The sequence below is a fragment of the Melopsittacus undulatus genome, chromosome 5 (genome assembly GCF_012275295.1).
Source record: "Melopsittacus undulatus isolate bMelUnd1 chromosome 5, bMelUnd1.mat.Z, whole genome shotgun sequence".
In the NCBI taxonomy this organism is placed as follows: Eukaryota; Metazoa; Chordata; class Aves; order Psittaciformes; family Psittaculidae; genus Melopsittacus; species Melopsittacus undulatus.
This window is the reverse complement of record NC_047531.1, coordinates 71,003,539-71,147,717: the sequence shown is the minus strand read 5'-3', so window position 1 is coordinate 71,147,717 and position 144,179 is coordinate 71,003,539. Positions and strand designations below refer to the sequence as shown.

The window sequence follows — 144,179 nt, the reverse complement described above, 5'->3', positions numbered from 1 at the left end:
TATCCCAATGTTTGAAAGTCCAACCACTCATTGCTCTTGGTGTTTTTAACAGCCCATTGTACCGTTTGACTTTTCCAGAGCTGGTGTATGGTAGGGGATGTGAGGTTGAGTGAGAGCCTAGTAGCACTACCTTATAGGTTCTGCAACTTGAAATAGTTAACACTAGATTCAAGAATTCAGAAGGCCCCAAATGAAGTCACCTATGGAACCTGAATTTGTATCTAATGTACCTGTATTATAAAAGAGTTATCAATTATGTGCACAAATGCCTTCTCTCCACAGCAGGTTAAAATCCAAATTCTGTAAAAAGGTACTGTTCTTTACCCAAATATTATTTTAAGGTGAACATAAGTAGCTCCTATTGTCTTCAGGGACAGCTTGACATGCCCAAGTGAGGCAAGAATGTCCCTAAGTATACTAGACAATACCTACCAAAGCCTGCGTCAGCATTCCAATAAAATATACATATTGGCTGCTAAAATCTGCAGCAAGCGCACAGGTAGCTACATATTAGATGCATGTGTGTGTGCTAGAAGATTATATATAAAATTGACAACATTGCTACACATGCTGTTGCTGATTAACAAGAATAAATACAGAAATATCACTGCTAATACAACATTTAGGAAAAGATAATAGTATAGAACAGAGGAGAAAATTGGTATTATGGATTTTTTTTTTTTTTAAGTTTTGAGACAAAACAGAAATATATTTGTTTGCCAATTTGTGCAATTCTGAAAGATAGACACTAGAGGACACAGGGAACTTAATAATACAGGATATAGAAAAATAAACAATATTTACTGAATGCCATAACATACACGCCTTATACATGGTCCACACTTTAAAACATACTGAATAAATCTGAAAGTGATAGCCATGTGGAACTGCACTGTCAGTGAAAATGATGTTCTGAGACAATGCGCTTCAAAGGAATTGCATGGACACAACTCATGATAGCTGTGCTAAAGCTCAGTAAGATAATGAGTGGATCCAGTTCAGATACATTAGAATTTATATCACCAAAATTAGGAGATGTCCCTAAAGAGATTATTGGTGAGAGAGTGCAGGGGGAAACATTAACTGCAAAAATTCCGTATACAAATCTGTATAGAGAGGAAACACATTGTGGTTATACACAGTCATTTTCATGTGGCCTAAAAGCACTCTGCTGCTAAGGAGATGGTCCCATTGTTTTCATGTTCTTAATCTTGCTGTGATCCCCAGCTGGGCACCAGCATTGGTACCCATGCAGCTTTGTAAGGAACTGGTCCAAGGCTGTGACTGGTCTAAAAAATTATCCCACAATAAAAAAATTATGTGTTTAAGGGTTTTTGTGTGTGTCTTCTTTTTTATTTGTTTGTGTTTATTTTGAGGGTGCTTTGTTTGATTTTTTGCTTGCTTTGGTTGCATTTTTTATTTGTTTGTTTGCTGGATTGTTTGTTTTTCTCTTTATTTTTTTTTTGTCAGGGCTGGTCCAGTATAAAATATATATCAGGGGGTTGAATTTCCATTCTCTCTGTACACAGAGTATCCTAACCCCTATGTTAAAATAAGGCTCCCTTTTGCTTTCTTAATATCTGCCCCATCATGTTATGAGCCTGATGGGACAATTTCAGGTATGACCTCCAAGAATTTGAGGATTGGAACACGAAAAGAACAGAAAGATCAAAGAGATAATTTGTCTAGGATTGTCTTGTATTCATCAGTAGCAGTCATTTTCCTCCTTAGTAGCGCAGTGCTGTGGTTTTGACTTTCAGCCTGGGAACAGCACTGATAACACTGATGTTTTTAGTTCTTGCTAAGTCATATTTAGTCTGACCAAGGATTTTGTGAGTCTCATGCTGTGGCAGGGAGGAAGGGAAGCTGGAAGGAAGCAGAGACACCTGACCCAAACTAGCCAAAGAGGTATTCCATACCACAGCACATCATGCCCAGGATGTAGAACTGGGGGAAGTTACCTGGAAGGGCTAGATCACTGTTTGGTCTGGCTGGGTATCGGTCAGTAGGTGGTGAGTGGTTGTATTCTCCTCCTTTGTTATTTGCCTTATCATCATTATTATTAGTGGTAGCAGCAGTGATTTGTGTTATACCTTAGTTACTGGACTGTTCTCATCTCAACCCGTAGGATTTATATTTCAATTCTTCTCCTCATCACTCCATGAGTGGGGGAAGCGGGGCAGGAGTGAGTGAATAACTGTGTGGTTTCTGAGTGACAGGCTGGGCTTAAACCATGACAAGGATGAAAAGCTTTTTGTAATGAAAAAATTGATACCATTTTTAATAGAAGGATGCTAGCAGTTAGGACACTGTTTTCCATCAACAAACAAAAAAAGGAACACCTAGCATAAAATTGTAACAGAAAAAAGTAAGGTGTAAACCTCCTTTTTTTATTTTTTTTTTGGAATGAGTCAGAGCTGCCAGCTCTTTGAACAATCACTAGCCAAGATCCTGTTTTCCATTCTTATAAAAACATTCAGAATTCCAAAAAGAGTACAGTAAATAATACCCTTTTTGCTTTAACAGATGTAGTGACATTAGTATATGATCCTAGTGACCTAATGATATTTCAAAATGAAAGGTGACCTTTCTTTCTTTAAACAACTTTCTTAAGCCTCAATTATGTTAAATACACATGCAGGCAGTCCTGCACAATGCTTTGATCACAAAACTTATGGAATTTATCCCTTATGACAATAAGGTGATTAGAATGATCTGTATATTTCATATATTGCAAAGCAAGCTTTCTTCCCAGCTACATTCCCATCATGTATTTTCCTTTTGAAACAATGCATATTTATACTTCAATTTTCCCCAGTCTGAACTATTTTTAAGTAAATTAAATTTGTTTTATATTGACTGAAATAAAGAGTTTCCAAAGACAAAGAACTAATGTTTAACTATAGTTTTGGGGAAAAAAAATTGTTGCAGAGTATAAATGACGCATTTTCCAATGGCACTTGAGTCTGAACCAGGATTCATTGCTGAATTATTTGATGAACATGATTACTACAACTTTCACTACATTCATCTCCAGTATTTCTGGCCTGGTGCCTGTTCTCATATCGCATCCATCATGCTCTTATTAATGAGTAACTCCATTCATCAGTCATTATCAGAGTGAGGTTTCATATGCTTAAATGGATTAGACACACTTTCAATATACCTGTAAAACTGTCTTGTTTGCTTTGCTAATTCAGACACAAGTATGCATCACTAATTGAGCAGCTCAAAGGAATGGAATATTAAACTTTTGGTAGCATCTGTACATTCATCACAGAAAGTAAAGACAACAAGAAGTACAATTTAAATGTCACTAGTATGAATCTTTCATGCATTTTTTTACTCCTAAGCAAGTCTTAGTTCTTATGCTTAGGCATTCTGACCATTTCTTTTCTGTATAATATCCTATGTTACTAATCAAGGTTATGTTTATATAGCAGCCCTTCCTTGAAGACTTTCTCCTGTCCTCAGTCATCTTGTTTCTTTACTATAGTAGGAACCTTAGGATTTTCAAACCTTTCAAACCATCCTCTAGAAATTCTAGTTGAAAGTGGCAACAGATGCAGAAAATATGGGAATGGAATGACAGTTCAACGCTCAGGCAAGTATGTGTCTGCATATCCCTACACACACACTTGCACCCCTGTGCACTCTCACAGGCATACCGTTAGTGGCTAAGCAATCAGGTCTCATTTTCCTAAGAAATGCTGCTGAAGAGTTAGTCTATTAACATACTTCCTAAAGCTGCTGCCCTATAGCTCTGCATGTAATGATCTCCACAGTCATTACATTGGATTATGACTGCATGTAAATAGCTTTAAATGCTATTTTTCTTTAAATGCTATTTTTCTTTACTAGAAAGGAAAGTATTCTTTTTTATTATTTCTGACAGACAGCTGTGTACACTATTTGTTTTCAAATACTCAACAGTAAGTTAATCATCTATGGGAACTCACATTACTTAAAGGTATGATTCACATGTTAGAAATTAGTTTTATTTTACAGAAACTAAGCTAAAAGTAACAGAGGTAATCCAATATTTAAAAAGCAAATAGCAGAGTCACTGATATGCTCTTTCCAAAGTGCTGTGTCATGTCCTTGCTGAAGATTACAGATTTCTTAGAGACTCTTGCTTCTACACACTAGCTCAAAACTTCCAGGCAGTGATTTTTTTTTTCCTACAGAGACTTATTGTGTTTTGCAGAAATAATAAATACAAATGAAAAATCTAAGAAGGAACATATTTAAAATGTTGGCACAACTCTGCAGACATGAAGGGGAAAAGGCCGCTGGAATATTTCTCCATATTTATTGACAGACTTTTCATTTTCCTCTCCATCAAAGACATATTGATTTTAAATGACTCATGGGTATATATCTTTCTTTCAAGTAATGCTGTGATTGGCTTCTTTGCATTGCACACATTTCATTGTGTCCTCTATAGCTGTAACAGCCAAAGAGGAATTCCCCAGGAAGAGAAAGGCCAGGTTCTTCTTCAGTTTACACCAGTTCACATGGGTCTAACTCCACTGTCTTTAGTGCTTTTCCTCAAGTTGAATAATAGTGCTAATAAGAGCAGAGCCTCAATCACAATGCTTTCTCCAGCTTTTTTGGAGAAGACAGGAAAGTTTAAAAAACTGAAGATATGGATTTTTCCTCTGTTGCTGAACAGAGTCGTGTGCAGCCTTTATGAGTTTCTTGTAACAATACATGAATATTTGTTCATGTGTTGAAGTGGGATAAGAACTCCTTTAAACTGTATTTTTGATAAAATATGTCATGGAGTATACAGAATGGGTTATGCACAGATGTGCACAGCTATTGTGATGATTATGAGAAATGTAAATAGAAAGGAAAAGTTTAAGATAAAAAGGTTATTCAAGACCACCCTTAGGTGGATCTTGATTTAGAAACACAGTGTTAAAATCAGCTTTAAAGCGCTGTACTTAGTACAATAGACAGAGAGTTAGAAATACTTGATTCATTTTTCTTCTCTGCCATCAACATGTTGGGCCGTTATAGGCAAACCTTTTAATTTCTTATTGTTCAAAATCCCCCTCTGTAAAACTTAATAACAGTACTTCCTTTTTGTCTTCATTTGTCTGACTTACTTTTTTAAAATTTTATGCCTTTCAGATATAGGGCTTGTTTTTTAACTTTGTGTATTTGTTTGGTGGTCTTTGTTGGGAATCATTAGGCACTACTGTAATAAATAATAGTTCTGCTGTTATTAGCAAGGTTACTTGGATTGGGTTCTCCAATGGTAAAAATCAAAATTCAGATGCTAGGATCACAATAAATTAATTTGTAAAATTCAAGTGAAGCTGCTTAAAATCCAACCATCAGCAGGCTATGTCTGCTCCTATTAACAACAATCACTGCTTCTGCTCCCTATCAGTGAGAAAGGTGTTCAGCTCATTTATTGAAGCTGATTAAATCCAGACAAGGGCCAGACAGCTTCATCCACAGGTTTGCACAAAGTTTATACCATCAATACTTAATCCATAAATACTAAATACTAAAAAGACTTAAGTTTGGATAACAATTTTCCTTATATTACCAAGGTATTTTTACCAAATGCATTTTAGTACTGTGTTGCTAGGGGAAATGTCTGTAGACATTTCATTAGGATCTAGCAGAGAAAATCAAGGAGTTTGTGAAAGCACAGAAAATATGATTCTTCTAATGCACTGCCAGATGATAGTATAATGGAGTAAGTTTTGAGATTTTATGGTTCCATGTTGGAATCTTTTGTATTTTTAGCTGTTTGCTTTTGCCTTGCTATGCAAAACTGCCTTTAAAAAGCTTCTGAAATAGATTGTTGTTTGCAATATCTCCATACTGACAGAGGATTCTCATGGTGAGGTCATTTGAGTGTTAAACTAACTTACTTGTGGTGCGTAAAATCCAGATTGGTTTCTGATTGAATTTAGCCCTCAAACAATTACTGGGAGAAAAGCCCAACACAAGACACATTTTTACTGTCTTCGATCCAAAGAAAAGAGTTACAAGATAGCGAATGATACTTTATTTTCTTAGGAATTCTGACATCCAGTAATGGCAAGAGAGAGGGAGTTTCAAGGTTAAATATGAATTTGTGTCTTTGCATTGCTTAAGCCTGAATCTTAACTCCTGAGTCACAAGAACTCCTTTGGAAGTGTGAACACTGGCCACCTGGGAAATACTTTCTTTTACATATCAGCTACTCTGTTTGGATGGTTATATTAATAGTGGTCAGATTTGATTCAAATCAGGAAAGCTTTGACACCATCTTTCAAGGTACCTAGATTTTTCTTCTTCACAGCCAAAGAGATACGTAATCTCAGAAGGACCCTGTCATCAACACTTAGTTTTCATTTTTCTTCCTGCAGTCCTCCTGTTTCATGAAGGAAATGGAAGCTTGCAGCTCAGCTCTGTCACATTAGAGGCAGAAATCACCAGCACTCCTGTTTTGCTTCTTTCTGATAGAAGGTAAAACAAGCATTCAAGATGTTACTAAGGGACATAGGAACTGTAATCCTGTTGAAATTTTACTGTCAGAACCTGCTTATTGCTATAATCTCATGCTGAAGCCTTGTATAGCTAATGGAATGCTATAAACTTACATAGTTTTTGCCTCCCTTACTTGAGTGGGCCAACTGGCATGTCAGGACAAATGCTTCCCAAATCAAGGCTGTATTAGTATTCTTTTCCTTGGTCTGTAGTTTCAAGTTCTTTACTGTAATTCATGACATAAGCATTTTTTAATTTTTTTTTAAATTATGCTACTTTAGAAATGGAGACATCAGTTACTAATTTTTTGCATCCAAAAACTTTGTCTTTTGACATTTAAAGGCACTTAAACATGCTGTTTCATAGAATAAATAAATAAATTTAATCCCCAAGCTTTTACTTCATGCAAAATGGAAGAAAACAACTGTGAAATCTGTATGAAACAGAGCTTCTAAGTGTGAGAACAGCCATCAGCAACTAACTCAACAGGATAATTTATTGAGTTGTGGTGGAAGGTCAGCCAGCTAAGCACTCAATAGTCATCTATGAAGACCAACCTTGCAGACAAACTGTAAACACACATAATAACAAAAGTTTCCTCACACTCCTGATGACTATGAACTGCTGTTCAGAAAGTGTAAATGATTTCTGTAAGATCACATGCAGAGGTTCAGGCCATAGGTACACATTATGCAAGAGTCTGTGCAGCTGGCAGAGCACAGCAAGCAATGTAGCAGCAAGAGCAGGCAGGTTTGAACAGGGAGTGAAGAATCAAAATGCATCTAGGCCATCCCTACTAAGAGGTTGTTCCCTAACCTACACCTTAATGACAGTGAATGGAATTGCAACCTAAATCTAATGAAATTGCATTTACACTTAATCTGCTTGGCTATGACTATAGGCCAGTACTGTGCATGTGAGGGTATGTTTGTAAAAGCAGAGAAATTTGCCTGTGACACAAAAAATGAGGTACAGGATTGTTTCACAGAATCAGTGAAAGAAGTTTTCATGTGGTTTGTAATGAGTTCTAACCTGTTCAAATAACATCACATAATAGGTTAACATATCTCGTAATTGTCTTCAAGAATTATAAACTAGCCTTAAGGGCAGTTGACTAAGAGCAGCTCCCAACAATTTTCTTGCATCAGCGGCTACAGAAACAAAATCAAACCCTAGGATGAGAAGGTCAAATCCACTGAAATAGATAAGGCCATATTCAGCCCAAGCTTTATGCTTGACAGAGAAACATCTATATGTTCCTGCTCTAGCTCCAAGTCAGCTTCCTGGACAGGACACAGTCTTTCTTCCACTTTCAGTAACCCAGAGGTGTAGTATTTCCTCATAATTTCTATTCACATGGCAGACTTACAAGAGTTCTGTTGGATTCTTTGCCCTGGCAGTGTTCAAGACCAGGTTGGATGAAGCCTTGGGTGGCATGGTTTAGTGTGAGGTGTCCCTGCCCATGGCAGGGGGATTGGAACTAGATGATCTTGTGGTCCTTTCCAATCCTAGCTATTCTATGATTCTATGATTAAAGTCATCATTAATGATTTTAAGGTTGTAGCAATGACTTTGAGGTTAATTTTCACTATAGCTGTCCTGTGCATTAAGACAAGATTGTGTCTCTGCTACATCTCTGCTACTGAAAGATCAGTTTACAGTAAACAATATTTTTCTCCCAGAAACTCCTATTAAACCAGCAAGTTTTAGTTACTTCTAAATATCTACTGAAAATTTCAAAATCCTCCAAATCCCTGAAATATGGAATATTAGGCTGTGTTTTTCCCATGAGTCCAAGAAGTGTTAATAAATACCCAGGTATTTGTAAAACACATTTGAAATCAGTCATGCATTGACACTACCTTCTGGATCTTTCTGTGATGGTTCTGGACTCCAGCATCAGGGGTCAACAAGAAGCTTCCTCATCTTTTAGGAGTTAAAGTTAAAAAACTATACTTACCAAAAAAAGTAAGAGGTAAGGCCATAAAATAGATGAGGGGGAATCACAGCCCTTATTTAGTTGGGGGAGATTTTTGCCTTTGATTTCAGTAACGCTATACATTTTAAATGGAGTTGAAACAAGTAAAAATCCCCAAATTATGTCGTCTCATGGAGAAAAATCCTGAGAAGAAAAATTAAAAATAATAACATGAAAACATCTATGATCAACTTATCCTTCCTAAACTACTTTTCTAAATTCCTCTACAAATTTATTTCCCAATTGTTTAGGAGTTCAAAGGAAATAGTAGATTGATATCTAAGTGTCAAAGAGGAAGCTCATAGCTTTAATAGCCAATTTTACTCTTATTCTTCAACGAATGAATACATTCTTGTATTCTCAGTGCTTTTTCTATCCTTTTATGTATAGTGTTGTATGAGCCTCTTTATATCTGTGCTTACAGTAGCTTGATGAGACTTTATTACAGTTCAAATAGTTTCAGTTACCAGGACTAGGAAATGAAATTTATTCTTAAAAAATACAAACCCCAAACCAGTTTAATATGCCCACTGACAGATGTGTCATGAGACACACTGTTTCACAATGGTTCAGCATTCCATTTTATATTTGACAATGGTAACACCTGTAAATACAGGAAAAGTCTTGAGTTTTGAACAGAGCAAGCAATAACCAGATTTACAGGATTAGCTGAGTGCCCTCAGGTTAACAAATAACATGATAATCCAAATGTTAAACAAATAAAGGAATCTATATTTAACTAAAAATAATATCACAAAGAAGCAATCATAGACACTTAAAAAAACCTAAGCCATGGGTCTAAAAAAGCACTAGATTCTTCTTACTTTCTTTTAACTATATAATGAGGCTCATCCATCTTCAAAACCAAAGCTCAGATTATTACTTGCGTCTAAGCCTGATCAGAATTCACTAGGTAGGTCTTGTCCATCGAGGGATTCAACCCAGCCGGCGTCCTCAGAGCTCACTGCCCATATGGGAGTCCAGCCAAACAAACCTGTGGGTGCAACTGCATACTCACCCAGCATGTGGAGGACTTGTGGGTGCTTGCGAACTGGTCATGAAGAAAGGACCAGGATGTGGATCTCTGCAGAATGAGACAAAAAAAAAGTAATAGGATCATGGTTTGTTTTGTACCAAATTAGCAACTTTCTCCTTTTTCCACTTTGTCTCTGCTCTCATAATGACTGAATAGCATCCAAAAAAGAAGGAATAATCCTAGACTGAACTCAGAAGTAGGGACATACAAGCTAAGAATAACAGAGTTCAAACAGAGGAAGGGAAGGATAAGAAGGATGATCAATCTCATTTTCAGCTGAAGAAGTTTGAACACCTTCAGTGGCTAATTTTGTCTGTGTGAGAGAGAGGAGAAAAGCAGCAGAAGTTTCCTATGTGACTGAGTACACAGAGGTGGTAGATACTTCTGAAATAAGACAGCAGTAAGTAGAAGTAAACAAGTAGATTTAATAGCCCATTTAAAAACTGGGTCACTCCTGGATGACTATCCTAGTCACTGGATGGGACAGAGAAGCTTCCACTTGTCACCTGTTTGTGCTCCACTGAATCTGGATTATTTTGTTTCAGAGCACTGCTATGTCAAAGGCAGAGGTGAAATTTGCCCTCTCCCACACTATCTTAGAAACTTAATGAGAGGTAGGCAGAGCCCCAGCTGGTGTATTGGTAGATTATAAAACAGCCCCAGGGCAAGTAAGTTTAAGTGTTTCTACCACTGAATTATCACCATCTACAGCTGAGTTTTAGGAGAAAGGAACAATCTCTGTTCCATCTTTGAAAGACTGTCCATTCCCTGTCAGGGCAACATGTATAATCCTGGGTCCCAGAGGTAACGGTAGCAATGCAACATGGAGAGGATGAGTCAACAGGCTGACAACCAAGCTGAAATGTCAGGAAAAGAGGGCAAATTGTCACCACTACAGCACACTACTATCTGAGACAAAGAGAAAAGTGAAGCTTGTCACCCTTGGAGGAAATTCTGAGAGATCAGAAAACAAATCTTTGTTTTTATAACAGTTTGCTCTTGCAAGCCAGCTCTCAGATGCTCACCCCGTCCTCTTCCATGAACTCTTTCCCACATGGTTTCAGCAGCAGAAAACAGGTCAGACATCATCACCTCCATGTTGGAGTTACTGAAGCATCAGCAGCTGTCTCATGGTCTGCTGCACCTGCCTGTCCTTGTAGCAGACTTGGCAGAGAGCAAGATGTGGAATCTATGACCAGCACACTTCCTACTCCCCTTCAGAAGCTGTGCCACACACTTCAGCTGTAGCAGTGAGCAGAGAATCATCTCTAACACAGAGCACAGAAGATAAAGGTGTATGCCTTATTCTCTTCTATGCTAATTATTTAATTACTTTAATTAGCACAACAGAACAGATTCCATTTTAAATGAGATAATTCAATTTGGGGAAGGAATTGTATGCTCTTTTTGTGATGTATTCTTCCCCATATTAACAGGAAAAATATATGAGAAATTCATTATCCTAATTTGAAAACTCTTCTGTAATCAATTACTAGAAAAAAAAAAAAACTAGTGGCAAAATTTTCTTTTCCTAATAACAGCATTCTTAGATCAGCACTACAAGAATGGTTGAGGGTTTATTTTAAAGTAGTCCCTTATATCTTAATTTATCTCATAAAAACCTTTCTACTGAATGAGGTAAAGGACTGTAGTGGCTCATACATTAGCTTAGATTTTTGCTACATCCTGCTTTACCTGCAAATGGAAGTTGATGTCTTCTATGTGATATGTCTTCATGTGGTCATAACAAGAGAAGAACTCATCAGGGCTGAAATATAAAATAAAAGATTTCATTTAATTAAAAAAAAGAAAAAAGATAGTTATACCCAGGGGATGACATCAGTGGCCCAAAAAGTCAATTCCAGGACTATATCTTATGCATTTTCAAATTAATCCTACAAAGATGGAATGCACAGCATATGTGAGAAAAAAAAAAAAAAAGAATTGTGCAGCAACATTCAAAGCTAGAAGTACTAGCTTTGTTCACAAAAAAGGTTCATGCTAGGTTTTGGCAATAAGCCACAAATACCTTATGAGTAACTTTGCATGAGGTGTTTCTGAAACCCTTCTATAAAAAGAAAAATTGAAATATTCCTAGACTGAAGATTGTCTCAAATTAATCCTTAACTTGAAAGAAATTCTGGTTTAGGAGTGGTTTAGACTTTTTTTGCATCTGAATTAGAGATTGATCACATCTGTGTTTTGAACCTTCTTGTCCTGGGTTCAGCAGTAGCAGTCATTTTTCTCCTTCTTAGTAGCTGATGCAGTGCTGTGGTTTTGACTTTCAGTCTGGGAACAGCACTGATAACACTGATGTTTTTAGTTGTTGCGCAGTAATGTTTAGCCTGACCAAGGACTTTGTGAGTCTCATGTTCTGCCAGGGAGGAGGGGAAGCTGGGAGGAAGCAGGGACAGGACACCTGACCCAAACTAGCCAAAGAGGTATTCCATACCACAGCACCTCATGCCCACTATATAAACTGGGAGCAGTTACCTGGAAGGGCTAGATCACTACTCAGGTCAGGCTGGGTATGTGTCAGCAGGTGGTGAGTGGTTGTATTCTCTTCCCTTGTTATTTCCCTTATCATCATTATTATTGGTGGTAGCAGCAGTGGTTTGTGTTATACCTTAGTTACCGGACTGTTCTTATCTGAACCCATGGGAGTTACCCATTAGGGTTACCCATGGTTTCAACTCTCCCCCCATCCCTCCAGGAGATGGGGGAGGAAAAAGGGAGGGAGGGAGTCAGTGGCTGCATGGTTCTGAGTGACAGGCTAGGTTTAAACCCCAACACTTCTACAAACACTTCAAGTTTTGGAGAAGCCCAATAGACTGCTCTAGGTCAATATTACACCTATATTACAATTATCTTCTTAATTTCATGTAATAATGGCTGTAATAATGACTGGAAAAATACAGTCTATTTTCTTGCAGAGAATCTTAAAATTAAAAGAGAAAAGATCAGACGTAATGCATACCTTCTCTATTTGTGCCTTAACAACACTATCTCCCTGAGGAAGAAAGAATAAATCTTTTTAAAGAGCTTTTTAACGCTTTCCTACAGGTAAGTGTGGCAGTTCGGGGAGTGGGGGTTGGCATGATGTTTTTTGTTGTATCTGTAAAGCAGGCAGATAGGTAGTGCTTTGGACTGAGTGCCTTCACATACTGTTTCACAGGCTGCTTCATTCTTCCCAATGCTCCAAAGAGTTTTAATCATTTTTACACCTTCCCAGCCACTAGTAATTCACGCTAATATTGTGGATGGAAACCTCCTCAAACCTGACTTTTTTTCACGCTGTCCCAGGGATATTCCCAGCAGAAATCAGGATCTTCTTCCTTCGTGTGTTTTCTTTTGATCTCTTCATGGGCCATCATATTCTGTCCCATGATATGCTCTTCCACTGGAATATCTTAGTATTACTAAGACAACACTTTTAATACAAGAAGTGCCTCTCAAGAATTAGAGTAATGCAGTGAAGCACTGGGGCAGAGAAATAAAATATAACAGTACTGTCTCAGATATTACTCTCCATTTGTCTTCATCAAATACACAGATCACTAAATGGACTGAGCAAGGAGTCACCATGTTTGTGTCAATACACTGCGATCTTGTGTTCTGTGTATCTACAGTGGTTTTTCTTTTCAGTGCGATTAGTGGAAATTCAGTCTATTTTAGCTATTGACTCTCATTAGGAAATGATTTTTTGTTAATCCTGGTAATTATGTGAGAACTTCAGCTCTTAACACTTTCACTGAGAAGATCCTTTAAAATTATACATAGCTTGTGTTTACATTGCAAGCCACAGTAGTTCAGATTGTAAACCAGTTAAGACTTCTGAAGTCTTAAACCTGCATGAAATATAATTTTCCACAAAGCCAGTCTTCTGGTTTTTTTTCCCCAAGATTTGTTCATATTTCTCTAATAGAATCATAATTTACAACACATTATCTGAATTTTTAACTACTAAACCCTTGAAAATATCTGTGTTTATCAACACTGTCAGATCTACTTTATACCAACTGTCAAGTAGGATAAGGGGACTAGACTAGCTAGTTGTGTCATCATTAAAATAAACATTCAAGCATGGTGCAAGAGTGGTGCCTGTGGATTAGAAGATTAATATGGGGTTTGAACTTAAGGTTCTTAAGGATATGCAGTATCATTGCTGCACGTAGTGAGATTTGAGAGTACAGAGGAGTCTTGTAGAAATAGCTTGCTATATGTTATGGTCAGACATTTTAGCTTTGAAATTACCAGTTTCTTTACAAGGATCTTCACAAAATTTACTGAAACTTCAGCTCTTTATTCATGTGGATAGATCATTCTTAAATATAAGACTCTTCACATGGACACCAAATTATGCTGCAACTGTATACATCTTACAAAAACTGTATACATCTTACAAAAGCATTGTAAAGGACACATTAACTATGTAGACACAAGTCAGTTACTCCAACTGCACCGTTGGATTTTATATTTTCTTACATTGTATTGGCACAATAATCTTTCTTCAATATTTAGGTTTACTGGAAATTTATAAATTTAAAATATTTTAAATTAGGACAAATTTAAATACTTATTCTCTTCACTGGTAACAGAAAACAGGACTTAAAAAGAATTTTAAAGAAGAATTTTAAGTTTGCAAAATATTTTTAGGAGGCCTTTTTCAAAATAGTTTAACGATTTTTGCAGTATGTTAAAATCCTTCCTGCTCAAAAGACTAAATCCTCTTTTAACTTTCAGGTTAAAAAAAGTAATTATTTGGATACATTTTCTATAGGTTTTTGACCTGTATATATATTTAAGGCAATAAAGACACATACACATATGTTTATATATATATTTATAGCTTAAAAATTCACTGTATGTAGAAGAAAAAATATGCAAGGTTCAACCAGTAATTGAATTGTCTATTCATTATTAAATAACTATTCTTCAGGAACTCATCTTGCCAATCATCTACAAATACCAGTATTGTGATCCCCTGACCATGCCAGAGATAGTCTCATATCAGATGCATCACATGCCATGTGATCCCCAGCCATGCCAGAGATGCAATCACAGGGTAACACAGCTGTGAAGGTCAGTTGACCAGCAGGGTCCAGCATTATGTATTTCATTCTTGCAGCATTTTATGTCTACATTTCCCTTTTGCCCTAGAGATCAAATGGAGGATGACAGTAATCAGCTATGACTCTTTGGAAGACATCACCTTGGTGAGGGAATTCACACCTACAGTCTCTCCTTGGGTGACTTCCTGGGAAAAAAAAAACCCATAACTCTTGGTCCTTCTGACAGACATGTATGTATACTTTAAATCTTCTAGTCTCCTAGGTCTTCAGGAGTGTATGGACAACATGGAACTACTTTATCTCTGAAGAATTATGTTTAGACATTTCTATCTTCTGGTAATAAGGTTAACCTCTGAACTTTTAAATGATGTAGAGTGATATTATGACTTATGGAAAATCCAAGTACCATGTAAAACACATATTTCTTCCATATTGAATTAACCTCTGACACTTAAGTGCCGAATAGGCACTGACCTGGAAGAACTGATATTAGAATAAAGAGCTAAAACCCATCTATGACTGTTTGTTGAAGAACTTTGTCAAAGGTGGTGCTTGAATTAGGAACAGCCAGACAGTTGCTCAAATGTTTCTCAATTTTCTGAAATTCAGTTATCTGACTACAACATAAATTAGTTGGTAATAAAATTGCAGTGGGTTTTTTTTTCTTAAATGTGACAAAATTTCAAGCAATAAGGATAATTTTACACTTAATTTATACTTCTTAGCCTTGCAATATTCCTATAAACATAAACTCTATCTTTGTCAATGCAGACTACATTTTTCCTTTTTGTCTCCTTAATGTTCTTTCAAAGATACAGGTGAGAATGAAAGGCATTTTATGTAGTATTTTTTATTTATTAAAGAACTTTTGAAACTCTTACTTTTCAAGAACAATGGAAGTTTCATGCACAACTTAAATTTATTTTTCAGCAACAATCAAAACTACTTTCTATTTATCCTATTTGCACAGCACTATTCATGCTCTTGGAAAACAGTAATGTTGAATGTGGTAGTCCAGTTCAACATGGGTAATATGCTCTGCCTCCCTCTGTAATGAAACATGATTTTCAAATTGTCCTTCTGAACAAAATAACTGAACAATGAATGCCTACCTTTGATCTTATATCTTTCCTATGAGCTTTTGTTCATTCGTGTCTGTTCATCAGATTCTCCTGTGCCCACAGAATACTTTAGTGTGGACTTGGTCAAGGGAGCCAGCCAGGAGCAGACGGTGACTATGCTTTGTCAAAGATATAATTCATGCTAGCTCTTTCCTACACAACAAACAATAATATCCTACTGGAGAGGTGAGGATACCTATCTCCCAGCTAATAATCTCCATAATACATATTTAAGCACACAGCTGGTTGTATTTCACTTTCTTCTTTGGGAAAGCCTGAACAATTAGTTGCAGTTTGTGGAAAAATTATTCAGCTGGTCAGTTACGTTTATTAATTTGGAAAATGGCTGCCAGGGAAGATTACCACCTTTGCATGATATCAGAGCAATTAGAGCATTGGCCCAGTGAAATATGACTTTTGTTGTAAAGGAGTAGATGGCTTGCACTGTTGTATGGCTGTAACACATAGGCTAGAAGCCATAACTTTATTACTATTTATTGTTTGTGATGGTAGGTAATCCAAATGTTCTGAGGTCACTCTTGAAAGGAAGCTACCTGAATAAATCTCCAGTTCATACCACCAGAACTTGGCATAGTCTGTTGTTTATGCCAACTAATTATCATCTACAATTAGCTGTAGTTTATGATGATTGAGTTTCTTTGGAAAATGGTCATGGAAATTAGTTTCATGAAGCCACTTAGCTGCATCTCTGTACTAAATTAGTGTAAGCAGCTGATGCATAGTAGTATCTTTTTTGTCCTATCAAAGAACCATTCTGTAGCCAAGTTTTATTCTCTTGGAGAATAATATTATCTATCATTAAATCACTTAGTAAGATTTTAGAAGTATTATTTCTCTCCTTCTCCAGATGATCCCAAGTATATTGATTAAAGGACAGTGTTGCTTTAGAATCACAATGAAAATTGTGTCAAGTCAAAAAATGCTGTTATAAGCAATTCTGAGAGAATACTGTGAAGATGCAATGGCATAAGTTCAGCTACAGTTCTCAAAGCTAAGCAAAACATATTAAAGATTAAAAAAAATAAAAATTGAAACAGGGAAACTTTAAAAATATATTTTTTGACAAATTTCTTCTACATTCTTTGCTTTGGAGAAGTGGCTGCATCTAGTTAGGAAATGAAGAAGTGTTGCCTTTTTTATTTTCTAGAGGTATAAAAGCACTTTGCAAAGGAATATCTCAGCTTTTTTGAAAGTAAAAATGTAATTTTTTTCAAGTTAAAAAGATAAAAAGATCACAATTTAGAAGCTGAATGCAAATGTAAACTTAAAAAAAACCCAAACAACAAACCAAATTGGATTACAAATAATGATTAAAAACCGATTAAAACCTGGTGACTATTTTGGCCTTTATTTTGAGTATTCATCTGTGTTTGGCATAGAAATCTGTTTATATTAACAGAATGTGCAGTATGGCACTGAGCTCCCTGTCTGGCTGTTGCTGTATCTTAAAACACATCTAGGAAAATGTAGATATGTATCAGAATGATGTCACAGGATAAAATAGTAGGGCTGGCACTTGGAATTCCAGATGGCCAGTGATCACAAGGCAGTAGTAGAACAGCAGGCAACAAGAAGAATCATAAGAGACACCAACTGAGACGAAAGCAGAAATTTTCAGCTACTACACTGCCTACTATTTCAGCACAGCAGTTGCAAAATTGTCAGGGAAAATACTCAAAGGCACCTCCATAGCTTGGTGTCTATGCCCTGGGCCAAGTGTTTGAGAGTCATCCTGCAAAAATAGAGCAGAATGGACCTGAAAGTGCATGTGCTGAAGACATTTCAGCTGAAATGAGATTATTGCTTAAGCAAACTGGGGTTTGTCAATAAGATCAGAAGTGTCAATTTTAGTCAGAAATATTAATTTCAAATACAATTTGCAGCTCTTGCATAGTGAGAAGTCATTCTCACTAAGTGAACTCTCCAGGTAATCCATAAAGCTAAATAAATCAGGTTCTCATGTAGTGCACATTTCTCATCAGACATAAAACCTTTCTGAAGACTTGAGTTTGATTTCTAGCAACATTTAGGGATAAAATACACTTTAAAAATATCTGGTTTATAATAGAATATATATAATATCATCAAAATAATAAAACAGCTTCTTTTTCTTCTATTTGCACTCCAAAAAATGAGAGAATGGGATTTCAACTTCCTCAAGGAAAAATGTTCTATACAGTCATACTTAATGTGTGCTTGTGGAGGCACATTCCATTCTTTTGAATCCATTTGTGGATATTAAACATGAGAGAGAAACAGAAGCCTCAAAATTGTTATGTGCATAAAAATCCAAGTTTTCTGAAAATAAACAGCTCGTGCAAAGTTATCCCAAACTCTGTTCTCAGTGTTAAGTACACCCCAATGAATCCAGTCCTCAGACACAAATATATAAGAAAACTGGCCTCATAATTTCTAATTCTGATAAAATATTAAGCCCTAGTACAAGGTAATCAGAAAACCCTTGTGAAAAAATCCAACAGGAATGCTCTTTCTGTTCCTCCCTTTCTCCAGTGCTGCTGAGCAGAGTGCACACAATATCAAAATCAGAAAGTTAATGCAGACTAAATGTGCATACCATCTTTACTGCTCAGAACTGATGGACTAATGGTACTAAGAAGAGGCTGGACATAAACACAGACAGCACTAAAAGTACTCAATAGAACACTTAAAAAAGAAACTGAACTTCTTTAAGCAATAAAGATACCATTGATGTTGGTGTCATCAGCAAACTTTCAATCTCATCATCCAGATAATATGAAGATGTTGAACAGCATGGGGGCCAGTATTGATTACTGGGAGACCCTGCATGTGACTGGCTGCCAGCCTGAATAAGAACCACTGATCATCACTGGCTGAGTGCAGCTTGTGAGCCAATTTCATCTCCATCTTGCCAACCACCCATTCAGTCTGTATCTTGCCAGTTTGTCTAGGAAGAGGCTGTGGGAAACTGTCAAGTGCTTTGCGGAAGTCCAGGCATTTGAAACTGCCTTAAATGCCTCTTCTCATCCTGTGAAGTTCACTGCATGTCCAAGAAGCCTTACAACATTTTAGAGGTCACTGAAATTTTAACAGAACATTTTCAGGAAAATAATTTGTTTTCCATTTTGGCAATTACTAACATTTCTCCCATTTGTGAATAATTTGCAGAATTGGGAACAAAATCAAGATTTTTGATACCTAATCTTGTATGTCTAGAGAAGGTGTAGAAACAGTGAATGAAATCTGGATTCTGGGTGTCATGTTCTTTTCTAATTTTTTTATTTCTTTTTATTAACAGATACCTTAATGTAAATCTAGTTCTCAAGTCCCTCCAAACATTTGGCATGGTTTGCTCCTAAATAGCAACTATTATGATTATAGTCTTCAAATCTACTAGCTTGCACTTCACCTATATAAAAACAAATCACTATTATGTTATATTGTTTGGCCAGGATCCCTACAGTTTAAAATTCCTAACTTATGAGAAATAAATTTAGAATGCATGTCAGGGAATGTTCAGGTTCTTTCCTTGCAAATTATTTCATCTGCAGGTTTCCAATAAAATAGGCTAAATAATAGATAATTTAATGATATCATTCTGCCTCACAGTAGACTCTTCAAATACATTTGGTTATTATTCATTCATTTTAAATATTATTTTTCAGTGAAACAACTATCCAAAGATATACGATGGCACTTAAGACAAGGTAAGCCAGAAGTCAAGAGTCAATATAAATTTAGGGGCTGACCAAAGTGTTGTCTATATGAAACCAACTGTTTAGACTTTATTTAAGGATATGAAGACATAGAAACAAGAAGTGCCTGAAGAAAAAAAAGGAAATTGTCATGTAAATGAAAGTGTACTTGTGATGATCTTTCTGTTATATTTCTCTGTATAGAATAGGTACATATATTCATATACCTGTATGTTCGTTTATATACCTAATATACATGTATGCACATGTTGCTCTCATTATTGCACCACTGAAATTAATTCAGCCTCTCAGGGCTAAACTGTGTAGAACTTTCATAACTATTGGACTTACTACAGTCATAAGCTTTTTTCCTCCTTAAATGACTTTCCCAATTTTGTGATACCACAAAGCAGTGAAAATGTTAACAAAAGTGGTGATGGTATATTTAAATCAAGGCACTCCTTCAGATGCCCTCTTTGCTGCTCTGAAATCTCTGATCTTCAACCAAGAGTGTAATCTTGATATAAGATATACAAAAATTCACAGAATTAAACTGCATAATATTACTGTGATTGAGTGGATGTGCAAGAAAAAAGCCATAATCATTCAATTTCAAAGTGGCATCTCACTTTCACTCTAACCAGCCATTTGAGTGTAACTGGTTGGATATAACATCCAAACGTTTCTTACAAGTGATTTCCAGTAATGATGGCACCAAGAAAGCAATCCTAATAAGGAAGTTACCTAATTTAGAAAGTCATGCAGGGCTTTTCACATCACGAATACTTAGCTTAGATGCAAAATAAAATTTTTGGGGTTTTTTTTGTCTAATTACATAATTTACATGCTTCAAGCATTAAGCCAAGTTCGTTCCATTTCTTGAATCTGTGTATTTAATGAAGAATTACATGGAATACATAAGAAAATCATAGAGACATAGAATAGTTTGGGTTGGAAGGGACCTTCAAAGGTCATCTAGTCCAACCTCCTGTAATAAACAGGGACATCATCAACTAGATCAAGTTGCCTGAACCACATCCAGCCTGGTGTTGAATGTTTCCAGGGATGGAGCATATACCACCTCTCTGGGCAACCTATTCCAGTATTTTTCCCACCATCACTGTAAAAAATTTTTTCCTCACATCCAGCCTGAATCTACCCTCTTTCAGTTTAAAACCATCGCCCCTTGTCCTATCATAACAGGCCCCGCTAAAAAGTCTCTCCACATCTTTCTTATAGGCCCATTTTTAGTACTAAAAGACCACAAGCCTTCTCTTCTCCAGGCTGAAAAACCCCAGCTCTCACCCATTTCTCTCAGTAGAGGTGCTCCATCACTCTGATAATTTTGTGGCTCTTCTCTGGACCCTCTCCAACAGGTCCATGTCTTTCCTGTACTGAGGAGTCCAGAGCTGAGTGTACTACTCCATGCGGGGTCTCACCAGAGCAGAGGGGCAGAAACACCTCTCTTGACCTGCTGGCCACACTTCTATGTTTGTTTATGTTTTACTCCATTTTTCCTGGTGGAACATAAGTTTTCAGTGAGGCACATAGGCTTCCAATGAAGAAGAAAAGGAAAATTAGCTGCTTTAGAATGGGATCTAGAAAGGAGAAAACACTGGAAAACAGGCAGTCTACACAGCCCGTTAAGAAACAATACATTTGAAATAGTGGTTTTAAGTGAAGAGCAAGAGCTGCAGAAGGACACTTGATTTTGAAAAGGTCCATGTGTGTACATACAAACTATGGCAGACACTTCTCTTCAGACTTTTAAATCAATTACTCTTTTAAAACTGTTAGTTGTAGTTACTTGTATTTCACACCTTTTGTTAGAAAGTGTCCTCCACTTGGGCTCAAATTTCTCCTTAGTAAGTGAGGTTCAAAGCCATAAAGCTTTCTTGTGTGGCCACACATTCACTGAAAAATGATTATTACACATGATTAGATCCCATTTTGCTGTCCCTCTCCTGTATCAGCACTGAAACATGTGAAACATGTGAAAGAGGGGCTTGGAGTCACAAGCTGATAGCCAGGACTTGAACAGTGATGGAGAATTTTCTGTGTCCCTTCTCCAATGACTATTTTCTATACTTTAAATCAAACATGACACAGATGGATGCCCATCCAAGAACCTGTAAACCAATCTGACTTCTGTTTTTAACCCAGGGGGGTAAAATGCAGGCAGAATATGCAAAAAACACCCCTCCACATGCTTGCTTTGCTTCTGTTCCCTCAAACAACCTACAGCTTCGTTCTTACATGACTCTCCTGGGAGATAGGTACTGAGGTTTTGAGTCCCTCAGGCAAAGGAGAGAACTTAATCCAGATTGCCTGTTTCTTGGTTGGATGCTTGAATCTCTGTGGCTACTACCTCCCTGCCAGCCACAACATTTTTGTGAGGTCCTGTCAGCCTGTGTCAGACCCTGGAGGATCCTGGCAGAGAAATGCCTCATTTCTGGATCTTCATCAGGCTTAGGCAGGAGATAAGCATCTCCTGGGGTTGGGGAAGCCCTAGGCATGCATTGAAACTAAATTTTAAGGGTTTAAATAACTTTAAAATCAAACTGGGAGGAACCAACTGATCTTAACAGACTTCAGGTTCAGACACCCATGATTGGGACTATCAGGAGTTTTTGTTTATTTTTAGGCATGTCAGGTCTGCCTAAGTCCCACTTTGGCCCTCTACTACATCTAATGGAAAGATCCTGTTGCGGACTGAATAATGTTGTTGAATACTTGGAAGTGTGAGGGTCAAATGGCATAGTTTGTATAATTTGCAGAAATAGATTTCTGGATGAAGAAAAAAAAAGCGTTTTCCTCAGAAAATATTTCCATTAAGAAAACCCCAAAAAATTAACATATATCACATAAGTCGTTACTATTAGAAATATGACTCAGATGAACACAAAAACTATCTGGAAATTTGTACTTAAGAAACCTTATCCATCAGACATTTATCTGAGTGATTTTTCCTGCTGTTGCTGTTTGAACACAACCTATAACTAATGACTAGCATATTCTCACAACTGCAAAGGTGTAAAGCTTAGGTATTTCTGTTAAATATATACATTTTCAGAAAGCATAAGTCAAAAAGACAACATATTCTCTTTAATGAATCAGTGAATAAATTTTTGTTGCAAATAGAAGTTTATGAGCAGAAAAGGATTTGAACTGCAAACTTTTGTAAATTTTAATATTTTTCTGTTGAGAAAACATAAAAATCAATTTATATGAAATAAAATTTCAAAATTATTTTTTAGTTACTCAGACATCTAAAAAGTGTTTCGAAACAGCACTGAAGGTAATATATTATACAAGATAAATAAGTCTGGGATCAAACTTAAACAGGGGGGATTTAGTTTGGATATAAACAAGAAGTTCTTTACATTGAGGGTGGTGACGAACTGAAACAGGCTACTCAAGGAAGTTGTGAATTCTCCATCTCTGGCATTGTTCAAGACCAGGTTAGGCAGGGCCTTGAGCAACATGATCTAGTGGAAGGTGTCTCTGCCAGTGGCAGAGGGGTTGGAACTCAATCATCTTCAGGTCCTTTCCAATCCAAACCATTATATGATTCTAAAATACAACTTTAAAAACTGGATTTAAAAATTCAAATATGCAAAAAAAATTGAAACACTGAAACATGCAACACAGAAAAAACTTCTAGCTTGTGGGACAACCTGAGTTGTTACATTGTAAATGATATCTCATTAAAAGTATTGTGCAGCATTTTCTGACATAATATTCAACTTGGGGATTTTTAATTTGCTGTATACCTAATGCTTCTAGATATCTGCTGGAATTAAGATGAATGAAAACTGAAATTGATGGTTTTTAAATTTCTGGTATATGCCAGGAGCATGCCATTCTGTCAAGCTGTGGAAGCATGGTATATACATAGTGGGCTACTGCAAATTTAATATCTGGATATATTGACTTGAAGCCTAGGAGCACTATTTCTCATCTTTGTTCTTTGTTTTATCATTATTTCAGTTCCTGGAGATAGAAAAAAAAGTCACATTTTCCTCTTAAACTTTACATATTCTACTTTTTTATTTTCCTTACTGAATATATGATAATTCCTTTGTTAATGTCATTCTTTTTTCTTATATTCTGATATAGTAGGCAAAGATTAAAAGAAACCAACCCAAACTAGTGTTCCTAATGCTAAGTTCATCTGCTTTTTTTTTTTTTTTTTTAGTATAAATAATTCTTGGAAATATATTTAGAAAATAAATTGGCACTTCTGCCCACAGGGTTTTTTGATACCTGTTCAGTTTTCCACAAGAATTATCAACCTGCATTATCTCTGCAGTACACTGGGAAACTCCAGCTGTCCAAATCAATATTTCTACCTCCCTCATTTAAATCCAAGCTGTGGCTGGTTCTGGGTGGCTGTGACACACCAGAGTCATCACATGCCTCCCTGTTGCTACAGGCAACACTGCAGAGGGCAGGAGCTGGTCGCTGTACATCACATGGCAAGCTCTGACATGCCACGGTTTTAGACAGCCTCTCGTTGAATTGCTTAAGCCAATGTTAAGATCACATGATCTTCCAAGAACTGTACTAGTGCCAGTCAAATGTAACATTGTAACTTCTTTGTTACTGTAATAGACTTGTGTAACAACCGTATCAAAGCACATGCCTGACTTTTTCCATTAAAAGAAAGGGATGACCAACTAATCAAAATTTATTCTCCTATTTTGACTCTATTTATTCACCCTGTGAAGGTATCGCAGATTTGGTTTTATCAGCAAATTATAATTTTGGAGTATTCACTTCAAAACTACAGTGAGCTGAACACAAGTTATTAGGCAATTATGTTATTGGTTGGGGACATAGGGTTACATCAATAAGCTATTTTATCTGGAGAATTTTTTCAGGTCACAAGTGGAAATTAACTTTCTGATGTCATTTTCCCTTTAACTGGCTTCAGATCCACATTACCATAGTTTTCTTGACTGTCAGAGCTTGCTCAGGGGAGGCTTGGGACTGGAATAGCAAGGGCATTACAGGTCAAGCATGCTGTGCATTGGCAGAGATATAAGACCCAGTTCTAAAACGAACTTCTGTCACTACCATGAAAATTATAGTGAGTATCACTGAAAAAAACCTCTTTTCCAGATTCGTATTCTTATTTTCCTTACCAAGGCATAAGTTTGTAAGTAAAAACCAGCAACCTTATTTATTTAAATATGTTTTTACTGTTTTAATTGGTTAAAGTTTTCCTTAAAAAAAAAGAAAAAAAAAACCACATTTCATTTGTTAATATTGGCTTGCTTGAAATATTTTATTCCAATTATCTTCAAAATAAGGTTCACAACCTTACAGTAAATCTAGTGTCACTCAAGGATTTCCTAGTCCATCCCTGGAAGTGTTCAAGATCAGGTTGGATGGGAACCTGAACAACCTGATCTAGTTGAAGATGTCCCTTCTCCTTGCAGAGGGTTGGACTAGATCTTTAAACAAGCCTTCTAACACAAGCCATTCTGTGATTCTATGATTTTATGAATTCTGATGGGGTGGTCCCAGGAGATCTGGCAAAAAGATCTAGGTATACCCACACTGGGCATGGTAGGGGCTGCTGGTACTGGGTTTGTGGGTTTCAATTAGGAGACTAAACATAGATTCCACAATTTTGTAAACCTGCAGAGCAGAATCCTATGATTTTATTTTCTGGGTGTGAATACTGAATACATTTTGAAGACCTACTCTTATTTCAAGAAATGTAAGCATCTTCTGAATGTGAAACCCTTCAAGAAAAGGTGTGTATCAAATCAGCCAAATCACTCAGCACAAAATATTACACCTGTAATCATCATAAAATACCCCCTTGTACTCTAGATATAATGCCTGTGCCTTTTCAAAATGTTTGGGTTGAAATGTCAATATGGGGTTAAGTCTGTACATGGCTGGAGGTAAGAATGGGTATGCCCATGGCAGGAAGAACAGAAGGCTCATTATCCACACTGAAATGTTACAGTCGTCTCATTTCACATGTTTCAAAAATGCCTATTTTTCTCCAGCTGAACTTCACAGGATATGTATACTTATCCAGAGGGAAGAAATGTAGAAAGAGGAGATTTCTTTCTTCCACTTCAAGACAAATGTGGTAAAATGTTAAGTAGTTGCAGAACCTCTGAATTAAGCCACAAATGCTTTTGGAAAACAAACAAACAAACAAAAATCACCTATTAAAATCATTGCTCTTTCCAAAACACAAGAACTCTGTGTTAAATTTATATCTCCTTCCTCATTCCTGCTGCATGCCAGGGCACATGAAAGCAATTTCTATTCTATTTACAATTCACTCAGCAAACTTCCAATAGAAAAGAATGCAATGTAGAAAGAAAATCCACTGCCTATAATTAGCCACCCACAATGAACTTTACATTATCAATAGCCCAGCTTTTTTTTTCAGAGATCTTTCATGTTTATTTTATAGAAGTTATTCCATTTCCTTACCAGGATACTTTGTTGCTAAAGAAGTGAGTTTAGTATTTTCCAAAGCCCTTGGATTGCCACTTTTATAATCCAGTTAAAGAAATTACACAGGCTCCAGCTGAGGCAGGAGAGATGGCAGGTTCTAAATTGTATTTATTTCACTAGGATAGTCACTTCTTGTTCTACATAATTTTGCTTACATTGCCGATATTAATTGCTGGGAAACGAGCAGTAAAATTCATGGGAGAGTAAGAGGCATACATATTACTTATCCAAAGTAATATCAGAATGGAGATTTATCCTCTGACACTGTTAATTGTCCTTCACAGAATCAAATCTCTGTTGTTTTTTTGTTTTTTGTTTTTTTTTTTTTTTTTTTTTTGTGTGTGTGTAGAGAATTTATATCTCTTCCTTGTATGGATTCCTGTAGATCCTGTCACTGGTATGTATGTAGTCACAGATACATCCAGTTCAGTTAGTACAGCAAATATTAGGTGCTGAACTTCATGAAGGAGCCTGGATTTTGGCTCCCTAAGATTGTAAAAAGCTGTAATATGCAATTAGCATTTTAAGGCAGAACTCTTTCAAGCACAGTAGAAAGTTATAGTAGAAAAGACTTATTAAAGAATATAGGACTTTCCTAATAAGTAAGTAGGTACTGTAAGTACTGTAAGTCCTTATAAGGAGTATAATGACTTATTTGAATATGCTGTGGAAGTTTCACGTAGTATGAACAGTTATAGAAAACAATTTGTCCAAGTTACAAGTGTTTTATGTTTACTGTAGTTAACTGTACTTCCCTCTTGCCTTCAGGGACCATAAGGGAATGTATGGCCATTGATATACCTAGGTTCTGCCAAGATCTGACTGAGAAACACTGATTAAATCCTCATACAGCTCATAGCTTTATAGTAAATGCATTTACATATTAAATAGGAATACCAAATTTAAGATTTGGTTTAATGATTTCAAAAATGGACATGAACCTTATTTCTTACATCCCAAAAGCCCTTGAACAATATCCCCCTCAAAAGAAATTATGCATAGCCTGAAAAACTGGGAAACTAACTTTATAAACTGAATCAGAAAGAACAGAATATTAAGCCTTGTCCCCCTTAGGCAAGACAAGTACAATAACTGTAACATTATTGCTTGTTAAATGGAGAGGAAAGAAAGTACTCTCTTAGTCATTATAACTCAACTCCCCTCTTCACCCACACCCCCAACTTCCCACAAAGTACATCTCATTCTATTTTGGGATCCTGAAATGTGTTGCATATCTGGAAATACTATTGCTGGAGGCAAACTGTTCATACACTCTAGAATTTCTAAGGAAGCTGAACAATGCAGCTTCTTGAACAGGGAAATAGGAAGTGATTAGGAACTGCTGGACAAATTAGAGGTACAAGGAAAAGTAGTGACTCACCTAACTGAGGAGCTAACTGTCCCATTCCACCCAGCTGGAGCTCTGCCCTGCTTCCAGCTAGAACCAGGGATATAATGTCTTATAGTAATGCAGCCTGGAAATAACAAGTGTGTGGAAGTGATGCATATTTTCAAATGAGTATGTTATCCCCTTAATGAAAATCCATGGGAAAGGCCAATTAAGAATTTTCTACCAGATCATGTGAAAACTCAATTTTGAAGTCTGTGTTGGACAGTTGCTCTATTCCAGAATAATGGGTTCACTGCAGCTATAAGAGTTTTTATGTTCAAATTTGACACAATAAGAATATATACCATCTTACAGTATAGGGATAAATTAAAAATATAAAAACATTTTATTTTTTTTGCAAAACCATGCTCAAGAAGATAAACTACTAACAGTGGCAGACTGATAGCAGTTATGAAGACTGAACACAAAGTCATATTTAAATTAGAATTAGGGAGGAAAAAGGCTGAGAAAACGATGGTCTTTGATAAAGATGAAAATGGGTATGTTTGACATACCCTATTATTTGAGATGGCCAATTCATGGAGCAAAAGTTACAGCAGAAAATAAAAATGGATTGATCACATTATAGTCACCTATTAGAGTTGATTGATTTCTTTTTTTTTAGCTGTTCATTCATAGAATCATAGAATCATAGAATGGCTTGGGTTGGAAAGGACCTTAAGATCATTTAGTCCCAACTTCCCTGCCATGGACAGGGATGCCTTACCCCAGACCATGTCTCCTGAGGCTCTGTTCAACCAGATCTTGAACACTGCAAGGGATGGAGTGTTCACCACTTTGGGCAACGTGTTGCAGTACCTCACCACCCTCACAGTAAAGAACTTCTTCCTTGTATCTATCCTGAACTTCCCCAGTTTAAGTTTAACCCCATTATCCTTTGTCCTATTGCTTCAGTTATTGTTGAAGAGTCCCTATTCAGCATCCTTGTAGGTCCCCTTCAGATACTGGAAGGCTGTTCTGAGGTCTCCACACAGCCTTCTCTTCCCTAAGAAAAATTATCTCAAACATCTGCAATAAAATAAAAAGATAATTTTAAAAGATACAGACTTACACAACGTATTTTCAGTCATACTATTTTAATCAAAATTAGCTCAGTTGTGAATGTCTAGATGCTTTGCTTTTAACTCTAGCAGAACTAAGACTTTTCTGTATATTCCTTTTCGTTTGTTGCTGTTGTATTAATTTTTATTCATATCTACTGTGTTCCATTTCATTTTATGGTGAATCTAAGATTCTGTATAAGTAAGAGAAAGATAAACCCTTGAGACATCTAATTTCAGCCTGTGGCCATTATATAAATATATCAGGCACCAGAAATGTTTCACTCTGTCCAACGGCCTAAGAAAATCTCCAACAATTGTTGAGAGAGGCAGATTTAATTACTGCACTGTTTCACAGAAGCCTGAGCACACAAGCAGAAAGTGGACATAAGTGTTGTCAAGGCCCATTTGGCAGTGTTTCAACTGCCAAGGGCAAGACTAGAGATCAAAGGAAAGAGTTAAAACTCCTGATCTCTGTATGAAAGGCTCATGCAGGCCAGGCTTGCTGGCAGACCCTGATCAGATTATTATTCATTATTACTTTTGCTATTTCTACTTATAGAAGAAAAATGAGGCTTGCCTATAAATGTTTTAACAGGAAAGACAAAGGCATTGTCAAGAAAATCCTATAACCAGGGGATAAAAGAACATTTCCCCCCCTAAATTCTAACTCATTTGAACACTGAGAGTTCAAATTTTTGAGTAAAACTTAATTGCCTTGTGAACATAAGATTCCATCTAATTTTGCTTGTTTGCTCCAAGTTCTGATGGCCTCAATGAAAAAAATTCTTTGTTGACTCAAGTGGATTCACTTGATAGTCGAGTTTTGGGATAGGAAACAGGTGTTTCTTCTCAGTATGCCTTTAGTATAAACTAGCAGCAATCTATAGGTATCAATCTACTGAACTATTTTTTTGTAAGCCTGTGTCTTCTAATTAAGACACACATTTCTTTGGGGATAGGGGAGACAAAAGAACTTGCTTCAAGAGAAGGGGAAGAAGAAGAGCTCCCCTCTCCCTCTTCCCTCTCCCCTCTCCCTCTTCCCTCTCCCCTCTCCCCTCTCCCTCTTCCCTCTTCCTCTCCTCCCCCAAAATGGAAGGAGGAATACACATGTACTTATTCCCTGTGTTCCTCACTCTTGAGCTTCAAAAAAAACCTTCAGACTAACATGGATACATGTATATAACCTACTTTTTCTTTCATCTGAACCAAAGAATCTTCATCTTTGCTTGGCTGACATTAACACAGGTTTGGGGGCACCTCGGTCTGCTTTTAAAAAGAATGAATTTTCCCCAAATTCAAAATAAGTTTTGAAAACTAAGCCACACTCATATTTTGGAATGTAATTATTCGGACACAGTTTTTGCTAGGGAAGTCCAAGACAAAATAAACTTCAACACTGGTGTTTTAACTTGTTGTATAAAATCTTTTGCATTCAAAGGCCAAGGTCAGTAGCTTGGCTGAGGCTAAGTAAAGGCAGTAATTTTGTCAGAAAATTGTTTCATAGAGAGCCTATGTATATGAAGGTGATATTTTCATGATGTTCTGGGAAAAGAGTAAAAATGAGTGAGATTCTTTTCTCTCCATATTGTATGAAGTTCAAATGACCTTTTAGTATTGCTAGAAAGCTCTCTTGAAGGCACTCTTTGTTTGATGCTAATTAACCCTGTTACTGAGAGAAGAAAGAGTAAGATTTGATTGTACACTGGCTATACTAACAAGATGTATCTGGAATTTCCTGTGTCTTTTGATAATTACAACACTGATGCATTTGTTTTCTCCTGAGCATATGAATGAAATTACATAATCATTGAATTATTTTATTCTCCATATCCAAGTCTTTTCAATAATCACTTCTTATGAACTTCCTGAGTGCTTATATAAGTTTAAAATCTGAAATAGCAGAACTAATTTTTAAAGTTACATTTGAAAATGAATCATGAAACTTCAATACAACACACTTACTTGTCTCATAAAATAGGCTCTGGTTCTGTTTCCCATGAAGCCAGTGGGAATTTTGTCATCTGAGTTCAGTAAGAGTAGGACAGGACCAAGAGGGATTTTATTTCCCTAGGAATAATTCAGAATATAGATTTCCTAACTTAATTTCTTAAATTTTCTTATATATAACCCTTTGGGATTTGACTTTTTTTTTTTCCACATGACCAACATTTACTGTAATTGGCACAAAACCATCTTTACTTTTACTTTACTGCAGGAAGTAGGATGGGAAACTGCTGAGGAAACCTGCTTGAGCTGAGTACTCATCCAGTCAAACTTTCCCATGCTTCTAAGGGCAGTATATACATTCCTGCTCCTATCCTTCTGTGTTTGGTTTACCTCTCCTTACCATAACATAAGCATCATCATCCCAGTCTCTCATTTCCAAAGCATGAAATTCTATTTTACATACACTGCTGAGAAGCATCAAGACAACTCAGTTTCAGAAATCTCTATGTGATTGTTTAATTTGAGCATCTGTTACTGCTGCCAAAGCAGTAATCACTTGATTTTTGATCACCTTCCCTTTAAATGTTAAAACAACATTTATGCCTTCCTTGGTTTTGAGGTTTGTTATTTTTTTTGTTGTTGTTTTTTTTTTTTTACTTGGTAGTTTAAAAAGTTTCTAAAAAATAATTTTGACATATAAAAATGTCAGGAGTTTTCAAGCTAGACCTGAAAGCCTTACCCGTAGTCTGTAGTTGAAACCTGGTAATCAGGTGACAAATATCCTTTGACAAATGCATATGCACACACCAGAGAAGATTACAAATTAGTCTCCAAAAGGGATTTTTTTTGTGCTTATGTCTGAGCCGCTCAGGCTGTACAAGGAGACCTGACAGAAATAGTTTATATTAGCTAAGTATTAAGATTAAATCTTGTGATACAGTTGTATTTCATTTTCCCTCACTAAAACTTTCTTCTTAAAAGAGGCAGTTTAAAATATCTTAGAATGTGTAAATTTTTATTAGAAATATCCAGACTGTCTGCATAAGTTAATTATCGAATTATAGAATCACAGAATAGTTAGGGTTGAAAAGGACCTTAAGACCATCTAGTTCCAACCCCCCTGCCATGGGCAGGGGCACCTCACACTAAACCATATCACCCATGGCTCTGTCCAACCTGGCCTTGAACACCGCCAAGGATAGAGCATTCACAGTTTCCCTGGGCAACCCATTCCAGTGCCTTACCACCCTTACTGTAAAGAATTTCTTCCTTATATCCAATCTAAACTTCCCCTGTTTAAGTTTTAACCTGTTACACCTTGTCTTGTGACTACAGTTCCTAATGAAGAGTCCATCCCCAGCACCCTTTTATAGACCCCCTTCAGACTATGAGGTCTCCATGCAGCCTTGTCTTCTCCAGGCTGAACAGCCCCAACTTTCTCAGCCTGTCTTCATATGGGAGGTGCTCCAATCCCCTGATCATCCTCATGGCCCTCCTCTGGACTTGTTCCACCAGTTCCATGTCCTTTTTATACTGAGGACACCAGAACTGCACACAACACTCCAAGTGAGATCTGACGAGAGCAGAGGTGCAGGATCACCTCCTTCGACCTGCTGGTCACGCTCCTTTTGATGCAGCCCAGGATACGGTTGGCTTTCTGGACTGCGAGCATGCACTACTGGCTCATGTTCATTTTCTCATTGACCAACACCCCCAAGTCCTTCTCCGCAGGACTGCTCTGAATCTCTTGTCTGCCCAACTTGTAGCTGTGCCTAGGATTGCTTCGACCCAGGTGTAGGAACTTACACTTGGCATGGTTAAACTTCATGAGGCTGGCATCAGCCCACCTCACAAGAGTGTCAAAGTCCCTCTGGTTGGCATTCCTTCCCCCCAGCCTATCAACTGACCCACACAGCTTGGTGTCATCAGCAAACTTGCTGAGGGCGCACTCAATCCCACTGTCCATGTCAGGTCTATCTTACTGTTTACGGTATGTCTTCATTATTTTTTCCATATGGCAACTGATCACTGTTTGCAGAAGTGAAGTGGGGTATCTTCCTTGTATAGTATGAAGCCTCTCTTTTGCTCAGGATACAACCCTAGTGACTTTCCCTAGGCTAAGCAATTCTGTCCTGCTTTTGGGTCCTCCTCCCAGGGGCATGTAGCTGGATGATGAGTATAAGACCAGAATTTAAACAGAAGAATGGTGTTCAGCTATGAAGATTAGTAAGAATATAAAAATATTTCCACATTTATTTTAAATAGAAATAGTTGTATTCCCATAGATTAAACAGTAAGATACTGATTGAAAAGTTTTAGTTCTTTATCTTCCAAATGCAGTTCTGCAGAGTAGGAATTTTGTTATTAATTCTCCTGAGATTACCAAAATACCACATATGTTCAACTTCCCTGTATGACTGTGCAAGATAAATACTTCTAAAGGGCACAAAGAAACAAATGAGAGAGCTTAAACTGTGGTCTCTCCAAGGAATGTTGAACATCATGTGAATATCCACAATGCAGATTAAGAATTAGTAAAATTACTTTAGGCAAACACTTAAAAAAAATATCTGCCAGAGAATTTTTCTAAGGACATACTGTCTGAGAATGATTAACTTGTTGTGTTGTGGGGGAAATGAAGGGAAAAATATGAGGAGAGACCAGTATGACAAAAATATTCCACTCAAAATAGAAGGGAACAAATATTTGGAGTTCATTTTATGACCCCATATGGTGGGAAGAGGTAATAAGCACCTCTGAATTGCAAGTATCCCATTAAAAGAGAGAGATAGTATAAACAAATTTGGCTGCATGTTTCACAGCATATGCTGTAAATACATGCTCAGTTCATCATATTATTTAAAGGTGTACACCTTTTTGGCACTAAATGACACTATTAAGACTTAAAAATAGGGTATTCTAAATAACATTAAGCATACTTACTAAATCAAAACCATAGACACAATCACCAAATTTGGAGAAGCCACCTCTAAAACAAAAGCTTTATAATTTCTTCTGCAAAGTGCTCAGTGGCCTGTTTTTACATGACTGCAATATCAGCAGATGTGTTTCAAGCTAATTTTGAATAAAACATCATAGAGGACTGCTTGAAGTGTGGCTTGTATTGGGTTGAAACTAGCTGGCTGAGGCACTACTGGCAGTACACCCACGCTGCAGCTGAGTATGGTGTGAGTGTAATATTCATTCTGCTTCTTGGGAGACTTTCAGTAGTTGATGGGGTTTTATTTCCCTCGTTAGTTAGCTAGCCATTCAGTAGTGACTGAAGAAAACAGAATAATTACCGGTACCTTGCCATTACTTTTATTGTACAGATGATGACTGAAAGATCTAGGAATTAGGATGGCAATTCAGTATAAGAAACTTGCTCTTGTGGTTGCTGTGTTGGGGACCATCACCCTCAACTCACCAGCTGTGACACGTATCAAGTTCAGGATGAATGTCCTGACATATCCATGTTCAACATACCTCATGGGCTACTGATTAGAAAAATTATCTGCCAGGTAGAAGATATAGCTTGATTCATTTTTAAGTTCTGTGAGATCTACAAACCGGGTCTCAGTTTCTGAGATAGTGGTCTAAATTCTTAACTTCTGAGCTACAAGACAGGTATTGTTACCAGATGCCATTCATCGTGCTTCTCTCCTGTCAAGTGAGATCCTAAGTTGCTAACGGTTCCTACCACCAACAGTATTTTCTTCAGGGTAAAAAGGGAGCATCCAACTTATCAAGATTTCTGCCTCACAGGGTCTATATTTCCTCATCTAATGTATATGAGTTGTTCAGGCTCCTAGTTCAATAGTAGGCTAGTAATCAGAATTGTGAGGGAAAATAGTGCTTTGCTGAAGAAACCTAACTGGCAAAGCACTCTTGGTATACTTTCAAGTTTATCATTCTATACCTGCATAATGCATCAGAATACAGTGATGTATGGAACAGACATGAGAGCTGTACTCTAACAGGAAAGATCGGCACACATGAGAGATCTTTATGATTAAGAACCTGTTTAAAACATGACCAGTCACGGATCTGTTATCCTAAGACAGTTATAAAAAGTTATAATAACTAACTTTCCTGCCACAGCTTGTGCCATAAACACAGCTTGAGACAATACAAATGATTTGTATCATGTTTCTGAGCAGAGGAAGAAAAAAATGTGGGATAGAAAGGGTATTGCTGATGTGTTGTCAGTGTAATACAGAATTTTTCTATACTAGAAACTTGGATATTAGCAAGCTCAACAAAGTGAAGATTATTTTTTAAGTCTGCTATGAGAGGATTAGGTTGTCTCTGCATTTAATTGTTTTAGTGTTTGGGTAGATTTAATTTATTTTTAAGCAGAAGTGTGATGAGAGAGATTTATCTGTAAGATTTATTCTAAGGTACTTGGAGTATTTAGGAATGAAGAAAGCTCAACTTCTTGCCATCTTGACCTCAAAGAATCAAACAATGGAATAAAATTTCTGCCATAACGCTCAGCTAGTTTTAAAGTAGCATATTTTCCTATCAGTACAAGTATAGGTGCAACTTGTCAAGAGCTGTAGACATGTTAAGATCCTGAAAATTATATACAATTAGAAATGCATAACAGTAGAAGTATTTAATTATTTTGGCAGGCAATTTTTCCTGGACATGTAGCTTCATGCATCAATAATGTATTGTAATTAATCCCAATTATCTTTTGTACTTTTAATCCACACATCAAGGCACAGGTCTGTGTGTTTTGGAGAAGTCACTTAGTACACATTTGCTATGGAAAGTGAGTGACGCATGAATATTACATTGTATTTAGGGCATTTCCTGAAATGAAAGAGTAACAAAGTTAGGGAAAATGCAGCTATAGTGACAGATCCTGGCACTGGTTCTTACTGCAGAGTCAGTAATTAAACAATCCAACAAGTCCAGGATTATGAGGAAGAATTCAGACAAGTTAAGTTAAACCAAAACTGTGAAACCACTGAACTGCCTGTTGCAACCTGCCTCTGGCATGCCATACTGCATGATGCTGTTCCCCGCTATTCTGGAAAGTGGTCTTTGTGGAGTACCGCTCCACTTTAGAACAGTATTGCCCTGGACTGGACTTTTAGTTTCCATACCTGAGTGGACTAGAAGAACTTAATTCCTGTTATCTTGGTTCATACTCTTGCACTAAAAGACAAAAGAGTAAGAACTGAAAACCATTAAGAAACTGGTGCTGAGGAAAAAACATGGCAAGATGAAGTACAATAGATATTTATCTTGAAGCAAAACAGATACCTCTGTTGTACAGCTTAGCCAACTGTGCCTTCATATGCATTTTTTTTGCAGATATGAAAATAGTTTGCCCTCAGAACTGCTTCATTATAAAAGTACTTTCCTCCACAATATTGAAAAGGACTACAAAACAGCAATGGAAAATCAAAAGAAACCCCAAACCACTAAAACAACAGCCATCAGCATACCCTTTCCAAACTCTAACTAAAACAGAGTAAAATACCGGTAGTGATTCAGGGGTGTACTCTATAACAGGTTTACCGAGTAAGCTTGTGTGTGAAGCATTCACTACAAATCTTGGTCCACCTACAAGAAAAGTTTCTTAGTGATTTTAAGAACTTCTGCAAGAAATATCTGGATGAGGTCTCATGCATCTTTGTTCAAAGAATCTCTTGAAAGACTAATTTGATTTTCTGGGTTCTTCAATGCAAACCAAACTGAAGTGCATGTGAATTAATTCCAACTTGCTAAGTAGAGAAAAAGCTAGGTGATCCTTAAACGTGTAGTGGAGAAACAGACCAGCCTAGCAAGTTTTAAAATTATATGGACCTACTTTCACACATACATGTATGAATGAAGCCCTGGAAACACTAGAAGACCTATTAATAGAGCTAATGAAGAGCTAATTCTGGCCTATTCCTTCATTGTAGCTCGTAAGCGACATACTTTTTGGTACAAATTTCAAGAAAATCAGAGCTGCAGATATTTCAAAACATTTTATGTATCTTTAAATTGCTTCTTTCTACAAGTTGCCAAAGGGGTGCTATAGAACTCATTGAGGGGTGATATACAATTCAGCACGAGTCGTGGAGACATATCAAAGGAATAAACATTTCAAAGATGAATGATGACAATGTTTATTCTGTTCTCATTCAAAATACTCATATGCAGTTTTATTTTATGTAAGATTAAATTAAAATGGCATCTACACGTGAATATTGACAATAGTTAGCATATATATATGAGTATAAAGTAATTAAAATCTTATGGGTAAAACTGTCTGGGATTATGATTTCATGTGGCCTAGTCAAGCTAGGGCATTGTTAAATTGGAAACAAATGTCTTGGTACATAATCTCTTCTGTCTCAAAAAATCTGCAGCAAATGAGTGATACATAGACCACAAGCAAACCATTTGTATGAATTTATATACCAGTAAAATCTACAAGAACTGGAGTAGGACAAGAAAGAGAGGGGTTGACTTTGTAACAGACAAAGAAGAAATTAAAAGCCTAGAGGATCACGCTGAGATAGCTAAAACAATCAGGAAAAGATCCTAATCATGTCCCTGTTCAGCCTTTGTAAAGTGATCATTCAGTTTGTTTAATTCCTTGAAAATGAACATTCTCGTACAAGTTTTTAAAGATTAAATTACAGGGTTTTTTTCCCCCGAAGATACCAAATTAATATCTGCAACTGTTTGTTTTTTTTTTTTTTTTTTTTTTTTTTTTTTTAAATTCCTCACTATTTTCAGTGTAATTGTTTTAAGTATTTTGTATTTTATGCTTATACAAGGTTCAGTGAATATCATTCTTGGCCTCTTTTTGACATGACAGCCATACAAAAATGCTTATTCAAATCCCAGTATTTCTTAATTCTTTTTTAGGTGTCCTGAAACCATCTTGTACTGGTAGCTGAAGTTTGGATGTTAGAAGCAAAATTAAGGAAACCGGAGTTGAAATATAACTGATTTATGTAATTTTTCCTCAATTGTATGTCACTGTAGCAAGCATGGGGTGATGGTGCCCAGGGTAAATGTCTGAAGAAGTCTTTAATCAACAGACTGGTCCTTGTGAGCTATTACCAGTGCTGTAGCAGAGCTGTAGCAGAGCAATCCTAAGGAAACTCTCTGGTCCTCAAGGAGTCAGGATGATCTGATGTTCATCACTTGTGTTGGTGCTTATTTAAGTGACCCATGCAGTGATCATTGCTTATTGAGCTGTGACTGAAAAACAGTGTATTACAATAGCTCTTATCAATGAACAGCTAAATGAATAGACATCAAGGGCAGGAATCTGACATGCACAATACATCTATCTCCTCTAGTCATCCTTACCTCTTGTAATCAATAGAGAGAAGCTGGGCATCTCAGAAACAGTTCACCTTGTTCCGAGATCAAGGGATTTGCACTTCAATATTGACTGTTTCTCTCATTTGGTTACAAAGAAAAAATCCCCTGTCTGTGTCTATGCTGCAGCTCACTGAATTCAGACGTGAAGCATCCCATCAGTGCTGTGTGCCTTTCAGGTCCATACCTGTCACAGCTGTCCATCACTACCTGTTTTCAGCTCATATGTTTCTGTTTTGAGCTCATATATTATTTTAGCAGAAGGATGCACAAAAGGAGCTACTTAGTTTTGCAATGGAATAATATGCTCCTGAAATCTCTGTTAGATTTTATGATACGAAGGTGGTAGAAACAAGCCATGTTTTGACATGTGCTTGTGTGAAAATTAAAAATAAATTTGAAATTAAATACAACAGAGTATTTATGTTGTTAAATATGTTAAAAAACATATGCAAGCATAATATAAATTGTATGTATATATGTGTTCTGCATATTGATTCAACACTTATGAACCGTGTTTATACTCTCATATACAGAAATATTTTCATAACAAAAATGAAAACAACAAATGCTTGAAAATCATGAACAAAAATAAAAAAAGAAAAAAAGAAAAGACAAAAGGTACAAGGAATTTTAAGTTATATCTTCCATTTTGTACTTTAATCTGTGTTTCAGAAATTTTGGTCCTTCCACACACACAGGTCATCTTTTCAAACTTTTCTGTAGCAGAAGAGCTGGAAGTTAGATGGGATTTTGGGCAAGATGTAAATTTTATAAAAACACAAGTATTTTATATTCAAAACTGGTATAAAAATTGTTATTTGTTTATCATTTATCTAGTTCTAATATATGCTGTTTATGCTTGGGTCTGTACTCTTCATATGGAATAATATTTATTGGCAGATCCTAATTAAAGAGAGCTTGGATTTCAGCTGCAATTTTTAAGAATGTTTAGAATACAAACACAAAATTAGATAATTTAAAAAACGTATAATCTAAATTGTTGAAAAATATACAAAGAACTTTTTGATGTATCAATTAATTGCATATATGTGCACATATCACAGCTCTTGAACAAAAATAATATCTAAATTTTTCTGACATTTTATTTCTTAAAAAAAAGATACAAATCTGTGTTATATCAAAGTACTTAATACCTGAAATACTTTATAAGATTTACTTTTATCTAAAAACTACAAGAATAGAATGAAGGGGAGATCAAAGACCATATTAACTACTACATGGTGTCCCCTTCCCATTGTTTCCTGTAGTAATAAGCAGTTGGAGCACTGTGATGAGCCTGGGCCTCAAATCCTCTTCTGTATATAATTTTAAATGATGTCTCCTATGTAACACAGAAAATGTCCTCTGCAATATTTTAATACCATGAATGACCAGAATTAGAAAATATTGTAAAACCATGTTTAATATACATGTGATTATTTTGAATTTTACAAAGAGGAGACTTTTTTTTAAAGGACTGATGGATCATGAACTGATCAAAAAGAGAAAGAAAATGTTTAGAACATTTCTTCAGGAAGTGAGAGCATGTCAATATAGATACAGTAAATCAAGATCTGAATTTTTGCCTTGCTGAATTTTCTATATGTGGGAATTTATTTGTTTCAATAAAAGTGTTTTGCTTTTTTTAAATTTATTTTATACATAAATATTAAAAAAAAAAAAAGAAAAGGTGGGGATGGTTTTAAAATACTTCACTTTTCACTATGAAGTTAAGTGATCCAAAATGAAATCATATGCATACTAGCTATTCAGTATGGCTGAAATGCCAACTTTCTGTGAAGGAGAGATGTATCAGTACCAACTGATAATAATCTGTAGGCATGGGCAATTTTCTCTTTAGTTAGTTCAAGTTAAAAGCAAAGTCACCTGCACTTGGCATCAACTGTAGTTTGTCAAGGGACATATATTCTTCTGAATACTCAGTGATTAATCAGAGAAATGAACTAGAAAAGAAAGGTAGCTGTGCCAGAATTAATGCTTTTACAATAATGAAATATCAGATACACTTCTACAAAAAAACCCTACAGGGTCAGACTGTGTGTTATTAAAAAAAAACACAAACCAAACCAAAACTAAACCAGAACAAGTATTGTCTTTAAAAGGATCTATCCAGCTATCTGCAACACAGTGATCTCTGTAGTTATTATGGGACTAAGTGTGGAAAACTGGCACAAGTAACAGATAAGAAGTAAATAAATTATGCATGCCTAAGCTTCTCTTTGCCAAAAGGATGGTTACTTCACACAGTGCTTGCCAGGGAATGCTTATTTTCCCAATGACTTCTCAAGATGTGAAGCTATTAAAAGGAATAATACAAATGGATTTAAATGTTCAAAGGGACCTGATTTCCACAGGCTAAGTGCTTATCACTTTTTAATAATCAGAATCTTCTAAAATAAACTACTAAAAATACTAGAATTGCAGAAGCCTGGTCACTTTTATAAAATGATGCTGTCACAGGAATCATTAAAAAAACCCAGAAGCATACTGCCTTAATCGTAAAGATATTTCATGATCAAGAAGGTAGCTAAAAGTTCTACAAATAATCAGTTGTACTCAATACATTTTCAGAGAGTACCATGTGCACCATCTGCATGGTTCATTGAACACAGCAGCCTTTCTTTTTCTTGGGCAGGTTGCAGGCTTTAGTAAAGTGAAAGGTAACAGGATAAAATGATATCTCTATTCAATAACTAATTCAGTTAATCAGCTTATGAAAGTCATTGGCACCACATAAGTTAGCATGCAGAAATGACAGCATGCAGAGAAGCAGAATGGAGTTAGAGGAAGCTGAATATCAAATCTTAAAGAAGCAGTGACTGATGAGAGAGGCATGTGACCCATGTTATGGTCAGAGTAAGAGCAATAATTAGGAGGATTGTAAAACATCAAGGTCTTCAGAGTACAGAAACACTCAGTTCTTACATTTTTCAGTGCATAAGAATAAAGCTGAATGTTAACCCCAGGTCTGCAGTACTTAATGGGAATAGATAGATGTGTTGTTGCAGTGCCTAAGCCTTGCAGCTGCATTTGAATTACGTCCCAGGGAAAGGCAATCGCCAATTCTCAAATGCAAAGGTACTTCTAAAATGATGATAATGAAACCAAACAAATAAGCAAAAAGAAGCAGAATAAACACATGTGAATTTAATTAAGTAGAAAAATGTTCTGCAAAAAAAGGGTATTTCTATGTTACAGAGTAAGTCAGGGTGCAAAGCAGTCAGGATTGCTGACAGACCTTCTGAAAATCTGTTGGTTGTTTCATTGTATCAGCCTGATGTTGCTAACAAACCAGGACTTCCAGTATAGGCAAGTACATTGTGCTCCTCACCTTTACAAAGTGCTTTGGACATTGCTAAACTGTAATTGTTAGTAATATTTGAAAGAGTAGGTAACAGAACCTTAAGAAAAGCCACATGGGCAAAAAGGCAGTTTCAGTACCTCCAATAGTAGCCAAAAGTGGGTACCTAATGAAGGGTGAAAGGACACAGGAAACATACCTTTCCAAAAAAGTGTAACAGTCCCAGGCATCCTCTTGGCTTCTGGTCATCTTCCATGTCAAAGGCTTTGAGCTTTACCTGTCTCTCCTTCCTTCTGTCGGTTCCCAGCCAGCTGCTGGGGCTGCTCAGCTGCTTTTGAAATAATGAACCACAGCAGTTTGCAGCCTGTCATATTAAGGTAAACCACCAACAATTCCAGTTTTCTGCAATGTGTTAGGTTGTCTTTTGTGGCAATTCAAAAGCAGCTGCCTGAGCAGCTTAATGGTGTCTCTCCACTGACCCCTGCAATGCACACATACCCATGGTTTATGGTTCACTGGCAACTGTGTTGTGCTATGGATTGCACATGTCCAGGTGTGGAACTTCTTGGTTTCTTTAGGAGAAGCAAGTATGCTTCCAGCTAAGGGCAATATTGACAAGTAATGTGACGACTAAGAAAACTCCCATGACAACACCGATTTGCTACATCATTTTTGATTAAATATTTAGTAATTTATGATGCTTGGTAAGTGTGACGGCTCAGGAGTTACAATTCTTTGTGACAGACATAAGAATTAATATTTTATCACCTATAAGCTGGCAAGAGGCTGAAATATTGCTACCAGTTACAGCTATTAACTTTGCTTCACAATAAGGTGTTGTAACTGGCTTTAATATACATTGCAATGAAAGGGACATTACTTACTGCATGCATTGGAGCCATATAATTTAAAAAGGATTATGATTACTAGCAGGAATATAGAGTCCATTAAGGTTTTATAGAACAATGTAGTATCAAATGAAATTCCATATTCTTTTGCCTTGGAAGAAAATGTAAAATATTTTAAAACCCCATCAGACTTCTCTTTACTTACAGTTTGGATAAACTGAATAACTTCTTTTTCTCTTTTCTTTATCTTTAAAATACGATGCATTTTATAGACATAAATGATTTCTGAACTATACAGTAAAAAAGTTCATATAATCATGTAGCAAAAAAAGACACAGCAGAAGTATAAATGCACATGTTGACTATTTCTTGATTGTCTGTGCCCCACTATGGGTATTTACTTATTTTACCAACAAAATAAAAGACATTTAGTAGCACAATGAAATCAACAACAAAATAAGACACCAGAGTAGTAGCATATGTAAAACAAAACAGGCACCAAAATTTAACTGTATGCTTAAATGTGAACCTCTATTTCAGATACGTTAAGATTAGTGAACTTTAAGGTTTATGTTGAATTGGAAATGAGTATTTGATGCATGAAAAGGCATGCAATGTTATTTTCTGTTGAGACTATTAACTGTGATTTATAAATAATTATATTTTGAAAAGTATGTAAAAAGCAGTCTGTCTGCCTCAAAAATGTAAGCCAAGACTGAGAAGAAATAACAGGCGTATTTATTCTTATTATTTTCATCTCTTAGTGTTTTAGTTCACTTCTATAGTCCCTATTTTCCTTTCCTTCTATTCTTTTTACATCTATAATTTATTTTCTCATAAAATACTAACAAGTATTTCTTGTTCTAGCTGTACTTTAATAAGAGACCAGAAAGTTTTTATCTTTGAATTTCTATAGATTTAGAGTCTAAAAATGGTCTTGTGACACTTGAGTACAACTGAAAAAGGAAGGAAGCATTTTAGTATAAATATTGAAAGAATACGTTTATGAGGTATAATGTTAAACTTTGATGTTATCAAAGCATCAGGTTTTTTGATATTTATAATTTGTGTCCAATTTTTCTGGTAGTAGGAGCAAAATCCTGAAAAAAATTAATCCCAAATATTGTGATTATTTATGAACTACAGACACGTAGTATCACATATCTTTGTGTCTTGTCTATGCTTATATGCAAAAGTAAAAATAAGCTAGATGAAGCAGAGAGCATTGTTTCTTCTTATCTCTCTTGTCACTGTAGCTTATGCTATTCAGTATGTTATTGCATAGGCTAAGTCTCTATGTTAAAGAATACTAAGGAAATATAACACTTCAAAGCAATCTTTCAAAATGACATTGTCTCAACAGCTTAAGACTTAATTAGTTTTCATGTTTCTTAAAAAAAAAAGGGGGGGGAAAAAACCTCAAACCAAGCAACAAAACACTTCCATCCTTTTAAAATGATTTTGAAAACAGCTAGAAATTTTCTTTTTTTTTCTTGTGGTGAGAAAGAAAATGTCTTTTATGTTACCTGAGAAGTCATATTTGGAATGTATTAAACAGAAAATTGAAGGTGAAAAATTCTATTTCAGGAAGTTTCTAAATTAACAGTCAAGTTGGAGATGACATGACTGCAAATAGAAGATTATTGATCATATCAGAGAAAAGAAAGAAAAGAAAAAGTGAAGACTCTTCAAAATGCAGCCAGAAAGCTTATGTTAACTCTTAAATGAATTAATAAAGGGGATTACATTTTACATGTTCTCTATGAAAGACAACCAAAGCAATGTAGTCCTCTGAGATGTAGATATATCAGTGTACACAAATATATTGCAATACACTATAACTATGATGTTATAGATCACAGAGTAAGATGGAGAAGCTCAAACTACCTTTACATGACCTGGTTAACGGAAGGGAAGAACTTCAGCTGCAGCACCTGACCCTGGACAAAGGATCACCTGTCAAACAGCAGTTGCCCTACATGTGTGTGACTGCCTCTGTGGGAAGTTCTCTTATCCATAGCCCAGGATGGAGTGACTGCTCTATAATTATGTTTTTTGAAAAGTCAGCTGGTCAAACCAAGCAGTTGACAGACAATTTTGAGTAGAAAAAATAAATCAATAAGCTACAAGGCAGAATTAAAAATCAGTGAAGAATCAGTTTGATAAATACAGCTGACCCTTTAAACATTGCATATGAAGCTAAACAAGACACAAATAAAGTCCCCACATCCCACCCTCTATACTGGGATATAAACCTAAAATTTGAGATTTATTTTAGAAAGAAAACTGTCTAGATGTTGTGGTTTAACCCCATCTGGCAATTAAGCCCTACACAGTTGCTCACTCTCCCTGCCCCGGGATGGGAAAATACACAGGTTGAGATAAAGACAGTTTAAAAGGTAAAGCAAAGCACACAATCAAAGTAAAACAAGGAAATCTCTCACCACATCCCATTGGCAGGCAGGTGTTCAGCCAGCTCCAGAAAATCCAGGCTCCATCATGTGAAACAGTTACTTGGAAAGACAAGCTCCACCATTTCATTCCCCTCTTTCTTCTTCCCCCAGCTTTATCTGCTGAGTGTGATGTCATGTGGTATGGAATATCCCTTTGATTAGTTGGGGTCTGCTGTTCTGGCTGTGTCCCCTCCCAGCTCCTTGTGCACCTCAGGCCTACTCACTGGTGGCACTGTTCAGCAATGACTAAAAAATCTCTTTATAATCAGCACTGTTTCTAGCACAAATCCAAGACATAGCTCCATATCGGCTATTATGAAGAAAATTAACTCTATTGCAGTCAAACCTAGTACATTCTCCACCCCTTACTCCATACCATTTCTGTTATGCTTAGATACCACACTATCCAAATCAACCTCATTAACTACCACTCCTGTCCCCATTTTTTATATCACTCAAAGATATCATTCCCTTAGTCTATGGGCTACCCTTGTTAAATGTCTGTGAAATATCTTTGAAATGCTCATTAAGCTCACTTAATCCATGACTCTGTGCTCCATACGTTACACTGGTCACTTAGGACAGGAGAAATGCTGTGTTGCATGGTTATTGTGCACTGCAGTGTCTGTAAAGAAAGAGGCTAAATGAACACACACTGCTTTTGCAACTAGTTCCACTTTATTCACTCAAGCATGGTAATACATAGCATACAGATATGGGTCCGAGCCATGAAGCTGAACAGCAACTACATCATTCCCAGTGACTGTTTTCAGTGACTATAAACAACATTCCATAAAAAAAATCACTCCCCAGGCTCCTTCACAGCACAACATTGCACCCAAACATTCCCAGGCTTACTCAAGGCCCAAGTGCACTCTCAGCAATTCTTCTTCCTCTTTAGTGTCATGGTTTAAACTCAGTCAGCCACGCAGTCTCTCTCTCACTCCTCTCCCCCTTCCTTCCCCTCTGGTCCCTGGAGGAATGGGGAGGAGAATCGAAACAATGTAACCCCCATGGGTTGAGATAAGAGCAGTCCAGTAACTAAGGTATAACACAAACCACTGCTGCTACCACCAATAATAATAATAAGAGAAATAACAAGGGAAGAGAATACAACTGCTCACCACCTGCAGGTTGAGATAAGAACAGTTTAATAACTAAGGTATAACACAAATCACTACTGCTACTACTAATAATAATAATGATAAAGCAAATAACAAGTGAAGAGAATACAACACCTCACCAGCCACCGACCCATAACTCACCCCACCCTGCCTGACTGAGCACCCACTGATACCTCCTCCCACCCCCCCAGAGCACCTAGCCCTTCCGGGTAACTCTTGGTTACATCCTTGGTATGATGTGCTGTGGTATGGAATACCTCTTTGGCTAGCCTGGGCCAGGTGTCCTGTCTCTGCTTCCTCCCGGCTTCCCCTTCTCCCTGGCAGAGCATGAGGCTCAGGAAGTCCTTGGACAAACCAAATATTTGAGCAGTAACTCAAAACATACTTGCTATCAGCACCGTTCCCAGCCCGAAAGCCAAAACACAGCACTGCACCAGCTACCAAGAAGGAGAAAAAATGACTGCTACTGCTGAACACAGGACATCATTTTTTTAAATTCTTGACAAAATTCTTTAAGACAGCACAGATAATCATGAATCGTAATTATGATGGACATAAGTCATTAACTTCCAACAGTGAAAATACTATCGGAACACATTAAAAGACTGATAAAAGGGTTTTGAATATAATGCATATTTAGTTATTTTAAGCAAATTTGTTTACCTTTAATTTTGCTGTATTGTACTTTTAATAGGGGATCTCTTTGCTCCTGTAGAAAAGTTAAATGAAAAGAAACTTCACTCTTCTCCATGCTTTGGTTTAGTTTATTTATGTTCATTTGCTGAAATGAAACTTTAATTTGCAACAACTTATGGCTGAATCCAATCTTGTACAACTCTTGACTTTGGTGGAATTACACACAGAAAGGTTGGAGAAGTGAGATACAGTTGGTTTATTTGACTTGCCTGTTACTACCTTTCTTATTGACAATATAGGACAGGAAACAATTACTTTGAGCCTTACTGCATTTCTCTTTCTATGGAAGGAATTGGAAGGCCCAAACCTCTAAAAAGTTGTGCTCACTCATACTCATTCCACTAATGACCCACAGAGAGGTAACTTTTTTATTCATGTAACACTTTACTAAACAAAGCAGTCACAGAAAAAGCGGTACCTCCCAGGCTGGTATCAGTCCAAAACAGATGGAAAAATTGAAACTGTGATGCAAAACATAATAAACTGTAGGTTTTTGGTGCATGTTTTCCCCCAGGTTCATTCAGTTGATTTGATTGTTTCATCTAGTATTTATGGCTTATCCTTCAGACTAAAAGCTTTTAAGGACACAGACTGTCTCATCAATTATTTTCATACAGTGTCTAGCACAATGAAACCCAGACTTGTTTCTAGGTGGTAACAAAATATAAACAAATGGTAAAATACAGATAATAATAATTTAGAAGTGGTGACTACAAGCTGTCCTAACATGCATGCATATATAGGAGTGAAACTTGAGCAAGCACTGAATTAGCCCTATATTCATTTTTTGATGTGTCTGCTGACATGCCTGGTGTTTATTTTTTAGTATATCTCTATGATCTTTTGCAGACCAGCATGAATAAGCATTGCCTGACTCCAAGCAAGTCAGGTGCAAGCCTGCACTGACATGGAAGCCACGTAGCTGGGGATCTGGCTCACAACCTGCCTGTTTGGACAGAGATTACTGTCATCTGCCTCCAAAAGAAGTGAGGGAAACTCTTGACCTGCTTTGAAGCAAAGCAGTGGCTGCTGTTTCTTGGGTCTGCAAGAGCTTACTTGTACTTGACATGATGAGATCAGGTGGCCTGTCTGGAGGGAGCTTGTGTCTTTCCTATGGGAACTACAGAGGGGGAAAGGCAACAATAGGAGCTGATTACATACATAGAGACTAAAGAGACTGCAGTGGGCAGCAAGGAACAGACCTCAGTCTTGTCAGAAAGTTCTTCCTGGGGACCAGAGTAGAATTTGCATTCCTCAGAAGCTTGCTGAGGCACCGAGAGCAAGGGCTGACCTTCAAGAACACAGCTGGCAGAAAGAGAGGGGTGTACAACGCTTGCAGCTTTCGTTTCCCCCATAATTTCAATTTTCTCTGTTTCAAAGATGGATGTCTAGCTTCAGAATGGAATTTCCATTCTCACCTTACCCAATAAACTTTTGATTTTGAAAGTTTTTATGTCCATGTGGGGAAATCTGAACATATCTAAAATAAGCTTTGTTAGCCTATTAGAAAATATAAATTAAAATATAAAAAATATGAAACTTTTACTAGGACTATATGGAAAGTATAAATAACAAGAGGTCAAATTTCTTCAAGAGAAAGCCAGAACCTTCAAAACCACATAGAACTGATCAAATATGCAGTGTGTCTTGCACCTTAAATATTGTCAAGACTGTGTCTTGCACTTGGTTGGATGAAGAAATACAAGCTTGCTCATGTGCACTTTTGCAGTGTGAAATGGTCTAAGAATGAACAGAAAAAACATTGTTTTTCTTAGAACCTAAGTAATCAGTAATAAAAATATTTCAAATGACAAGAACCTGCATGAGTATTAATAAAATAACCCATCTTATCTTTCTTTGCCTAAACACACATCTTAAAAGGCTTTTCTTCACAGAAAGTCCTATGCCACCTTTGCAGCACATTTGAGAGGAAGCTATGAATTGAAAAGCACTTTAGTAAAAAGATAGATTTATTAAGCTAATGCATGGATTGGGTCATTTGCCCTTTGGAGCAATGGGTGTGAACAAAGAAGGGAAAATAGAACTTCACCTTCCTTGGATGCTGATATAGGTATTGGCCTGTAATTTGGAAGATTCAGTGCTTTTGAGCCAGGCAATCATCAGGTGAAAACAGAGCCCAAGAGGGTGGGGGGAGGATATGGAAGAACAGCCAGAGATAAGTAGGGTAAATATGGTTAAATATGCACATGAAATAAATATAGCGAGTCTCTTTTTTTACAATGCAACTTTAAAAATACAAGTTTCACTCTCTGCCTTTTCTTTCTCAGATGCAAAAGGTGATAAATAAAGGTGTTATCTGAATTACATAATGAACTTGGTATAGTTATCTGATACAGGCACCAGCCACAGTTTTCCTGTAGACAGGAAGGCAAAAAACTTAAGTGGACTGAAAAAAATTTCCCCAGGCTGTCTGTGTGATATTGTAAACAGTATTTGCAAATTACTGTTAAAAACAGAGGGGCATTCAATATATCAGGAAACCCTGAACTGAGAACTGAAAATTATGTAGCTAGTGAGCTCCTATTGGATTTCTGTGAACTAAAAGACCTAATTTGGGAGGGCCAGGCAGCAATATTCTTGCATAAGAAGTGCAGCACAAATCTATTTCATTTTGCTCTTGATGCGAAGCCAAGACCACCAGATTGTCTGTGCAACCTGGAAAACCTTTGTGCCAGTGAAGCACCAAAGCATACTTAGCCCCTGCAGTTCTTACATGTCTGCTGAACAGAAAACGAAATGAAAGATCAACACAGAAGTTTCCAGAGTCAGCATACCTCTCACATGTCTCTTTTTGCTCTAGCTTCTTCTTCATGAAGGTCTGTTTCTCAGTCATAGCTCAGCTCCTCTGTATGCATGCATTATAATCCACGCTTCAGTCACATGACCAACAGAAATGTAAACGTAGCATTATAATTACCTGCTTTATTTTTAATTATTTTTTTCCCTGAGGTATTTCAATTTAAATAATCAGAACTTGCAAATGATCGGGAGTCAGTGAAAAATGAGTATCTTGCTGAAGCCAATGTAGTAGGACGGCGCGTGAGTCAAGAGCAGAACCAGATCTTTTTAAACCTACTTCCCTCTTATAGGGAATCAGACTTTTTCAGGTATATTGTGAACTATTTATAAGAAAGTTTCTTTTCATTCAAGTCTAGGGTCTTACACTCTGCTATTTATCAGCTATATGAGCACCATGAGCTTTGTGTTTTTTCTTCTCATTCTTCCTCATACTGCCTCACTCTCTCTCCCTCCACCCCAACATTGCTAATCAACACATAGCCATAGAAAATGGATTTGCAGTAATGGGCAAAGTGTCCATTTTTCTGGGGCTTTTTAAAATTAAGGTATCGGTAAGGTTACTTACAGATTATTTCCATAAACTGCTTTGAGCATTAGAAAAATTAAGTTGTTTTCTTAGGTACACACGTTTCTTCTAGCATTTGCACTTACAAATCAGCCAAAAAGAAATTTAGCCTGCTGCATAACAGTAAATTTTCAAAAATATGGCTGTGTTACTATTCATTCCACAGATTCCATCAGTTTTAAGCTTCTGTTATTTCTATTTAATAGAATCTCACAGCATTTTCTGCAAGATGGTATGTAATAAAAATTAAAATTTATGTAATTGCTTATGTTTTTTTTTTTACGTTCCTGTAACTTAAAAATGGCTTAAAATTTCTTTACTTTACATCTTTCAGAAATGACCACTATAGCAAGTGACTCATGGGAAATATTAATATGCCTGAACAGAAAGAAAGTAAACTTGGTGAAATACTAGCAACAGCACTGCAAGGAAATCTCAAAATTATGCTAAATCCAGTCTGAGAAAAGACCTCCTGGGTGACAATCTTTATAGGTCTGATTCTCACCAGGACTTCCCAGATCTTGAAATAGGGATGTTTCCTGTAGCTACAGCTGAGCTTAATGAGTGTCACATTCTGATAGAGGATCAAGCTGCTCCCATGTGCCGAATTTTCTGGCCTGGACTTAGGCACCTGAAGTGTCGAGATGCATAGTCAAATGAATTTATTTCCTCTTCAAGAGCAGCCTTTCTCCTGCTCCAAACACAACTGGTTTTTGCAGCTCTGTGATCCATTATCCAGATGGACCTGATCAGTAGCATCCTGAAGGAGGGCAAGGAGGTGTTCAGAACTATATTGGTGGCTTCCCGGCCACCAACCATGGTCCCCTCACCAAGTGAAACAGGATATAGCAGAGTGCATATTGCCTCAAAATGTAGTTAAGAGGGAAGTCAAGGGGTATGGGCTATGATGAAGAAATCTGCATTTAAAAATGACGATTTATCACATTCTGATGTTTGCCTGGGATTTACAAGTTGACATAATCGTGTACTCATAAAAATATACTATTCCCTGACTCAAAATGTGGCTTACTCTAGGCTTATTCTAATGTTCAGGTCAGAGCAAGTTTTGACAGTCACATAAGTAAGCTGAATGAGATGGGAGGAGTGAATGAAGAGGAAGAATATTTTAACTGTTAAACAGAGAGAGCACCAGCATTATTACTGAACTTCACAGAGGGAAAAATATTAAATAGCAATAGCTGAATATCCAGGTGAATTCAACTATAAAATAGTCTTAACAGTTAGAAAATTAGCCTTGAAGTCATGTATGCATATTGAAATAAGCCTCTTTAACCTGCAAGATTCTGAAATCTCTTATCTGGCTGATCAGATTAAACTGCTTTTTTTTTTTGAGGGATTCCTCGGCTCCTATGAACTTGCCATTTTTTTCTAACTATTTATGCTGTTCCACAAGCTCTGGTTTAAATTCAAAAGTTATTTTAAGATATTGTGTTAATACCTTCCTCTTAAACAGGAAGCTGTATCAAGCTGCTGTGCTAAAATCTTCTTGGTGAGGGATGAAGCTAAGTTCAAGAGCAACAGTGCTGCAAGGGCATGAAGTTAGTGTCAGTGTTTCTGACAAAATGTCTATCTCAGACCTATGTTTTTCAACATGAAAACAAAATTATATTGAATTGGTAATACTGTTTATGAACATAAGTTTGGGTTGTGTTCATTCCTTTCTTTTATAAATTTTTACCGTTCAGAGCACAGCTCCGAAAATGAATTGGTCTCAAACTAGTATTTCCCACTTTCTTACTATAGTTATTAGGGCATATGGTGTAAGTCTCAACTGCAGAAATGAAAAATAGATTCTTTGGAATGTGTCAGACTATTCTCTGAAATCAGTGTTGACTTCTGCATTTCTGCACCCTTTCAGGAAACAATTTAGTAGTTTGGCTTTGTATTTTTTGGCATGCTCAATATCTGCTCATGTTTCTTTGTTGTAGTAATAGGATGCTACTGAGAAATGAAGTGTTTTAAAAATTACATGGCAAAGCCATCTGTAACACCTGGAATATAGAAACTATAGAGGCAGCTTGGGTTTCTAACCACATACAGTGAAATGTTCCCTTATTTAGATTTTCATCAGAGACATACAGAATAGATTATGCTTTAGACAATGAAATCTTTGGCTATGATTCTCATACCTAGACTGACTTGGTCTGTGATTGTTGGCAACTCATACTTGCTTTATGACAAGAGTGAAATAAGAAGTTCTGAATATTGTTGTGACCAAAACTATAAAACTATGTAGAAATGCTTAACAATGTATTTCATAATTATCTAAATTTTCTTTAAAATTCTTGAAAGGAATATATATATAGCGTAAATGAGAATTATTGTCTGCTTAATATACAAGAAAGTTTCTCCTTTATTACTTATTTACCTGCACTTTGATCTTTCAGAGCCATAAGTGCTGCTGCCTTTGACTGATTTCTTCACTTGTTTCTATCACATCTCTTGCACAGAAACTTGTAATGAATAATAATATGGACTTTGTTATCCTACACTGAAAGACTGGAAATTATAGTGCTCGTATCAGAGATATATAAATGAATTTGAAGACAATACATTTCAGTGCAAAAGGGTGGTTTATTTGATGCAGAATTTTATTAATCTTAGTCAGGTATATGTTTAGTACCCTAAACCTGCAGCTTATATTCATTTGAACTATTAAATCTGATGAATTTTTCTGGACAAAATCCTTAACCACTTTGCAATATCTTGCTAGTTTGAAGATATCTCAAATGTAGCATGAGTTATGTTTGGTCACTAAAGACTTCTCTAACACCAAATATGAATGCAATAAGGCCCTGTTAATTTGACAGTTCACACATATGTGAAACTCACAATAAAATGATGAATGATTCCTTTAATTCTATAATCTGCTGATTATAGCTCTGTGCCTTCTTTTTTATCAGCAAGGCAAAGCTTAAAGTATGAGAAAAATTCACTGTACCAGGCTCAGAAGCTCAAAGCAAAACTCAGTTAAAGTTGAATGGAGACTTGCAAAGAAAATATGCCAAGAAAATGCCTATGTTATTTCTTAATTATCTTTTGAGGTTTCTCTTCAATTGCTTCCCTTCACTGCTAAGCCAAACTACTTGGAGTGAGTACTGACATGTTGTAAATGGGCTATAAGTGGTGCACATAAGGTTGCATATTGATGTTTGATTTTCATATTTACTATCATCACCTTGGTAGTGAAAACTCTATAAGAAAAGGTATGCATGTATGTATGAACACGTGTGTAGAGAAAGAGACCACAACAGCAATCTCACTGCTGCAAGTGGCTGAGTCACAGCAATTGCTCCACTCACTTTTGGCAGGATTGCCTGCAGGTATCGTGCCATGGGTAACTGTGGGCTTGTTGGGGTTCACACAGACCGCTGCATTGCCATGAATCATGGTGCAATATGCAAAACACAGTAAAGTCATAAGGAAGGTAAGTGTGATGCTTATCCAATCAAAAGATGCATGCTTTGTACATGCAAAGGGTAAGTGTTTAGGTTATAAGCTTCAGCTATATTTTTACATGACACATCCTTCTTCCAGTGAAGACCTTTACAATTTATGAAATTCTGCTAAGTAGCAGCAATAATAACAAGGAGGACAGCATATTCATAGCTTGCTATGATTGCTCTTCAGCGTTTGAAATAGTTTGAAGCAGATGTCTGAAGAATATACTTCTTGATCATGAAAATCTGTTACTAATGGAAAACTTTGTTGTTCCCTATACCTGAATATATGTAGTAACTGTATAGCTGGTTAGTATCTTTAGTATCTTAATATGTTTCTATAAAGTTAAAAAGCAGAAATCCTATACTGTTAAACCACTGTCAAAACTTCAGAATGGCATGGTATTTTTTCCCTAGACCTCAGATCTCGCTCTCTTTAACACCCCCTAAACCTGCAAATTTAATTCTAAAATTATTTGGGGCATTGTTTGTTGACAAACACTTACTACCCTGTTGTTAGCAGAACATTCTGTATGTAACCGTTTTGATTTGAACTTTTACTAAATTTTATAGACCAAGTTAGAGAAGAGGTTGAACATCAGGATAGGTCTTTGAAAAACGAACTGTATAATAAGCAGAGAAAAGAGAAAGAAAGAGAAAAGAATGAGGTAGGACGAAGAGAAGGAATAGGTATCCATCTGGCATGGATCTGTATTAGAAACCAGTTTACTCTTGCTACCAAAATGCACAGCATTAGCCAAATATAAACAAACCTTCAGTTATGGAAAGCAGAAGCAGCTGAACTGAATTAGTCAGTTGGGAGGGAAAAAAATATAAAGACAAAAAGCTCTTTCAGCCAAGCTAAGACATGCAGAGCAACATGTGATGCTACACTGAACTTTGAACATAATGTAATATTCCTATTAAGGTGTTAAAGAAAAAAAATCCAAAGCTAAATGAAATATTTAGATGCACTCTGATATTTTTCATGAAAGCTTAAGGTTACTGGAGTTGATGTGAAGTATTCCACTAAATTATAGCTTTAATGAAATACATGTTTTAGCTGACAAATTTCAGTGAATAAGTGTTGAGTCCATATTATATCTTTTATCTTGCTGATGTTTTTTCTCCTCCCTTTTTTCTCTCCTCCCTCTTTTCTTTTCCCCACACTTTTTCTCTCCATGCTCATTAATATCTTAAAATATCTTATATTTTGCCATCTCCATTATAGCAGGGATCATCTGGTAAAGGATTCAATTATCCCCACTTCTCATTGTTGTTATCTGCATGCACAGCCATAACATGGAGGCTTTTCTCTGCCTCTGCATGGGTTTAAAAGAATATACATACTCTGACTTAAATTTTTAATAGCTTTTGGCCAACAGACACTTTCTAATTAATGCTTTTTTTATTCTGTTTTCAGGCTTAATTAGGCCTGATACAAATCAACTTGTAATTGCTAATGAAGTGTAAGCTTCCCTACAATGCACTTTAGAACTGATGTATTTCACTTTTCTGCTTGAGGACAATTATTTAAAGAAACATTGTTTTGTGAAAATTTCTGAGTAGTTAGAATTTGCAAACTAATTTTTGCAAGTATATCTTTTGCCTGCAGATGTCCTTGTAATGAGGAAATACAGCTGTATATTTGAAATTACCTAAGCCAAGAATCAGTTCCTTTCCCAAGTCTGCAGAAGAGAAATTATTTTTCAGAAGTAACTTCAAAGGTTTCACACTTTTTGTTCTGTGTTAGCACATCCCAAATTTTCTGAACTTTGGCTATTAAAAAAGTTCCAGCATTCAAATGTATTTCTCATATTTTACAATTCAAGAGCATAAATCTAAGGCTAAGCTATTTTCAACCTAGGTTATATTTTAAAAGGCATTGTGTCATCTTTAGATGACTTGTGAGCAAAGTATAGAAGGTTCATTGTGCTCCATATTGCATAAGCAAGTAAGTGCCCTTCTCCCACATGATCTGAAAACCTGGGTGAGGTATGAGTGATTGAGTTTTAGGCTCAATACTTAAACATATTACAACATTCACACGTACATTGGCTTATGATTTATAGCAATACAAAGAATTGCATAATTTAAAAGTTTCTTAAATGGAAGCACTAACTTTTTTTTTTTTATTATTTTAATTCTTTCACTTCTGAGTGAGTTTATAGCCATATCCAAGGAAGGAGGACCAGATTATTTCTGGAAAAGGATGCAAAGTAAAGGAAGATCCTGAATAGCTGTCAATAACTTTGGGGTGCCAAAGATGTCAACTTTACAGAAACACAGGAATTGTTTACTTATCTAGTCTATGGCCAAAGGACATAACTGTTATGAGCCAGTGGTGGGCAGACTTAGGTGAGGAAGCTGACTATTTTCCTTGGAAGGGGACATTGTATTTGTTATCATGGCACTGCAGAATGGGTGTACCCTGGCAGAGCCCTTGTCCAGGATCTTGAGCCTCAAAGCTGGAAATAAAATTCTGGACCTACTTTCTGGTTATCTTGCATCTGAAGGATGATGTATTCAGTTTGTCAGTACTTTCCTACTCCTCCAATATTTTTATTCAAAAGGAATAAGACTGGGCTTTGGATAATATCTGGTTCATTGGTGAGTAAATGTGGGGTCATCAGGGAGACAATCTCCTTTGCCCACTGTACATGCTTGCAAGGTCTGCTCATCCTGTTGTGGATTGCCTTACTCTGCCCTGGGATAGTCTGTCGTGGTCCATTTTTTCAGCATAGATAACAGTGGCAGGTCTTTCCACTTCATAGCTCAATGGTAAACTGACAAATAAGAGATAATGAAAAAAATGACTGAATTACGTATTAGGAAAAGATATTATACTTAAGTTCACATATAAAATGTGTCCTGCTCTCTACACCCTGAATACTGATTTTTTTATTTAAATTAATCTTCATAATGAAAGCAAGTTCAGAGGTTTCTGTGGTGAGATACATGTACCCATTTTAAATACGATATGCATCTGGTTTTAGCTTATTGGTCAATTCAGTAATTTGAACAAGTGATTGAATAATATTTTTGTTTTACTGTCATCACTGTTTCACCTGAGATGTCACAAATAGTGTGTTCTCCCCTATGGGAGTACTCTACATGCTATCATCCTAAAGTTATATAACAGCCAAAGAATTTCTTTCTCAGATAATAAAACAAAGAATGTGTAGTATCAAAAAAAAAAAAAGGATATGTTTCCTCAAATGTAGAAATGGTTCAAAGATAAAAAGTAATCATATATTAGACAATCTGAGTGATCCTGAAGTGAGAGGAAAGCAATTTTAATGCATTCCTATAATTCAGAGGCACAGCTCTATTTCAAACTGATGAAATCATGCTTTGAAGTAACTTATGTGTTTTTGAAAATCATAACCAGAAGCAAATACCTATTGTCAGGAGAACAGTATTATATTCCAAGAGAAATGATTGTAATCTATATACGAAAATATGCCAGAGGAATGTACAGCCTCACTGCTTGTTTCAGACAATTTTATTTCAAATTTCATCTGGCACTGATCCTCCTTCCCAGTTGCTGATCCACAGAAAAATAAATAAGTGAATAATAAAACAATAAATGGCACAGTTTATGCTTAGTCTAACAAGATAAAGTAAACAATTTCTGCATATTTGCAAGTTATGACAACATTTTAAATTTGAGCTTTGTGTAGCCAGATGTCAACTTTTGTGACTCACAACTGGGAAGCTGGCAGGATATCATTCTCCTGATTATATATAACAGACATAATGTCATCCAATATATACCCTAGAAATTGGCATTAGCTGCTCAGTTAATCCAGGCAAATAAAAGAAACAAATATACTAATTAAGTAGATTTTCCTCATGCTGTGTTACCATCACTCTACTCTGACCTGGTTTTAAGTTGCATGAGAATACACTTGCACAGACACTGAAAGTACATAGCATTTTATGAAGCAGGGTGAGCAAGGCACCACTTTATTCTGATGCCCTTTTTAGGAGGCACAGTCTCTCTGTGATCCCTGTAGTTATGAGTAGAAATACGCTAGAGGAACACAAAGAGTTCCAAATTCGATGCCACCCTGGAGTAGTTCTCTCCATTGACAATGCTAAATTGATCTTACCATTGACTGTTACCACGTGATGCCTGCAGCAAATCCATATTGTGCTTAGCGACAGCACCTTGTCAGTCCTGCTCTTCGCAGACAAGCAATTCAGTTGTGAGTGTTGCTGGACCTGTCAGATGGATAGACATCTCTCTCCCTCTCTCTCTCTGTGATATAGGATTTATCTGTGAGTGTATGTATGTATACACACATAGATATCCATATGTGTAACTTCAAACCCAGGCTGATGGAGCCCATCTAGCCTTGCACGGTCTTCCATCTAAGAGAAGGACACTTTAACCAAACCAATGACCTGCAGACTTTGCTGTCACCGTCCTATCTCGCTAGGCCTGGCAGTTCAACCTCAGGTGTAAAGAGTGGTGACAGTTCTGCGCAAGCTGCACTTCACCTAAAAAATCCACTGCACAGGCTGGAAGGCCTTGCTCTCATTTGTTGGTATGGACAGGTGAGGGCCAAATCGGTAGGTGACAAGGTGCATCGGAAGCTGCAGATCCAACCTTGCATGCGGGTGGATCAGGGCATGGGTGCTCGAGATTGCCCCAGGAGATGACAGTCCTGGTTGGACACTTCCTGATTGCCTAGGCTGCCTTTTTTCAACCAGATTTGCATATCCCACATGCCCTTGGTCATCGTGCTTGTAGTAAGCTTGGGTAAAGCCCTTTCCAAATCCTCGCTTGCAAAGCCAAACCATCTATTTGTGTATGCTTTTTTAGATATAGAGAATATATACCAGCTCCAGTAAAAATATATATAATTTGATAAGTGTTACCTGATAAGAACACCTACCAGCCAACAAGAGTTAACTTTTGAAGCTGTTTTAATGTTAGTTCATTGTTTGTAGAATGATTGATCTGATGACTGTAAGACTTGCAATTAAGAAGTGGTATGATGATGAATAATAAAGTTCCTATCCCTTTAAGTACTCAAAATATACAGTCATACTCTTTATTTTACCCATCATAAAACAAACAGTCTGTTTGCTAAATTAAAACACTACATGCTAGATTACTGACTCATTTATTTTCAATAAACTTGAATTTGAGCCACAGGTGTTCCATTTTATATAGAAGAATTTCATAACAATATTTATTTATTTAAAGACTTAATTTCATCACATAAAGTTCATAATATTCAAAGTTATTACATTTTAAATGCATTTGTAGAATTATAACCTTTCTTTTGCATGTACTCTCAGGATTTACCAGCCTCTCACGTTGCAAATTCAGATCTATTATGTTTATTTTTATTTCTCCCTTTGTCTGCTAATCTGTGCAAAACCTTTACCAAAATTGCTCACATCAGGCATTCTGCACATAATAGGCTGGTGAGAGGTAGCAAGAGGTCTCTTTTTCCCTCCCAGAACATAAGATGTTTGAGTATGGGTTTCACAGTGGTGCATCCAAATTCATTTACACAATTTTTCAAAAGAACATAATAAAGTCTGTTTGCAGGAATTCTGTGATTTATAATCTTTGTGTTTCTCACATCAAAAGAGATAGCACAGAAAAGTTCACACTACTTCAGCTCAGATACAAGAGAGAAAATCCTAAAGAAATTAAACATAAAATCTGCTAAACCACTCATCTGTTTGTGGTTGTGCTTTTATTTTGTGTTTGGTTTGGGTTTTTTTAATAAACTTTAAAAACAAACAAAGCTAAAATGGCTGAAATCACCTTTCCCTCCTCTAACCCCGTTTTAGTTTTTAACTGAAAAGGCCAAACCCTCAAGTATATACTGTACTGTAACTCTACCCAAATTCAAAGTGCATGAACAAAGGAGCTCATCTGGTGAATATATACAACAGACAATTTGTTCTTTAAAATACAAGGTTAAATTCCACTGGTGCAGAAAGTTATTAGGCTAAAATAATGAGATTCAAATTAAGATTTTTAAGGCTTTGTCTTTAAATTTTTGTTTTCAACAATTGTGTTTGCTCAGCAAAATATCTTGAGATAAAATAATTACAGAAATTCTAATGACTGAAAAATTCTCTCATTTGTGAAAATCCTCAAATGAGCACATAATTTCTATTGATGAATAAAGAATGGCACATCACAAATAATAGTGTGAACACATGTGCATGTATATTTGATGAACCAGATATCAGATATACTAAACTAAACCACATCCTTAGCTCTTCCACTAAATGCTGAATTAAGCCCTCACTGCTGCTTTTCCATGCCCATCATTTGTACTGATCCTTCAGTGAGTGCTATACTCATGCATGTAGGGATCTAGCTGCCATAACACAACTCTCAAGCTGCCATTACGAAGTATGTAGCAAACCTCATCCTACAACCTTCTGGCATATTAATGGTCTTATTTGTTTAGCAAGAAGCTCTGTTATCTGTTTACTTTATTCCAGCTTTTGACAAATTTATGAAAAGCTTTTGGAAATACATAATCCTCTGTAAAAGAGCTGGAAAAATGCTCAGTTTAATTTAGTAGCGTTTATCAGTTCTATTGGATAAATATGGCTCTTTCTGTCGCAATCTGAATAAGCATCACCGTAATTAAAGACTAAACTTTGATTATGCAGTCTCTTTACTTTTACAGGTAAAAGTATTTGCATCAAAATTATTTGCATGCTTTTTCAATGGGATCTCCTAGGAAATCAAGAATATATTCTATTTTGTTTTATAACAAACCCCATCCTTTTCATTGATTCAACAATGGTCCCCATTTGTCATGTCCACATAAGAACATTGCATTTTAAAGATAAGAGACCAGAAAAACAGCTAAGTGGTGCTTTCATGTGAATCCAGCATTAATTGTCTCTTTGTACAGATTCACAATAGATTCATTACTTTGGACGTACTATTTTTGTGAACAAAATATATTTATAAAGAAGCTTTCTGTTTGTTTAGTCATACACTTAACCTCAACAAAGATATCAAGCTTGCCAAACTTCCTCAGCCTCTAACTGCAGCTTGAAAGGTCGGTTCTGTGTACTGACTTCCTCAGAGATTTTAGCTTAAAGCAAGTCTGACGCACAAAGCTCCATCCCTGGCAGTGTTCAAGGCCAGGTTGGACAGAGCCTTGGGTGGCATGGTTTAGTGTGAGGTGTCCCTGCCCATGGCAGGGGGGTTGGAACTAGATGATGTTGAGGTTGTTTCCAACCATAACTATTCTATGATTCTATGATTAAAGCAGCAGCTCTCACAAATGCCATGACTCTGCCTGAGGTACACATTGCTGCCATGCATGTTCCTGCTTACTTTTCTTACTTTGGGGAGTTATTTCTTGCTAGTTCATACCTGCAGCAAAAGAAAGCTTTTGTTCACATGTACTTAAACATTGTCAAGGACAGGGAGACTCTGATTGTTAATTACCACAGAAATTTTGCCACTGACTTCACTAAGCACAGGCATTTAAGACAGGCAATATCACAAGGAAGGAACATTTACAGGGAATTAAACTCACAGTCCCCTCATTATTTAGTGATTTCAGTTCCAGAGCATAACATCCCATATTGCTCTCAGTAGCATCCAGGCTAAATCGATAGCTCTAGGAAAAAGGACGAACCAGCCAAGACCACCACAAGCTCCAAACCCTGGTCTTGCATGCCAGCACCTACAAATTGCATTTGTACCTCTACAAATCGCATTTAAGACTTGATTTTGAACCACAAGCCCTGTATAGCTGAATGTCTCTCAGTTTGAAACTTTTAAAACTGCATCATTAGAATGACTCTTCAAAGTCATTGGAAGAGTCACTATAATTTCAGAGAAAGAGTCAACATAATTTCTGTCCTGGTTTGAGCAGTAGCGGTCATTTTTTCTCCTTCTTGGTAGCTGGTGCAGTGCTGGGTTTTGACTTCTGGGCTGAGAACGGTTGCTGATAGTAAGTATGTTTTGAGTTACTGCTCGGGTGTTTGGTTTGTTCAAGGCCTTTTTCTGAGCCTCATGCTCTGTCAGGGAGAAGGGGAAGCCGGGAGGAAGCAGAGACAGGACACCTGACCCAGGCTAGCCAAAGGAGTATTCCATACCATAGCACGTCATACCCAACATGTAACAGGGAGAGACCTGGAAGGGCTGGAGTTCTGGGGGGATGGAGGAGGTATCGACTGGTGCTCGGTCAGGCAGGGTGGGGTGAGTTATGGGTCGGTGGCTGGTGAGGTGTTGTATTCTCTTCACTTGTTATTGGCTTTATCATTATTATTTGTAGTAGTAATGGCAGTAGTGATTTGTGTTGTGCCTTAGCTATTAAACTGTGCTTATCTCAATCCGTGGGGGCTACATTGTTTGGATTCTCCTTCCTAACTCTCCGGGAGTCGGGGGAGCAAAAGGGGGGGAGTTACTGAACAAGCTGTGCGGACTTGGTTTAAACCACGACAATTTCATAGCGAAGTCTCACCTAAGCAATATATGATCATTAATATTATTTGTCTAACAGTAAAGAAGCAAATTAAAATGCTTTATAAAGAAATCATTCTACAAGAATATTAGTGTAAATATTGCGTATTTTGATTTCTGTACTTCACTAGTGGTTTTACAACAGCCAGTGTAATTAACATTATGTGAAACACAGGGAAACTGAAAGACAAGTTAAAATGCTTGTTCAGAAGATACATACAAAAGTGATTACACCAATAGTAATACAGAAGGTGTAAAATATTAGTATTTTTTTTAATAAGTAACACCATTCAGGAGGTTAGAAGGACTAGGAATTTGCTAGAAACTGGAGTAGCTTTGCAGATCAGTGGCAGGAATGTAACCTCATTTCTGCCAAAATAAGAGAGGGTGGCATAGGCAGGAAGAGAGAAGCTTGTCTCAGTAGTAAAATTTAGGGAAGAGGAGAGACAATCAGAAACCAGATGAAAAGCAAAGAAAGGATGATACATAGGAGACATGAGAATGTCTACAAGGCAGAATGACCCTTAGATGGGAGTAGAACAGATGAGAGTCTGATATTCACTACATCAAAAGAGTTAGGTTTTTGTGGTTAGAAAATGAAAATAGAGGCCTGCCCATTGAGCAGATTCAGACTCAATAAAGATTTAAGATACTGACTGGACTGAAAAGGATTTAAATGCAGAAAAACCATTGCTCTTCATGTCTGGCTAAACAGCTTCCTGATTTCCACTGAAAAACATAATAAATAGCAGACATGGGCAAAATTCATAAAAGTGAGAAGTTAGCAAACACAAGAGTGCTGCTAGTTCAGCAGTTCTCATGTCAGGAATCTGACCACAAATGGAGTTTTAGGACTTTTGAGTGAGACAGCAAAGACTCATTTGATTATTTAAATTGTATTTGGGGTTATAAACCCTTCAGAAGTAGAGCCTGCAGGCAGAGGGGTTTTTTTTAAATCTAGACATAGATAACAAGGCTGATCAGAAGATTTAAGGGAGATGTCCAACTTCTGGGAGGTGTTTGCAGGAAAAGGACTCTTCTGAACAGCTGGAGTTGATTCTAAGCATGCAATTAAGCACAGGTATCTAGCATTAAAGCTGGGTCCTCAGTATTTTTATTTTTTTTAAATCTGAGACACTCAGATAATCAATCTACTTGCATTTAGTAAATAAGAAGAGAAAAATTGATAAATGGAGTGGTAAAGGATACAGAAAATGAAGAATAGTATTCTAGGAAAAAGAAGATACAAACTGATGAGAGTGACAAGAGCAGAAGCAGGAATGTAGTATAGAGGAATTCAGCTAGGAAACTGGATATAAACTCATGAGGAAATAACTCATATATCTTTACACTAATACAAAGACCTCAGAAAGTAAAATGAAAAACCTGCTGGCATAGGATACAGAAAAGAGACAAAGTTAAAGATGATCTGTATTATTCTAGAAGCTGTTGTTCAAAATTTTAATTAAATCACAATTGAGCATGAATAAAATACATTTTGGTTAGAAGAAATTCTGGGGTGCTGGTGGAAGGATTTTATTTTTTTTTTACTTGTAATAATGGCAGAGGTCTACTATAAACCTTCAGAACTAGACACTAACATGAAGAAAATAATACTAGTGGGAAGATAAATACTGAAACCTGTGTCATACAGATAGAGACTATAGACAGTTTGGAGAGGAAATATTACCATTTACAGAAACTATTCCTGAGCAGGACATATGATGGATTTTATTTTATTTTATTAACGAATAATTAATGAAGCAAAAATAGGTCAATATTAACTTGTTTTGGGGAACAGTGAAGTCATATAAAGAAAAGAATCAGATAAAAGATGAGCTGAGTGATCACAAGATAGTTCAAGGGAATAATCAGAATGTTGAGTAATTCTGTGACTAGTGGTTTTAAAGGAGCCAGTAGTAAAAGTTAAGAAACCTACTAGGGAAGTTTTGGGGTTTACACAATGGAAGTAAAGAATCTCAATAACTAAAAAATGCAACAACTATGAAAGCTTGCTTGAGCCTTTAGCAAAATTGGTAGTGTAACTCTTGGTGGCAAAGAGAATTTCACTAATGAGAAGATTAAAATAGAGTAAACCTCAAAAATAAAACTTCCATTTCTGTGTACCTGGAGAAGGGTGGAGGAAGGAAAAAGCTACATTATTTCCATTCCAGAATACCAAAAGTATTATGCATGATATGTTTTAATACATGTTTGTAAAAATTTTCTTATCAATTTTCTAAAGTTACTAACTTAAGGATTCTTTGCAAGGATTGTAAATATGCCTGGAAATAAATATATTACAGGACAAACTGTGAGACTACTTGTTTGACTTCAATCATACACAGATTTTTCAAACAAATGTGAAAGAAAAGGTAATCAAAGAAATCCCTCTCCAGCATCCCTGTAGGCCCCCTTCAAATACTGGAAGGCTGCTATGAGGTCTCCACGCAACCTTCTCTTCTCCAGGCTGAACAGCCCCAACTTTCTCAGCCTGTCTTCATATGGGAGGTGCTCCAGTCCCCTGATCATCCTCGTGGCCCTCCTCTCGACTTGTTCCAACAGTTCCATGTCCTTTTTATGTTTAGGACACCAGAACTGCATTGACAGACAACAACCAAATTCTAATTTTATTAATATCTTATAAGCTTACATTTCCTTAGACTTGCTTTGTATTAAATGAAATTATTTAAAATTAATTGCTTGTGTCTTTTTACAGGAGGTTCGAATGGTGGTTGATTCAAAATGTATTCAGCTTGAGGCATATGGAATACACCAGTCCCTTATACCACAGTTTTTAAAGAAAATTCCATGCAGGAATAAAAAAGTAATTTCCACCCTTGCCAATCAATAACTAAGTAAGAAACAGCATGCATCTGACATAAGCAGATTCTAACATGGATTTTATGTTATTATGAAATAACACAGTTGTTATTACATTGTAAGTAGAGAATGATAGTTTCTCTGTGCAGCAATGACTGACAGGATTACAGACATGAGTGGAGCCTTATGATAGCACTTGCCACTCCTAACGTGAATAAATGTGTTTGAATTTTCTCAGCCCAGAAGCCTGTGATCTGAGGTCATATGTTAAAATATATTGTCAAAACAGTTTGCTCTAAAATCTCTTGGAGACAACCAACACAGTCACAGACATCTTTTCTGGTTTTCTTCATGAAATGTGCAGATTAACATAGACTTAGCCCATGTTATCCTAGATCCATGAATTTTAGAATACATCTTAGTGGGGTTAGGATTTCATTCTGGTTCATCTCATTATGAGATGATAAAAACCACCATACCATAGCAAATGAATATATTTAAAATAGCATGCCTAACTCAAATATAAGGAATAATTCTGAGTATCATGTGCAGCTTCAAGCAAGAACTGAACAAAAATACCATTCGTAACTGAATCCTTAATATAATACTCAAAATGTGGTAGATGGTGTGGTTGTGCAAATAAAAATAGTTTTCCTTAGAAGGCTATAGTGCAAGCTTAAAATCAATCAATCAAACAAACAAATTTCCTGCCATTTTATCATTTTATCCCTTCATTCTAGATTTACAATACATCCATGAACAGATCGCTATGCTCAGCTGTATATTGGACTATTTTGTGATGTTCATGTGGTTTTGGCCCAAAAGATAATAATAACAGTTTATATTAACTTCATTTTAAAGGTGTTGATATACTCGGGTGAAAAAAAAAAAAAAAGCTGTTATAAAAGATGAAAATATTAGACTTTTATTTAAACATTAAATTTTGTATTGGAACACAAAACTACACAGACTTCTGGTGTGAAGAAAACAAATCAATAAATTCCTGACCACTTCATTTCCAACGTAATTACTGTTTTAGCCCAACTTTAGCAATGACACCCATGACCGTGACATCTTTCTTCTGTTTTCTGGAGCAGAGGATTTGTTCTTTTCACCATGTCCTGTGTGGTCATAAAGAGTACTCTGTACAAGTGTGCATTTACTTACCTAAATACATTTTAAAATCTCCCATGGATGGCTTGCAACTGACTATCCTATACTATTTATTCTTTGCTGTCAGAAAAATTAATTCATCCTCAATTTAATCTGTAAAAGAGTCTTTTGGTGATTTCTGAAAATAAGCTTCCTTCTCTTGTCTGAATATTACATTCAGTTATTTACATGGTACTCTGAACTTCAGTAATCGAAATAATAGCCTCTACCTATTGAATTCTATCATGAAAGTATTAATTTATTTAAAAAATATAACTCAAACAATTTTCATGAAAATGTGTCATCTTGGATACAACACACCTTGAGAGGAAACTTTTTAACTCATGCACAGTTTAGAGCTTTATACAATCTTTTTCTTCTAGTATCAGTAAGCTTTGGAAATCTGAAAGTACTTCCCCTGGGTATGATTTTATTGATAAAATTTTACAATTTTATGGTAAGCATGTCAGTCTTTTGGATTTAAATGGAGAATGCAATTTCTTAAATTCTCATAATGTCTCACATAGATAAACATAACACATGGAATCATTCCTTAGTAAGCAGTACTGTTTGTATTATTTTCAAAATAAAAATTCATACATTCATGGCTACATTTACACTTTACATGATACTTTGAATCTATGTGGACAATATTTTCAATGCCATTTCTTTCATTCCCTGAATAAAATACTTGTTTAATTTATACTGCTGAAGAAATGGTCAAGGTACCATTCCATTAAGTATACCTAAACTTTTCAATTTAATGAAAATTGAACTTTAAATACACATTTCAAAACCTAACTAGCCAAAGCCTCATCTCAGCATTTCTGGAACTACATTTTTTAATCTCTATATATGCCCAGGTCTTGCAATGCACTTTGATTTGCTCCAGCCTGGGGAGAACAAGGTGCCTTCCTAGTTATCTCCAGAAAAACAAAACCAGTATGTCCAAAGGGATGATTCTTGCCCCAAGGGATAAGGAAAAACCTTCTTCAGAATCCTGACCAGATACCACCTCCCAGAGAACTAAGAGCAGCCAGCATGTACTGCAATAACAAGCCATTGTGACTTGTCAGTAATTCTGTGCCATTCAGCTAGTGCTCCTCAACACATTGATTATTAAAAAGAAAAACAACAGTGAAAATAAGCAACATAAAAAATACAAAGAGTAAAAATGTTTTATGTCATCCTTCTACTAGTGTTGGAGACAAAGTACATTTTAATTCCATAAATAGATCATGAAAGTTTAGCCAAACAGGCTACATTTAAAACAATTTTTTAAGTTGGAAATGGTCATAAGTGATTTAGAATTACTGGACCATGAGGCTTTTTGGAAAACATGGAAAAAATAGGCATGACAGCTTCGTGAAAACTGCAGTTAAGATTACAATGTATAATACGTTAAGGAGTTCACAGTTTAGCTTTATCCAGGATCCCTTTCAGTGTTTTATAGTTGTGGCTAATATTTGCATAGCCAATTTATTTTTCTACTTGCTGTGCATTTGCTGGGGGGGTTCTTAGCTCCTTTATCCTTAGCCTCATTCTCAACTTCTTACATAATATTATTTTTTAAAGTTTGTTGTCTTGAAATTTGATTTGTATACACATAAATTTGTGTAGTTATTGTATCTGTTGTTTTATACTCAAGAAAAGACGTAGCTGGGTGGCTGCTAGCTTTTTACACTGTTGTCATCAACCTAATTATGGTGATTTCTAAATTGTCAAAGATACAGAAAATAGCTCCATTATCAGAATTACATCTTAATTTTCCGCATTTTCACAAGTAGCATAACAATCTTTATTAGAGATTAGCTGCTAAAATATGACTTTATTTATGATTGTTCTCTTTGGTTTGGATGCTAATTTAATATATGTTTTACCTGTACTGAAATATGTGGTTCTCTGAGCATCCATGATTTGCATATTCTTCCAATGATCCGTTTTATCATTCATTGTTTCATATTTGGAAATATCTGTGATAAGTTTTTGTCTTCAACAGGTGAGAGAAGGGCACATTTATTCTGGCCAGATTTCTACAACAGGTCACCATGACCAGAATTTAATTTCTCTTGTTATTCTCTACCAGACTGAGGTATACTGACTTGCTAAATCATCTGCCAGAGCTGCCTAAATATAAATATACATAATGTATATATTTAGGAGACAAAGCCTAAGGCAAGATTTAACTTTTTGGACATTCCTCCATCAGCATGATAAACACAGTAATGATGGCAGGAATCACACAAGCCACTGTCTTACCTTGCTGTATCCATGCAGCAAGGCCACACAAGACCATGGCTGACAGATCATTAACATACTTTTATTATAAGCAACAGACAACTGCTACAACCACTTCTTCCTGCAGTGCTCTTGCAAAGTTACAGAAATCCTATGCACTGAAATCTTCATGCAACTTCCATCCAAAAACAGAGAGAGAAGGAATATGAGATTCGTTAGATACCCCTTGCCATGTGCCACTGGTATACTCGTGTGATTTTTCAACTGATTTTTCATCTTATCTTGCCTCGTTGTTAGTCATTTCTGTGTGCAGTTGTAGAAATGTTTTAGCCATTTTCTCAACAGACTCCTTTACTTTACATATAACAATGAAGTTATACGCAGAGTAACAGATGGCCCACATTTTTTTGACATGGAAAAAGATGCATCTTTTGATAAACCCAGCAAAAAGTAGCAAATCTCTTACATCTATTAGTATTTTAGAAAATATTTAGAGATGAAAGTGTGAAAAACTGAAGAAGCATAGCCAGACTTGAAGGACTTCATCATTACTGTAAAATGTATAAGCAACTACTGCAGCTTACAGATGCTCACAGTACTTGGCAATATGCCAGCAGATCACTTGTTATATGATCATTGTCTGATATTTCTTGAATCACAGTGGCTTCTCACCTGATCCAAGTAGCTCATCACTCATCAAAGAACAACACTGAAGTCTACAATATTTTTTGTAGATTTGGTAACAACACTTGGGAATACAACTATTACACTTTCTTGTCCAAGAGAGTCTGCTTGTGCCATCAGGTTGTTCTAGAGTGAGAAGCATTGTAGGGTCAAGATTAACTTGTTGTCCTGCCTGAAATTTTCTCATTTTGAAGGATAAATTAAGTTAGGTATAAAAATCCAAGATTGTTCTCTCTCTTCTATGTAGCAGATCCCACTAACACACTGAAAAATGTGATTCCAATTATTTGGACTCATTTCAATAAGCTGAAAAGCTATTCAACTGTCCAGAACTGGAGTTCCAAAGCTAGTTGAGAGTTTGGACTTGCTATTGACTACATACCTTATTTACTTACTGAGGGGATATGTGTATAGCATCTGCATGATTACTGTGCCTCAAATCGTAGTTTAAAATCTGTAGGAATGAAGAATTGGTGCAAAGCAGTCTTCCAGAGACTTAGGTCATCATGGTACAGCTGTAGCAGAGTAGTCAAATAGCATAGTTGATTGCTACTGATGTAACTCAGCTTATCATCTACAATATTCTGAATCACAATACCTTAAACTAAAATACAGTGCTGAGCTAATATAGAGAAAAAGAGAGAAAATAACAGTGACAGATTCAAAAGGTGCAAGATGCAATTATATCTAATTCCACATTTAGCTGGCATGTGAAAAAGTGCCATTTACATACACTGAGAATATTAACAAAGCTTCAATACAAAAGGCCTATTTAACAAGAAACTGTTATTTTTTATTGAAGCACTATGCAACAGATTTGATGGAGAAGTCCAAAACACCAAATGGTTTTGTCCTGGAAGTTCAAGCCCTTAACTATGAACCTGAGGTATGATTTTTAATCAGTAATAATGAAAATTCCTTATGATTGTTTCCATTCAACTTAACTGGTCTATACTGACTCATATTTACTCCTATGTTGGTATGTGCTTCTCCACTTCATTATAATTACAAGAACGCTATTCCCAACTTTGACCTATTACTGAATGGCACACCATCGATCTAGGGAATACAAAGAGTTCAGGCCAGAAGATACTTTTAAGGAACTCAATACATTATTAAGGTTGCAGTTATTCAATAGTCAAAATAGGTATAAAAGTATTTTTATTAAGTGGCTTATTTTATAGATGTGTACTTCCAGCAAAACTGTGAAATAATGTGTTCTATTTAAAATCTCTATGCAAAAACCTAGCAGAAAAGTAAAGCTGGCATAACTTCTCTGTGCATTTTTTAATCTAAAGTTTTGAAAAGGTAGAGGTTTTGTACCCCAGCATCTCAGCTGCTTTAGGATGTTCGTTCTCATGCCTGCATGTCCTGCTTTCCACTTAGATTGTTTCTCTCTGTCCTCAAATCTGGGTCACAAGCACAGACACACTGAGAGTCTGATCAGCAAATGAGGCTTTCAGTGTATATGTGTATAGGCCCATAACTCAGCTTAGAGAATGATAGCTTAACCTTGTAACAGCTAAATCACAAACCTTGCGTCCACCAGTGATTTCTTGGTATTTTTTTTTTAAGACAAAAATTACTAAGTTATTTTTCCATCACATTTTTGTCATTTGTACCCAGAAACAAAAGTGAAAATCCTCCTCTGTTGGAAGTGGAATTTCTTTAACAGTTGTGAAGCTGAAATGTCTGCACTTTGAAGATTAAACCAAAGTGGAATTTAAAGATGGTTATTTTAAATACCAATAAACCTAATGAGAAAAGATTAGAAAGGAGACTGCAAGCACTGGAGTAAAAGATAAAAGAGCTGCAGTAAAAATACCCTAGTCCATCTATTCTGAATGTAGATTGCTGGTCTGCAGAAAGTCTGAAGGGAAGACTGCTACTGGATGGTTACCAATGTGGTAGTTTACATTGTACCTGAGGAACTGCAAATTCCTCAAGGAACTGCAAAAAACTCCAAGTGACTGATTATATGTTTGATGGACATTAAAAGTTGCATGATACCTTTCCTTTGTTAAAATTAGAGGCAGCAAATCATCGAGAAGACAATTACAGATAAATACTCATCCGTAACTGTATACAGAATTCAAAGAGATCCAGGAATGACCTTTTGCTGTGTCAATTACGCAGTCATGCGATAACATTATTAGTTAATTTACTAAGTAAAAGTATCACTCATGATCTGGCAATAGAAAGCATAAATTCTTCCTCTCATTAGTACTTACTGTAAAAGAAGTTTAGTTCACAACTGGAAACTCACACAAGATAAGCTCATTTTAACTGAGTTCCAAATCATATTCAGTCACTATGTGCAAAATCTGTCATTTACAGGACTGTTTTTACATGTAACTGAAATACATTGTGACATGTAACTGAAATACATTGTGGAAATTATTATTTAAGTCTACTATGAATGAGCAATTCACAATATTATGTTAAATTGCTTTCGATAATGTAGTAGAAATACAAAAATAAGTTTGCATCACAGCTTTCTCAGTGAAATACAAAGGAAATGTAGGCAGACTAACTTCGTAACTCTGAAGAAGAATCGCTCCATGATTCACGTGGTGTAAGAAAGTTATATATTTTTATTTGGCATGTGTTGAGATTGAAACTGTTGCGATAATTATTCACAGCATGATCATTAAAACTGTTCACTCAGTTCCATCGCTGCTACCTCAACCCAACCTAGCGTGCCTTTCCTGCCTGCCTGACGCCCCTTTGAACAGCTGACTTCCTCTTCTACAAGCCTTTCTCTCTAGCCAGGATCCATCTGTCTTTTTCAGTTAAAGAAAAATGCCAGTAAAAGAAAAAAAAGCCGGTAAAAGGGCACGGGACAGACTTCATGACAGAAAGTTTAGGGGGGTTGTTTAAGCGAAACATCATCTACACGAGGTTGCAGCAGCAGCTAACGTATGGCTCACAAGACTTGTGCCCATCACCACGGGTATTGGTCGGTGCTCTTCATCCTCCTCTCAATTTCCCTCCACCGGTTCACTCTCCAGGATGGCCCCCGCCAACACGGGGCCGGCCGATCTCAGCCGACGTGCGCGGCACACGGGGCCCGGGGACACGGTGACGGCAACGCGTCCCGGCGGCTGGAGGGAGGGAGGGAAGGAGGCAGCTGGGTACGGGGCACCCGCCGCATCGTAGCGCGGCCGCAGGGCTTTCGGCGCGGCGATGGCCCTTCCATCACCCTTCTTCTCCTACCGATGCCGCCTCTGCCCCGCCCGCTGGCGATGCTGCCACTGCTGCAGGAGGGGGGCGGGAGCGCTCCTCCCTGCGTCAGGAGGTGCGGCTCCCGGAGCCCGGCGCTGCCCTCCCCTTTCCTCCCTCTCACTCCCCCCCCCCCTCCGCCGCTTTTATGTCTGTCTTTAAACTCCGTCGCAGCGAGGGTTGGGCACATGTCCCTGCTACCACCTGCCTGTCTCTGAGCCCTGCACCCGCACGGCCCCGCTCGCCGCTCTGCGCCCCGGGAGGTACCCGGTCCCCTCTCCTTTCCTTCGTTCCAACAGCTGGCGCCCGGCTACCCTCGCGGGCGGAGGTAAGAGAGGCGAGGCAGGTGGCCGCTGCGACCCGCGCTTCCCCAGCCCGGCTGTGCGGCGGAACCAGCACCGCCGGCCCTCCGCCTCCCATGTGTCACCGTGCGGGAAGGGACAGCATGGGCCGGGTGCGTGGGATCCCTTTCTGCCCGGTGTCCGCTGCTTTCCTGCGGGGTGGCTTCCCCAACTCCCCCACGGGAGGCTGCCTTCCCCCCGGCGAGGAGGGAGCGGCCCGTGGAAGACAATACCGAGTGCCCGGTGGTAGCTGTCCATGTGTTTTAAGTCGGCGGTAGGTTAAAAGGATGTACGGGGCTGTTTTTATAAGAATTAGGATTACTGAGGGGAGGCAGGGAACTTACATCCTTTTGGTACCGCGAGTGACATAAGATTCATTCATCTCCCGCGTGTTGTGTGAAGCACCTTGGATGTACGGGAAACTCGTGTTTCGGGGAGCCCCGCTTTCATGCTCCTCCTAGCACGGAGGGCTCCGGGCTTGCCGCGAGCAGGGCTCGGCCCGCCGCTCCCCCACATGAGGGAGCGGGGGTACCGCCAGTCACGCCCGGAGCGGTCCGCGGGCTCCATGTGCAAGGGAGAAGGGAGCCGTATGTCGGCGAGGGCTGCGGTAACCGTGTCCGAGGGCTGGGGGGAGGCGCAGGAGGTGGGCGAGGGAGACCCGCGGCCGCTCGGCGCTGCCTTGTTGCTGCAGGGGCTGGGAGTCGCCCGGCGGGGACTGCCGGTGTCTCCCCTCTCGCCGCCGTTACCTCCCTTCCTGACCCCTCCTTTCGCTCCGCCACTGCATCACTCGCCCCGCGCAGGCTGAAGCATCCCGGCTGGGCTGTTAGCTGGTGCACCCTGGTGTCAGCCATGTTTGGGTGGGTAAGGTAATGAGGACCTGCTCTGAACCTTTGTGCGTCTTGGATTTATTTTCTGGTCAGGATTTTAATGTTTGCAGAGCTGGGTGTACTACAGCTTATCCGCAGGGTTGATTGACACCTACAGTTTTCTCCCAGTGATTCTTCCCCCCTTTCAGTTTTCTTACTAGTTCTTATTTGCCATGCCCATATTGGCAGTTATTGCACAGATTTTGCTAGCATTAAAGTGAGCTGGAATTTCTTTGGAAGGCTCTGCTTTTGTTGTGAAAGTAAATGAGATGATTGAAATACGTCTGTATAGTCACACTGATTTGCCACATGAGAGGTTGCCATTGGAATTCTTCCGTTTAAGTGAATTGCACTTTTTTATTTGTAAAAGAGGTAGTCAAGACCTCATCCTCATCAGCCATTTTATTTTCTGTATGGTATTGCTACATAAAAAGCTCACTGATGTAGTATTGATTTCTAAGAGAAGCCTAATCATTTTTAAGTAGCATGTCACCATCAGTGTGTCACTGTGTGACATGCGATAGCACAGGGATCCAAATCTCGATTTGCCCCTCCAAAAAAAAGTATAAATGAATCTGATGTCACATACATGTGCACCGGTTGTATCATGCAGACAGCTTACTCCATTTGATTAAAAAATTATGGCAACATACTCTTTTTTTTCTTCTGTTTAATAGTGTGTTTCCTGTTATCATCAGCTCAATAAAAAGCAAACTTTAAAAAATACTTAGGAAAGATTGCTTAATTTTGTTTTAGTTAATCTGTAGGATCTCGTGGTTTACACATAGACCATGTTAAGCTAACAGTAGCATTACAGCCTGCGTTCAGTGCATATCAGACACTCCCTTTGAGCTCAGCTCTGCACTTCAGAGTCTAGCACAAAAAATACCATTGCTGTTGATCTGTGCATGAAAAACCAAACCATTTCATAGCTGTTCAGATGTACCACCAGTAGTAGAACTGAGCAAGTGAAACTGCTAAGGCATCTTTAAATGAGTTTTGCAGCATAAGCTGATTCCTTTTGACCTTTAGTATCTTGTCATTCTTACAGTTTTCTTTTTTCTTACAGGCAAGCAAGCAAAAAAGTAATGGTGCAGATGAGAACCACATAGATTGAACAACTCTCTTTGCTGTATATTGCAAAAGCCTGTACACATATGACTTTAAAAATGCTGAAGTTGTCAGAAAAGAAAAAAGCCCTACAGGTTATTCAGAAACACAGTCTACTAATAACAGCTATTCCTTTTGGTATAAATTGCATTGTTAAGATATGTTGGAGTAGCTGCTCCTCATGTGGTATGGAATTGCATTACTTGAGAAGTATTAGTGGTAGGAATCTTTTGTGGAAGACAGATTTTTTTTGTTGTTTTTTCTTTCTGAAATTCTCTTGTATGCAACCGGAAGCATTCACAGCATCAAGGACACATTCACCTGTGTTCCCTGCTACTTTGCATTGTGCTGTTTCACTCATATCAAGGAATAATGCTCAAAAGAGAAAGTATCTGTTGATTTTTGAAAGAACATTTTTGGGTCCTTTGCTCATGTAGTTTATAGATTGTCATGGCAATGGATTGTAGAAAATGGAAATGCCAGTAGCAGTTTTTCCATGTGACTTTAAAGATCTCTGAATTCTTGTTAAACAGAATAACTTTAGCAGGTGGCAGCTTAAAACTTAAGCAACTCCATTCTTTATTGAGATTTGTTTCAAAGTAACCTTGCTGTTACACAGGAAATGTTCTTAAATAATTTAGGAAAAAGGTTATAATTGATAAATAGTAACTGAGCACTATTCTACTGAAGATCTGATGCACAAAACCTAACAAGCCCATACAAAGTAGTGTGAAATAACAATGGTAACTGCCAGAACAGTTGCTTTAGGTAATGGCAATAACTGGGCTGAGCTTCCCAGAAGCCTTTACTGAAGTAGAATCTTCATTCTTATCCTTCACTCTTAAGACTAAGGGTTCTGAATTTTTTTTTTTGTATGGGAGAAATGCAAGAAATTTGCATAATAGAGTGTAGAACAATGCCTCGAATCTAAGTCATGGTGCCAGTAGCCTATTGCCCACTTCGGCAAAATATTTTTCTTCTGCTGGCAAGTGATACTATTTTTTGTTATTTCAAATGGCAGAAACGGTACTGCAGTGCTAATGAGTCAGCATGCTCTTCTTAAGCCGAAATGGAGAAGGGATGGGAAAATATAGTAGGACATTTGCAGTGTTGGATTTTCTACAGCAGAATTGGTATTCATAATTTTCTTTTTAAAGATGTAGGATTTACTGTAACATAACTTGAAGGCATGATTTATATAATAAAATAATCAGATTTTAGGGGAAGCAAAATTTCTGCTAAGCTGTCTATGAACAGTTCATCTTCTTTCTTTATGTATAAAAACCAGACAACAAAGTAATCACATAAATTCATTGCAAGGACAAGTTGATTTACTTACTGATCCAAAACACAGAGGTCAGAGAATTCAAGTCTCGGGGCAACTATATATCTGATAACGTCTAATGTTCAGTACTTGATTTCCAGCTTAAATAACTTCAGTATTTAATGAAATATTTAATATAGTTTTATATTCTCCTATTTCTTAGAAGTGTGATAAGATTTTAAAATACATTTGTGGTGCTGTTGTATTTTGTGGTGAACTTACATAGAAAATTGAAATTTTGTTTCAAGTTGCTGAGATGACTTCATCAGCTTCAGCTGGAGGTGTCGTAACTACTGAATTTATTCCTTCAGTAAAGTACATGTAAGAAAACACCAGAGAATAAGTCATACCTTTTCTCCATCTGAATAAGAAATTACAGTTAGCACATCATGTAAGTCTGAAGTATTTCAGAGAGGTTGATTTGTGAGAAGAAGATATTAAGAAACCTGTGAAAGCAGGTGAGAAACTACAGTAAGGCCAGTAAAGTCTTTAAAGATTACATGTAATAAAAAGAAGAATTAACACTGATGATCTCTAGGTTGTAACGTTCTGTTGGTCCAGTGATATGGAAGAAGTCACACAAGTTGCTAAAATCAAATCTACTGGCAGTGAACAAGTCTGAGAAAGAAATCTTACTATTTTTGACAAATTATTCTGTTTGTCTTACAACAGTAGGAAGTATTCTCCTGTAACTAAAATTTAAGACTAATCTGGAAGAGACTGTCAGCATTTGAGACTGTGCAGGGCCTAGATATAAGATAAAACCAGGAAAAACATTTTGTAGGAACTGAGAACAAATTTCCCAGGCATATGAAACAGGTGCAGTGTCACTGAAGTCTGTATAGCTACTACCTCTGCTTGCAGAAGGTGTGAATTTAGTCTTGTCTCTCTTGTTTTGCTATAGTCTAAATGATTTAAATGTATAGTGACACCAAAATCAAAACCATTCATTTTTTTGAATGCTTTCAAGTCTCCTGTAGCTCTTTCTGTTTTACAGTGTAGTATAGTATGTGTAACATGCATTAGCATGTCTCTGATAACATCGCTGAAGAATGCAGATAAATGTGAGTTGCTTTGCATAGAATATAATTATCTTGCATTATGATTGAGTTAAGTACCTATGTCTGTTACTGACAGACTCTATTAAACTAGCCAGGGCAAAATGCCAGATCATGTAGTCCATGCTGAAGAGAAGCATAATGGCTGCTTCAGTCGACAGGTAAAAGTGGGCTTGACTAGGTAAAAAGGCTATGGTGTATATTCTTGTTTCCGCCAAAGAATGCAGTACTGCATTGCAACAGTAATTCAGTCTGTGCAATGAGTACTCTTACAAAGTGCAACTCTTGCTGAAATAGTTATCTGTGCACAGGTTTCCCCCAATGGTAGCCATTCTTCACAATCACAGTACTCCCATGAAACCTGGTTTGCTCCTGCAGTCTTCTTTCTTTCTCATTCAGATATGATGGTCATTAGCATCCTGCCTGCGCCAGTTGCCTGATTCCTTTATGCACATTCTCAGTAGTCCTTTTGGTGTTCCTTTTTCTATATTGGTTGTTTCTATCATGCTTTCTCTGTGCCTACCTCATAGACTTGTATTTGAGATGCATTTCATAGGCTTCCTTCAAGGTGCAAGAGCTCCTCTTCTTCACTTTTGCATATAATTCTCATCCAGTGATTTCACAGGGACTGAAACCTTTGTCATGAATATCAGTCAGGATCTTTTACAAACATATGCCATGGTGAGAATCCTGACTTTCAGTTCTGTGTCCTTTGCTGACTCATACTAGTTTCTTCACTGGAAGTCTTGGAGATTTTGTGAACTGGAGTGCGAGATGTGAGCTTGTGGGACTGGACTGGTACACTGTGCTATCACAGTTTACCCACAAAGCAGAGATCATAGTACTGTGAACTGATTGTAGTTTCATATTGCGTTTTGTTATCCCCACAGCAGCATGCTGCTACGTTAACTGCTCCATCAGAGAAGAACACAGAGGTCTGAAGAACAGAATGTTAATCTTTTTCTCCTTTTAATGGCAGACATTGAACTTAAAAAGGTATCAATTCACTCTCTTTTTTTTTCTATTTTTAAAAAAATGCTGTTACACTAGCCTTCTAGAAAGTTGTTTTCTGCCTGGATATTTTCCCCCCTTCTTTCCATTCTTTCCCTTCCAATTTATGCTGAAGATTTAAATAATTTTTGAGCAAAGATGTTAGAATTACTTGTAATGCATTATAATTTGAACCTGCCGAGTTGTTGCATTTTGATAAGATGTAAAAATGAGATAAAAAAAGAAATAAAGTACAGTCTTAGAAAAGAATGGAGGGTTTATAAGTCAAGTTTTAAGAAGGAACACAATGTAAAAATAATTGTGGTTTAATTTATGTCAGAAAGTCATTGCTGAAAGTTCTTTAATATTTAGTTTTATCAGTTGTTGCAATAGTATTGTGGGATGTTTTAAACATGGAATTGCTTTACAAATGGCATGTGCTGTGATTGCAAGAACATGGGGCGGTTGTACTCATTATACTTACAAATTTGCAAGCAAGTGAGATTATTTATTTTTTTTTTTTTCACCTATTTTTTGTACATGTTGTGAAAATCTCCAGACTTGTAACTTTTAATTGTTTACTGGTGGTACACAGCTGGGAGAACTAGAAGTACAATGTTCATCTAGTAAGTGTCTGTATATTAGCGTGCAGATCTGTCTAATAGAAATGCATTGAAGAGGATCCTGACATAAGATTAATTGCCAGTGTAATGGTGAAGAGGAGCAGGCAGTGTTGAACAGCACTAGTACGACTCTCTTACTAGACATTACATAGAAGAAAGACTGGGAGAAAATGGCATGCAGTAAAATTTTTCTATGTATCTTTTGGTGCTTTGCCTGGTCAAGTCCCTTTGGGTCTGTCCTGGGTTCAGCAGTAGCAGTCATTTTTTCTCCTTCTTGGTAGCTGGTGCAGTGCTGTGTTTTGACATTCTGCCTGGGAACGGTGTTGATAGTATTTATGTTTGTAGTTACTGCTCAAATATTTACTCTGACCAAGGACTTTGTGAGTCTCATGCTCTGCTAGGGAAGGAGGGGAGGCCGGGAGGAAGCAGAGACAGGACACCTGATCCAAACTAGCCAAAGAGGTATTCCATACCACAGCATATCATGCCCGGGGAGGTAACTGGGAGTTGGCTGGAAGGGCTCAGGCTGGCTCTCTTCAGGACTGGGCTTGTTGTGGCAGGTGATATCGTATTCTTTCTCCTTGTTTATTTCCTCTATCATTGTTTTTATTGGTGGTAGCAGTAGTGATTTGTGTTATATCTTAGTTACTGGACTGCTCTTGTTGCAACCCATGAGAGTTGCACTCCTTCGGTTCTCCTCCTCATCCCTCCAGGAGCAGGGAGGCGGGGGGGGGGGGGGGGGGGGGGGGGGGGGGGAGGGGGTGGTGGTGGTGAGAGGGACACGGTGGTTGGGTTTTGAACCACGACAGGGTCTTATTGCAAACGTTTGCAATTTGGTCAGTGAGGGCTTTACAGGTCTTATCTCCCTGTGCCAGCATTTCTGAATGCAGGAATGAAGCTGACGTAAAAGTTCTAGAGCAAGCCCAGATCTCCCAGGGAGCTAATTTGGGACTGAATTCCCTCTCACAAGGGATTTCTGCTTAATTTGCTAATAATGTGGCAGTCTAATCAGGTTTCGTTGCTTGTGCATGCTAATGCAGTAAGTCTTGATTCTTCTTTTGTAGAAGAAAATAACACAATTCCCACTGTGTTCTGAGGATGCTTGGGTCTGCAGTTTGCTTGATGTGTCAAAAAATACTCACTGATTTATATTTCAGTATGAGAAACAGAGATTTAAACATATCCAGAACAGTGCTAGTAAGACATAAAAATCTAGCTGAATTGTTTGGTTGTTTCCAGAAGTATGTTCACTCTAACTTAGATTATTGATTACTGTTAGCTCAGTAACAGAATAATTTTCTAAATGTTCTTCTAAATGAACCATGTACCCCTGTACTGTTCACCAGTTCCATTCTGTTAAATTCCCTCAAACAATACAGACACTTGTCAGGTCAGTTTAAGATTATTTTTTCTTTTTTCTTCTTTTTTTAAAAAGGATTTTATATAAGAAAAGGGATTCCATCATTCTTTGTTCATTTCACTTGTGGAAGATTCCAGAGAGATGTTACATTCTTCAGTAAATGTGATTATAAAAATTTCCTTTCAGTGTTTTCACCTGATCATGACATCATTTGAAGTGATGAAAAAGATGAGTGAAGCTGCCTGGAAACCAGATTGAATCAATTGATCAAATTTCACAATCTGATCTAAGATAGGAAACCTACCCAAAACAATACCCCAGCCTCTAAAGAGCTTTAATAAGGCTAAGTTATATTTGGACATGTTATTTTTTTTTAATCCAAGGTGGTGTAATAGCATATTTAAAATTCATGACAAAATTTAGAATTTGGAGTTTAAAATGATAGCTGTGGTAACTGAGTCTGATATTGAATTCATTAGTTCATCAATAAATATGGTGTTTTGTTATGTAGATTTTTAATGGTATTTAGGAGGAATATCTCATAGTGCTGTATTGCTGCACAAGGCTGTGTAGAAGGTAGCTAGTAGTGGAACTACCTGGAAGGGCAGTGTGACAGAATTTGATGTCATTTTCTAATTACTATTCATTGCTAATGAAGAACTTCAGTTCTATACTGGACTAGATCAAAATGATGTGGGGACCTAAACCAGCATTTTATAGGGTGAAGGGCTGAAGTTCAATACTGTGTTATTAAACAAACCAAAAAAAGAACTTGTTCAGCTAAACTTGTATTTAACTGAACTATACTGGTGAATAACTTTACAACTGTACAAGGTATGTCCCTATACTGGTGAGATTACATCTCTAATATTGTGTTCAGCTGTGGGCCCTTTGCTACAAGAAAGACACTGAGGTGCTGGAGCATGTCTAAAGAAGAGCAACAAAGCTGGTGAAGGGTCTAGAGCATAGGTCTTACAAGGAGTGGATGAGAGAACTGAGGTTGTTTAGTCTGCAGAAGTCTCAGGGAGGACCTTATTGCTGTCTTACAGCTACCTGAAAGGAGGTTGTAGCAAGGTGGGATATGGTCTCTTCTCCCAAGCAACAAGTGATAGGACAAGAGGTAACGGCTTCAAGGGATAGTTTAGGTTGCATATTAGGAAAAAATTCTTCACTGAAAGGGTTTTCAAGCACTGAGACAAGTTGCCCAAGGGAAGTGGTCAAGTCACCATCCCTGGAGGTATTTAAAAGACATGTAGACATGGCACTGAGGGAGGTGGTTTAATAGTGGACTTTGCAGTGTTAGGTTAGCAGTTGGACTTGATGATCTTGGAGGTCTTTTCCAACCTACATGATTCTATGACTATTCAGTCTTGGAAGCATTCATATCTAGATATTACTCAGGCAGAGTAGTTTGGCATCTGCCTTCTGTGGGGGTTTGATTTGCATCAAAGGAAGATGCTTCTGTGGTGTCTTAGAATGTGTTCTGGGAACGCTTATCATGGAATGGCAGAGTCCTTGCACAAACTAGCTGGGACCACGCTTTGAGCATTTGTACCTGAGGTGTCTGGTGAGGTAGGACACTTCATGTGGTTTGTTACTGACTCCTTTAGTATAGAGAACAAGTTGTTAAATCTGACAGTCAGAGACCACCTGTAGATTTATGATGTATCATCTTGAACAGCTGTCCTGCATCCTTGATACAGTTTGTACAGTGACACATACTCAGTTAGAAAACCAGTGCTGGAAGAGCCAAGCACAAGTGTGCTGAACACGCCTCCCACATTTTCTCAAGCCCTGCAAGTATTGCAGTCTATACAGTAGTAGTGCTATGGATAACATCCTGCTTAACGGAAGATTAATGAAAGGGATGTTAATACTATTCTGTGCTAGGAATAAAAGTATCAAGCCCAGTCTATTCTGAAGTGTACTAATGCAATGTTTAATGCATGACAGGACAGAATGATGCAATTTCTGTTGGAATTGACTCATCTATTAGAGCTCCAGATGCTGCCCTGCAAGCTACTGCGTCTAAGATAATTAATACAGATAAGACCTTTTAAAACATTTTATTAAATACTGATAGGTGGCTTGTGCCTTTTCTACTGTAAATATATTTTGCCTTTTTGCCTAGAGAAGGATTTCAGACCTACAGACAAATACTTGTGTAGTTTTGCTTATGCAGCCGTCACATTATTACAGAGAGAAAACTGTTTCATTTTAACGTACTCCCAGAACTTATAAGTAATTACTGGAACTGAGAAGCTGCTCTAATTTACATCAGGGGAACAAAAGGAAAAGACAAGTTTCAAATGCAACTGAAAGTAGTAGCTGAAGCACCAGATGCTGTGGCTTATAGTCCCAAAGTCTATTAGAACTGCTTAAATACTTCAACTTAGTGTATTTGCATTCTGGTTCTACCTGCATATTTCAGTCACAGCTAAGAGCTACTGAACCATACATAAACTAGAAGAGGGTGTAGTCCTTTGAAGAGTTTACATCCCAAAAGACAAAACAGATAGAAAGAGGCCTAAATAGACATCGTTTAGCCCAGATATACAGGATATGGTATTAGGATTTCTCCATTGTCTCAGCAACTTTTTTTCCTTGTTATACTGTTCTGTGTATAGCTCATACACTTAATTTTTTTAAAGAACTGGTATCAGTCAAAACAAAGCCTGATACTAGTTCCTCAGGTGTCAGAAGGAAAGTTTATAGGACCATGAACCTTTCCAGTGACAGTGGTGAGCATGAAGCAGAGCAGAAACTGGTAGGCTGTGCTGTGTGTAAAACATTTGGGCTGACTGCCAGAGCTGGAGTTGCTGAGAGCAGGCAGTAACAGGAGGGAGTGAGATGTGAGAAGGCAGTGACAGGAGCCTAGGGAATGAAGGGAAAGAGGTTACAGTGGAGTTCAGTAGGCAACTAGAGTGTTGTTCAACTTCCAAATCCTTAGAAACTGTTGAAAAATGGAATTGTTCTGTCAGCCATGAAACTGGTGCTAGTGCTTGCAGTGACAAGAGGTTTTACTTCTGTGGTGTGCAGTCTCACCTTCATAAGGTGTAGGCTGGGTTCCAGTGGCTTGAAGTCTTTCTTCTGGTCTGTGGTTGAAGCAGCTATGAGGTGCTTGATCTCTCAGTTATGTTACTAACAGTCCAGTAATACCTTGCAGTTCTCAGCAATGTGTGAGTTCATCAGAACATGATACAGCCTTAGTGGTAAGGACCAGATATTGTAGCAGGTCCATAAACAAAAGCTGAAAGGTCTCCTGTATCCTGGAGTAATTTCCAGTATTCATCAGTTAGCAGTTCTTGATTAGTCTCCTTGTATATTCCCTCCTCAGGGTTTTCATGAAGCTTAACACATAATCTAAATCCTTTTTAAGACTCTTAACTGTGCAGATGGCTTTGCACATACTAGTTTTATGCCATGTGATTAGTGAGGAATTTCTTGAAAAACATTCTTCCCCAAAATCTTACGGTTTCCTTCAGTATGGCAGCTGCAAGCAAGTTTGTGTGTCTTTTTAAATGACTCGTTGTGTTAAAGACAGTACATATTCAAATGCAGGCATTTTTGTGTCCATACATACATATTTGCAACAGCAGGTTTTTAAAATTAGTTTGGTTACAGCTTTTCAGATGTTTCAGGTATGTTTAATTATTTCCTATTTCTAAGACACTAACTAAAGCATCAAACTTCATACATGATGAACATCTCTCCTTTGAAAATATGGTAGTGATTATATTTTCCTTGAAGAATACAGGAAAACAAGTCACCTTTGCTTTTGAAGCACTAGGAGCATCCTATATGTAAAAATTTTGATTGCTGCATGACTTTCTGAAGTGGTCTGAAAAACTTAATCTGTTTTGTTTAAAATACATTTTAAATAAATTCAAATACAGCTGTTAAATCAGGAAGTAATGAAATTGGGCTCCTAATTTTTCTATAAAATGCATACATATTACGCCTGATAAAAAGAGTCTTGTTATGTTGTTGAAATATTAACAATTAGCTTATCAGTATTGAAGACGTAAAAACCAAAACAAAAACTCGGCAAGTGAATGAAATGTATTCTACATAAATATTTAAGTACAATGAACTTAATTTCTACAATTTGGAAATGGGTTAATATCCCTTTCTTATTCTTTTTTCCTTCTGTCAAATAATTGAGATAAGCACAAATGAGTAAAAAAAAGCGTATGATTTCTAAATAAGTTTCTTCTCATTAATCTTCTTTATTTTTTGTTTTATTTTTTTCAGAGATACTTTCAGTAGAACAAACTTTCAGGAAGCGAAGTCCTTACGCTTGATTCCCTGGTATCAGGAACTCATCAGGCACCATCTTCAGCCTATTGCTTCAGTATTCTTGGCCAAGCAGAGGGAGAGTTTTCTTCAGCATTTGTCCATCTATTTCAGCTGAACCTGCCTTCCTTGCTGATTTTCTCTTATTACAAATGCCTAAGAACAGCAAGGTAGTGAAAAGAGAACTAGATGATGAGGTCATTGAGTCAGTTAAGGACCTTCTCTCTAATGAAGACTCTTCAGATGATCCCTTTAAGAAGAGTGAACTTATGGTTGATGATCAGGAAGAAAAAGATGTTGATGTTGAAGAAGGCTCAGATGTAGAAGATGAAAGACCTGCTTGGAACAGCAAACTCCAATATATTCTGGCACAAGTTGGATTTTCTGTGGGATTAGGGAATGTGTGGCGATTCCCATATCTGTGTCAGAAAAACGGTGGAGGTAAGTCTTATGATAGCTGGTCATATCTAAATGATGAAGCTAACCTGTCAGGTTTCAAGGTTAGCAGAGGTTTCGACAACAAAACCTGCTCCATCATGTCAGGTTTTTCCTTTAATTTCTACCAGAACCTATGAAGAGAAACCCATATTCTCTTTATTTAGTGAAACACCCCTGTTAAAGTAAGTAGCAGATTAAGATTCAGTTTACACATTTTAGGGAAGAAAGCTCTTGATATGACTTTAACTAGTGGTCAAACTAGTGTCTAAGCAAAACACGTTATTTACAGAGAGGTTGCATTATTTAGGACCTGGCTATTGTTCTGCTGAAGTATTCTGTGTAGCACTTGGACAATAAATCAGGGCATTATATCTGCATCCACTTCAAAGACTAAAGCAGCATTCAGTCTTCAGTATTTAGCAGTATTAAGCTTCATACCTTTACTTTTTAATTGCTTCTAATTGCTTTTAGCTTCTAGGCCACTTGATCATGATTTATTTCCTGCAAGAACAACAAAATACCATAGGAGTGAAAAGGTTTTATTTACTGATAATGAAGAATTTAAATCATTACCTTAAGAGAATGCATTTGTTTTGTGTTGTTATGTAGTTAACTATTCTCCTAAACAAGAAGTTACCTTTCACTTTAACATCAAGCTGTTTGTTTGTTAGCTGTCCACCTGTGGTCTTGAATGTAGTATGAAGTATGAGGCTGGAGACCTCCCTTCCTCTGAATGCAGGATTAGTGTTTTATCCTATGCTGTACTGTACAATACTATACTACATTAACACGCATCCTGTTGTAGCTGTTTACTTGTCTGAATTCAAACCAAACTTTTCACTCTCTATGATACAAAAAGTGCATCTGTACTACAGAATAGAAAACACAGAACAAGATTTTATTCATGCTGGATTTTAAAAGTTGAATGACAAAACTGATGTGATTGAGGAATATAGAAATAAGCCTAGAATATGATCAGAGTATTGTTTTCTCTCAGATAGTTCAAGCTGTAAAAATGAAGGTCATACTTCGAAATATTCCATCTCCAGGATAAAATTATTACAGAATTCTTTTATATCTAGTTATTATAAGATTTTTTAAATTCTCATTTAACTTCATTTTTTCTAATTTATTCTGGAGAGAAAGCAATCAAATGGTTGATTTAATGATTCCTGTGGAATCTAAAATTTTCTTCCTTTGTAACTGTAATATTAACTGAGAAAACTTGTTAAATGTAGTTTCTCACAGCCCATAGCTATTCACTGGATGGCAATCTCATCTATTCTACTAGACACAGTATAACATTGATCAAGTGTTACTGCTATTCGAAAAAAAATTAATACATATGCTAATAATTTTAAACCAAACTGGTTCATAGTTAAAGGTGTAGCTATTAAAATGTTATAGTTTCACCCTAAGTATGGATGTCAGGATATAATCTCAAGGATAATGCACTAAAGCAGTTTATTCTGTGTAGTGGTGTCCCTTTTGAAAGTCTGTGTTTGATGTAGTTAGTTCCTAAATTTGCAAGACTATTGGATTGTCCTTTGAACCAACATTAAAGGGCCATTGGTATGCTCCCTAGGCTGTTGGATTCATACCATCAGGAGCTTTTAAAGTTACTCTGCCAGCAAGTGTTAATTTAATTCAGATAAAATTTAAATGCATTTAGTTAATAATTTCACATTTTGGGAAAAACAAAACCAAAAAACCCCACCAACCTTCAGACATTATTGCACTTTGTTAATCAAACTTGGAAAAATAAAAAAACCCCTTCATTTCAGATTGCCGTTAAATATTTTCCCCTGTGCTGTGATTGCAGGAACTTCGATGTAAAGTCTGGAGAAATAATGTTTTCTACACATTGCTGAGCCAAGGATGTATTTGGCTTTAATAGTATTTTTTTCCCATTTTAGTGAATTGCAACCTTCAGAGCAGCAGAGAAAAGCAAGTGATCATTAGAGCTAAAGCTTTCTTGGTGTTCAAGTTAACCATAATGCAAGATGGTGAGGATGACACAAAATGTTGAAACATAAAGTACATTGGTGCCTGTATGTGTGTCTGCAGATGGAGAGATAATTCTCACAAGTAAAAGAATAGGAGGAGAGAAAAAGGAAGGAGGGAAAAATTTCAATGCATGGTGAGAAAATCTACATTTTATATGAGGTTCCAGTTTTCTGCTACATGTTTAATTCTAGGTAAAAGAGTGGTTTTATGCAACCCATTCTAAGTATCAGTGTCAGAACTGCTCTGTATTCTTCTGCTGAGAGAGCATTACTATAAATACCTATTGGAGTCTCCCATCTAAGGTAAATAGCCTTTCTGTGGATTTTCAGGTCTCCACCTTCAGTTTTGTATAAGCGTTTTTCATTTTCTTCCCTATGTTTAAGGAAGTTCTATCTGGCAAATACTGTCAGGCAAGGGGAGTATAATAAAAAGCGGTAAACCAATAAACATAAAATTTAAACCAAAAAAGAAGTAAACCCTATAGTTACTTATTAGTTTCCTTCACAAATTTCTTTGAACGTTTAGTGTTCAAAAGCCACCAGTAAAGGAGAAGGCAAATCCTAACCACGTAGTAATCTTCAGTTTTTTCTTTTTTTAAAGAAAAAAACCAAACCCAACCTTTTGTAAACAGAAAACCCCAACAAAATAAACACAGAAAGAATACAGCCAAGTTAGCCCAATTAGATGTATATTATAAGAGGATTTTGTGGGGAAAACATAGGGTGTTTACTGCCCTATTTTCTAGAGAGATTAGCTTCGTTTATGGCTATGGCCTGTGGTATGCCAGCATTCCTGACTTCAAAGCTCTGTACTGCTTCAGTAAGTTATTTGTGATACCGTGTTTAAAAGTAACTTGTGTATCACTACACTGTACTGATGCTTGGCCATCGATAGGTGTTTTTCCAATCAGTGTTTCTGGGTCTGGTTTGCACCATCAAAATAACTTCACTTTATTTCTTGTGATCCTTTAACAGTCTTCTGTTGTTTTCATTCATATAAACTTGTAAATATTTAGAGTAATACCTGTTGGGGTTTTGTTAGTGCTCAACTAAGATACATCTGGAGTGGATAGCTCTTTGATGGCTTTCACACTTGGCTGGGAAGAGACTGAACACTTCAGGGTGCTTATTTTCTAGACTTGTAATGAGACAGAGGGCTCAAAGGAGTTTTTACCACTCAGGTGTACCCAGTCTTTCCATAAGGCTAATAAAGACAGACTAGACCTATATTTGCCTGCTGCTTATAGCTATCACCTGGTAAGTAGCTTGCATACCTTGCCCTTTTTTTTCAAAGAGCTATTTAAAGTTTATTCGATTTTGTTATCATTTCCCTTCGGGATTAGCAGAAATAAAATGGTACTTTCACATATTAAAAGCAACAAAAGCAAACAAAATTAGCTGTTCTACTAGATTGGGTGATATTTGAGTGAGTATTATTATGCAGACAAGTGAACGTAGTAAGAGGATTTACTTGGAGTGTACAAAGTACTGCACATCCAATTGTGTTGCGTTTTGATGAGCATTAGCTTAATTTTCCTGGATTTTTTTGTTTTTTTTTTTTTTTTTACTTTTTGGTGTCAGTCTTTTTTAGTATCTCTGTGATATAAAAACTCAAAAGAACTAGTAAAAACGATAAACAGATAAAAGTTATGAGCAGCATAGTAAAATCTGTAGCAGATTATCTTGCCATTATGTTTTGGAGGTAGACATGTGTAGTCACATCATGAGTCTTTACATTTAAGTATTCTGTATTTTATACCGAAATATCAGTAGATTAAATTGTTGAGTTCTATGGTCCAGCAGCTATTGCTGAGAACTGCTGAGAAAATAATATATAAACTCTAAATACTGCATAGTCATTATAAGCTGCAGTCTGATTGTCTAATACAAGCAAAATGGGAGCAAAGCGGATATTCCCTAGTATTCCCAACACTGAGTATGAATTCAGTGGCTTCATTATTTAGCTTTTGATCAATAATTCATAATCAGTGTCTTGAATTCACTGATGACTTCAGTACTGTTTTGTGAGCTCAGACTTAAACTGTGTGATCAGATTCAAAATTCATTTGTACTTCAGTATGCTGTAAATGTCTATTTTTATTGTAATTCTTCATTAAAGCTTATTAGCTAAGGGCATTTTCATCTTTTAAGCACAGTTTTGTAAATAGGCATGCCTGAACTTACTTAAATCATGGAAGACTAGTGACAGGAAGACTGTCCTATCAGTAAGATAAACTGAAAACCTATAGATAAAACATAAAACCTTTTATCAGATTTTCCTGATTAAAAAGAATTTGTATTTTGTAATGGTAAATATTTTCACTTATAGGAGCTTCGTAGACTGTAAACCTACAGTGTTTTGTTGCCGACTTGTCATAACTTCAAAAATTTTAACATTCAACATTAAAAATAAGTCAAGAGAAACAATTTACCAGATATTCCATTATGGTGCTTGGTTAATTAAAAAAAAAAAAAGAAATCAAAGCAATGCTGTGTACAGTATTAACATTCACCAGTTCCTGCAATCTCTTGTATCTTTAGTATTCATTCTAGTGAAGAAGGATGAGGGATTGTTGGTTTTTTTTTGTCCGTATGACGCTGAGATAAGTTTTCTAATATCAAAGCCACTGCTTAAGGCAAAAATATGCAAAAAAAAAGTGACTTTATAGTAGAATAATTTTGAATATATAGAAGGGGAAATCTGGGGATCATGAACTGCACAAAACTGTAATATTCAGAAGGCTGCATAGCGGGTAGATGTAGCAGATGATATAACTAATTGTAGGATGCTGTTCAAGGCCACCATGTATAGTTTATTGTTCTTATTCAAATAAAAATTATCCAATATTCTAACTCCAAGGATACATGTTTTCATTCGCTAGCAACTTAGAGGCATGCTGATCTGTTTCCATAGTGATTCTGGTCTATGATGAAGTGAAAATGTCTTACAGTTCTTTGATGTCTAGCTTCAAGAGAAGGCTGAAACAAAATACTTGTCTAGAGATACAGTGGTTTCATGTTATTTATAGGGCATAGAAGCCCTTTGCAGCTGTGATATACCGTTGTATAATCCACCAATGTTCAAAGTGTATTGCACTGAAACTCATAGGTACACTATTTTCCATTATGTCCTTCTTTTGGGGAGGGGCACAAGAACAAAAGGGAGCTCAGCAGGTTGGATTGATAAGAAGACCAGAGCTTCAGGTGCTCTGCAGAAGCCCTGCAGTATACAGGTGAACTCTGCTGCCTACACACACTGAATATAGGATTGTGTCATATGTAACATGGCATGGATTTAACACCACATTTCTGTAAATCATTTAGTTGAATCTAACTGGTAAATCTTGCAACTTACATTAATACTGCACCGTAAAACACCCACATCAGCCCAGTCTTTAAATATGTGTTTAACTTTGCAGCCTTGTGATTAAGGTTGTGGACTGGGACACTGAAGAGCTGGGTTCAGTTCCTGCTCTAGTACAGTCATCCAGTGGGATACAGGGTAAGTCATTTAGGGCCCAGTTATTTTCAGTTGTTTAGGCTTGTCTCTGCACAGCTATGCAACACCTGTCTAATTAAGACCTCAGGTATCATTCACAGTAGTGTTATATGATGAAGAAACTATGTACTGTTGGGTTTCAGTTAATTGTATGACCAAATTTTTAAAGCTTGTAATGCCAAAGCTTCTCATTTGCAATGTGAGTTAACTGTACTTCTGTCTTGCAGAAATTTTGAGAGAATGTAGATGATAAATCAAGGATGTTTAATGGTATTGTCTTATACGTTCATAGACAGGTGGCCACTCTCATTTTGGAATGTGGTTGTCGCTCTATTTCTCAGTTTTCCTTACATTTGTTTCCTTCTTTCTCTGTTGTCTCACTTTTCATGGTAGACAGTAAGTCCTTTGCATTCTTTCTGTTTAGTGCATGTAAGATGATACACAAAACACCAAAATAATGGATGGGAATGTAATTGCTACCTCAGTAGAAATAGCACTTAAGTGTCTTGCAGTGAGTAGACAGACCATGAAGTTTGGCTCTATGAAAGGGTGTGTTGTAACCTCAAAACTGGTATATTATTCAGAGCCTGGCACAGGTTTTGACCAAATGCTGCTCAATGTCATTGATATCATATTATGATGTCATGAAAATAAAGCACAAGGAGATATTCCATTCTAACAGTAGCCTGTAGACTGGGAGGTAAATCATAGAATCATAGAATAGTCAGGATTGGAAAGGACCTCAAGATCATCCAGCTCCAACCCCCCTGCCATGAGCAGAGACACCTCACACTAAACCATATGAAACCCAGGGTTTCATCCAACCTGGTCTTGAACACCGTCAGGGATGGAGCATTCACAACCTCCCTGGGCAACCTATTCCAGTACCTCACCACCCTAACAGTAAAGAATTTCTTCCTTATATCTAGTCTAAACCCCTGCTGTTTAAATTTCAACCCATTACCCCTTGTCCTATCACTACAGTCCCTAATGAACAGTCCTCCACCACCATCCCTGTAGGCCCCCTTCAGATACTGGAAGGCTGCTATGAGGTCTCCACGCAGCCTTCTCTTCTCCAGGCTGAACAGCTCCAACTTTCTCAGCCTGACTTCATATGGGAGGTGCTCCAGTCCCCTGATCATCCTCGTGGCCCTCATCTGGACTTGTAAGGTAAATATTCTTTGTCTGGTCCAGCAGTGTTTTTTTTTTTTTTATTTACTCTTTTTTTTTCCTACTGTTCTTGGACTTGAGTCTGTAGTTACTCCATGCTTAAGATCTTTGCAAGATCTTTATAGTAGAAGGTGATGTCCAGTTTTTTTGTAGCAAGTGAACCCACACAGGAGTGGAAAGTACCAGAAAATCTGCGGTCTCCTGCAGAGCATGGGAAAGTTTAACTCTTCTAAAATAAATTATTCCATGAGATAAGCTACCTACTAAGGATATGCAAATGGAAGTGTATTTTGACTCCAAAAAAAAAGGCCCTAGAAGGTTGACGCTGGATGAAGGAACTTGAAGTAGGACTTAGCTGGAGTTGAGGATAAATCCCAAATTGGTTTCTGAAATTTGCTCAGGTTCTCTCTCATTGCAGATTAACAGATTGATTATACAACTTAATGGCTCTGAGTCTAAGCTCCTGAGGTCTTTAGATCTTTGCTTTGTAGCTTGCTCTGACATGCTGCAATCTGTGTCTCTCAAGTGCTTTTCTTTAGCATTACACTGGTTGCAATCAAAAGTCCTAAGCCTTTAAGAGTTTGTTGGCCAGCACAGTAATCTATGTTGCAGCATAAGAGCCAGGCATTTGAAAATTAGGCGCCAGGTTGCTGATTGATGATGACTGAATGTTTGTTAGCTCTACTGTTAAATACTCTGCAACAGCAGGGAGTAAGTCGGGCCCTGAACTTTCAGTGTGCTTAGTGTATGGATATGTTTGCCTCCTATTAGTTTCACTGAAATAAATGAAGATACATGCTTAAGTTAGTATTGTATGACCACTTCCTAGGAATAAAATGTTGAAAAAAAGTGTTACACATGTGTACAAAGGTGAAATAACAGTTGTATTTCAGGGTTTTTTTGAGCATTTTTGAGTAATGCTAGATCTGGACCTACAATACTCCATTTAATTTCCACCTCATGTCCCTAGTCTCTTTCTGGAGCCTGGTATAAATGGGCTAATGTAGTGTTTTGCTTAGCTGGATACAATCACTCTTTATATATTGTGAAATCCTGTTTCTGAGCATCTGAAGTGCACATGGAGAAATCAACAGGTGATCTTTTGAAACTGTTTTAAGATTGGATGAAATTCAGAAAGTTATGTGCACAGTATTTTCTGTATTTCTTCTATAAATAAAGTCTTGCTGCTGTGTTAGAAGTCAAGGTGTTGAGTGTTTTAAGAGATGTCAATTCACCTCCTGTTTGCCTCACTATGTATCTTAAAAGTTTGATTAATTGTCTAGAATTTCACACAAGTGAAAAACTAGCTTAGCTAATTTGCTTTCAGTAGGGTTTGCCTCACAGTGTTATAGTGCTTTGGAAATTTGCTGTCTCTGGGTTTTTCCTATCTTAGAAGATGTATGGGCAATTACATCAGGTAAAACTGCTCTTTGCATGTGATCAGAAAAGCTTTGTGGACACTAATTCGGACTTGAAGCTGTTATGTGTCACATTTGTTGAGTCAAATTCTGACTCTGCTTCCACTCACTCTGACTCTTTATTCCTTTCACAGGTGCCTATCTTGTGCCATACCTAATCTTGCTCCTGATAATAGGGATTCCACTCTTTTTCTTGGAGCTTTCTGTGGGGCAGAGGATCCGCCGAGGGAGTATTGGTGTATGGAATTACATCAGCCCCAAACTTGGAGGAATTGGATTTGCAAGCTGTGTAGTAAGTTATTAACATTAATTGTGTGGTTTGTTTTCTAGACTTTCTGTTTTGCTGCAGGGAAGGGCCACTGATCTGTAGTTGAGCATCAAGGTCACTTTACAATGTTTTGGGAGATCTTAAATTAAACATTAAAGTGTCAATATAGATGTGTCTGTAAACCACTTAACTTGTATTTTGTGATTCTTTGGAAATTAGGAACTAGGGAACAAAGTAGTCTTCTGGAGAAAAAAAGCCTGTAAAAGTATAGGAGTTACGTGATAAATACAGAGACAAGCAAAAATTTTGGCAAGTGCTTTAATTGGGCAAGACATTCAGTTCTTTTTCTGACTTAATTAAAATTAGGTTCAGTGGCTGATGTGCTGAAATATGTGGAAGTTCAGTTGGGATTTTTTTCTTATTATTTTAATTTGCAAATGTAGTTGCATTAACTTTTTTGTCTGTCTTTTTTTATAGGTGTGTTTCTTTGTGGCTCTGTACTACAATGTCATTATTGGATGGAGTCTGTTTTACTTTTCCCAGTCTTTTCAGCATCCGTTACCATGGGACCAGTGTCCTTTAGTTAAAAATACATCTCATACCTGTAAGTCTATATTAATGGTCTTAAAATTTCAAACCAAATGGAACCCCCCCCCAATTCAAAGAGATACTTGTGGGGAAAGAGTGTTGCATGCAAAGCTGGTTTTGCATCTTAATGCAACGTCACATAATTATACTTTAAAAAATTAAAAAAAACCCTAATTTAAGATAAATATACTGTATTTTGAAGGAACATCGCTGTCAACAGCATTTTAAAGAGTAATGAAATAAGGAGAGTGCTGCTTAGTGTGTTGCAGGAAAAAAAATAAGTTCTGATTACTCTTTTCGTGATGTTCAGACTGCTTTTTATGCTTGCTTGCTGAAAAACAAAGGTGGAAGGATATATCTACACTTCAGTTGGTAGGGTACTTCCTGGTGTTGCATTACTAACAAAGCAGAAAATTGAAAACTGTAAACATCAATAAAATGCATGTGATAAAAGTATCATTTGCTTTGTAAACTAGGGGAATTGAGATAATTGGTAATTGGTTTGTCACTATAATGTGATGGTCTTACATGGACATACTATGCAATAGCATTAGACATTTATACCTTGGTTCTGGTTATTTCTTAACAAGTTACACACTTTGCATGCTTTGCATTATCCTTGATATTGAAATACAGAATGCTTATTTTAATTTCTTTTTATTTCAGAATGTAATTTCTTTTTCAATTGCCTCTGATTTGTTTGTGTCATGGTTTGAGCATGTTTTGAGGGTGTTTTTGTTCAAGGCTTTTTCCAGCCAGGTGGAGGAGGGGAGTCCGGGAGGAAGGAGAGACAGGACACCTGGCCCAGGCTAGGCAATGAGGTATTCCATACCATAGCATGTGATGCCCAGGATGCATACTGGGAGAGAGAGAGCTGGAGGGGTAGAGCTCTGGAGGAAAATGGAGGAGGGAGCACGCGGTGCTCAGCCGGGCAGGGTGGAGTGAGTTATGGGTCGGTGGCTGGTGGGGTGTTGTATTCTTTTCACTTGTTGTTTGCTGTATCATTATTATTTGTAGTAGTAAATGGCAGTAGGGGTTTTGTGTTATGCCTTAGCAATTAAACCGTTCTTATCTCAATCCGTGGGGCTACATTCTTTGGATTCTCCTTCCTAACTTTCTGGGAGTTGGGGGACTTGGTTTAAACCACGACATTTTTTGGTGCCCAACGTGGGGCCCGAGGGTTTGAGATAAGAACAGATCTGAGCGGATTTATGGTCTCTTGTCACAATGCTGATTTATTGGCTCTTAGAGGTTTTTCTCTGGATCTCGCGGTTTCGGGATTTTGCCAGGTACTTTGTGTATGGATTGGATGCATTTGTGTTTGTCGATCATGGGGCTTGGGTTGAAGCTTTTGTTTCACTGTACTTTGTGTCGGAGGCTTGTAATACGGTGGGGCTCCGGCAGCAGGGGGGGATGGACGTGGCCGTGGACTTGGACTTGTACCCGGCCGTCCCGCTGCTCTTCGCTGTCCTTGTCCTTATCCTAGTCGTCATCTGCGTGGAGCTGCGTGAAGCCAGGAAGGAGCGGCCCCGGGAGCTGCCGGCAGCTGAGGCTGCCAGGGAGAGCGGCATGGGGAGCCAAACGGCTGTGGCAGAGCAGTGGGAGCAGGCGGGGGAGGAGCGGAGCAGGGCGGTAGCTGAGCGGCGAGACCAGGCAGCGGGGGAGGTGAGTCCCGCGGCCGTTCCCAACCCCCTGACGGCCGAGAGTGTCCCCCGGAAGTCGCCCGCCGACCCCCAGCAGGATACAGGAGACCACGCAGCATTTCCCAGCAAGGCAGAGAAGGAAGATCCGGACTCAGGAGAAGAGAAGCTGGTGGTGGGAGAACTGGCAAGCAGGGCAGCTACATCAGCCCCAGTGACAAGTGCAGCAGCAGCACCTGAGAGTTCTGACGGTTATGAATGGCTTTTGGGTGCCCTTGGGACCTGCCTGCTGATTGTGATAGGGATCAGCATGGAGGCACACACACAGAGTGTGTTCTATCCACAATCATTTTGTCTGATCCCAAAAGTTAAGCAGAGTCAGGTTTGGGTCTTGTCTAGGGTTAGACAAGGATATAGGAGCACCAGGAGACTGTCCCCAAGGCTGGACAGTCATGAGTGGCAGGGCATGTGGGACAGTATGGCCAGGTATCTGATCCACTGGGCCCCTCCAGTGCTTTGGAAGCATTGGAGGTGGAAGGCAGCTGTATGGAGTCCCCAGCAGCAAGCTGTAGAACTGCTGAAGGGGACGGTGAATGATTTTGAGCCTGGTGGGCCCAGATACTTCAGGCCATCATTCCAGAAATGCAATATAGAGATGTCTCATGATCGAGGGGTGGACTTATGAGTGATGGTGTATTCGAAAAGTAGGATCTGGGCATGACGTGAATGGTATGGAATAAGGGGTGGATAATGTCATGGTTTGAGCATGTTTTGAGGGTGTTTTTGTTCAAGGCTTTTTCCAGCCAGGTGGAGAAGGGGAGTCCGGGAGGAAGGAGAGACAGGACACCTGGCCCAGGCTAGGCAATGAGGTATTCCATACCATAGCACGTGATGCCCAGGATGCATACTGGGAGAGAGAGAGCTGGAGGGGTAGAGCTCTGGAGGAAAATGGAGGAGGGAGCATGCGGTGCTCAGCCGGGCAGGGTGGAGTGAGTTATGGGTCGGTGGCTGGTGGGGTGTTGTATTCTTTTCACTTGTTGTTTGCTGTATCATTATTATTTGTAGTAGTAAATGGCAGTAGGGGTTTTGTGTTATGCCTTAGCAATTAAACCGTTCTTATCTCAATCCATGGGGCTACATTCTTTGGATTCTCCTTCCTAACTTTCTGGGAGTTGGGGGTCTTGGTTTCCATGACTGTTTGTTTGGGGTTTTTTACTCCTTTAATAAAGAACATAATCAGGGACATTTAAAAAGTTGTATGATGTTTTTATAGTGGTTTTGCCTGAGTGCCTTGCTTCAGTTGCTTGAAATAATCAGTATTTGTGAATATTGGCACACAGACTGAGTTCCACAAGCTATTGTCTATTAATTGAGCCACAGTGATTGTTTATGTACTCTTACCCTGCCTAAATAATAAGGTACAGTGTGTCAGCCTAACCTCAGAAGAGGTCATCTTTATGCTTACACAAAGAAAAGTATTACATGTGATAACTTCCTATAATTTTTGACTGTTTATTTCAGTGAGGATCTGATATCTGTGTTAGGTTTCTTCAAATGAGTCTATCTTTCCATTCTTTTAATTAATTACCTTGACTCAGGGTAATAAAAAAACCCCACTTCTGGAATGCACGCAGCAATTTTCATTTAACATTGCTGTGTAGAAGCCATTTTTTCTATTTCTCATCACTCTCGTGATTGTCGTAGAATCATAGAATAGTTAGGGTTGCAAAGGACCTTAAAATCATCAAGTTCCGATCCCCCTGCCGCGGACAGGGACACCTCACACTAAACCATGGCACCCAAGGCTCTCTCCAGCCTGGACTTGAACACCACCAGGGATGGAGCATTCACATCCTCACCAGGCAACCCATTCCAGTGCTTCACCACCCTTACAGTAAAGAATTTCCTTATATCCAATCTAAACTTCCCCTCTTTAAGTTTTAACCTATTACCCCTTGCCCTTCCACTACAGTCCCTGATGAATAGTTCATCCCCAGCATCCCTGTAGGCCCCCTTCAAATACTGGAAGGCTGCTCTGAGGTCTCCATGCAGCTTTCTCTTCTCCATGCTGAACAGCCCCAACTTTCTCAGCCTGTCTTCATATGGGAGGTGCTCCAATCCCCTGATCATCCTCGTGGCCCTCATCTGGACTTGTTCCAACAGTTCCATGTCCTTTTTATGTTGAGGACACCAGAACTGCACACAATACTCCAGGTGAGGTCTGATGAGAGCAGAAGGTCAGGATCACCTCCTTCAACCTGCTGGTCATGCTCCTTTTGATGCAGCCCAGAATACGGTTGACTTTCTGGTCTGTATGTGTGCACTGCTGGCTAATTTGCATTTTCTCATCAACCAACACTCCCAAATCCTTCTCCACTGGGCTGCTCTAAATCTCTGCCCAACCTGTAGCTGTGCATGGGATTACTCTTACCCAGGTGTAGGACCTTGCACTTGGCATGGTTATACTTGATAAGGTTGGCATCAGCCCACCTTATAAGCGTGTCAAGGTCCCTCTAGATGGCATTCCTTCCCTCCAACGTATCAACTGGACCACAGAGCTTGGTGTCATCGGCAAATTTGCTGAGGGTGCAGTCAATCCCACTTTCCATATCAGCAACAAAGATGTTAAACAAGACTGGTCCCAACACCGGTACCTGAGGGACACCACTCGTTACTGGTCTCCAGCCGGACATTGAGCCATTGACCACAACTCCTTGAGTGCGGCGATCCAGCCAGTTCTTTATCCACCATCTATCAAATTGATGTCTCTCCAATTTAGAGACAAGGGTGTTGTGTGGGACAGTGTCGAACAGTTTGCACAAGTCCAAGTAGATGATGTCAGCTGCTCTAGCCCTGCCTATCAGTTCCACAGCCCCATCATAAAAGGCCACCAAATCAGTCAGGCAGGATTTCCCCTTAGTGAAACCATGCTGGCTGTCACCAAGCACCTTGTTGTTTTTCATGTGCCTTAGCATGCCTTCCAGGAGAATCTGCTCCAAGATTTTGCCAGGCACAGAGGTGAGACTGACTGGTCTGTAGTTCCCTGGGTCATCCATTTTCCCCTTTTTGAAAATGGGTGCTATATTTCCCTTTTTCCAGTCATCTGGAACTTCACGTGACTGCCATGTTTTTTCAAATATGATGGACCATGGTTTAGCAACTTCATTTGCCAGCTCCTTCAGGACCCACGGATGGATTTCATCAGGTCCCATGGACTTGTGCATGTTTAGGTTCTGAAGATGGTCTCGAGCCAGATCCTCTCTTACAGTGAGCCCAAGGTCTTCATTCTCACAGTCCCTCTGTCTGCCTTCCAAGACTTGGGTGATGCGGTCAGAGCATTTGCCAGTGAACACTGAGGCAAGGAGGTCATTAAGAACCTCAGCCTTCTCCAATCCAGGGTAGCCAGTTCTCCTGATAGTTTCTGAAGTCAGCCTGCGTTGTCCCTAATCTGTCTTTTATTTGCTACATACCTATAGAATCTTTTCTTGTTATCCTTCACATCCCTAGCCAAGTTTAATTCTAACTGGGCCTTAGCTTTCCTAACCTGGTTCCTAGCTTCCTGGACAACATCCCTGTATTCATCCCAGGCCACCTGTCCTTGCTTCCATCTTTTATAAGCTTCTTTTTTCCTTTGAAGTTTCCTCATCAGCTGCTTATCCATCCAAGGAGGTCTCATGGTCCTCCTGCTGCACTTCCTTCTAGTTGGGATGCAACACTCCTGAGCTTGTAGTAGGTGATCCTTGAATATCAGACAACAGTGTTGATGATTTTGATTGATTGGTCGATTTTTGATTTGATTGATTTTGGATTTGATTTCGATTTGTTTGATTTATGCTGATTATTTTATTGTTTCTAATAGTAGTTAATTGCTTGTCGATTTGAGTGTCATATCAAAGCAGATACAAGTAAGAATTTGTTTTCCATAAATTTTCAAAATGGTGTTACATTTTACAGAGGTGCTTTTCATAGTATATAAGTCACAGTATCATACGTAGGTAATGTCATAAAGAGAATGTATGTGTTCATCTAGGCCTGCCTACTGTTTAGTAATTAAGTGAAAAGTAAATTCTGTCTAGGACTCTGCTTGACCATATGCAAAGAAATAACTTATCCCAAAAGTGTATTTTAGAAAGATCTACCCAGAACCTTTCACCATTAGCAGTCACTTTCTCTTTTAGACAACATTTTAAGACACTTTGAGTTTAGTTTTTCGGAAATGATGGTGACACAATTACAAATATTAAAAACTATTATAATACTATTACGAAATGTTGGGAAAATACTTTTGTCCTGAGTCCCATTCTTTACTTGCTAACATCTCTTGACAGTTGTGGAGCCAGAGTGTGAAAAAAGTTCTGCAACTACTTACTACTGGTACAGAGAAGCACTGAATATTTCCAGCTCTCTGTCAGAAAGCGGGGGTTTAAACTGGAAGATGACTATCTGCTTGCTGGCTGCCTGGGTCATGGTATGCCTAGCCATGATCAAAGGAATTCAGTCCTCAGGCAAGGTGAGTATACTGTTTACCTAAATGACAGTGTTTTACTTTGAAGCATTTCATGACATTTTTGTTCACCACGCCCTCTGTTTACTCTCCCCTGAAATCTGTAGGAGCAGGTTAGAAGCTGTGACTCACCCTAATATTTGTATAGTCTCAGGTAGAGGAATGTTAGTAGTTGAGCTTTAAAACTGTAGTAATTTTAGTGGGAATTATAGTAATTTAGTGGGAGTTGAGATCTCAAGAATAATTTCTGTTCCCATCAGCATAACTGCTATTCATAACATAATGTGCAGCATAAGTCGGTGTGCTTCTAAATGTCTCTAAATGTCTACGAATTAGGTTCCCATGTATACTTGCATTATATTTGCAGTGCATCCAGATCCTCAAAAAGACTTGCCATTTTTGTTACTGTCATTGGTACACATGCTTCTGTCATTAACACAGTTGCTTTTCAGGATTCTGGTTTGTTCCTTTTGACTAATGACTGCCATCCCTTTGCATCTGAGTACACTACCCTGTCTTTCCTTGCTATGCAGCCAGCTGGCTTGGCTAGTGAGTGTTTTGCTAGCTCCGTTGATCTCTGTGGGATCCTAAATGAAAAATAATCTATTTCAATAGCAAAAACTTTTGCTATTAAAAGGTTTGGCAATGAAGTGGAAAATTCTGTGACCTTTTTAGTGTATTTTAATTAAAAAACTAGCAAGTTTAGTGAGTGAATTATTTTACTATAAAGTACAGAATAGATTTGCTTGTCAGTGATGGAGAATGAAAGATTGTATTTGATTACTTTTATTTTTTGTTGGTTTGGTACTGGGCATTGCTTAGTGATTCTAATCCATTGGTTATGTACTTCCATTGACTCTTGTCTCCTGAAGACAAAAATAATTTCTATTTATGCTCTGTAGCTTTACTATACCATGTACTTGAATCAAAGTGCATTTGTAAAGTGAAACATTTCTGAAGAAATCTACTTCTGTCCTTGTCATCATCTCATTGAATTCTCACTGAACTTCCCTGGAAGCCCAGCTGTTTTTGGTTAGTCAACACAATGGCAACCGTATTGTTTTAGGAGAGAATTTATTTTACAGTTGTGACTTTGCTTTCTTCTGCAGAGACAAGGGGAATGGGAAGTTCCCCTACATGTTCTGTAACAGCATATGATTATCAAAGAGATACTGAATAGTTAGTGAAGCTCTTGAAAATAAAGTCCATGGATGTCATGTTAAATTTCTTCTTAATGTCTTTCAGATCATGTATTTTAGTTCCCTTTTTCCTTATGTGGTACTTTTATGCTTTCTGATCAGAGGACTGCTCCTTAATGGGTCAGTGGATGGAATTCGTCACATGTTCACACCTAAAGTGAGTGCTTAATTTCTGTTTGCAATGTATGCAGTGGCAATTTGACCATTTATGAATGCTCTCATTTAAGCTTATTTTCTTCATAGAACATTTAGCCGTATTTCTGTTTGGTTAAATGAGATAACAAGCCCTTAGGTCCAAAGGCTCTAGGTGTCCCAGGGGCCTTTGTAGAGTTACCTCCTTTAGGTGAAAGGTTCCCAGAGTTAGATGCTTTTACAAAGCTAATGAGTGAAAGTGCTGTTTGACTGAATGACTGTTCAGAGAGGTCCAAATACTGAACAGAGAAGTGAATCTTAAATCTTGCCATTTGGTAGGATTGAAATGCCTGGTTCTGGGATGTCACAGTGAAATGCCTTACCTTGAATGCTGTCATGGCTTTACGCAATTAACTGACTCCTTTTGAAAGAGGACAGGTTTGCTCCTTTGTAGAAATAAATTAATGCTGTTTGCATAGTAGCCCAAAGTACAGGGGAATTATCTTTAATACTAAAATAGTGTAAGTACTCACCACTCAGCTTTTCTTATTGTGTTCTTTATGGTTGTCATGTCATGCTGAGATAGCAGCAGGTCTAAACATTTTCTTTTTTTTTTTTTTTTAAATTTTTCTTTTTTTTTTTTTTTACTGTCAACATTTTAATGGGGAATGTGTCTTACAGAGCTTTAGATTTTATAACTAGGGAGGTTAGAAAGGCTTTTACAGATCATTGTTTAGCCTGAAGATCTAAATTATGCTGGCCCACACCCATCTCAAGTGCTTGTAACCATACCTAGACTACAGGAACAGCACATTTGAGTAGTCAGAGTAATACTCTGCAATGCATAATGCTGGGCTTCATACTGTAAACTTCCCAACAAGTCCACTTCATAATACAGTTAAGCAGGACAGGAGTGACATCTTAAAAACAGAAGCCAAATAATAGGCTGATTAAAATCAATGCGCATAGTGGCTAATGCCACATGACAGGTTGTTGTCAGTTTTATTGATCCCAGGTGTTCTGAGTCTGTGGAGAACTGTGATACATAGTCATGCTCCACTCCCTGTAAGGGCTTTAGAGAGTTGTGGTTCTGCAGGAACTTGCAGGCTGCTTGGGCAGATCTGGGAAATCAGAGGAACAGAGAAATGTAATGCTTATTGACAAAGTCTGTAGCAGAGATGGAGAGATAGAATACAAACCTCTAGAAGTTATAATTCAGTTTCTTGATCACATTTTTAATCCTTTCTTTAGCTAGAGAAGTGTCACTAAATATTGAAGGAAACACCCCTTGAATACCAACAACTCTTCACTGTTCTATCTTTCATAAATCAGACCTTAAAAAGAAATTGCAGCTGATGCTTACTTTAAAAGTTATGTTTTAACTTAGTTACACAGTTGTTCCAAGTTTTAATTCCTCCTACTGGTTTCCAGTTCTGTATCTCAAAATTTAAGTTGTGGTTTAAATTTGAGGTTAGGAGGCCTGTATGTCACATAAATATAAATGTAAATATAAACCTTCAAAAGTATTTTCATTATAATGTCTGATTATAAGACATTATAAGATAATGTCTGTATTTTGGTGCTAATTTGGAGTGTAGATTCGTATGAAACTACCTAAGGGAATTTAGAGTACCCTACCTGTTGTTTCCATTCACTCCATAGTGTTAACAGTTTCTCTGTGGAGGAGGGCTGTAAAAAGGATTGCTAAACTGATCCAAGTTGAAAATTATAGCGTTAGACATAAAAGGGAAGGCGAAAACATCTTCTTAGCTTTGATTAGTTCAGTTTTACAACCACATTTAGACCACCAACAACCACAACATACTCCCACAGAGTTGTGTTAGTGCAGCAGAGGACTAGCACACATTGGTGCAGGTGTGAGCGCACAGGGCTAATGAAGAGGGGGAGGATTTCTCAGTTTGGTGTGTCTAATGAATGAATTCTGAATAATAACCTTCATGAAATACCTAAAGAAAGGTATATGTAAAGTACACTGAAGTCAGCTGCTGCAATGAAGCTGCATTAGGACTGAATGAAGCTTAAAATCCAAAGCCCCCAGAATTTCACTGAAAAAATCTTATCTAGCAAATCAATTACAAATTTATTTTGAAGTGCTAGACAATGTGTGTCTGAGAGCATACTGACTTCGATGGTGCTGAATTACACACTCCAGAAAGCGAGAAGTGTTTTGGTACTTAATCCAGTTACAGATTTGGCAAAAGTTAAGAATATTCCTTGACCTCCCTCTAGTGGGAAAACTCCAGAATGACTCTGTGATGCAGGCAGCTAGAACTATGTGCAACAGCTACTTGTGCATTGTAATTAAAACAAAAATTGTGAGCCTGGAACAAGTTTATTGTCATAAACACCGCCCCCCTCCCCGAATGTAGTGTATTTTAGCTATATACAAATGAATACAGCAGGTACCTTCTGCCTGTTTATAATAAATTATATACCTTTATGGTAAACTGGAAAATTTTTCAAAATGTTACAATAACAGATTTATCTTTTTTTCCTTCAAGTAAGGTAAGACAGACAGTCCTAACAGTGCTGGCATCTCTGCTCATGGTTTCTGGTTTTACTGTTTGCAATAAGCCTAGAGTTGGATTGGTTGGGGTTTTTTTAGATTACATGTGCAAACATAAGGCCTTTCACTGTTAAAGGGAGGCCCTGAATCAACTTCAGAAAAACTAATGTATAAATTTCACGTATAATTCTTTTTATGATTCAGTATCTAAAAGAATCTGAGATAGACAGACTTATAACTGTTATAAGTTATGACTTATAACTTTGTAACAAAGATATTTCTTGAAGTACAATCATCTGAATGAGCAATACAGTTCAGTTTTTTTGATAAAAGGTTTAAGTGTACCTCAAATACCTGACCCATTTAACTTAGGGTAAGTTCAAGGCATCTGGCTTAAGGAAGATTTGACTTGTGAGCTATAGAGATTGTGGTGGCTAACGTTTATTTCATCTATTGCATTTTGCTTTACATATTTGCATGTGTAGAATCCCATATAAGCATGTGTATCTCATGTTCACCTTTTTTTTCGAAAAGTAACAACAAAGCAACTTTCAGCATACCTAATGCATTTATAAGAGGGTTGATCATCTCAAAATACACTGTAATTCTAACAACTGTTAAAAAAAGGACAGTAAATACTGTAAAATTAAAATGTAAGTTCTGATGTATTTCTCAGTATGACTAGCTGCTTTTTGAATTATCGTATATCTCCAGCAGTGTCTCATTATTGGGAACATAGTATATAGCATGTTTCTCTTTAAGGATTGTATCATATAAAATTAAGAGAATTTCTAGCCCATAAGTTCATTGAACTTTAGGTGTCATATTCAGCTTTCATTCTATCATAATGAAAATACATTTGTAGTTGAGTATTAGTGTTTTATGATGTAGGTTGTCTTCCTGTTTGTTATTTTTTTGTTTTTTTTTTTTCTGTTATCTATTTCTGTTAATCTATTTCTATTATAATAGAAATGCATTTTATAGCTGACATATATTATATCTAATTTCAAACAGCTTGAAATAATGCTGGAGCCCAAGGTCTGGAGAGAAGCTGCTACTCAGGTGTTCTTTGCCTTAGGGCTTGGATTTGGTGGAGTCATTGCCTTTTCAAGCTACAACAAGAGAGACAACAACTGCCATTTTGATGCTGTACTGGTGTCCTTCATCAATTTTTTCACTTCTGTGCTGGCAACTTTGGTGGTGTTTGCAGTTCTGGGCTTCAAAGCCAATATCATAAATGAAAAATGTGTTATCCAGTATGAATATTTTTTTTTTCATTTATATTTCATGTATGAGTTAACACAGGTCATTGAGTTTGATTTCTCTGTTTTATTATGTTTTACAGAAATTCAGACAAGATTTTAAAACTTTTAAAAATGGGCAATCTGAGCCAGGATATGATCCCACATCATATCAATTTCTCAAGCATTACAGCAGAAGATTACAATTTAGTTTATGACATTATTCAGAAAGTTAAAGAAGAAGAGTTTGATTCTCTTGGTCTGAAATCTTGTCAAATTGAAGATGAACTTAACAAGGTGAGAGTAATAAGCGAGTCTTGAATACAGAGATGATGAGCAGATGAATATTTGTAAGTCTGTGTAAGTATACTTCATAGTTTGTTTCAGTCTATCAGTACAGTGTACCTGTGAGAAGTGCACCTATAGAGATCCATATGAAAACATGTTTGTGCAGGGTTACATTCTAGCTCACCTAATGACTTTTGGGTCAGATGTCCTAATATAGTCTTCACTGATTTATAATGTATTTTGATCCTTATATTGCTCTCCTCAGGAGGTGATAAGTTTTTTAAGTTCTGTTCTTTAGAAGAGTAGAGCATGAGAATTTTTCCAGACTAAACAGAGGTGTACCTATTCAGTGTCATACTTTGATATCTTCCAACGTTAAGATACAATCATTAAACATAAATATTGTTTCATTAGAAAGTAAAAAAGTTATTATTTACTTATTAGGTAATTGGTTAATGAATATCATCCTGGTTTGAAATCTTTACTGTAAGCCAGATCTGTAAATTTTCTAGCTTTTTCTAGCTTTTTCAGAGGGACTTCCAGTTACAAGCATAGACCTCTATATGGTTGTGCCAGCATCTGAAGCTAAAACGTAAAATCAGTCATTTAGACATTAAAAGTTTCTGCATTATTCCTGCCATTTGAAATTTGAAAGAAGTAATTACAGAAATAAAGTCCTTTATACACTTAGTGGAGAAAACTGTGTGTTTTGTAGCAGCTCTGTATAATAATAGCTCTTATGCAAAATAATTAATGAAAGAGACATAGAAGTTCCAGCTGGACACAAGAGGGAAATTTTTTCACAATGAGAACAATCAGTCTTTGCAATAATCTTCTCTGGGAAGTGGTGCATTCCCTGGCACTGAATATTTCTATGATTGAGCAGGACAGGGTGCTGGAACATCTTGTATAGACTGCTTTTTGCCAGGAAAAGTTGCACCAGATTAATCTTGAGGTCCCTTCCAACCTGGTATTCCATGATTCTCTGAAAGAAATGTGTTGCTAATATCATTCAACTTACAGATTCTCAGCCAAATCCAGTATTTCAGTAAATTCAGTACTAATTAAGTACTGAAGGTTTGGAAGAATTGCATATTAGATGGCTACCTTTAAGTTTTAATCAATGGCATTGTATGAACAGGAAGCCGGACTATCAAACTACAAAAAAGAAAAAAAAAAAAAAGAAATACCATCCATAAATAATAATGGGGATTTTTCTCACTGACAGGCGGTTCAAGGAACTGGTTTGGCTTTTATTGCCTTTACAGAAGCAATGACCCACTTCCCTGCTTCTCCATTCTGGTCAGTCATGTTCTTCCTCATGTTAGTAAATCTGGGACTTGGAAGTATGTTTGGAACCATTGAAGGCATCATCACACCTATTGTTGATACCTTCAAAGTCAGGAAAGAAATTCTTACTGGTGAGTTGCACAAACTTTCTTTTCTCACTAGAGTTAAGGTAAGGTTTTTTTTGGATCCTATGATCATTTCTTGTTTTTTGACATGAGAGTTTTCAGTGCTGACATTTTACAAAGCAGTAAATCATTGTATTCCAGACTGTACTTCCAGTGTTAAACAAAATGTGTAGTTGTCTGGGGGGTTTTATTTAAATGCCTAAAGTTATTTGAGGTGTAGCCTGTTCATATGGCTCTGATCTTGTAGCAATTTCTCTTTTTGAGGCAGAAAGGCAGCATAAAATGTGAAAGGTAAGTTTTGGAAAATCTGCATGACATCTGACAAGGACTTGGTATGTTATGCACAAATTATGTGACAGGAAGGATAGAAAATTAAAAATGTAATAAGCTGCTTTAACATTATCTACCTCTATGAAGGAAATAGTAAGATATTTTCTAAGAGCTAACCCTGGATGCAGCAGAGCATTGCTCCTTCCTGGCTGCTTTCCTTACCTTAAGTTAATTAATAAGATTTAACAGAAAACAGTTTGGGTTTTTTTTTTTGCTTTGCTAGAGGAAAATTCTTCTGAAAAAACAGTTGATTTATCTTTAGGAAGTTCTAACCTATTGAGCAGTTGTTTATTTGGTTTTCTTTGTTAGTTTTATCAGCTCTTTAATTCTTACTGAATAACCAGTGTGACATTTAGAAACTAGCTGTTCTTTCTAATTTTATATGCAAGTACGGTGGTATATAGCCATTACTCTGGCGTAAAGGAGTATTTTACAATAATTCCTTGTAACTGCATTTGAAAAAGAAACCTTTTAAGATAAAGTTATATTAAAGAACTGCTTTTAACTTGTAATATTTTGAGTGGTATGCATGCATGATTTTTGCTGAACTCGGTTGTACTCAAAGGATTACAACTCTATGTAGTGTTATATAATTACCTTACAAAGCTATAGTGCTTTGAAGTGTATACTGCATGAAGTGTATACTTCATGCAGTATTGGTGATCTTTAATAAGGATTATGCCTGCACAACCCACGAATATTCAATTTTTACAGAAGTGTGAGCACATCTGCAGTTTTTTGCACCATGGTTCCAGTCCAGTTCCTGTTGAGCTCAGGGAAACAAACTCATAAGCTAAAAGATTTTTTGCATTCAAGTATTTCCAAATCAGATTAATTTCCTCAGTCTCCAAGGCAGCTGTACTTGAAAGCCCACTAGTCCCCCTGACCATTTCCTGGGACTGTCTGTGCCAAGGATGCACGGAACATCTGAACAAGTCGAGGTGGTGTACTTTTCCCACTCATTCCCAGTCAAGCTGATTTCAGCCTCCAGTATTCAGCTGTTGGGATCCTCCTATCACTCCAGAAATCCAAATGGGTTCTACCTCTTGATAGCTTGATGGCATCAAGAGTGCACTCTGCACCAGTGCCTACTAGAGCCTTATACTCCTGTGGGACTCATGTGCCAAGCCATCTGCTCCACACACTCCAGTAAACCCAACTGTTCCTAGCCTCCACCTGGCTGGAGGCAGGGCCCTTCTAGTCCTGGTTATAGAATTCTGCACTCGCTTCTTGTGAAAGTTAGAATTCCTTTCCATACAATCAGGAGTCCTTCCACTGTGTCTGCTCACTGGAGACTGAAGCAACAATTTTCCTGGAAGAACATCCATTTGTGATTGTTTTTCCTTGCAATTCATGTAGCTGTGGCTCTAGGACTGAGGTAGATTTTCCATCTCACTTCATGTCCATGTGACTTGTGTGCATTGGACTTCATCTGGATATGTGAGTGACTGTGTGTCACTTGCCTGGGTGACAGATAACATTCTTCCTTCATGGAATACCTTTTGTTCACGCTTGACAGGAGACTTCCAGAGGCTGAGGACATGTGTCCCTTTTCCAATTGCCTTGTCAACACCCCTTTCCCTAGAAAGTGATCCCAGCTGCTTGGCTTCCCTGTACTCTAATTCCAAACTGCCAGCCCCATTATCCCAGCACCAGAGAAGCTAGGTGTTAATGTGTTCAGCTAGATGACATCTGAAATCTTTTCATATATTCAATTGGTTGTCCCTAAACAAAAAAAAGGGGCAGAAATTTTGTTGCTTAGTGTAAAAATGCACTTAGACTAATCCTAATGGAACTTCACTCTGTAAGTAATTAGGGGAAGTCTGTTCAACCTTTATACTTTTTAGAATTATAGTCCTAAACTTTTTAGCCTTTTTTTTTCACTTTTTCACTTCTAAATTATTTTAACTTCTGAATTCCAAAAAGTCGTCTATTGACCAAGTAACATGATGTATGATGTTTAGCTTGCCAATTCTGTTTATTTTAGCCTTGCATTCACATTAAGTTGAATGTTTAATGAGAAATAGTCACTTGACTAATCTCTGCTGCGTAATCAGTATTGGTGCAATATGGCAATTCCAGTAATTCTAGTTTAGCAGCTTTTCTGTTATGTAGGGAATAGGTAAGATTCCTAGTATTCTTAAAATTGAGACCCCACCCCCTCCAAAAAAAGAGTAAACCATTTCAAACTTTGATTATATGAAATATAATGAAATCCTGAGTTAAGGTATATCTTTGCTGTTTAGAGCTCTCCTATTTCCTCTTGTGGAACTTCATTTTAATTACAGCTCACATTTCTGTCCTTTATTCCAGTCATTTGCTGCTTGGTAGCATTTTTAATTGGCCTGATCTTCGTGCAGCGCTCTGGGAATTATTTTGTGACAATGTTTGATGACTACTCAGCTACTCTGCCCCTGCTTATTGTGGTCATTTTGGAGAATATTGCAGTCACCAGAATTTATGGAATAAACAAGTAAGTGAAGGAAATGTATCTCCCTGTACATAACAGTATTCATTACAATAGCAATTACTATTTAAAGCATGAAGTATTTGCTACGTATGCATAGATACAAGTAAGCAGAAAGTGGATCAATCTGGATGTGACTGAAAACAGGTTTGGAGCAAGATATACTGCATTGCACTGTAGTGAAACACAAAGAGCTATTGCAACAGATACAAAGAGAGGAGAGTACAGAAAAAGAGGCAAAAGAAGAGATACGCAAGTATGAGGAATTTATGTAGAAATAAGACAGCAAGCGTCACAGCAATTAACTGTTCTTTGCATTAGTTGTGAGAGGAAATAGAGAAAATGATAGGAAAAGACAGGGTCAAAACTTACTTGGAAGCAGCCCAGTTGACAGTGAAGTTAAGTGAGTTTCTATCAGTGATGGCTGAAGAGAAATGACCATCAAGTCCTTCTAATTTTTTTACATTTTAAGACTGCAATCACCAGAATATGTTCAGTAAGCGAGACTGATACTTGCCATGTGTAAGGAATATAAGAGTTTGTATGACAAAATAACTCATGCAATCCACAGATAAAACGGAGTATGCTATACTAGGTGCTGAAGTAATTTAAACAGCTGTGATTCCTTTGCATGTACAAAGGGTGCACAGAATGGGTGGGTTTTCATTTGACATTTTGCTTGCTCAATCTGAGTAATCAGTCAGTCAATCACAATAATGAAATAAACTATATTAAGAAAATTTAACTTAATGGTTTCCAGACATTGTTTCTGGTCTGTGCAAGTAGTGCCTGTGTCTGCTTATTTGTTAAAGGAGAATTCCCACTAGGGCCACATGTATGATGCTATGGTTAATCACATAAACATGAAAACACCATGTAGATGTTATTGCACATGCAAATGAAAGATAAAGCAGATGATCAGGTTGGTAATGTCCAGTCAAGTAGAGTTCCACTGTGAAGGTAGACATGCCAAAATGTTTACCTGTGAGGAAGTTGATGTTAAGGAATAGCTAAAATACGGTAATATTTTGCTTCTGAATCAGAGTACAGTTGATTCATGTTTTCAGAAAGGGTTCTGACAGGATAAAGTGAAAAGTTACCAGCCAATTTTCTTATTCATAATGGCCTCCTGAACCTCCCTCTGGAGTATTCCTAATATTTTTTCTGATGTATATTTCTCCAGAATATCCTTCAGGAACCCAGCATTCTTGTTTGCAAAAACTGCCAGAATCAATAGCTTCAGGTTGTCATCAGCTGTGATAGCACCGAGGGGTCCTCCTTGTAGATAAAGATCCATACATATATTTCCTGTCTTTGATCAGATAGGAAGAAAATAACACATTGCATCCAAAAGGATTATAGCCAAAGGATAGGCAATATCCATCCTGTAGCCAAGAAGGAAAATCTTCTATGCTGGAATGAGTGCTAAAGGAGCTTGGTAGCTTTTAAAAGAGGATAAATAGGATGGAGTTGGTGAAAAACTTTAAAGTGAAGATAATAGATTTATGCTCAACTGGATAAAGTTCTGGAGATCCCAGAAAGGAGAGGCTATCTATAGTGGAGCACAATACATTTGTAAATTCAGCTGCTTCTTAATGCTTCATTGCAGTGTAAGCAAAGGATAGAACACCCCACACTCTGCAGTTCAAAAACATTTTTGAGTTTATATGACAGTAGCTTCACATGTGTAACTGCTTTGAAAACATATTTGTTTCTATGAGAGCTTTTTTGAGAGGCACATTTCAGAAGGGAGTGGGATCACAAGGGAGTTAAAACAGAATTAGTGCTTGTGCACACTCCAAAAGAATTAATTCTAAAAATATTCACTCTTTTTCTACTGTCTCTGGAACCATGTACTCCTCCATCAAGAGTACAAAAATAGGAGTTTTGTTCATATCATAACTTGCAATTTTGAGGCACAAGGAGACAGATTTAAAACTTCACAAAGTTCTATTTCAGCACTTACATGATGCAAACCATAGCTTATGCATAAAATTATTTTTTACACTGCACCAACATGTGGGTTCAAAATTAATTTTGCGGAATCTGTAAGATGTGCTGGTTTTATATGTCCTCAAAAGTAATGACACATGCCTTAGTAAATAACCCATTAGACAATGCAAGAAGATGTAAAAAAGAATCTTCTAAAAGGAAGGTGAGTTTAAATATCTTTCCAGCGCAGTCCAGCAAGCACTTTGCTAAGTCACTGCACTGTGTAGCAAATCCACTTGCTCATTTGTTCTGAACTAGAAATACAAACTTGTTTTTCTTTGGCCCATTAAGTAATCTAAACTGCAGCCTTTTCTATACATGCAGTTTTTCAGGGTTGGGTCCTTCAAATTAGTTGCTAATATCGATTATAGTACTTAAAATTTCAGTATTTCAGTGCACGCACTAACAATAAGCTTTTATTCCCTTCATAGGTTTATGGAGGATCTGAAGGATATGCTTGGGTTTTCTCCAAGCCAGTATTATTACTACATGTGGAAGTATGTTTCACCTTTAGTATTGTTGTGTTTGTTGGTAGCTAGTGTTGTCCAAATGGGATTAAGTCCTCCTGGCTACAATGCTTGGATTGAAGATACGGTATGTATATAACAGTTGCTATCATAGTGATCATATCTGAAATATTTCAGAAATACATAAAAAGACAAAAGAATTGCAATTAGAAATTCATAATCATTATAAATAATGACATGGTTGTTTTTATCTCAAGTAAAATTAATGTAAAACCAGACATTTTTTAAATTTTAGAGTAGTTCTGCTTTAAAATATAAGTACTTGACATGAACCTTGATGCTTTGTGTGACTTTTTAGTTTGTAGATGTTACTCACTTTCCTTAAATCTTATTTTCCTAGAGAAAATAGTTGGGCAATAACAATAAATAATTTCAGATGGCATATTTCTTTTTCAATGTGAAATTACATACTAGGATTTAGTCATGTCATAAATTTTCCCCTTTGGGAATGCATATCACATCGTAGGTAACAGCTGTGTTAAAATCTGTTTCTGATAAGAGTGTTTGATTTGTACAAAAGTTGTCTGTGTGAATAGTACAGTCAATGCTGTGTGTTGGCTCCAAAAAGAAATTCAGTCAAGGTAACTCCTAAGAGTTCTTCTAGCATGTAGGCTCAACAGCCCTCAGGTATTTCTACAGGCTTGTCATACAAAACACAGAGAGAGAAAAATATCAGAGAAATGAATGTTGGGGACCCTTCTGAATGGACAACTGTCTGAATTAGCTGTGAGGAGATTGCAGCAGAGACAGGTAAAGCACAAACACAAGAGGTTGGCTTTATAGTAGGTAGACATCTACCTCTAATGAGACAACCACTGCTACTTTCTCAGGAGTCTTAGAAAAATGTTCTTGTTTATGATTATTCTTGCCTTTAAAAATTAGAAAGAGAGATACCTTGGAATACCAAACATAATATTCCTTTCCATGTGTATAAAATCAAGCAAACTGAATTTGTTGGCCAGTGAGTCATGTTGTGGGGTGCAGTCACTGCCCCAGTAAATGTGTTTGTTATAGTTTGCATTAAATTTATAAGAAGTGGAACAATTCCAGGGAGTCATCTGGGACAGTCCCTGTCTAGACTAGCTGTTGGCCTACAAGGACTTATTTTCCAGGCACAGTAACAAATTCCACTCCACACTTGTCTGTTCTGAACATCCTTTAAAGAATCAGAGAGCAGCTGCAGATAAATGCACCAGAAAGCCTACTGTGAAAATCCTGATTTGGGCTCTGCTGGAGTATTCTGAGTGTCTCAGAAACTGTGGGACAGTGTTTAGGTCCTACTCCCTGGCAAAAAGATGGCAATCCTACATCTCCATTTGAGATCTGTAATGATGCTCACATTGTGGGTGCAAGGTGACAAAAAGATGAAAATGGCACGCCTCGGTGCGGACTGCAGCTTTGCTTTTTTTCAGTGAAGACTTATTCTTTGTTTTTCTCTTGTGTTCCTCAGGCCACGGAAGAGTTCCACAGCTATCCAACATGGGGAATGATTGTCTGTATATCTCTGATGGTGTTGGCCATACTGCCAGTCCCAATAGTCTACATGGTTCGCCGTTGCAACCTTATTGATGACAGCTCTGGTAGTTTGGCATCTGTATCCTACAAAAGAGGCCGGATAATAAAGGAACCTGTTAATCTGGAGGGGGATAATACAAGTCTGATTCATGGGAAGAGTCCAAGTGAAGTGCCGTCTCCAAATTTTGGCAAAACCATCTATCGAAAACAGACAGGATCACCAACTCTGGACACTGCTCCAAATGGACGCTATGGTATTGGATACCTGATGGCTGATATGCCTGATATGCCGGAGTCTGATTTGTAACTGCAGTAAAAAAAGTGCTGTTAGTTTCTCCTTTCTCACTGATCGTGGCTCTCTTACGAGAAGTGGTCAGCTTCACTTAGTAGGATGCGATCTCAGGTGCTCCATAGTGACAGTCTTTAAAATGTCATGACTGTATGTACAGGTTGAGAAAACTGGCTTTGGATTAATCCTCTGGGGTTTTGTTTGCACTGAAGGGAACACATTCAAAATCAGTGGTAGTCTACATCTGCCAGTATAGCCAGGGGTTTGTTTTTTTAATTCATTTATAAATTTAAAGCTTTCTATCTCCAAAGCCCAGGTGTCACTCAAATGAGAAACTATTTGTGTGGTGATATCAGTGAAAATCCTTTTTTTTCTGCTTTCAGGTTAACTCCCCAATATTAAAAGTGAGCTCCAAAGTAGTTCACCAAACCTGTGTTTGTGTAAACACTTGTATACTTTATGTAGATATGCTGTACTTATTTTGTTAGCACTGATAATTACTTAGGCTATTAGCTGAATCAAAAACAAACCTGCAAACTATTTTCTTATGTAATAGCTGTATAGAGCAATAGGATTAGAAAATTGAGGAGTAGACTTACAGAAAGGTGAGGAAAGATTCCCTGTTCACTGGGGACTGCATAAACTGTGTCTGTATACTTTGTGTAAAATACTTGCTTTTTCAGTGTGAAAACAATGTTAGAGTGAGTCACTCCAAGAATCTTAAGGATTGTGCAGATTCTGCATTTTTTTCTATGCTGTGTGCCTAAAAAAGATCTTGATATTTATTGTGGTTACAAGATTACATATATATTATATTTATATAATATACTTGTAATGTAAATATGTATATTATTATTCTGTATGTAATAATTTCAAAAGTTGAAGCAAGATGGCTTTTTAAATTAGTTTCCTTCGGTTTTGCTTCTGTTTTATGCAGGTAATATTTTTCAGTCGGTAATTGTTAAGAACTGTATGGCATTACATTTTAACCTATGAATAAAGAGATTGACAAGGTATTTCTCTGTGATTTCCTAATATGCTTATTATAACACAGCCTGCTTTTCCCTCAGCTAGACTTTTTAAAAGAAAAGTAGAGATGCTGAGTAGAGTAGAGATGTTAAAAGAACCTGAAAACAAAAAATCCTACATCAGTCATCTTAGTAAGCTGTTGGACAAGGGCTGTTACTGTGAATATAGTAGTTGATGTAGCACTGTAAACTGGCATGATACTCTGGAAGCTAGTACGTGATTTGTTCCTTACCTTAAGGAGTGAACTAAGGGCATAACCTAGCTACATTGTCCCAGCATCAGACAAAAAAAACAAATTAATTCGAGGTAAATGCAAGTCTCAGAAGCTGTGTGCTTCAAGAGCACAGTTTTGTGTGTTTCAAGTGTAGAAAAGCTATGCCAAACAAATGAAAAGTACGGAAACCTTAAACAAATCAAAACACCTTAGCAACTTGATAAAATTCCTTAGCAATAACTTGGTTTTGGAGCATATTCCCAGAGCCTTTTTCGTTTCTACCTGGAGCTTTTCATATAATTTCCAATCAACACAAAGTTGCATAAGTAGCATTAGCTGAGAAACAGCTATATTTAATTATGAGGCTCATCTTACAGTAGTTAGACATTGTGCACATAAAATAAGGTTGCAAGGAGTCATCTAAAATGCATGTATTAGAACATACAGTAGAGAGATGACATAATTTAAGTGGGTTGCTCATTCATAATTTATCAATTGTCAATACTAGTATGTGTATAATGGATAGCTATTATAGACACGGAGCAAGCACGTACAAAATATTCCTGCTGTAGCAGAGCAGCTGCAGGTTTCCACAATCATATTGCATCAGGCTTCTAAAGTAAGTGACTGCGCAGGGTAGCTGTCATGCATCCCCTCTGTGCCCAATACACAAAGTGCTGAAATCTGTTGTTACAGACTAGTTGCCTGTAGTGACATCTGCTTTTAGTAATAGAGATGCCAGATTTAAATGTGAATTGATGGCCAAATGTCTGCTGCTGCACAAGATCTGTTAGAAAGAATGTGAGCAAAAGCTTACGATCAAAGTGCAATAGGCTACTTTGTTTTAAAGAATCATGAAGGGGACTAATGCTACTTAGGCAGATAAACCTCAAGTGTAAAGGGTGGAGCCAGTTCTGCCCATGCTGTGCCTCACCTAAAACATCCACTGCGCAGGTCCAAAGGGTTTACCCACACTTGCAAAGCCCTGTAACAACAGGGCATTGGAAGTCGCAGACCCAACGCTGCATGCAGGCGGTTCAGGACATTGGTTGCTCGAGACTGACCCAGGAGATGACAGTCTTGTTCAGCAGCATCCTGAATGACCAAGCATGTGGAAAGTGAAAATAGATTTCCAATATAATTTATTGCAGAAGACCTAAGGTTTCTGAAACCAGTATGCTTTGTGAGATCTGATTTCCCCAAAGATAACATGATTAGTCAGCATCAGTATGGCATAAACGGAGGCCATTTCATTACCTCCATATTCTTCAATGAAGGTTCTCAAATGCAGTGACATATATTCAGGACAGTTACCACACAGTCTTGTTGCCCATTCTTAGTCTTTTCTGATGTACCAAAATTTTATCAATGCTGTATTGGGTGCATGGCAAGGTTTTGGTAGCAAGGGGAACTAAAGGATTGCTAGGAGCTTCCTTGGTGCCTGATGGAGCCAGTGCCAGCTGACTCCACGATGGACCCACTGCTGGCCAAAGCTGAGGCCGACAGCAACACTGGTAGCAGCTCTGGGATAACACATTTAGGGGGAAAAAGAAACCTGCGCAACAGCAGAAGTGACAGTATGTGAAAGTAACAACTCTGAAGACTCCATATCTTCCTGCAGGCCATGGAGGTCCATGGTGAAGCAGATCTCCACCTGCAGCCCATAGAGGACCCCATACAGAAGCAGGGCAATGCCTGAAGGAAGCTGTGACTCTGTGGGGACCCCTTGCTGGAGCAGGCTCCTGGCAGGACCTGTGGCCCCATGGAGAGAGAAGCCCACACTGGAGCAGGTTTGCTGCAGGACTGGTGAGCCCAAGGGGACCCAGGCTGGAGCAGTCTGTTCCTGAAGGACTGCACCCCATGGAAGGGGCCCATGATGGAGCAATGTGTGAACTGCAGCCCATGGGAAGGGCTCTCTCCTTTGGGAGAAACCCCAAGCTGGAGCAGGGAAAGAGTGTGAGGAGTCCTCCCCTGAGGAAGAAAGAGTGGCAGAGACGTGTGATGAATTGACTACAATCCGTATTCCCCATTTCCCTGACCTGTTCTTGGGTGAAGAGATAGATACATCAGAAATTAAATTAAGCCCAGGAGGGAGGGACAGAGTGGTGGGGGCCAGGTTTTTCAAGATTTGTGTTTTTCTAATTGTCCTACTCTGATTTGATTTGCAATAAATTAAACAAACTTACTTCCCTGAGTTGAGTCTGTTTTGGCTGTGATAGTAATTCACGAATTACGTGTCCTTGACCCAGGAGCCTTTTGTTGTACATTCCCCGTGCCAATAGAGGAGGGGTGTGATAAGAGCAGTTTTAGTGAACACCTGGTATCTAGACACAGTCAATTCACCACAAATAGCTTACAGAGTATCATGCAGAGAATTAAAAAGAGAACAGAGGAAAAAGAGGTAAGAATGAGATAAAAAAAAAAAGAAAAAGTTGAACAATCATAACCCTATTATCAGGGAACAGCAGGTACATGCTAGCTGGTGAATCCTTGTGCTGCCATAATGGTCCCAGCTATCTTGTCACACTAGGAAGGAATCAGTTATGTTTGTGATAGCAGTATCAGACAAAAGAAGGATGTGTTTGCAAAGGGTTTTAGATACTCTGAAGATACTAAACCATATTGATGACCATGAAAGACAAACATGCACTGTTCAGCTGAGATGCAGTGTATTAAAAAAAAAAGCTTTTTACTGCTACATCTTTGAGAAATTAGCAGAAATGTAGTTATGACAGTTTTTAAAAATGCAGCATATTTAATATAAACATTTAAATGCTTAGTTAGATGCTGTGATTTGAGGAAAAAATCAGAAATACGAGATGTGATTTACTTCCTTTGCCACTGGATGGTGCTCATATTTCATGTGTATTGGTAAAATGGCATGTTCAGGAGTTTTTAAAGGGGGATAATGCTGTATTTTTACTCTTTACCAAGACAGAGAACTCTTCAGAATGATCATAGTCATGTTAAAACCCAGAACTTTATTATTTTGCTGTTCCTTCAGCTGCTTTCATAGATAGTTGATTATTATATATCCAAGAAACAAAGATGCTCTGAATCTTCAATGCTAGTAAAAGCAGCAACACACTGTCAGTATCCCAGTGCCAAGTAGTACACTTTTGGGTCTTGGAAGTAAGCAGCAGTTTCTTGATTCAATATTTTGAAATCAATAATTTTTTAACATGCTTTTGTTTTTCAAATATCCTATTTCTTGCTATTTTCATTTCTTAAATTAGCCAACTAATTAGTTGGCAAATTAATTAGTGGAATAAGGAAATCTCAAAATAAAGTATTGCTATTAACACTAATAGTATTAAAGAGTTCAACACTTCTCCCTGCCATTGTCAGTAAATGCTGAAGGTTGCAATCAGATGAGAGTTGTAGATGAGAACTGCGGATCAGCAAGAAGCACTGAAAAGGGACAGCAGCTCCAGGAGCAACTGAAGATTGCAACTTTGCTTCTGAGGAAAGAAACTACTGTGATACCTGGTAGTGTTTTAAAAGTAGTACAGCTACTAAAACATGTCTTGGGCAGCTGTTTAACCCTCTTGGTAAAGAAGATGGAAAGCATTTCTCACTAGCTCTGACAGAACCACTGTGCCTTTCATCTATATTGTATTCATCACAACTTGGTAATAAATAAGTGAAAAGTATTGAATAAGACACTCTTCTCAAGTTAGTGTCAATACATTTCTTTGTTGTTGGGTTATTTTTTTCCAACAAAGTACACAGAATGGCAATGAGAGCTCCTATACCATAGTCTTTAAATTATGGTGTTAAGATAAAGAATTTATTAATTGAAAAAAACCCTAATGAACAAGATTTAGATAGTTCCTGTGTGATGTACTCTAGGTTACCCTGCTCTTGCAGGGGGGTTGAACTAGATGATCTTTTGAGGTCCCTTCCAACCCTTGGGATTCTGTGATTCTCCTTATTTATTCAGTCCCATATCTTTTTCTGCTTTTAAGATGTTTCTTTGATGTCTCATGTCTAATCTGACCTCAACAGGTGGAAAATGAAGAATGTGTTTTCAAACACCAGAAATTCAAAGGTAAGAGATATTCTCTTAACTAAAAGCAGAGCTGATTAGCAAAAAGAAAAATTATAAGGAAAGAAAAAATAAATGTACTTAAAAGAAAATAATTTATTTTCAGATTCTTTTATTCAAGCAAAAAGGGCAGATGTGTGAAGGAAGAGTCAGGTTTGCAAACTAAAGAATTAGGAAAAATGTTAAGAGAGGCAAGAAAGGGGGTGGAACTGAAATGCAGCTCATTAAAAGAAAGAAGAAAAAAGATACTGAGGAAATAAGACTCAACAAGTGTAAATTAGAAAGAAAAAGAGAGATGGGGAAAAAATGTACTTCAGTAAGAAAATAGGTTTTGGTGGCTATGTGAAGTATGATGTAATCAAGCCTTTAGAAGAAACAGTCTATAGTTAGATATAGCTGTTAAAGAGAGGTATGAAAGACAGGCTGAGAAAGTTGGGGCTGTTCAGCCTGGAGAAGAGAAGGCTGCATGGAGACCTCATAGCAGCCTTCCAGTATCTGAAGGGGGCCTTACAGGGATGCTGGGGGTGGACTCTTCATTAGGGGCTATAGTGACAGGACAAGGGGTAATGGGTTAAAACTTAAACAGGGGGAGTTTAGATTGTATATAAGGAAGAAGTTCTTTCCTGTTAGGGTGGTGAGGGACTGGAATGGGTTGCCCAGGGAAGCTGTGAATGCTCCATCCCTGACAGTGTTCAAGGTCAGGCTGGACAGAGCCTTGGGTGATATGTTTTAGTGTGAGGTGTCCCTGCCCATGGCAGGGGGGTTGGAACGAGACAATCTTAAGGTCCTTTCCAACCCTAACTCTTCTGTGATTCTATGATTCTATGAATCAAAGGTGGCTGAAATTTTGTTAGTATAGGAGGAATGGGAGAGAAGAGGAATGAATCAGGACAAGGAAATGCTGGGCTGGGAAGAAAGACTTGGGTTGTGTCAAAATCAATTTCCCTTTAAGTACTCGAATGCCTTTGACATACTGAAAAGTCTGGTTATTTTTCATAAAGGATTGTGAAATGTTCTGGGGAAAGATGTTAAAGAAATGCAGGCTTCCAAAACTATTTTATTTTAGCTGTCTGATTTAAAGACAAAACTATCAGGGTGAAATAGCAGGGAAATTGTACCATGGATTTAAGGAGAAAAGTAGTTACTTAAAGCACAGAAAACCCAAGGTATGAGGATGTAAGGTGAAGAAAAATGAGAGATTGTGACTAACAGCTCAGAGTCAGAACCACTGTGTTACTATGATTTAACATTGTAATAAATCTCCTGAGCACTTCCCTAGCGTCAAGGGTATGAATAGTCCCAGCCATTACTTACAGATTTGAAATTAGCCAAAAACTCAAAGCACCTAAATGATATACATTCTACTGCCTGGTCCCTGTAATGGAAACCAGATACCCAGCCTCCCATGTGCAATGCATCTGGACAGTCAAGTGTTCCAAAATTATGAATCTACAAATGGGCAACATTTGGTGTGGGACTTGAGTGTGACAGAACCCCTTGTTCTCAAAAAGGAGAATTTGAGGCACTCTGGAGAAACTGCCAAATCAGACAGATGAGATGTTAATGTCTGTGGGTCTTCATGGAAACTGAGCATTCAGCTCTGCTCAAGTAAAAAATAGTTTGAGTAAAATAAGCGTTTAATAATATGGATGTCATATTTAATGAAGATATCATGAATGTTCTGCTTGCCCTTAGGCAGAAAAACTGTAAAATACAAACTGGTTATCTGACTTAAAAATATTGAGTAGCTTGCAAACATGTTGTAAGCAATATATGTACACATTACCTATACCTTTATATAAACATATGGCTACAATTCAACTGACTTTCTGAGAGAAGAGCAAAATAGGGATGGAACAGGAGGCACTTAAGGATCCGTCTTTACTCCTGCAGAAGACTTATTTCCAAATGGATTCAAGATTATTCTGTAAAGAGTCTTACAAGTGGTAAACGGCTGAAAGTAAGTAAGGTCACTACATTAAGAAAGAACTTTTGAATTAGAGAAATAAGAGTCTTCTTGAGCCACATTTTGAAATTTCATAAGAAACTTTAAAATCTTCCCCAGACCTCAGGTCCTCTAGGGTCAGTTTAACAAGGCCTCCATAGATCTCATAAATGTCCCAGTGCAAGGTCAAGTCTTAATTCACACATTGTTATAAGCTTCCTTTTGATTTTGATTCCTCTCTGCTTACCCAGGTTTTCTCAGATGGTTCCCATTTTCACCACAGGCTGCACAAACAGCTGTGCTGGTTCAATGGATGTGATGGTGTGGAGGCAGGAAGGAAGGGCCGAGAGTAGAAATTGCTTAAACCCTGCATTGCCACTGAAGAAAGAAACATGGAATTTTGCTTTCAGCCTCAAAAATACCAAGTTCTTTCTATGAAAATGGTGTTACGAACAACTAAACAGTAGCAAAAAAATCCAGTCTGTCTTTTAAATATTTTACTTAATTTACTGTTGACTGGTAGCTGAAAATTAGCCAACACATGGTGCAGAGATATGTGGCCACATAGACATATAAAAAATGCTGGTGACACTAAATCATGACTTTGTCACAATCACTAAAAAGAAAAAATAAAAAAAAACCTGTATTGTAATTCTTAAACTTCTTTTCATAGCTTTTTCCTTTTGTTTTCAGGAATAAACTTTTCTAGACCTCTATATCTGTCTTTTCCCCATTACACAATTACCAGCTTTCAGGATTCACTTAATAGTTTGGTGAAGTACCTGGAATTTGCAGAATAAGCCCAACAGCATATATCACACACACAGGAATTACATTCTAACTATCTGCATCAGGTTTCTTAATTACATTTGCAGTTTGAATGCAGAGAAGCTGAGTCTGTATTGCTATGCTGCACAGAAACCACTTGTGCCAATACTGCACGGGTCAGAAGTCGTCTGGGCCAGATTACACTCTGACTGTGTACACATGCTCTGTATTAGCTGTATAAAAGACCCAGGGATTTAATTGTCATTCTCTGAAACTCTTCAAACCATTCTTAGGTGAAGCACCTGTTGTGGGATGTTTTGCTATAAAACCTAACTGAACAAATCTAGCGATCTTGGGAGGAGGAGGGCATTTTTTCATCTTCCTACTCTCACTCCTGCCCACTTTGGCATTCATCAGACCTTCACAGACAGATGCAATTCTTTAGGCCAGCAAAATGCTTCAATTTTTATTCCAGTTTGGTTTTTGTTGTGAATTAAACTGATTTGTCATGGAATGAAGTGAGGACAAGCAGAGATGCAGGAGGAAGAAGGTGGCTTTGCAGTTAGGAAAGGAATAGACAGTTGCAGTGGGATGGACCTCTCTTTTGGTAGTAATGAAATTGTTGTATCTGTTCAATCATGAAATATTAGCCCAAAATGGAGATGTATGATGGGATAATCTGAATTTTGGCCTAGCAGACACAATTCTCACATCTGCTACATCATTAAAACCCCCATATTATGTGTACATGAACTTTCACGGTATGTGCTACTAATTGAATTCATAAAGCACATTCCTATTAAAGCAAGTTAATAATATTCTAGAGCAAACTGTGAGGAAAATGTTAATGTCTTATCATGTCTTTAATGTGAATATAATAATTTGGCACTCCCTTAGTTTTTACCTTTTCTTGATTGCTGCTGCTGAATTTCTTTCCCTGCCTTGATGTATACTTGAGTGTGCTGTTCTCGTCATCACACCCATAACACTGAATGGCTAATTTTATTTTACAGAATAACATTACTTAGCTATAGGAACCCATTTCTTCAGAGGCAATGCAAATGTGTCTAAGTCAGATCTGAAATTTGACTTCTAGCATATTTACAGACATATAAAAGGTTTTGAGTGCTTTCTGGGCAAAATACTTCAGAAGCTCAGCATGTGGTGTAACTGATTTTAAGATTGTGTCTAGAAATGAAGAAAAATGCATAATGAAAATTAAACACTTCAGTGTCCTTGCTCCCTCCATGAATAGGCATTTATATGCCATACAACATGTAGAAAATCTAATTTCAGGACACAACATCAGGAACAAAACCAGAAGGGTTTGCAGCTTCAGGAACAGATACTGCACAGAAGGTTAAGCCTTTTCTCATCATAGGGTAAAGCAGCTCCCCATGAGTATGTTATCTTTGTAAAGTATGCAAACAGCCAGAAACTCACTGAGCTCATGATAGGGTGATTACTTTAGACAACAAGATGTCCTGTGCTTAATGAAGCTAAAAAGTACTTAACTAAGCATTGAGGTGGCTGGACAATGTCAGCCAATAAAAGGGGGGTTATGGAGTGAAGTTATGGAAAAGAAAATGCAGAGGAAAAAATTATGTTCAGACATTGATATCACAATGATATGGGCCTGAAAATGCTTTAATTAATTTGATTACTAAAGAGAATAAAGAAATAATCCTCTGTTTCTAACTTTTGTGAACATCAGGAATACAGGGTATTTTGTAAGTATTGCTTGCTTGGAACAAGAAAACAACAGGCAGGGCAAAAATATCTTTGTGTTCTGCCTTTGTATGCTCACATATGGTACATATATGATGCCCAGTGCATGCTTCTGGACCCTCTTCATCAAAATACAGCCTCGCAGGGGACAAACAGATCTGTACAGCTGTTTATTCATTCTGCTAGCATATCCAAGGACCACGGCTAGGGATAAACTCCACTGTGGAAAACAGAATAAAGACAGAAACACCCCCAACACACACATGCACAGAGATTAGCCCCCAGTCTGCTCTACTAATAAAGGATTATAGCTTACAGTTCAAAATGTGGCCTAGAAGACAATGGTATAGGGCAAGGGATACAGTGGGAGATACCAACTGTTCCCTCAAGTTAGTGTTTTAGCAAGGAGAAATGAGTGCTCAGTGAGACTTGGATGTGATTCTTTAATGAGAATAGAACAAAACACAACGAAACCTCATCCAGTCTGGGACATTTCAAACATTCTTAAGATTGCTTTTTCTGACAGAAGCATCACTCTGACCCTGCAACCTACATCTCCCTAACCCCAGAAGATTTATGACAATTGTTGAAACAGGGAGAGAAATGCAAAAGCAACAAAATGAGATATGAAATGCATTTTATTCCTGTCCACTTTCCTTTTTTTTAACAAAGTACAGGAGTAAACTCCTCCAAAACAGAGAAAATAAGTCCTCTGATAATTGTTTTTATTGTTTGTATAATGTTAAGCAGGTGAGTCAGGTGATGTATAATAAACCAAACAAGCTAGCTCCTCATTTTAACTGCAGGTTTTAAGGAGGAAATATGTTATTTTGTGCTCCTTACATGCTATGATGAGGAAAGTCTTGCAAGTAGAACAGAAGATTTAAGCTTTAAACTTCTGTTTACTTTAATGGGTGTCATGCAGCTTAACCCTGTGAAAATGCATCCCTGTTCAACTGTTAAGGATGAAGATCTTAATTTTTGAATCTTTCATGTGCTACACATTCTGGCTCAAATGTTACACTCTTGAGATAAATCATTCAGTATGTGCCAGTATCTTTTTCATTTTCAGTGCTCTGTGCCCAAATTTAGGTTAATAGTCTAGACTCAAACTCATATAGCTGTATCACCCATGTTGGAAAGAATTCATAGAATCATAGAATCATAGAATAGTTGGGGCTGCTGGCAAATGCTTCCTTCCTGCATGGAGGAGTCAGTTCTACTCACTGGTAGGTGCTATTAAGACTGAATTCTATTTGTAAAAAAGCTTTTGCCAAGAATATATGTGATATTGGAAAGAAGAAGAGTATGACTTGTAGGTGGCTCTATATGTTGTATTTCCCCTCTTTTCTCTTCTTTTTTTTTCCCAATATACAGGAATAGAAACAGGTTTGGGAACTGGGAATTGATTCCAGTGAGGCCATATTGTTACCAGAGCTGTGAGACTGTCATTCTTGTTATGAGTAACGTTTGGTATGTTATAAAAACTTGCAAACCAGCATGGATGAGGATTTTTCTAATGCAGTTATAACTGTCTGACTTCCATGAGATACACCTCCTTTCCAGGAAGCACAGTAGTCCTGGAAAGGTTCAGGTACCAGCCTACAAGAATCAGGGCACTGTCAGGAATAAGGGTTGGGAGAGCTGCTGGAAAAAGTGCAGTGCAAAGGGATTGCACAACCTACAAAGGACTTTCCTGTTTCCTGGAGTTATGACAACAGTGATTCTCCAACAGTTTAAGCCTGAGAGAGTGCAAGAATAGTTTAGATCATTTTACCTCCTTTCCAGAACTGTGAGGCCTGTGATGCACCTTTTTTATTATTTTTTAATTTTTAACTTTAAATGTATACTTGCACAAAGCTTTAATGAAATAGCATCTGGGATCTCCATTTTACAGGGAAGACAAAGACTAGAAAGATCACAAATGAAGTCTATGACATATCTAAAGATCAAATCACACTCACTGGAAAGGAGAAGAAGGAACTGACACTTCCCTTATAAAGCCAAAAAAACAAATGTATCTTTACTTGAAAACATATTTTGCTGGGATTAGCAGATGCTGGATACTGGTGTGATTTTACATGGCTAGTGCAGAGTTGGATACCACTGTTTGCCAATGTATTTACCTTAGGTTTTCTTCTGTGCTTGTTCTGTAGCTTTTTTGACTAACAGCAAGATAACGCAGCTATCTAGTATAATTGAGGATTTTAACTACCCTTTACCCCATTGTTTTTCTTTCGAAGGTGGAAAAAAAATGGGGTTTTTTGTTTTAAAAATAGAAAATTCAAATGTCTCATAGACATTTCTTTCAGGTGTTGGCATGAGTAGCACCTGAATGTCTTTTTGGAGAATGAGATCATGTGGCAGCAGATGGACAGATGGACAAGGTACATGAAGAGCTGTGGCATAAGGTGAATAAATGTCCAAACAGTTGAGCACCAAGAATGTCATGACAGGTACACAATACAAGCTTCAAGCCTGTTTTGCAGATGCAACAGGTATCTACAGCTGCTATAAATGACAGGAGAGAATTTCTTAAGGTCCCAATACAGAATTATGCATCAGGGTATAAAAATTCTAAATGTAAATTTGACACAGATTTATTGTGTGATATTGTTTAATTTATCTTTCTTCATATCTGCTATTTTCTCCATAAAGTATGAAAAATGTTTCAACCCATACCTTAGCACTCTTAGAACAATAATCTTTTTGTGCATACACTGAAGGCAGTCAATATAGTGTAATGGGTATTCTTTTTCTACCTAATAAAAGTTTTCTATTTTTAGGTATGAGTTTCTTCTCAAGGAGGCATAAGGGACTCTAGCTGCACATGACTTAAGGTAAGTTAGACCAGATCAGCAGTGATAGGTATTTCACAGTCAGTATTAGAATTGGGCAGCTCTGTAGGCAGTAGACATTCCACTGTTTTTTTGTCTCCACAGAAAACATTCACTGCTATCTAATTTAGCCAAAAAATAGACTTCTCATAGCCTGGGATATCATGCAATGCTCAGGTTTTTTATATCTTAAGCCAGATATACTGTGGACAACTTGGAGAGAGAAACATATGCTCTTTCTCTCTCTAAAGGGAACTGGCATTGTAATTTTGTAATTTGGTGTATATTTAATTCCACGTTCCTTTTTAATTAGGCAATGTCTGGTCATGCCAAAAATCCTCTTTGTAAGGGCAGGAGTCATTGATGAAATTTTCCAATTTTCTACCAATATTACTAGCAATATACACTACTCTAGGAGTGGAATACTTCAACCATGAATCCTATCATTGTAATAAAAATAATAACCTTATCCACAGAATTTATGCCCCTTCATAGGCAGAAGGAAATTCAGGCAAACTTTAAGACTTCAGTTAAAAGTTTGCTCATAGATTCAAACCAGAATATTAAAATACCAGTAGAGATTAACAGATTTGTTAACAAAAGTACATTTTCATTTCTTGTGAGTCTGTCATTGTATCCTGTTAAAATGCTTCTGGTCCAAAGATTTACTGATAAAAACACTGATTCCTATCTGTACAACACATATGGTGAAACACTCTATAGGTCTTAGGAAGTACATTAATAGAGACAGAAATACAGATTGGTACAGAGATAGGTAGATCTCTCAATCCCCTTAAAAAAACATTTCTCTCAATGACAGAAATGTCTCAGAGTTGTCTATGACACTGATCTGTTTCCTCCATTATGGCAGTATAAAGCACTATATTCTGGGCTGTGTGTATACCCATTTCATTCTCTCAAGTGTAGTCAAAAGTGTGCATGCAGCCCATTCAGTACAGTGTGGTGCATAATATTTCAGTTTTATGGAAACAGACTTGAGGTGATCAAGAATAAAGTAAGTTAGACAGAATGATACATAATGCTGCCCTATACAGAAGAGGAACATAAAAAAGCATCCATCAAGGACATTAGATGGAGCTCTTCTCAAACAATTTAGCACCATAATTTGGCACTCTTACTCCAAGTTTGATTCAATATCACATAGAGTGAGAAGAATGCAAGGCTGTTTTCATTCAGAGCAGTACAGAACAAAAAGACAGGCTTACATGCAAGTTTCAAGAAGGGTTTGGGATTTTGTAATAATTTTGAAAAGATGACAAGCTGAAGTTGGTAGTTGCCTGGAAATTCTTTGTGGAAGAAAGATGCTCATTTTTTCCAGCTTGCGCTGGTAAAAACCGCTCCAAGGAACAGGGTGAGAACATCACATTTTGCAACCTTGTACTAGGTCCTGATCTTAGTTATAGTGGAAGCTATAGCTATTTTTTTTTAAAAAAATTATACCATGTGTAGACTGATGCAAACAATTTTGGTGGCTTTTGTATTCATTGAAATAGTACCCCTATAGTTAATGTACACACAGATGCTGAAACCTTGGTTGGAGTAGCTCTTCTCAGACAACAGCAGCCCATATCAGGCCTGATTTTCTGATTAAGACTATTATATCAAGGGAAACTGTGAGTACTAAGCACCTCAGAAAATTAAAGCAGTTGTTTTCTCCACAGTGTTGTGGCTAATAGTCATATTTAGACTCTGTCAGGTTATATAGTCATAAAAATGAGGCTATTTTTGGCAGCAGGGATGTTCTAATGCTCGTGGGAAAGAGGTGTTTTGTTGATAGTTTTCCTCAGCCCCCTACAGAAACTGCGGTGATGGGTAGGTCAGCCAATTGGAGACACTTGCCAGGGCTGTGGATTTCATGTGGCTAAATTTCATTTGAAAGTAAGTTTTCCCTGTCCTCATAAAATGTGTTTGTTCTTCAGAATGATTTCATTCTAACTGATAGGCTTGGACTTCAAATGAAAAGTATCAGTGTATTAGTAATATCCCTGCAGATAACTTTTCAAATGACCACCCACACAAAGTAATAGGGGTCTGAAGTCAAGACTCAAATTCATCACGAACCACAGAAGATATTGCAGGTTGCCATTTCTGTGGCCTGTGTATTTTAATAGTTTCTTTGAATAACACTTCTGAGCTTTGGAAAGATCCAATTCGTGGACACAAAAAAGACACAGTACAGCATAGTCATGTAGCTGCTGAAAGTGAACAGTACTGCTAGCCAAATAAGTTAAGCAAGGAAAAAATATATTATCTATAGTGCCATGGTTTGTCATTCTTTCTGATAACAAGGGACTAGAGAAACCCCTCAAAACACACAAAAGAATCCCCACCAGTTATCAAGAGATCTTAAATTTCTTTACTCCATGTACAGAAAATAAATTTAAATACTTGAAGGATGACATGTTTCTAAAGGTGAACACCACCCTCATTTTGAGAGATTTGCAGCTGTTTATTTCAATACACAAGCAAAAAGATATTTCATTCTCTCTGCTTCTGTAAAGAAATACATACTTAATAGCTAGTCATATTTTGCTATGAGCAAAACTCAATTTTTCTAGATTGACTGTGTGTTCTGTTTTGCAACTTTTACAGGGAAATAGCTTTTTGATTTTGTGGAGAGAGATGAATGATTTGATATAAAAAGGTCTGTTCTGTTTTTATACTTGGAAAATGCTTTTTATCCTCATGTACAACAGGAGCCAAATAATAAGTCATTTGAAGCAAGCCAATTCACTGCTTTATGTTTTCATATAGCCACCCAATGAGAATCCTGGCATATCTTCTTATATTTCACAGGTAGCAGTGTACTTTCCCCTGTGACTCCCACATAGTCAAGATTTCTTTTTTCTTTTTTTGAAAAACAAAAAGGATACTGGAAATCAGTTGGAACAGACTGCCCAGAGAAGTTGTGGATGCCACATCCCAGAAGTGTTCAAGGCCAGGTTGAATGAGGCTTTGAACTACCCGGTCTAGTGGAAGGTGTCTTTGCTCATGGCAAGGGGGGTTGGAACTGTATGATCTTTAAGGGCCCTTCCAACCTAATCCATTCTATGATTGATTCTATGATATATAATATGAATGTTAAAAAATGTCATGATGATGCATGAATCTGTTTGGCAAACATATTTTACAGATTAAATATTGTCTAGAAGTGGGATATAATATCGGAACATGTCAACTGATGCCACTCCACAAGGAAACCACCAGCTCCACTTGTTTAAAATAATCCCTATACTCTAACAGATGCGGGGATGGGGGTTTGGTGCTGTGTTAGTTGAGAGGCAGAACTGATGAGCTCCATAAGAAGAAAGAGAATCAAGTGATACTTATTGTAAAATTACGCCAGACTGCCTGTATTTGAGTCTACATTGCTATGGTTTGACACAATGCTTTTTCCCTGCAGCCAAGGAGAAAATGAAAAAAGGGTTAAGGTTGCTGAACCCATGCATCTTATTTCAGCAGAGTGAGAGATACTGATCAGCATCCAGCTCTGCGTATTCTTAAAAGACCATCCAAAATCCATTTAACAAAGGTTCTAGGAATATTAAAGCTATCATCCACAATTTGGAGAAAGAAGAACAGTTCCAGGAAACCTCTATTCAAATGTGGAAGTAAAAAATTAGCTGCCTGTAAATGTCATCCAGAAAATGAGGGACCACATTTGGCTAGACCAGGTAAGCTGCTAAAGGCCTAGGGGGCAGACACTGAGAGGAAGAACTGAACCAGCACTTTCTGAAAATGGACTCGATTCCAACTAGCTTGTGCTATATGTGACTCCCAAATCTGAACAGCTCTCATGATCTAGGAAAAACTCACATTTTTATTTGTCAGACTAGGAACTACATAGTGAGAGGTCAAAAGAAAGATTCAGTAAAACTTCAGATGCTGCTTTTCCACAAGACACAGAGTCCTTAAAAGAAAGGGGAACCATATGGATCAACTTGGTCAGCCCTGTGACAGATGAGCAGTGTGCAGCTCTTGTGTACACAGGTGCTGTGTGAAAAGTTTGGCCTTCCTCTGGCAGCTTTCCTTGCTACTCCTACTGTGCAAAAGCAAGCTTTGAGGGAAGTAGAACAAAACTGTTGACAATAAATCCTGCATTTAAATTTAAGTATAGTAAGAACCACATGGTAGTATATGGAACAATATCTAATCAATCATTAATCACTATTTCTGGGGCAGAACGTTGTTGTTAATAACAGCATATCTTTACTCTGGTGTAACATGTAGATGGGAAAGCAAGAAACGATTTGCATGGTGCCAGCCATAACAGTCTGTTAGTGTTATTTGCTTAACTGTAAGTCTGCCTCAAGTTTATACAACTTATTTTTTGCTGGTTTCTGCAGCTGTTTTCAGCAACCACATTAAAGTCAGATTCTTGTTGGCTAAAAGGTTAAGGAGAAATACTGCACTACCTACTTAGAGCTGGACACATTTATGAGAAATTTCTTCTATGTCTACTCTAAGTGTTCTGTAAATGTCTCCAAAAAACAGTGCAACTTTCAGTGTGAATGGAGATCTATGTCTATCTAGAGTCATAACAAACGATCTGGGTTTATATATGTAATACAGTTGGTAATAAGCATGTGGCTTCACTCTTTTTTAGAGCTGTTTCTCCAGTAAATCTCACTTGATTTATGAAAATTGAAGAGAACTAATATCTGGACATGCTGAAATGCTAGTGATCCCACTTTGAAACCAGGTTAGTATGTGAGTAATTATAAACTAAAAATGGGTTGATGATTGTTTTGAACTATTTTAAATTCACTTTCCTTGCCATTTGTACCCATTTATACAATATACATATTTATACAATGTATATGTTTGTATGGTTAGTACGCTTAGAGCAGTTCTCCAATACCTAAAGGAGGCCTACAAGAAATCTGGAGAGGAACATTTTACAAGGGCATGTAGTGACAGGACAAGTGGTAATGGCTTTAAGCTGAAAAAGGGTAGATTTAGATTAGATATTAGGAAGAAATTCTTCACTATGAGGGTGGTGAGACACTGGAACAGGTTGCCCAGAGACGTGGATGTCCCATCCCTGGCAGTATTCAAGGCCAGGCTGGATGGGGTTTTCTGCAACCTGGTCTAGTGTAATGTATCCCTGCCAACAGCAGAGGGGTTGGAACTGGACGATCTTTAAGGTTCCTTCCAACCTTAACCTTTCTATGATTCTATGTTTTACTAAAATGTTACCATTCAGACATGTAATGTACATAATTAAATTTAAATAGGTCAATAAAAAAAAGATCTTGTACCTGTGGAATTGTTGATTTTCTCCAAAATCTTTCCAGTTTGTCTTATAAGGTAACACCCAAAATAAGATGCATTAGAAGTAAACCTCTTGTCTTGCACAGAATCCACACATTTTGTTTTGATGCAGATTTTTGTGTTTATTAAAGGAATCTGTGTTTGCTTTTTTCACTTCTGCAAGCATCTCATGGTAAATTCATGTCCAACATTCCTTGGTCTTCCTAGCAATTGCTTTTCTAGTATATCACTTACTATGCCTCTTAAGAAGTGTAGATTTCAGTTCTACAAGAAATCATCATAGCTTGACCTGCTTGCAGACGCTGTAGGCTTTAGCAAGTGATGCATGCCGTACATCTGAGCTAGAAAATTTTTGTAGAAAATTATCTAGCCTTTATTTAAAGTCTGCAGATGATAGAGAATTCACTGTTCACTAGGAAAGCTATTTTAACAGTTAGCTACTCTGTCATAAAAAAATGCATTCCTCAGTATTTGTTTGAATTTGTCTTACATTAGCCTTCAGCCATTGCATACTGTGAAGTTTCTGCCTGTTAGATTAAAAAGGCTCGTACTTTACGATATTTATTCCACACTTACCTATAGATTGTAATAAAATCGTCTTTATTTTTCTCTTGAATGAACACCAGATGTGGACATCATCATCAAATAATGCTTTCACAAATGCCATGCTGAGAAAAGCAATATGAAATCACAGTATCTATACTTGCACCTTCCAATCCTTATGTTCTGCTTGCACATAAGAGATTCACCGTGACATTCTCCAAAATTGCATTTGCCAGAAGGTAATTTCAGCTGACTATCCTTCAGCTGACTGTCACAGTATCCTTTTCTTAGTCACCACTTTTAAAAAATTGTCCTCCTGACTGTGTAGCTTATTGAATTTAGATTTATCTGCACAGACTTTGAACAGATAGGTATCACCATGGATAGCTAAAAACTAATTTTCCATTATTCAGTACTGCAGTGGGTTTACCTTGGCTGGTTGCCAGGTGCCCACCCAGCCAGTCTCTCCATCCTGCTCCTCAGCAGTACAACACAACAAAAAATGATGAAAAAGCACATGGGCTGAGTGAGGGTTGATATAAGAACTGTCTAATAACTAAAGTATAATACAAAGCTACTATTACTGTCACAATAATAATAATCATGATAAGGAAAATATCAAGGGGATAAAATGCAATTGCTCACTACCCACTGACGATATCCAACCCAATCCAAGCAGTGATCTGGGCCTTCCAGGTAACTCACTCCAGTTTATATACTGGGCATGAAGTGTTGTGGTATGGAATACCCCTTTTGCTAGTTTGGGCCAGGTGTCCCGTCTCTACTTCCTTCTGGCTTACAATGTCCCTCCTCACTGGCAGAGCATAGGAAACTGAAAAGTCTTTGATCAGGGTAAACATTACTTAGCAACAACTAAAACATCCGTGTGTTATCAGCATTGTTCTCAGACTAAACTTAAAAATACAGCATTGTGCCAGGTACTAAGAAGGAGAAAAAAATAAATGTTTGTCCTGGGTTCAGCAGTAGCCATCATTTTTCTCCTTCTTAGTAGCTGGTGCAGTGCTGTGGTTTTGACTTTTGGCCTGGGAACAGCACTGATAAAGCTGATGTTTGTAGTTGTTGCTCAGTAATGTTTAGTCTGACCAAGGACTCTGTGAGTCTCATGCTCAACCAGGGAGGAGGGGGAGCTGGGAGGATGCAGAGACAGAACACCTGATACAGACTAGCCAAAGAAGTATTCCATACCACAGCACCTCATGCCCAGTATATAAACTGGGGGCAGTTACCCGGAAGGGTTAGATCACTGCTCAGGTTGGGCTGGGTGTCAGTTGGCAGGTGGTGAGTGGTTGTATTCTCTTCCCTTGTTATTTCCCTTGTCATTATTATTACTGGTGGTAGCAGTAGTGGTTTGTGTTATACCTTAGTTACTGGACTGTTCTTATCTCAATCCATGGGAGTTACATTCTTTCAATTCTCTTTCCTATCCCTCCAGGACTGGAGGAAGGAAAGGGAGGGGGAGGGAGTGAGCAAACAGCTGGGTGGTTTCTGAGTGACAGGTTGGGCTTAAACCATGACACTGTTGCAGCTGAAATCAGGACAGTAGGATAGCAAAAACTGAACCCAAAACTAAATGCACCTTCCCACCCACAGCCCTTCTTTCCCGGTTCAACTTCTCTCCCGACTCCCCTACCTCCTCAACTGAATAGTGCCAGGAAATGGGATTGCAGTCAGTTCATAACACTGCAGGTCTGCTGCTCCTTCCTCGTCATGGGCTTCCACTGCTCCATTGTAGAGTCATTCCTATGGGATACAGTCCTTCATGAAGGACTGCAAAAGTTTGGACTTGATGATCTTAAAGGTCTTTTCCAAACTAGCTGATCCTATGTTTCTATGAACTTCTTTAACATGCATCTTTTCCATAGGGTGCATGTCTTCCAGAACTGTTCCAGTGTGTGTGTTCCACAACCAGCAGCTTCTACCAGGAGCATGCTTCTGCATGGGCTCTCCACAGACTGCAACTTTCTTCAGGTCACATCCAGCTGCTGTGGCATTAGGTCCTTGAAAGGACCTGGGCACTTGCATCCCATACATCCACCCCTCACCTCTGTAAAACACGTATTTAAGAGTTAACAATAAAATACACATTCATCACACAGCCTGCAAAACTTCACCTACGTCAATAAAAAGAACTCCCTATGTCAAGCTATCTTCATTGCACTGACAAAGGTGGACAACATACACACACTCCACTCCTCGACCCTTCACATTTTAACAACAAAATACTCCTGACAAGTATTCCACTTTTCAGCAATGTCGAGACCAAGGTTTGCTTGTTACCTCTTCCTGTTACTGTCCTTACCTACAACTCCTTCAGACCCCATGTGTGGCACCCAGACAGGACTGTGTGGGTTTACCTGACCTCACAGCAGCTGCCCCTGCAGCACCCTAATGCCAAAACCCTGCCACAAAATCCTGCCATGTGAACCCAATACAAACACTTCCTCTTTTGTATCATCTACCAATTTTTAATGAAGAACAATTTTACGGTCTTTTCTCATTTCAGTGATAAACATAATAAAATCATAAATATTAACTAGATTCATTTGTATCTTTTTTTTAAATCTATTTTTAACCATACTCCCAGCTTAATGACAAATGCATTCATATCTGCTCATTTTTCCTAGATAATAAATGTATTTAAAACTTCCAAGTAACATGCCAGGTTTGTGACAAGCAGGAGTTAATCATCTTTATAGAACCTCAACACCTTTTTTTCATAAAACTTTGATAGTGTTCTCTCAATTTTGCTTGTGACAACCCTATGACTTCATAGGTCAGCCCCACGATTCATGGAGGATTTGCAGTTCCAGTTTAGGGTCACTTTGAAGTTTATATTTTCCAACAGAATGAAAGAGTATAAGTTTTCTCCATCATAAGTCTTTGTACCATCTGAATTGCAGAAAATAGGAAAGAAGTTGTATCTTGGTATGAAAATGTTAGCCAAATTGTCAGGCAACTTTCTTTTCTCCAAGTCTGCTGTTCATTGCCAGACTAGAATATTGTACTGTCCATGTAAGGGTACAATCGTAAAGAACAGCATCCTTTCTGTTTTGTTTCTAAGAAGTTAGAAAATGTTTCCATAGTATGAAGAGTAGCTATCATTTGTTCCATGTCAGATTAGGTAATCTTTCCTATTTAAACATATCTGGTAACTGGTTGTTCCATACATTTCAGCATTTTCAAAGGAAACACATGTTCACTGTTTTTTGTCATCAGAACAAGTTTTAATAGTATCTTAAAAACTTTAGGATTGCTTCTATAATCATAACCAAAGTTAATACTCTTTGAAATAAAATACTCTATTATTCCAGTAGTAAGAAATACAATATTCATTAATAAGATTTTATGTCTTGAAAGACTCTCTCACACACATACTTACTATAAATGTGGATCATAAAAGTATTTTTAAAAAAAATGAAGTTGGCACAGTATATTAATTTCAGAAGTGTTGCTTTTCGTTAGTTCTGATCTATTATAACCTGAAAGTGACACTAAAAACAAGAAGCTATTTATTGTAGAGATACTTAATAAAGGCAGTAGATTCAAGGCAATACTATGAATAATAAAAAAGTCACTAATAAATTTAAATCTTTAAAAATAGAAAAAGTAAAACTATCTAAAACACACTTTGGCAGCCTCATTTCGACCTGCTCATGCTGCTGTTTCTTATTTATCACTGGTTTCAAATTGAAGCTAATAGTTTAAGTGAAAAGAAAGGGCATTTAAGTGTAGATGCATACCTCTAAGTCTTTGATGGTGCATTAAAAGTCTAATCTTCCACGGGAAACTTCAGAAAGATACGCAAACTTCAGAGTTCTCTATGGATTACTGAGTACAGAAGAATAGGCTCCCATCTCAGGTAGGCTATTGCTTTATGTACTGCTACATAAAATAAAGATGAACTTGATCCTGCCCACGTGGTCAGTCAAGAAATTATCTAAGTTAAATAGCAGCTTTTCTGCTTTTTCAGGAATGTTGCTAAAGCTTTGTATCCTTCCACTCTAATAAGAAGAATAATAATTTTAATCCTTGGTATAAAAATACCTGTAAATTAAACATCAACTCCTGTACCCAGGTGGGGTAGTTTGCTACTTGACATGCTCAGTCCAGGTGGCTGCCTTGAGAAGATGAAAATTAAAGACATAGGGCCTGATTATACAAGATATTAGGGAAGCGGATACTCTGATCCTAAATTAGGCTTGAGTATTATCTCCACCTGTTTCAGGGTATGTGTTAGCCAATGCAATGCCAGTAGCAATTAAAAGAGAAATCTGTGTTTTCAACATGAATTCCTGTAACTTTTAAGTTGGGAAATTGTAGGGAAAAAAAATTCTCAAAAGACAGCTTACTTTTTCACAGAAAAAAAAAAAAAAAAAAGGAAAGGTTTTCCCATTTGTCATATTTATAATGAACATCTGAACTCTTCCACTGGGGCAGGTTTTAGAAATGAACAGACTCTAGACTCTTTCAGCTTTTCATGCCATATTATTTTTGCACTCTAAATCAAATTCTAATGTTATTTACATGGGGGTTTATATTTCAGTTACCAGTATTAATTTTTATTCTTAAGTTCTTTGCAATTTTTAAGTCTTTAGATTTTTTTTTTTTGTAATAATATTTCCAACCACTTTGAATTATGTTTCCAGTTTTAACTACACATAATTTCACTTAGGTCAACATTCTTTTACATTTCAGATTCCTTTGAAGGACCTTTAGTTCTGAAGTAAATCTGCCTCTTTTTATTTCCTCCTTTCCTTGTAAATTCTGCTCAATTTATTCTAGCCAGCCTGGTTCTGATTTGTGTTTTATTTATTTACATTTTGTTATTTTCACCTTTTAAACTTTTTTTGCTCTGTGATTTCTCATTTTCCAATTCTTTTTAACTGCTTGGAAGTACTTCCCCCCCACCTATAAAAAAATTTGGGTTTTTTTTATTGCATTGCTTTTTTACTCCATGCTGGAAGAAGTTTTCTGTAAAATAGTTGGGGGGTTTTGTTGTTTTGTTTTTGTTTTTTTTTTTTTTGTGAACATGCCTTGTTATATTTTTCAGCATCTTTGCCTAGTGCTTTTGAAAACAATCAAAACCTAATGCTTTTTTAAGCAAGGCTTGAGATTTTCCTGTTACATTTAGCACCTAAGATAGCTAGCTTTTCTGTAACTAACACTTTGAAATAGTTTAGGATTTTATTGGCCTCTCATTTTAAAAAAGAATAAAGAGAGAGAATGGGAACATATCAGTCTCAGTCTGGCATATGTCTTTTCACCATTTTACTGTGTTATAAACAAAAAAGGAAATGAGGATATGTTTTGCTTTGTATTAAGATTGGCTCCAACATGGAAAGAAAAAAGGCATTGTTATGAAAGGAGAGGACTCATAAAAATCGTGATGGAATATTGAAAATAACACTAAAGACAACATTTTGGCTCTAGTACCTTTTTTATTTTTTTCCTCCAAACTGTTAAAAATGAGTCAGTGAAGTATCGTTGTTCTCTGTTAGATTTCACACTTTTTGGGAAAGGCCTCTTGACAGAGACAAAAGTCTTATCACATATTTCTGTCTTCTAAATCTATTTTCTATTTCAAGATTGCATTTATTAACCATTTCTGAAGTCAAATAAGCTTTTCTTCTACACATACGACAATAGTATATTTCCTTTTAGATTTCAGTTTCACACTATTTGGAAAATTAATGACTTTTAAAGCTGAATCTGGCAATGCAATGGTGAATACTTGTGCAGCATGCAACATGGGACAATGTTGAAAGGAAAGACATCCATTTAGTTTACAGGACATTAAACTGTACCCTACTTTTGTTACATTATAATTACACAATGACATCTGGAGTATTCAATGACTTTCTTAGGAAATTCCTGTTGTCCTCTATATTCTGTTTATTTCAGATTCTTTTATTGTGTCAGAATCTTTGGTGAAAACCAGGTGAATACTTAAATGTTTTGATCTTTCATCTTTATTGGCATGATGAGATTGGTACCCAGATGTTCCCAAAGCTACAGCATAAAACTGAAGCTATCTGGAGTGGGTACGGCAACATGTTTTTTCCAGTCATGAGGCAGAAGGGATGAATATATCTCATTAACAACTCATTCTGTTAATTCGTATCTTTTGTAACTTCCTGTAATACAGTACATTGCTTTATACAGGATGACTCTCAGTTTGATTCCATATTTAATTGCCTTTCCTATTCATGTCACAAAGCAGAGGTGAAACCTGCCTCATATTACAATTTTATCTGAAGGACCTGTCTCACCGCACAGTGAAATGTTTCTCAAGGTCAAAACTGAAAAGATTTTTTTTTGTTGTGAGATTTAATATTTGTACTTCTATAAGCTGAGAAGCTGTTTAATTTTTTGTTTTTTTTTTTTTTTTTTTTTTAAGGAAAAAAAGTAGATGTAGCTGTAATTATTACTTTTTTATCACAGCAAAATACAGGCTTTAGCTCTTGTATGGACTTTAGATACCTACATAACCTAAGACCTCAGAAACTCCTTTACATTCTAAAGTTATAGTATTTACTTTAAAACAAAATGAAACATCAAATTGGTGTTTGTGTGCAACAAAAATTTTCATTAGAATGGCTTGCTATTTCTTTTTTTTCTTCTTTTTGAAGCCAGATTTTCCCTGAAGTGTTTCAGCTGCAGAGAAATAAGGAGAAAGGTTCCAAGGTTTTTTAATAACTCAGAATAGTGTTGCAGTACTTGAAAACTTACTATCCTGGACATCACTGTCATTTAATACTTTCAAAACTATGTTTGATGGCAGAGAAATTAATAAGCAGGTGGATTAATAAGTTGGGTGGAAAACTGAAATCACACAGAATTTGGTTAATTATTGGTGGTAATAAATATTTTCCATCAACATTTTTTTCAATAATAAAACAAATTTTCAATTAAGTGAAAAAAAAATTTTGCATATTTTCTTCAGACAATCCTTTGACCAACACCCGAATTTGGCAAGAATGCTCACTCTTTAGCCAACACATACACAAATTTTTGAAGTTTATGGACAAAAAATGTCTAAGTTTCAGTTTCCTAACATAGAAAAATCATCAGTGTTCGGGTTTTTAAGTATAACAAAATCTCCCATTAAAAAAATGTAGAGCAAAGGGGGAAATATCCTTATGAGGAACCATCATCTTTACTTTCCAATTAACTCTAGTAGTTTGCAAGAGATTGAATTTGTAAAGGTCTGCATGTAATGAAATTATACTCTGTAGACTGCCATTTGAGCTTAGTCAGTGTTTTGGTTATTTTAAAGTAAATCCTGAGACTTGGACATTTTTACTACTGATTCATATTATTCAGTTAATAAACATTTAAATTTTCTTGACCTGCAGTGTAATTCCCATACTGTTATTAACAATTATACAAAATGTGCATTATTCTGCTGATATACATGAGTTTTGTATTAAAGAGAATGAATCATCACATAGGCAATTTATTTTCTTTATTATTGTCAGATAGCAATTTCAGAATAGTAAGTCTACTTCAAGAATATGGACTTGCACAGGTCTAAGCATACATATTTTTACTCCTGAGAGCATCTATGCGAGGTTAGGTTTTAAACAGCACTAAGTGCACCTTGCTGTGGCTTTGTCCAGTTCTCATTCATGTACTTTTCAGAAGTGGTTGTATAGTAAACAGAAAAAAATCATAACAGGTATGTAAATAGCTGTCCTCACTGCTAACATCTTCAAATATAAAGGCATCCAAAAAAACTCTTAACAATTAAGAAGGTACAAATGACACTGACTAAAGAATATGTTTGAAAATGAAATGTTTGTAGTTGATTAGACCTGTAACCATTCATATCCTTCATGCTAGCTTAAGGTAATGAAATTCACATAAAATACATAAATTCATTATATTACACAAGAAATATAGACAAAATCTCCTTGGTTTATGTTTCAATGTGTTACATACCCACACTTGTATAGCTAGATAGACAGAAAGATAAACAGAAACATAAGGCAGAGACAGTCAGTGAGGGCGTAATCTACCATCAGAGCAACAGAGAGCTCAATGGAAAAAGGCAGTAAAAATACTAAAGAAATAAGCTGGATAAAACAAACTTGATTTTGAAGTTTATTAAAGAGTTTCAACAGAGATGGGAAACTAACTATAATACATTCTTGCAGAACAACATTGCCTGCTCCTTTTACTATTGCTCTGGATTTCATCTGCACTAAAAGCTTGGAAAAAATCAGTTTTTGCCTGAGGACAGATTCCTGAGGGACAAAGTGATACAGGAAGTAGTGCTAATTTTCTTCTTTGAAGAGCATCCCATTGTGCCAGAAATGGAATATTAGAGTTTCATATAAGAAAGGAAAAATACTATTTTGTTTTTCAAAGGGACATTTTTGCTACTCACTGGTGATGCATCACTTATTAAAGAGGGCATAAATAACTGTTGTGCTCTGAGGAAAGCATAGCTGTTTTGCTTGTGTTATTTATTAAATGAATTTCCTAATTCAAAGAGTCAGATTCTTAAACGCTTCAAGATGCAAGTAAGTCACCATGAAAGAATTTAGCAGTGTTCTAACTCTACTGTTTTTAAGGGGGTAAAGAACCAGCACCATGAGAATATTGTCTTTGAACCGCTGTCTAAAAGCTGTCTTCAAACCACTGCACCCAAACATGCCCCACACAGGGTACAGAGGACAGCCCAGTCTTTACAATCATTCCAAGCTTCTGTGAGAATTAAAGCACAGGTCACCCTTGCCAACCTATTTGCTAGGTAGACAAGCCTTCCCCAGTATAAAGCCATCTAGGCTCAACGAGTTACAGGATCAACAGTAATGAAACAAACTGGCTCTCAAAATTACTGCTTTATAGAAGTTGGTTTAGCATGAATGTGAGTTGAAAAGGTGGTTAGCCATATGATTAAGAAAGCAAGGTATTAATGTGTTTGTGGATAGAGGATGAATGCCATCACAGCTCTAGCATCAGTTGTCTTGGCAAGTTTATGAAAGGAGATTATGTAACATCTGGTTTTGATAAGAAACATTTACACATAGGAATAATACCATGCATGGATTACAGAAGTGACAGACATGAATGCTGTTGCTGAGGGCTCAAGAGCATATCATAATAAATGCTTTGTGGACCGGCTTTTCACAGTGAACTCCTCAAATCCAAGCAGATAAAACAACTTACACAGCATCCACCCATGACTTTATTCTGTAGTGTCAACAAAAAGAAATAAAACCAGAAAGATGTTGGTTCTGCTGAGTCAATCAATTCTAGCAGATTCTTACACCCTTTTCTCTCCGAGGCCTAGATACAGTATATCCAGGAAAACATCTGTGGGAACTATTGGTAGGACTATCTTGGGATCCCTCCAAAATCAGCTAGAAGACTTATTTATGAGTAATAATCTGTGGGAAGCTTAGTGGAGAAGGAACACAGGAGTGTCACAGCTGGACTTCAGCCCTGGTAAGGGTTCAGCTGACAGAGCCAGAAAGTATCATCTGTACCAGTCATAGCAAACAGGTCTACAATAGTCCCTGTGTCTGCCTTTGACCCCTTAAATTGCCCCTTCTCAGCCAGTTCCCAGTGTTTGAAACAAGTTAAGTAAACATTAACTGTTCCTTCAGCCACATACAATTAGCTTTGTGAACAAGAGAAAACCATGGCAACTAGACTTTACACAAAACAATCTCATCTCAATTGCCATGTTCAAGTTAGCACCATTAGTCTTACATTGTTCCTACTAGGTTCACTAGAATTTATCCAGGCTTAAGTTTAAGCTGTTTGTGCTTTCAGCTAGGAGAAATTTACATCAAAACAAACATAGACACTCTTTTCTACTTTTGAGGGAAACTGCATGTTTGTACTACTCCCCATATCTCGCCTGAGGGTTAAAGTATATTCAGAGCATTAACATACCTTGTAGTTGACTGCCTCTTGCAAGAAGTACACTAGTTCCAGGCTTAGAAGAAGAAGAAGATACATATTCAAACTTGACATTGTATGCCCCACCGCTCTTACTCAGCTTCACCTATCTACTCATCCTACTTGGTTACCTAGTCATAATATGGTGCTTCACATAGATCTCTGAAATCTTTTCCTACAGAGCACTGAAGTTCACACAGCTCATCCTGGGCTATCCTCCCTCTCAAGTTAATAAAAACATCAGTCTCAGCAAGGAGCCAAAGCTAAAACCCTTGAAAGAAAGAGTGAAACAAAAAATAACTACAAATTTAATTGAGCTGTGCTACTTAATTAATAACTGTCTGCCTTTGACTATATTTATATTTATTTGGAAGCATCCCTGCAAGAACCTATCAGGCTGGCTTCTTTAATTACAGTTTCTAGCAGCTATGCAAGGAATAGCCTCTGAATCACCTGGTGCTGGGTCGCAGTGATCCATTATACCAGAATAAACTTAATAATAAAACAAGAAAAAAATTATTTAGGAAGAAAAGTCTTCAGGTGTTACATCAGAGGTGGAAGATTACAAGTAAAATAAATATGAAGGTCTTGCTTAAATATAACAACCATGCCTTTTCAGTATTTTTGAGCTATGCTTTCAGAGACACCAGGAACCACTACCTGCTTAAAAACCTCCACCAATTCTGAAGGCAAAACTTGCCAGATACTGTGAGTCTGTGGAACTGATGGCAAGCTCTTCTAAGTTCCTCATAATCTTCTTCTCCCTTAACCTGGTTTTATGTCTGATACGTGCGTACTTCAAGATTTATATCTTTATCTCTTGGTTACCTTCTAGATGTTAGGTTTTGGATATAAATTCATATCCCTTTGGTGACTCAGCTCTGGTGAAAAATGGTTATGGTTTAACCAGCTGTAGAGTCTATATAACTGCAAGTATTTTTTTTTTCTTTCTCCAGAGAGAGGGTTATAGGTTTTTTGTTTTAAGTGCTGTTTGACAACTTCCTGCCAAGCCTGAGTAGATTAATTATACCTCAAAGCCCTGTTAGAGCTGCTATTAACATATAACTACTTTATGTAAATCATTTAAATACACAAGCATTTAGCCATTTTGTCTTTCTTCTATAAAAGCTTTACTACAGAGGCTTTTGATATTATTAACAGATGTGGTAGCCAAACATTTTGTTCAGGCTACCACTGAACTGACATCTCCTGGATTCTCCTTCTGTTTAACCTCATGGTGTTCAATAAGACCAAGCGCAGTGTCCTGAACTTGGGTTGGAACAATCCCCACTATCATTAGACTTGGGAATGGACTGATTGAGAGAAGCCCTGCAGAGAAGGACTTGGGGATTCAGGTGGATAAGAAGAAGCGTGGTCATCAGACTGAGAGGTATGATTCTTCTCCTCTATTCTGATCTGGTGAGACCCTACTTGGAGTAGTGCATTCAACTGTGAGGTCCCCAGTACAAGAAGGACATGGACCTTTCAGAGCAGGTCCAGAGAATAGCCGCAAAAAATGATCAGAAGACTGGAATGCCTCCCCTATGAAGACAGGCTGAGAAAGTTGGGGTTCTTATGCCTGGAAAAGAGAAGGTTCTGGGGAGACCTTATTGTGGTCTTTCACTATATAAAGGGGGCTTATAAGAAAGATAAAGTCTTTTTACCAAAGCCTGTAGAGACAGGACAACAGGCAATGGTTTTAAACTGAAGGATGATAGATTTAAATTAAATATTAGATCTGTCTGCTCATCTTTGAGAATCTGACTACCTGATGATCAGGAGATGCAGAAAACAAACTAATTGCTATACCTGAAAAGAAATTGGTTTGGACTTGTGATATCCTGTCATGTTTTAAGCCCAGCAGGCAATCCAGAACCACACAGCAGCTTGCTCACTCCCCCTGATTCTTCCCCCTCTCCCAGAGGGATGGGGAGGAGAATCGAAAGAATGTTACTCCCATGGGTTGAGATAAGAACAGTCCAGTAACTAAGGTATAACACAAACGACTACTGCTACCTTCAATAATAATGATAAGGAAACTAACAAGGGAAGAGAATACCACTGCTCACCACCTGCCGACCAGTACCCAGCGTGACCCAAGCAGTGATCTAGCCCTTCTGGGTAACTTTCTCTTTGGTTAGTTTGGGTCAGGTATCCTGGTTCTGCTTCCTCCCAGCTTTACCTCCTCCCTGACAGACCAGTCAGTCTCACCTCTGTGCCTGGCAAAATCTTGGAGCAGATTCTCCTGGAAGGCATGCTAAGGCACAGGAAAAACAACAAGGTGCTTGGTGACAGACAGCATGGCTTCACTAAGGGGAAATCCTGCCTGACCAATTTGGTTGCCTTCTATGATGGAGCTAAGGGACTGATGGAAAGAGCAGTTCCTTAGTTAGAGCAGTTGATGTCATCTACCTGGACTTGTGCAAAGCGTTCAACACTGTCCCACACAACATCCTTGTCTCTAAATTGGAGATACATGAGTTTGATAGGTGGACCACTCAGTGGATAAAGAACTGGCTGGATGGCAGCACGCAAAAAGTCGTGGTCAATGGCTCAATGTCCAGCTGGAGACCAGTAACGAGTGTTGTCCATCAGGGACCAGTTTTGGGACTGGTCTTGTTCAACATCTTTGTCAGTGACGTGGACAGTGGGATTGAGTGCACCCTCAGCAAGTTTGCCAATGACACCAAGCTGTGTGGTTCCGTTGATATGCTGGAGGGAAGGAATGCCAACCAGAGGGACCTTGACACACTTGTGAGGTGGGCTGATGCCAACCTCATGAAGTTTAACCATGACAAGTGCAAGGTCCTACACCTGGGTGGGAGCAATCCCAGGCACAGCTACAGGCTGGGCAGAGAAGAGATTCAGAGCAGCCCTGAGGAGAAGGACGTGGGGTTGTTGGTTGTTGA

General features: G+C 37.5%; 1 protein-coding gene across 5 annotated transcripts; it reads left to right on the top strand.

Moving 5' to 3' along the window:
- Positions 1 to 71,653: 71,653 nt before the first annotated feature.
- SLC6A15 (solute carrier family 6 member 15) lies at positions 71,654 to 113,946 on the top strand. 5 transcript variants are annotated; one of them, XM_031047949.2, is made up of 13 exons: positions 71,654 to 71,837; positions 77,099 to 77,204; positions 83,436 to 83,918; positions 92,143 to 92,300; positions 92,754 to 92,880; positions 98,833 to 99,014; positions 100,254 to 100,364; positions 103,881 to 104,122; positions 104,212 to 104,404; positions 105,624 to 105,816; positions 108,454 to 108,613; positions 111,031 to 111,193; positions 111,766 to 112,570. In XM_031047949.2, the coding sequence occupies exons 3-13, from the start codon at positions 83,630 to 83,632 to the stop codon at positions 111,808 to 111,810; spliced, it is 1,863 nt and encodes a 620-aa protein (XP_030903809.1). In that variant the 5' UTR covers positions 71,654 to 71,837; positions 77,099 to 77,204; positions 83,436 to 83,629; the 3' UTR covers positions 111,811 to 112,570. The 5 variants fall into 5 exon arrangements, with proteins under 5 accessions (XP_030903809.1, XP_030903807.1, XP_030903805.1 ...); XM_031047947.2 differs by lacking the exon at positions 111,766 to 112,570 and adding an exon at positions 112,577 to 113,946 and having other exon boundaries at positions 71,656 to 71,837; positions 77,102 to 77,204; XM_031047945.2 differs by lacking the exon at positions 111,766 to 112,570 and adding an exon at positions 112,577 to 113,946 and having other exon boundaries at positions 71,656 to 71,837.
- The last annotated feature ends 30,233 nt before the right edge of the window (positions 113,947 to 144,179 follow it).

What these genes read in the sequence shown, in the direction of transcription:
- SLC6A15 (XM_005147916.3), top strand. Translation starts at nt 83,630, where the DNA reads ATGCCTAAGAACAGCAAGGTAGTGAAAAGAGAACTAGATGATGAGGTC. An exon ending in GTGTCAGAAAAACGGTGGAG is followed by an intron (nt 83,919 to 92,142) that starts GTAAGTCTTATG and finishes TTCCTTTCACAG; the next exon opens with GTGCCTATCTTGTGCCATAC. An exon ending in TTGAAGATGAACTTAACAAG is followed by an intron (nt 104,405 to 105,623) that starts GTGAGAGTAATA and finishes TCTCACTGACAG; the next exon opens with GCGGTTCAAGGAACTGGTTT.